The following is a 144,179-nucleotide window of genomic DNA, read 5'->3' as shown; positions in this document are numbered from 1 at the left end:
CAAATCATTATCCATGCTCCTACGCCTTAGTACAACTAAAAACTACACCAATAAGACAGTCACATGCTGCATGAACCTGCAGGCATGAATAAATATACACAGGTTGAACGCCCAAACTGCTGCATTCTTTCATTGTTTCTGTAGTTGTTGTTATCTATGCATTTGTTGAGTATGCCCGCAAGAAATTTAATCTCTGGGTTGTACATGATGACATATATGTACTTTGAACTTTGAATATCATTAACACACATTCTTAATTCTTGCAGGATAAGGGGTACATAACCGGATACAGAATACTGGCTAACAAACAAGCTGACATCTGCCAGTATATCATCTCCTCTGTAAAATAAAATATACTAAGAATTGCAGGACAGGGAGTGGTTATGGTGATGGGAAGTGCAATGCTAGAGGAATAATTCCACGTCATATTTTCATGTCTTTTCTTTCTCAGTTCTACTTCACTTTGCATGACAAACTTTGCATTTTCCATCTCCTCATGTAACTGTCTAGCTCAGCTTATCAGTTCCTGACCTCAAAGTTCAAAGTAAATTTATTATTTAAAAAAGTATATGTTACCGTATACCATTCTGAGATTTATTTTCTTGCAAGTATTCACAGTATAACAAAGAAATACAATAAAATCAAAAAAAACTACACTCAAAGAAAAACAACAAATATGCAAAAGAAGATGAACTGTGAAAATAAAAACATATTTAAGTAAATAAATAATATCAAGAAGATGAAATGTAGAGTCCTTGAAATTGAGTCCATAGGTTGCAGCATCAGTTCAGAGTTGAGATGAGTGAAGTGTATCTATGCTGGTTCAGGAGTCTGAGGGTTGAAGGGTAATAACTGTTCCTGAATCTGGTGGTGTGGGACCTAAGGTTCCTGTACCTCCTTCCTGGTGACAGCAGTGAACAGAAAGCATGGCTTGGATGTCAGCTGTTGAAAACTGAAAGCACATCAACCAATTCAAGAAAAGCAGTCCCATCTCTGCCAGGATCCAATATATTCAATCAGGCCTCACAAACTAGGGCTCAGAGGCTGGCATACTGTGCTCCTTAGAGACAAAACTGTAAACAACTCTAAACTTGGTGAACCTGTAGACATAAAACTTTTTGAGTTAAGTCAGTCGGCCTTCCAATTGCTATAGAGAAAGATTGGTTACTAATTCTGCTGCACAGAACTCTGAATAACTTTCATCAGGAAGTGCTGGGGACATGGGCCCACATGTCAATGAGATCCCCAAAGAATAGAGATCCTTCTGTTGAACAATTGATTGGTCAACTCAAGCCCCACTGCTGCATTCACAATCCAGATGGAACCTTTGCAGATAGTGACCCTTCAAACTAAGACTGCATTTTGGCTCCAGGGGCTACAGTTTTCAACTTCACTGGGTGTCACATCAGATAGAGTCATGGGAATGACAAGGTGCTGTTCCAAGTGTCAACGGGTTGATCCCTATGGATAACTGAGTGCCTGCCTCCTCACTACCTGCTCTGTTAGTTCTCTCCTAATGCTCCACAACTAACTATTTCAGACTGGCCTACCCATCCAGAAATGGTTGAGCTAAAGCCCAGAATTGCTCCACAAATCACATCATGCCCATTTAAAATGTCCTTAATGGAGATTCAATGGATTCGCAATTTGCAACTTTGATTAGCTTAGGTTTATTAGTCACATGTACATTGAAATATACAGTGAAAGGAGTTGTTTGTGCTAACAACCAATACAATCTGAAGATGTGCAAGGGTTACCACACTTCCAGCATGCCCACAATGTTCAATACACAGCCAACATACAACAAAAGAGACACAACAATAGCAAAACAAACTTTTATGTTCATCTCATTCCCCATTGGGAATTAACTGCCCTCAATCTCAGGACCCCATGGACTGTAGTCCTTGACTTCAGGGATCACAAGTCTTTGTCCTCATTCCGTGCTGATGCTGTCTTTGTCCTCATTCCGTGCTGACCAGCATCCAGACGTGCCAACATGGACGTCCAATCCCCAGACTCATTGGCCTCAAAGGTCACCAGCCTTTATTCCTCAGAGCCCACTGATCTCAGTTCTTGTCCATAGGGGTCCCTGGTCTTTGCCCTCAGTACCTACCAACCTAACGTCCCCTGCAGATCGCTGGAGTCTGACATCCAGTCCTGCCAATTGACTTGGTGCATCCAGACTGCATGGAACTCCAAACCTGGGACTTGCCAATCTCAGGGGTCACAGGCCCTTGTCCTAGGGGAACCTCGACCTTGGCCCTTGGCCACCAGGAGAACTGATCTCTGTCCTCAACACCTGCCGATCCAACCTCCATCCTTGGGGATTGCTGGCCTTCCACCACAAAGCAATCCAATCCGCTCCTGTCCCTGACTTTTCATTTACCGTCCTGACCACTCACTTTCCCTCAACCCTGTCCCTAAATTCTAACCTGGCCCCTAACTCCCTTTGCTTGAGCCCAAAAGTATCCCTACAAACTTATAAAACAACTAGGTCTGAGTCACAACCTCAACAGACATTACAGCTTGGCACCATCGTGACCGGCAACTTGTCACCACAGAGAAAGCAATTCTTGGAAGGATTTCTGAACACAAGTATAAAAGTGGGTCAAGAGATCAATACAAAGGAGGGATAAAACTGCAATTAAGCTTTTTATCAATTTGTCACTTATGTTGGTAGATGCCACTTGATTTTGCTGTTTACCTTTGTGTTTAAGTGAGGAAAAGATGGTAAGGATCACACTGAAGCAAGTTAACAAATAGCTGTATTAAGAATAAAGATTATAAGACCATAAGACAAAGGAGCAGAAGTCGGCCATTCGGCCCATCAAGTCTGCTGCGCCATTTTATCATGAGCTGATCCAATCTCCCATATAGTCCCACTCCCCTGCCTTCTCACCATAACCTTTGATGCCCTGGCTACTCAGATACCTATCAATCTCTGCCTTAAATACGCCCAATGACTTGGCCTCCTCTGCCGCCCGTGGCAACAAATACCATAGATTCACCACCCTCTGGCTAAAAAAATTTCTTCGCATTTCTGTTCTGAATGGGTGCCCTTCAATCCTTAAGTCATACCCTCTCTTACTAGACTCCCCTATCATGGAAAACAACTTTGCCACATCCACTCTGTCCATGACTTTCAACATTCAAAATGTTTCTATGAGGTCTCCCCTCATTCTTCTAAACTCCAAGGAATACAGTCCAAGAGTGGACAAACGTTTCTCATATGTTAACCCTCTCATTCCCGGAATCATTCTGGTGAATCCTTTCTGTACCCTCTCCAACGTCAGCACATCCTTTCTTAAATAAGGAGACCAAAACTGCCGACAGTACTCCAAGTGAGGTCTCACCAGCGCCTTATAGAGCCTCAACATCACATCCCTGCTCCTATACTCTATTCCTCTAGAAATGAATGCCAACACTGCATTCGCCTTCTTCACCACTGATTCAACCTGGAGGTTAACCTTAAGGGTATCCTGTACGAGGAATACCAAGTCCTGTTGCATCTCAGAACTTTGAATTCTCTCCCCATTTAAATAATAGTCTGCCCATTTATTTCTTCTGCCAAAGTGCATAACCATACACTTTCCAACATTGTATTTCATTTGCCACGTCTTTGCCCATTCTTCCAATCTATCCAAGTCTCTCTGCAGACTCTCTGTTTCCTCAGCACTACCGGCCCCTCCACCTATCTTCGTATCATCAGCAAACTTAGCCACAAAGCCATCTATTCCATAATCCAAATCGTTGATGTACAATGTAAAAAGAAGCAGTCCCAACACGGACCCCTGTGGAACACCACTGGTAACCGGCAGCCAACCAGAATAGGATCCCTTTATTCCCACTCTCTGTTTCCTGCCAATCAGCCAACGCTCTATCCACGTATGTAACTTTCCCGTAATTCCATGGGCTCTTATCTTGTTAAGTAGCCTCATGTGTGGCACCTTGTCAAAGGCCTTCTGAAAATCCAAATATACAACATCCACTGCATCTCCCCTGTCTAGCCTACTTGTAGCTTCCTCAAAAGATTGTAATAGGTTTATCAGGCAGGATTTTCCTTCAAGGAATCCATGCTGAGTTCTGCCTATCTTGTCATATGCCTCCAGGTACTCTGTAACCTCATTCTTGACAATCGACTCCAACAACTTCCCAAACACCGATGTCAAGCTAACAGGTCTATAATTTCCTTTCTGCTTCCTTGCCCCCTTCTTAAATAGCGGAGTGACATTTGCGATCCTCCAGTCCTCCGGAACCATGCCAGAATCTATCGACTTTTGAAAGATCATTGCTAATGCCTCCACCATCTCCACAGCTACTTCCTTCAGAACACACGGGTGCATTCCATCTGGTCCAGGAGATTTATCTACCTTTAGACTATTCAGCTTCCTGAGTACTTTCTCTGTTGTAATTGTGACTGTTATAATCATGAAACTGTTGGAATTTTGGGGATTAGAGACATTGTTTACATAAAAAGCTTTCAAAAGAGGACAAAAGGAACTGTAGATGCTAGAATATAAAACAAAAATATAAAGCTGGAAGAACTCAGCAGGACCTGATGCAAGATCACAACCCGAAATATTTTGCCTCCATGAATGCTGCTTGACCTGCTGAGTTCTTTCCATTATCAAAGATGTTGAGATAGTGAAGGAAGAACACTAACCAACCTACGGCACCATACTTTCCTACTAATCCTACAATCTTGGTTCTTTTGGCAGAGAGACTTCAGCTGATACTCCAATTATAACAAGGCGCTGTAAACGATGAGGTGTTCCTGATGTAACCTAGAAGGAGGTTGTAGTGTAAGAGGACCAAAGTGAACTGGCCAGTCTTAAGTCCATGTTTTGTTTTGAATCAAGTTGTTGGATCAGGGATATTGGCTCAAGAGTTAGCTTGCACGTTATATTATGAAGCTTGAAGTATATCACAGAGAATCTCCATCTATTAAGCAAGTCAGGCATATTCTATGCAAAAGAAGTGTTAAATAAGAGATACTAAAAGGTCCCAATGAGGAGTGTGGTAATTGGAAGTAACAGAACTGTTTCTAATACCATCACCATGGTAGCCAAGACTTTATCTGAACAAAGAGAGAGCACTAGACTGGAAATCTCTAAATATCAGATGATCATCCAAGGAAGGTAATGTAGAAACAACTGATAAGATATCTTCTCATCTTAGGCTGGTCAGGAAGTGAAAGCTGAAAATCTACATTATCAAAGGCACTATAGGCATGATGTGTAGAACCACTGCTGAAGAACCAGGAGATTGCTAGCACACATCAAACCAGATCCATACATTAGTTGATGCTTTTGATGTCTGAAAATAAAAAGAAAAGCAAAAACTCTACTATTCACTGTGAATTTCACTTCCATTTTAATTGTTCAACGAACAAGAGGGTACTAAATTAATCTGCTATGGATTGATATTATTACAGCAGACAAATATTTAATGTTTGAATTAGGTTCAAAACCTTTACCTTTCGCTTCTCATTATTAATATCTTCCTGTAGGATGCCTATTGCTTCCTGAAGAGTTAGTAATGCAAGACTCACACGTTCATGTAAAACTTCAATATTATTTTCTAGTTGGGTTTCTTGTTTATTCCTGTTATAAGAGAATTATAGGATTAAGTTAATTTTGGAATAGCAAGCAGCCCATTGAGCAAATAGTTTTCCTATCCATTGACTAAACCAGTCAGCAAATAACAGCATATATGTATGAAGAGAATTAATGCAATGCTGAAACAGTATTCATACTGAACATTAATGGAACAGGTAATGGAAAAAAAAGATGCTCCTCATCATTTCTACTCTAAAGGAACCAAGCAACCTTTGTTCAATCATATAATTATTACTAAAACAGTCCAAAACGTGCACAGAGAATATAAAAACTTGCAAATAAGCAAGAAAATAAAATTTTACATAATTAATTGCTGTGAGACATATATATGGCTGCAGAAATCATATATATGCAGTTGCTCTGTTGGCTAAATCTCATCCCAGTTTCCTAAAGTAATATTGTCCCATCAAATTCAGGGATGTGCTTCTTTATCAAAGATGATCTCTAGCAATTAAAAGTACAAGGCCTGCTATAAGATATGAATAGTCTAAGGGCCATAAGAGCTGCTTCAACATGCTAATTGTTTGCTTAATCATTTCTGTAGTGACCAATAAAAATTGTTGGCCACCTTATCAGCTGTACATGGTTTGCTGGCAGGAATCTTGAAACGCCTATGCAGGAGTCAGCTATTATTGTCCAACAACCATTTTCCCCCTGACTGGAATAATGGCAATTCAGACATCCCACCCTGCAAAAACTCATTTCAGGGAGGTAGCACCCCCGCCCCCCCGCAACCCCATATACCCCCCTACCGGTCGACCTCCAAGGGTGTATGTAATACTTTGCTTAGTGATTTTGTCTAATCTGTAAACCAAGTTGGGTATATGCAGAAAATGTGACATTAAAATATGTACTTATATTATCATGTTTATTCTATTACAACTTTAAGCAAGTCTACATGGAGTTTGGCCTCATCACGTACGACATCTATAGAGTAGCTCCTTAGCAGCTGGCCAGCTAGTTTAAATAATGTTAGCTACGCTAATGAACGAATGACACCTGTTAAACTCACCTCAACATGTCTTTTACATTTTAACCCACCATGGGCAATAGAAAAGTCACTGTTGCAAACAGTGCAGCGAGCAACACTGCCATTATTTTTGAGATCGACTGTAAAGCCAACCCACAGAGAAATCTGATAGGTCTACTTAGCACGAAGAGAGACCAATCAGGTTGCTCACTCTCGCCCTCCCTCTCCCTCTCAAAAAAATCGATTTGCGGGATATTGTATATAATTTCCAGGCATCAGGGAGCCGCTATCAATATGCGGGAGACTCCCGGAACTTCTGGGAGAGGTAGGATGTCTGGCAATATGAGTTCTAGCTCAGAAGGAGTGGATCATGACTGCTGACTGGAAACTGGCAAACTCATGTGGAATTTACCATCTGCTGTTGTAAAAAAAGCTAAATACTGTAGTAGAAAGCTTTCTAAATCAAAATAATTCCAGAATCCTCATGGGAAGCACATAAAACATTCAGTCAAGTCTTCAATGCAGGGAAGGTCATGGGAAATGTTCCCTGAATTAGTGAGTGCATCTTCCCCAGTCCAATAATTAGCTGCAAATGACGTGTCATTTGGTGTCATTTTCATTAACTTGAAAAGTTGAGCAAACTTTAAAGTCTATTTTTTCTCCCAAAATTACTGTGTTGCACAGATCCTAATTCGGGTGATGCTATGGGTATAACAGACAACAGCCATTTTAAAAGGCCTGACCATAGTGAAATTTGGTAAGAAAATTGTTTCTTGAGGAACAATTATGGTCTCCTTTTCAGTGTGTGCTCTACTACACTGAATGCTCAGACACTCGTTTTTCAATCAGAAAATCAGTAAAGTGTCAATCCAAATTGTATATTTCTTTACAGCCAGGTTTCTAAAATTGGAGGTGATTCTTATTCTAGACTTTTGTGTAATTGCATAGTTTTACAGAGTGATGTGTGGCATCTTTCCTTTGTGATCCATAGAACATCCATAGATCAGGTGAAGCCACACATGATTGAAACTGCCTAGTACCAGGGGTATTGCTGCATCACCAAATAAAATGAAAGTCATCATGAGACGTCGAAGCAAAATTAGGCCATTTGGCCCAATGAATTTGCTCCATCATTCAATTATGGGTGATTTATTTTTCCTCTCAACCCCATTCTCCTGTCTTCTTCCCATAACCTTTGACACCCTTACTAATTAAGAACCTATCAACCTCCACTTCAAATATACCCAAGGACTTGGCCTCCACAGCTTCATGTAGGAATGAATTCCACAGATTCACCACCACCTTCATAAAGAAGTCTTAACAACAACATTCATGATTTAATCTAAATCAAAAATCAAAAAGCATACAACATAAAGACCATTAGAGACTTATTTTGAAGAAAGCAAGAAAAGGAGGTGGGGACGGCCACATCTGCGCCAGGTGCACCGAGATGCAGCTCCTCAGGGACCGCATTAGGGAACTGGAGCTGCAGCTCGATGACCTTCGTCTGGTCAGGGAGAGTGAGGAGTTGATAGAGAGGAGTTACAGGCAGGTGGTCACACGGGAGGCAGACAAGTGGGTCACGGTTAGGAGGGGTAAGGGGAAGAGTCAGGTAATAGAGAGTACCCCAGTGGCTGTGCCCCTTGACAATAGGTACTCCTGTTTGAGTACTGTTGGGGGGACAGCTTATCTGGGGGAAGCGACAGTGGCTGTGCCTCCGGCACAGAGTCCGGCCCTGTAGCTCAGAAAGGTAGGGAAAGGAAGAGGAGGGCAGTTGTAATAGGGGATTCAATAGTAAGGGGGTCAGATAGGCAATTCTGTGGATGCAGTCCAGAGACCCAGGTGACAGTTTGCCTCCCTGGTGCCAGGGTCTGGGATATTTCTGATCGCATCCAAGATATTCTGAAGTGGGAGGGTGAGGGGCCAGAGGTTGTGGTACATATAGGTACCAATGACATAGGTAGGAAAAGGGAAGAGGTCCTGAAAGGAGAATATAGGGAGCTAGGAAGGGCGTTGAGAAAAAGGACCGCAAAGGTAGTAATCTCGGGATTACTGCCTGTGCCACACGATGGTGAGAGTAGGAATGCAATGAGGTGGAGGATAAATGCGTGGCTGAGGGATTGGATCGGGGGCAGGGATTCAAGTTTTTGGATCATTGGGACCTCTTTTGGCGCAGGTGTGACCTGTACAAAACGGACGGGTTACACTTGAATCCTAGGGGGACCAATATCCTGGCGGGGAGATTTGTGAGGGCTACTGAGGTGACTTTAAACTAGAATGGTTGGGGAGTGGGAATCAAATTAAAGAGACTAGGAGAGAGGAGGTTAGTTCACAACAGGGGGATGAGAACAAGTGTAGAGAGACAGAGGGGCGTAAAGTGAGGGTAGAAGCAAAAAGTAGTAAGGTGAAAAGTAAAAGTGGCAGGCCGGCAAATCCAGGGCAAAAATCAAAAAGGGCCACTTTTCAATATAATTGTATAAGGGCTAAGAGTGTTGTAAAAGCGAGCCTGAAGGCTTTGTGTGTCAATGCAAGGAGCATTCGTAACAAGGTGGATGAATTAAAAGTGCAGATTGTTATTAATGAATATGATATAGTTGGGATCACAGAGACATGGCTCCAGGGTGACCAAGGATGGGAGCTCAACATTCAGGGATATTCAATATTCAGGAGGGATAGACATGAAAGAAAAGGAGGTGGGGTAGCATTGCTGGTTAGAGAGGAGATTAACGCAATAGAAAGGAAGGACATTAGCCAGGAGGATGTGGAATCGATATGGGTAGAGCTGCATAACACTAAGGGGCAGAAAACGCTGATGGGAGTTGTGTACAGGCCACCTAACAGTTGGGGATGGTATTAAACAGGAAATTAGTAATGCGTGCAATAAAGGAACAGCAGTTATAATGGATGACTTCAATCTACATATAGATTGGGTGAACCAAATTGGTAAGGGTGCTGAGGAACAGGATTTCTTGGAATGTATGCGGGATGGTTTTTTGGACCAACATGTCGAGGAACCAACTAGAGAGCAGGCTATTCTAGACTGGGTATTGAGCAATGAGGAAGGGTTAATTAGCAATCTTGTCGTGAGAGGCACCTTGGGTAAGAGTGACCATAATATGGTGGAATTCTTCATTAAGATGGAGAGTGACATAGTTAATTCAGAAACAAAGGTTCTGAACTTAAAGAAGGGTAACTTTGAAGGTATGAGACGTGAATTAGCTAAGATAGACTGGCAAATGACACTTAAAGGGTTGAGGGTGGATATGCAATGGCAAGCATTTAAAGATCGCATGGATGAACTACAACAATTGTTCATCCCAGTTTGGCAAAAGAATAAATCAGGGACGGTAGTGCACCCGTGGCTGACAAGGGAAATTAGGGATAGTATCAATTCCAAAGAAGAAGCATACAAATTAGCCAGAAAAAGTGGCTCACCTGAGGACTGGGAGAAATTCAGAGTCCAGCAGAGGAGGACAAAGGGCTTAATTAGGAAAGGGAAAAAAGATTTTAAGAGAAAACTGGCAGGGAACATAAAAACTGACTGTAAAAGCTTTTATAGATATGTGAAAAGAAACAGATTGGTTAAGACAAATGTAGGTTCCCTACAGACAGAAGCAGGTGAAGTGATTCTGGGGAGCAAGGACATGGCAGACCAATTGAATAACTACTTTGGTTCTGTCTTCACTAAGGAGGACATAAATAATCTTCCGGAAATAGTAGGGGACAGAGGGTCCAGTGAGATGGAGGAACTGAGCGAAATACATGTTAGTAGGGAAGTAATGTTAGGTAAATTGAAGGGATTAAAGGCAGATAAATCCCCAGGGCCAGATGGTCTGTATCCCAGAGTGCGTAAGGAAGTAGCCCAAGAAATAGTGGATGCATTAGTGATAATTTTTCAGAACTCTTTAGATTCTGGACTAGTTCCTGAGGATTGGAGGGTGGCTAATGTAACCCCACTTTTTTCTCTCCTTTTTTAAGAGAGAGAAACTGGGGAATTATAGACCGGTTAGCCTAACATCAATGGTGGAGAAAATGCTAGAGTCAGTTATCAAAGACGTGATAACAGCACATTTGGAAAGTGGCGAAATCATCGGACAAAGTCAGCACGGATTTGTGAAAGGAAAATTACGTCTGACGAATCTCATAGAATTTTTTGAGGATGTAACTAGTAGAGTGGATAGGGGAGAACCAATGGATGTGGTATATTTGGATTTTCAGAAGGCTTTTGGCAAGGTCCCACACAGGAGATTAGTGTGTAAACTTAAAGCACACAGTATTAGGGGATAAGGAGTTGATGAGGATAGAGAATTGGTTGGCAAACAGGAAGCAAAGAGTGGGAATAAACGGGACCTTTTCAGAATGGCAGGCAGTGACTAGTGGGGTACCGCAAGGCTCAGTGCTGGGACCCCAGATGTTTACAATATATATTAATGACTTAGACGAGGGAATTAAATGCAGCATCTCCAAGTTTGTGGATAACACGAAGCTGGGCGGCAGTGTTAGCTGTGAGGAGGATGCTGAGAGGATGCAGGGTGACTTGAATAGGTTAGGTGAGTGGGCAAATTCATGGCAGATGCAATTTAATGTGGATAAATGTGAGGTTATCCACTTTGGTGGCAAAAACAGGAAAACAGATTGTTATTTGAATGGTGGCCGATTAGGAAAAGGAGAGGTGCAACAGGACCTGGGTGTCATTATTGCACGAGTCATTGAAAGTGGGCATGCAGGTACAGCAGACGGTGAAAAAGGCAAATGGTATGCTGGCATTCATAGCAAGAGGATTCAACTACAGGAGCAGGGAGGTGCTACTGCAGTCGTACAAGGCCTTGGTGAGACCACACCTGGAGAATTGTGTGCAGTTTTGGTCCCCTAATCTGAGGAAAGACATCCTTGCCATAGAGGGAGTACAAAGAAGGTTCACCATATTGATTCCTGGGATGGCAGGACTTTCATATGATGAAAGACTGGATCGACTAGGCTTATACTCATTGGAATTTAGAAGATTGAGGGGGGATCTTATTGAAACGTATAAAATCCTAAAGGGATTGGACAGGCTAGATGCAGGAAGATTGTTCCCGATGTTGGGGAAGTCCAGACGAGGGGTCACAGTTTAAGGATAAAGGGGAAGCCTTTTAGGACCGAGATTAGGAAAAACTTCTTCACACAGAGAGTGGTGAATCTGTGGAATTCTCTGCCACAGGAAACAGTTGAGGCCAGTTCATTGGCTATATTTAAGAGGGAGTTAGATATGGTCCTTGTGGCTAAAGGGATCAGGGGGTATGGAGGGAAGGCTGGTACAGGGTTCTGAGTTGGATGATCAGCCATGATCGTACTGAATGGCGGTGCAGGCTCGAATGGCCAAATAGCCTACTCCTGCACCTATTTTCTATGTTTCTATGACATTTAAAATGTCCATAAAGACCGTAGCAAGGGGTCAGGTTTTAACATCATAGCACCATGTATGAGAGTTTTTTTTATAATCTGGAAAGCTGAGAGAAGCTAGGATCACTCTTAAAACAAAGAAAATCTTAGGAGACTTTTACAAAAGTATGGTGGATTTTGATATAAAGAAGTTTGGGGAAAACTATTTCCAGAAGTAGAAGGGGGAGCAACCACTGAATACAAATTTAAAGTAAATTCCAAGAAGGCTGAGAAGAGATAGAAAGAAATGTTATTACTCAGTAATTTGCTGTGAGTTGGAATGCACCACCTGAAGGAGTGGTGGAAGTATTAAACAGGAGCTCTACATAAAAAGGAGAAGTTTGTATAACTATACGGAAAGAGAAGTAGTATGGAACTAACTGTCCCATATCAGGTACAGTAAGTATAACAGATTCTTCTCCGTTGCTTTTATAGTTATACATGTATTTTTAAATTCAAACTTATATAACTAAAGCAATTTTTTAAAAAATCGATTTAATCACAAATGGAGTCAGCAGCATGGGTTGTGGGGAAGATTGGGGTGGCAGTTAACCACAACTATCCCACCCAAACCACATCAAAAATTATGTTAATGGCAAAGTTATAAGAGCATATGTTCTAAGCAGTGGGCACCTACAGTAAACAGTGCATTCCAAACACCAGCAACAGAAACCAGCCCACCACTGACCTACATCTTATCCTCAAATTAGTCACTGTAATAATAAAAATCTATACTTCATTCATGGATAAGTGCGTATTATGCTGAGATTTTATAAAAATGGAATTTGCTTCCTAACCTTTCAAGTATTTCTGCTTTGAGGACTTTTTCTATCAAATTCATGTTATGAGCAAATGAGTCTGCGAACTTCTTAAGATTGCTATCCATCTTCATGTAGCTTTCTTGCAATCCTGACTGCAAAAAGAACCATTTTTAAAACTAGTTTTCCAATTGTTCAGAGTAAATTTACTATGCCACCTTTGATTTATTAGAGCCACAATAACTAGGATTAAAAGGTTGGTAAATATATAACCTAAATTTATATATTGCTGTTTTTAGAGAGAAAATGTTCTTAAATGTTTCATTGGTACTACCAATGTAAAAGTTGCTGTCCTTGATATCAAGGCAGCATTTTACAGGATGTGCCACCAACGGGATAGTTTAAAATTGCGTGTTCAATGGGAATTAAGCAGACAATTTATTAGCTGGAATCATAGCTAGCACAAAGGAAATGACTGAGGTTGTTAAAACTCATCATTTCTGCAATGTAACATCTTTGTAAGTCTTCCTCAGTGCAGGAACCAAGGAGAGCCATTTTCAATTGTTTCTGCAATTACCTTCCATGAATCATGAAGTCAGAAACAGTAATTCAAGATTCAAGATTGTTTAATGTTATTTCCAGTACACAAGTGTTAAGAAGAATTAAATAATTGTTACTCCAGCTCCAATGCAGCACAAAAAAAAACAAAATAAGATAAAGAACACAAAAATATAAATGCATAAGATAGCTTACTTATGAAGTTCAAAGCATATTATCAAAGTACATATGTGTCACCATATACAACCATAAGATTCATTTCCTTGCAGACATAATACATTCATAATAGAATAATAACCATAATAGAATCAATAAAAGACTGCACCAACTTGGGTGTTCAACCAGTGTGGAAAAGGCAACTAACTGTGCAAATACAAAAAGAAAGAAAGAATAAATTAATTAATTGATAAATAAGCAAGCAAGCAAGTAAGCAATAAATATTGACAACATGAGATGAAGAGTTCTTGAACATGAGTCCAGAGGTTGTGGAAGCATTTCAGTGATGGGGCAAGTGAAATTGAGTGTAGTTATCCCCTTTGGTTCAAGAGCCTGATGGTTGAGGGGTAATAACAGCTCCTGAAACAGGTGGTGTGAGTCCTAAGGCTCCTGCACCTTCTTTCTGATGGCAGCAGTGAGAAGAGAGCGTGACCTGGGTGTGGGGGTCCCTGATGATGGATGCTGCTTTCCTATAACAACACTTTTGTGTAGAAGTGCTCATTGTGGGGAGGGCTTTACCAGTGATGAACTGGGCCATATCCACTACTTTTTGTAAGATTTTCCATACCAGGCTGTAATGCAGCAAGTCAATATACTCTCCACCAGACATCTATAGAAGTTTGTCAAAGTTTTAGATGTCATACCGAATTTTGAAGAAAGCGCTGTGTGCTTTCATAATTGCACTTACATGGTGGGCCCATGACAGGTCCTCTGAAATGATAACCCTGAGGAATTTAAAGTGGTGCCATCAGCTACCTTGAATATAGTATTGGAGCTGTGCTTAGCCACACAGTCATAAGTGTACAGTCAGAGCAGGGGCTAATCACACAGCCTTGTGGTGCACCTGTGCTGATGGAGATTGTGGAGGAGATTAGATTAGATTATTGTCATTTAGTAATGCATGCATTAAGAAATGATACAATGTTCCTCCAGAATGATATCACAGAAACACAAGACAAACCAAGACTAAAAAAACTGACAAAAACCACATAATTATAACATATAGTTACAACAATGCAAAGCAATACCGTAATTTGATGAAGAACAGACCATGGGCACGGTAAAAAAAAGTCTCAAAGTCTTTTGAAAGTCCCATCATCTCACACAGACAGTAGAAGAAAGAGAAACTCTCTTCCTGCCATGAACCTCCAGCGCCGCAAACTTGCCGATGCAGCACCCTGGAAGCACCCGACCACAGCAGACACTTCAGTCCGTCCGAAAACTTCGAGCCTCCGACCAGCCCTCCGACACCAAGCACCAAGCACCATTTCTGCCGAGCACTTCGACCCCGGCCCCGGCAACAGGCCATAGGCAAAGTTGAGGATTTGGGGCCTTCGTCTCCAGAGATTCCCGATTGCACAGTAGCAACGGCAGCAAAGCAGGCATCTCAGAAGTTTCTCCAGATGTTCTTCCATACTTCCCACGTCTATCTCCATCAAATCAGGATCGCGCACGGTACCTACTTAACAAATACGATATCATTTTGGAGCGGCCGCGCACACTGCGTCGCGCCGCCATCTTCTCCTCCCCTCCGTTCCACCAGATGTTGTTGCTAATCCAAACTGACTGGGGTCGGCAAGTGAGGAAATCCAGGATACAATTGCATAAGGAGGTATTGAAGCCAAGGTCTTGAAACTTATTGATTAGTAGTTGATAAAGAGGATTCTTATGCATGCATCTTTGCTATCCAAATGTTGCAGGGTTGAGAGAAGAGCCAATGGGGTAGCATATGCTGTGGACCTGCTGTGCCAGTAGGCAAATTGGAGCTGATCCAAGTTGTTTCTCAGGCAGGAGTTAACATGTTTCATCACCAACCTCGCAAAACATTACATCCCTGTGATTGTAAGTGCTACTGGACAATAGCCATTTTTGGCAGGTTACCACATTCTTCTTAGACACCAGTATAATTGAAGCCTGCTTGGTGTAGTTGGGTACCTCAGACTGCCAAAGTAAGAGGCTAAGGATCTCAGTGATCACTCCAGCCAGTTAATCTGCACAGTCTTTAGTACCTGCCCAGGTACCCCATCAGGGCCGGATGCTTTTCGTGGGTTCACCCTCCTGAAGGTTGCTCATATGTCAGCCTCAAAGACAAAAATGACAGGATCATTTGGGGCTGTGGGAGTTCGTGATGATTCCTCCATGTTTTGATGGCTAAAATGAGCATGGAAGGCATTGAGCTCTTCTGGAAGTGAAGCCCTGTTGTCACCTATGTGGCTTGATTTTACTTTGTAAGAGGTGATAGTATTCAAGCCCTGCCACAACTGTCAAGCATCCTTCGTTGGTTTGTTTAGTCCAGAATTACCATTTCACCCATTAGATGACTTTCCAGAGATTGTAGTTGGACCTCTTATAATGTTCTTGGTCAACAGACTTGAATGCCTCTCACCTGACCCTCTGCAGAATGCGGATCTCATGGGTCATCCAGGGCTTCTGGTTCGGGAAAACCCTGAATGACTTTGTGGGGACACACTCACTTACACCTGTTTAAATAAAGTCCATGACATCTATTGTGTATTCATTCAGATCCACAGGTGAGTCCTTGAACACGGCCCAGTCCATTGACTCAAAGCAATCCTGCAGCTGCTCCTCTGCTTCCTGCTTTCTGTGTTGTTGTAATCTTTAAATCTTTGCTCTTTAACCTCTTCCTGTACGCAGGTAGGAGAAAGACAGCCAAGTGATTAGCTTCACTGAAATGTGATCTTGACATGGAACGGTAGGCATTCTTATCTTAGTAGTGGTCCAGTGTGTTGAGACTTCTTGGTGCCAAAGGTTATAGTCTGATGATAAATGTGCAGGGTTTTCTTCAGACAAGCCTAGTTGAAGTCCCTGACTATGATTTGAAGTGTGTCTGGATTATGGAGGAGAACTCCCTATGTAAATAGAATGGATAGCATTTGATCTTTAAGTATTCAACTTCAGGGGAGCACGAGTTCGACAAAACTGCCATATCAGAGCACCACCTCATGAAACAGATACCTCTACCTTTTGCCTTTTCTGAATCAGCAATCCTATGAATCAAGAAACCTACAGGTCAGATCACCATATCTGGCGTACTGGGAGTAAGCCATGTCTCAATCAAACATAGAACACAACAAATTCTCATTTCCCTCTGATACAGCAATTATTCCCATTCCACTGTGTTTTAGCCTGGCTTGTAGTCACCCCCTCCTATCTCCCATCTGGCCATGGCAATGAATCTTTGTCCACTTAAAGGTGCCGTACCTGCTTGATTGAGAGTTAAGTCCGCTGAACCCTTCAGAAGATGGTGAAATCTGTAGTTCATTAAGCCGATTTAAAAGTAAATTGCTTAAAGGGAAATTACATTCAAAAGAGGTATACTGGCGATGGTTCTGGCGTCATCTTGCATAGATTGACTGTATGTCCATAAAGTGCTGTTAGGCACAGGAGTATTTGCAACCAAAGTGGCTGACAGGAAATGATAAAGCAGTTGTGGTGGGGGGTTTGGATAAGTTGGTTAAGTGTTGATCAGAATCAGAACCAGGTTTATTATCATTGGTATGTGTTGTGAAATTTTTTTCTGCCTTACTGCTTGGGGAAAGTAACTGTGTTTGTGTCTAGTTGTCCTGCCGTGGATGCTACATAGCCTCCGCAGCAAAAGTTACCTACATTCAGGTAAAAACTGATAAGTGACAAGTAACATTTGAACCACTCAGCTACCAGGCAATGATCATCTCTAACAGGAGAGGGTACAATCACTGTGAGAGTCAAACATCCCACTACCAATATGCTGGTGTGTCTCCATTTGTCAGAGATGTAACTGGGCCAATAAATCTGAGGCTCCTAGAGCTGATCAGAGGCCGGGTACCTGCTACAAGTGGCTCAAATTCTGATCAAACAATCCCCTGTCACCACCAGTGTGATGCATATGAAGAATGCGGTAAAATACTCAGTCTTGTACTCACTGAATGAATACATCTCAAACAGCATTCAAAAGGATTACCACTACCCAGGACAAAATCAATCAACAATCCGCCTCCTTCAGTTTTTCACTCTTCAACCACCCAAGCATTGCGGCAACTGATAAAGAATTTTTGACATCTCCCAACTTTTCAGGTTCACAGTAAGTCTCACATTATCCACACTTATTATTCCTACAATGCTTTTTGATCAAATTCTGAGGATTCCTTCCTCCCCCCCCCCCGCCCTGCCCCACCCACGTCACAAGAACTGTAAGGACGAGTTCAAGAAGGCAGCTCATGAAAAACCGTTAGGGATGGATATTAAAGCTTACTCTTCAAGACAAAATACACTTTTTATGGTGGACCAAACGGTGAACTATTAAGTAGAACTATCAAAAACAATCATTTTTTTGGGACCGTCCTTGGCAGTAGAAGAGAAGCGGTGAGATTTAAAGAAACTGCGTACTATATGGCTGAATGTGTGGGGTAAAAGAAATCGGAAGGACAGAGGGGTTTTGGAGAGTGTAGGGATGGAATGGGCAACAAAAGAATAACAAACTCATAAGCAACAAGTGAGGGGAAACCTGCTTTAGGACAAGATATAAGCAATACCATAGAAATATAGAAAACTGAGGCAGCATTCATCCATTTAACCCTTCAGAATTCCTCTGCCTGATCACCTATTTTAATATATAATCCTGCTATCTCTTTGTGCCGATATCCCTGGATGCGATTTGTATCTAGAATCTTATGTACTATATCTCCTACCTAAATATAGTCCTCCACAGTCCTCTATGATTTGTTCTCTACAATCCTCTATGATAGTGAATTCCATGCATTCACCAAATTGAACAAAGAAAATTTTCCTCATCTCAGTTCTAAATCTCTTGCCTTGTAATCCTCTAACACACATTGTATGGTCCTGTGAAAATATTCTAAATTTCAATTTCTTCCTCTCTCATTTTTCAAAGCGCTAGTGAATACAGATTTATACAACAATCTTTTCCCATAAGGCAGTCTTGCCATTCCACAAATCAGCCAGGTGAACCTTCATTGGACTTTCTTTATAACAGGTATGTTCTTTGTTGGGTAAGAAGACCAAAAATGGCCAAATTTCTCCACCATGGCCTTATATAATTGCAATGGAACAAATATTTTCCCTACTTCAAACTTCTTGCGATGAACCAAAATACCATTCTTAATTGCTTAGATTCAGTGACTGATATACATGGACATCAAAGTCTCCTTGCATATTGACACTTTCTTGTATATTGACACTTCCTTAGTTGAGGAAATCAATTTTAAAAAGATAGACAGGCAAGGAGATCATTGAAACATGCTAAAAATGAAACTAAAATGAACTAAAGTGCTTCCAGTGAAAAATATTCTCCTCGAGCCTCCCTGGTACTTCTGGTAAGATGGCAGAGCACTCAGACTCCAGGTCCAATCAAAGGTGCATTCGTTCATCCTGTGAGTCTCTTTTCCCATCACAAGTCACTGCCAGATACTAAGAACATCAAGTACTGCAGGACTGTCCCATCAGCGGGTTGCTTGATGGCGATGGAGCTGGACTTGTTCAATACCGTTATTGTGTTGCCACCTAGATTTGTTGCATACCATTGTGCCAAGATGGTGCACGATCCAACAAATGGAGTGAATGATTGCCTTGGACATCTTTCTTGTTATCACAGGACCCTGTTGGACATTGGCAATGTAGTATACTGCAAATTCAGTTCATTGGCTCACTGGTGCAACCGACGGCGGGGGATCTGCATTGCCTCAGTTATGCTGAGGACCTGGCCTAGGCTGAGGAGTCGCCTCGGATGCAGCGGCCTGTTGGAAGTCGCCCGGGGAGGAGAGCTGGGGTAGTGTAGGAGTAAGCAGAGGTCTCTGCTAGGCATGTTGGAATCTGTACTTGGGTTGGTGGCTGCCTCTCCCATCAGTGCTTCCCTCTGGTGCCCGCTCAGTGCTGCCCTCCAGTGTTTGCTCAATGGTAGAACAAGCTGGATGAGGACAATCTACAGTCATGGATCAGGGTCTTGGGCTATATTATTTATTTCTTTGTGACTGTATGTTTTTCTGAAATTGTAACCAGATGAACTATTTGTTCTCTGTGCTATGTGCAGTGTGCTGTTGGTAATGTTTCACACCTTGGCCCCAGATGATCGCTGTTTCATTTGGGTATATTCATGTATGGTTGACTGATAATTAAACTTAAACTTGATCTACTTTTAATAATCAGCTTTAACTTGCCTCTTCTGGTTTAATATGCTTCTGCCAATGGATATAGCTTTCTTCATTCGTTTGACCATACTTATAATGGTCTTAATGTGCTTTTTATATGCTCTATTGGATCTGGAATAGCAATTGTTTTGTTCTCCTTTACACTTGTGTATTGGAAATGACATTAAACAAACTTGAATCTTGAATCTAAATACTTCTGTTAAATTACCTCTCAATATTCCCTGCCTGTGGAAAACCATCAGCTTCTCCAGACTAGCAACGTAACTAATGCTTTTACCCAGGGAACAAAATCGTCTGTGCACTGTGCTCATTCCACTGATCTCCCATTATGTTAATCATTATCTTCCTCACTGCTACAATGCCTCAAAAGATAGTGAACCAGATCCAATCAACACCTTCAGTTGGAATTGGATTGGTATTCGAGTGAAAAATTGCAGGACATATGGAAAGAGTTACAAATCAGAGAAGTGGATTGCTTGTGCCAAAAGCTGGCATGATCTCCATGCACAATACCGGACTTCTATGTGACTTTTATTCTGTGACTAGCTATGACTTTTTCCTTTTTGTATTTGCATAGTTTGTTGTCTTTTGCACATTGGTTGCTTGTCGGTCTTATTGTGCATGGTATTTAATTGATTCCTTTGTGTTTCTTGTATTTACTATGAATGCCCACAAGAAAATGAATTCAGGGTTCTATACGGTGACTGAGTAATGAATTCACTTTGAACTTTGAAGCTACTCTAGCGAAAATTCCTCATCAATTAAATCTTTTATTGAAGTAAGCATATCATCCTTGTCAGAATCATCACTATTACTTCAAGTGAAATAAGTGTGGTAACTATATCTACCTGCAAAAACATTTAAAATATTAAAGTGATGAATAACAAATTGTTTTTCTTTACTGACAGACATGACATCTTTAATATTGATCTGAATTATCCAACAATTCCTTGATTCAAGATACTTTATGTGTAGAAATCTTGATGAAACATTGAAGCAAAACCTTATATCCTCGTGGAGAAAAAGATCATCAATGGGACTTCTCCTATTCTCAAAGGTATACCTCGGCTCAACTACTGGAGAGGTGAACGGGTGATTAATTTATCCTGGCCTTTAGAAATGAAGAACCAGAGGAATAAATTACCATTTACACCTCGGACTTCAACTACTGCACAGAGTCTTGTCATCTTCAGAAGTTTTCTGATGACTCTGCCATAGTTGGATGCATCAGCAAGGGAGATGAGGCTGAGTACAGGGTAGGAAACTTTGTCACATGGTGTGAACAGAATTATCTGCAGCTTAATGTGAAAAAGACTAAGGAGCTGGTGGTAGACCTGAGGAGAGCTAAGGTACCGGTGACCCCTGTTTCCATCCCGGGGGTCAGTGTGGACATGGTGAAGGATTACAAATACCTGGGGATATGAATTGACAATAAACTGGACTGGTCAAAGAACACTGAGGCTGTCTACAAGAAGGGTCAGAGCCGTCTCTATTTCCTGAGGAGACTGAGGTCCTTTAACATCTGCCGGACGATGCTGAGGATGTTCTACGAGTCTGTGGTGGCCAGTGCTATCATGTTTGCTGTTGTGTGCTGGTGCAGCAGGCTGAGGGTAGCAGACACCAACAGAATCAACAAATTCATTCGTAAGGCTAGCGATGTTGTGGGGTTGGAACTGGACTCTCTGATGGTGGTGTCTGAAAAGAGGATGCTGTCCAAGTTGCATGCCATCTTGGACAATGTCTCCCATCCACTACATAATGTACTGGATGGGCACAGGAGTACATTCAGCCAGAGACTCATTCCACCGAGATGCAACACAGAACGTCATAGGAAGTCATTCCTGCCTGTGGCCATCAAACTCTACAACTCCTCCCTTGGAGGGTCAGACACCCTGAGCCGATAGGCTGGTCCTGCACTTATCTCCTGGCATAATTTACATATTACTATTTAACTATTTATGGTTTTATTACTATTTATTATTTATGGTGCAACTGTAACGAAAACCAATTTCCCCTGGGATCAATAAAGTATGACTATGACTATGATAAATAGTGGTAAAATCAATCAAGATATACTGTAAATCATTGCTTTAAAAATATGAACAATATAGAAGTTTGATTTAATCATTATTCATATTAGAACAATAATGCTCTCTTTTTATCTGTGGAAGTACAGTGAATTTCAGTTAATTGGGACACTTTGGAATCAATATATTTTGGCCCAATGAATTAGATGCCCTAATTAGTCAAAGTTTTGTGAAAATAGTTTAAAAGGTATTTAAAAAAAGGCAAACTACCATTTAACCAAGTAACAAATTATGTATTTAAATGAAACACGGAACAAGTTAGAACACTATGAATACTACTACAGCACTGCAAAACTGTGTATTGGTTTCTAATAGTTATTGATAGAGAAATTCATCCAGTGTACACTACTGTCTTTAGATTGACTGTAAATGAACAGCCTCACTGCAGACACCTAATGCAGATAATGGGCTGCATTCATACAAGGCTTTTGATGCTCGTATCCTCCAAATCTTTATTTTTAATGTAACATTTAAGTTGATTGTCAATACCTTCAAATTCTTTGCAGCTCCAAGTTGTTTAGTGAAATAACTATTTCATTTTTACTCCCAGCTGTTTCTGGGATCTTCATTGCTTGATACCACAGTGAGCAAAAGAGTTTTGAAATGCCTTACTGCTTATTTCTCACCAAATATCAGTGACAAAAATCACAGCTTTTTGAACACAAACGCACGCAGCAGACACTATATAAAAACTGTTCGCTCTAAGTGCAGAGTAGTAGTAGGCGCTAAACGTCGACTCCTTTGCTTGTATCTTTGGAAACAGCTCTAATTCCATCTTTAATATCATTATTTTTCCCTTTCAAGGTTCCTTTGAAGACCCTGACCTGAAGTTACACAATGACTTCCGTTCTTTGCAGGAATGGGACCTGTTCTCAGGGTTTCAGGATTGGCCGTTGTTCGGCACGTCAAGGGTTTAGCCTGAGAGTCCGGCTCATATTTGGAAGCCCAAGATCTTGGGGCTCTGGAGACAGGCGGAGTGACGGTCGGTGTCACAGCTGGAGACCCCTGTGTCGTCGGGGGAGTCGGAAATCTACTGCTGCTGTGGGCCCAAGGACCCGGGATCTTTGTAATCTTCAGGCACAGAGCTCGAAAAAAGTGAAGTAACTGACTTTTTAACATCATAAACCAGTGAGTTGTTTGTTACGTCTCCCTGCTCGCAGAGAAAATGGAGACACCTCCCTCTCCCTTATTAGGGAGAGAGAGAACCTGTAGTATGTTGAATGCCGGATGAAACGCAAAATCTTTGGGGTAACTGCAAGTCTGTGTCTTTGCAATTGCTTTGCTCACGCTTGAGTGTTTGTTGGTGGTGCCAATGCTTTTTCTCCCCCAGTGGGGGGAGGGGGGATTGTTGCTCACTGCCACTTACGTGCGGGAGGGGGGAGCTGGGGGGGGGGGACTTTGGGGTCCTCACGTTTGACTTTCGTTCCTTCTGTGGGGAATTTCTCTGTTTTCATGGATGTTTGTGAAGAAAAAGCATTTCAGGATGTACAAGCCCCATTTCCAGAAAAGTTGGGATATTTTCCAAAATGCAATAAAAACAAAAATCTGCGATATGTTAATTCATGTGAACCTTTATTTAACTGACAAAAGTACAAAGAAAAGATTTTCAATAGTTTTACTGACCAACTTAATTGTATTTTGTAAACATACACAAATTTAGAATTTTTTGGCTGCAACACACTCAATAAAAGTTGGGACAGAGACATGTTTACCATTGTGTTACATCACCTTTCCTTTTAATAACACTTTTTAATCGTTTTGGAACTGAGAATACTAATTGTAGTATATTTGCAATTGGAAATTTTGTCCATTCTTGCTTGATATAAGACTTCAGCTGCTCAACAATTCGTGGTCTCCGTTGTCTGATTCTCCTCTTCATGATGCGCCGTACATTTTCAATAGGAGATAGATCTGGACTGGCAGCAGGCCAGTCAAGCACATGCACTCTGTGTCTACAAAGCCACGCTGTTGTAGCCCATGCAGAATGTGGTCTGGCATTGTCCTGCTGAAATAAGCATGGACGTCCCAGGAAGAGACGTCGCCTTGATGGCAACATATGTCTCTCTAAGATCCTAATATACACCTCAGAGTCAATGGTACCTTCACATACATGCAACTCACCCATGCTGTGGGCACTGATGCATCCCCATACCATCACAGATGCTGGCTTTTCACCTTTCGCTGATAACAATCTGGATGGTCGTTTTCATTTTTGGCACAGAGAACTCGACGCCCGTTTTTTCCGAAAACTAGCTGAAATGTGGACTCATCTGACCACAGCACACGGTTCCACAGTCTTTCGGTCCATCTGAGGTGAGCTCGGGCCTAGAGAACTCGCCGGCGTTTCTGCATAGAGTTGATGTATGGCTTCCTGCCTGCATAATACAGTTTCAAGTTGCATTTCTGGATGCAGCGATGGACTGTGTTAAGTGACAATGGTTTTCCGAAGTACTCCCGAGCCCAAGTGGCTATACTTGTCACAGTAGCATGACCATTTCTTAGGCAGTGCCGTCTGAGGGCTCGAAGATCACGCGTATTCAACAGTGGTTTCCAACCTTGCCCTTTACGCACTGAGACGTCTCTGAATTCTCTGAATCTTTTCACAATATTATGTACTGTAGATGTTGAAAGACCTAAATTCTCTGCAATCTTGCGTTGAGAAACGTTCCTTTTGAACTGACTAACAATTCTCTCACAAATTTTGGCACAATGGGGTGAGCCACGACCCATCTTTGCTTGCAAAGACTGAGCCTTTGATGGACGCTACTTTCATACCCAGTCATGATACCTCACCTGCTACCAATTAGCCTGCTTAATGTGGAATCTTCCAAACCGGTGTTACTTGAATATTCTGTGCACTTTTCAATCTTATTTTAACTCTGTCCCAATTTTTGTTGAGTGTGTTGCAGCCATCGAATTCTAAATTTGTGTATATTTACAAAATACAATTAAGTTGGTCAGTAAAACTATTGAAAATCTTTTCTTTGTACTTTTGTCAGTTAAATAAAGGTTCACGTGAATTAACATATCACAGATTTTTGTTTTTATTGCATTTTGGAAAATATCCCAACTTTTCTGGAAATGGGGTTTGTATATTGTATTCGTTTCTCTGACATTAAATTGAGCCTTTGAACCTTTGATAATGGCCGCACAAAATTGCATATGACTCACACGAGTAAGAAACTGTTCAGCAACAGTCTCCTGTACTATTTAAGTAGCATAGTGTCCCAAATACATAAAGAGAATCCAGGTTATTTTCTCAATTACTGGTTCTTTAAGAATTTTCCCAAATAAGTGGCTGCCCTGAGTCACTGATGGCCCAGTTAACCATAATTCACTGTACTCCAAGTGAATCAGATAGTTAGTCGATGAAATAGAGGACGCACCTGCTGGTTTTTGATTATTTTAATGTCATCTGCATTCAATATTTGAAGACTGGTCCATTTTTTTTCCTTTTCCTCCCAGAAGACATTTTCAAAATTGCTTTTCATATTTTCCAATCTATAGAGGTTCTTTATAAGTAAAAGAAAGTCACACAATTTCCTTTATAATCGATGTTACGGAAATAAATGCAGAAGCTCTATAGAAGTTAATGATCATGGCCTTAAATGCAACTGGAGCTTAACATTATATAAAATTAAGCTTTCAGCAAAGAGGTTTAATCAACATATCATTGTTTCTTGGAGGAATTATCAGTTAACAAATCAAGATTTCAATTAGTAATATAAAGAAGAACATTTTCTTGACTTACTACAGTGTCTGTTCCTTTGTCATAGTTGAAAACAACTAGTGGCTTGCTAAACTATTTCAGAGGGCATGTAAGAACCTAAGATACTGATGTGGGATAGGAATAACAAGGAGGTCAGAGTACATTTCCTATGCTAAAAGAAATTAATGAAATAACTGAGTTTATGATGATATAGTAACATACAGTGGTTTTACTTTCCAAGGAGAGGTGCCCAGCAATCTCAGGGCAGTGGAAGGTTTGGGTTCAGAATCTGCTGTTCACACAATGCAGAAAGGAGTAGGGTATTTTTTAATCTTGGATATTAACTGAACTAACCAACTTTAACCAGGAAAGGAATTTTTAAAAAACCATTGCAGATGCTAGAAATCTGAAATAAAGCAGAAAATATCAGCAGGTGTGGCAGTACCTGTGAAAAGAGAAGCTATTCTGATGAAGGATTTCAGACCTGAAACACTCTTACTGTTTCTTTTCCTCAGATGCGGGCTGATCTGCTGAGTGACTTAAATGGGATGTGTGAAACAGTACATCAATGCTCCCGTTGAACCTTCTAGGAGTACCCAAATAAGAGGGCTCAGACAGTCTCCTTTTCCATCGAGAATGTGGAAATAGTGGTATGGCTTCTGTGCTGAGAAATAAACGAACCACTGTGCAGACTGAATTCAAAAAGGACTGGAGTCACATTGTGCTGTCTATGTGATTCATTCAAATTTGATGTGTAAACTGATGTTACAGAACAAGGATGGAGCAATGAAAAGGATCTAAATTTCAAACTCAGACTGCTAATTCTAGCCTCTTGTGCATTGCTCATTTCAGTCACCCTGTTGTTAGTCACCATACCTTGAGTTGTCATGGTCCTAAATTCTGGAATTCTCTGTCAGCCTTCCCTTCCTTTTAGAGTGTCTCAGCAACCATTTATTCAACAAAGCTTTCAATGATTTTCTCTAATACCTCCTTGTATCATTCGGTGATTATTTGTCATTGTTTGTCAATGTTCTTTAGGATAGTTTTATATGGTAGAAAAGTTAAAGTCTGTCCCGAGTCTTGTGGCCCATCAGGCCAGGCCGGTGCTTATCTCGGTTTTCTGTGGCGTGAAGCGACTGAGAGTACAAGACTCCCCCCCCCCCCCCGTATAGGACGCCAGTCTATCGCGAGGTTAACCCCCAGCATTTGCCGGTACCCATTTTCAGCTGGGTGGACTGGAGCAGTGTGTGGTTAAGTGCCTTGCTCAAAGACACAAAATGCTGCCCTGGCCGAGACTCAAACCCACGACCTTCAGATCGCGAGCCCAACGCCCTAACCACTTCGACACAACCACATTTATATGGTAGAGGGGTTAAGTAAATGAAAGTTGTTGCTGCTGAGGAACAACCACATTGCCAAGATCTGACTAGAGTCACCATCACATACTCTGCATTCTATCAACTAATGTGACTGCCAGCATCATTCATATTTAACAGATATGTTTTAAAGAAAATTGAGCTAAAGTTATAAATTTAAAGTATTTTCAGCTTTCAATAATTCCTATTAAATACTCACCTTTTCAAGATTCAAAATTCTATCTTCTATTTCTTTCCAAAGTGGACCTTCTTTCTGAAATAATTTGTTGCTGATATCTTCTAAGTATTGAGCTACTTTGTCCTAAAAGAAAGAGCTAAATTGTCAACAAAGATAAAAAGCTTCTAATGACAAAAGATAAGTCAGCTAACTAAGCCTGCTCCTACTGCATAGAGCACAAAAATGCACCTATCTCTAAAGTCTAACAACCAGTGTTCAGTTAATACTACCTTATGAGCTCAAATATTTTAAGTCTGGAACAAATTAAGCAATGATCCAAATTGTTTTGCAGTGGTATGCAAAAGTTTGGGCAACCTTGGTCAAAATTTTTGTTACTGTGAATAGTTAAGCGAGTAAAAGATGAACTGATTTCCAAAAGGCACAAAGTTAAAGATGACACATTTCTTTAATATTTTAAGCAAGAATTTTTTTTTTTATTTCCATCTTTTACAGTTTCAAAATAACAAAAAAAAAGGGCCTGAAGCAAAAGTTTGAGCACCCTGCATGGCAGTACTTTTGCTCCAGGCCCTTTTCCTTTTTTAGGGCTTTAGTTAATAATGTATATTAATATATTAACGTCAGCTTCTAGCCAGCTCACTGATTTATAAAGAATACTGTATGTCTGTTAAAGAACTAAAAATCGACATCAATTTCTGGATGAACACCTTTAACTACATATATGCATTCTGTAAGGATGTTTTAAGGATAGTTACTGCAAACTTGTTCACTTACATTACAACTGCAGTATTTTGTTCTATATTGTTTCTATCTTCCTGCTTCACCATATCTCTACTTCAGTCTGTTTCCTTCTCCTTAACATTGTCCCACACTGATCCTGTCTGAATTCATCCGTCAACAGAATCTTATGACTATATTTCCTCTAGAAATTACTATTCCAATAAAATCCTGATAAGCCTCCTTCAATCTACCCTCTGTAAACTTGTGTTATCCTAACTTTGTTGTCAATGTCCTAACATGCATCTTTCAACCACTGCTTCATGGCAAACGGAATACCTTATCTCAATCCACTGAATTGCTAATTGGTTTCTTTTTTTTCATCCTGTTGCAAGTAATGGAAAATAACTAGAAATCCCAGGAATAAATGAAATAATCCACTGATCTCATGAAGGATCTGCTTATTCTTTTCAACCTTACGTAATCTTAATTATTAAGTGACCTTATTAAAAACAAGAATCTAAAATGACTTCGTATGCAAAAACTTACCTTAAAATAGCAATGCTGTGTAACAACTGAGACTGACAAATACATCATAGTTATGTTTCAGGATTTAACATATACATGCAGTGAATCATTACTTATTGAGCTACACAAATATGATTGTTAAAAAGTGTAATGCAGATCTGGGAAACATGTAATGCCCAATCCTTCCCATTGTTTAAAAACTACATCAGTCATAGAAGGCTTAAAAAGATAATTTTTAAAAATGGGACTAGAAAGCAATAAACCTAAGTGTTTTCTACATTGTATCCAAATCCTCAAAGTATGTTTGACTACCACATTTTCAGTTATCTTACTTAAGGATAAAGGAAGTGAAGATCCCAAAAGAGAGATAATAGAAAATTTATTAACCGAGTTAGCTTCTAAAGAAACCCATCTGGGACAGTCCTCATGATTAATATAGCATAACCAAAATGTGAGATTCTGTATATTAGCTTTTTTTAAGTTATCTTTTCAAGCCTTCTAAGACGGATATAGTTTTTAAACAATGGGAAGGATTGGGCATTACATGTTTCCAGGATCTTTTTGTTGGAGGATATCTTTCTTCGTTCAAACAATTGTCAACTAAATATAGTTTACCAAAAACCCATTTTTTCGGTACTTACAAATTAGAGATTTTCTGTGATCTCAATTATATACATTTCCTAATAGTCCTGATAAGAAAATATTAGATGAAATTCTTAATATGAAATCATTTTATAATCGTTCAATATCCAATATTTATGATATGTTGTTGGGAATGAGAAATGATTCTTTAGACAAAATCAAAAATCTTTGGGAACAAGATTTACAGACTTCAATTTCTGAAGAAACTTGGAATGATTTTTTAAAATTGGTTAATATTTCATTGTTATGTGCTCGTCATTCCCTCCTACAATTTAAAGTGGTTCATAGGGCTTATATGACCAAGGATAAGTTATCTCGTTTTTATATGGATATATCTCCCTACTGTGATGGGTGTAACAATGGAGAAGCTTCATTTATTCATATGTTTTGGACATGCCCAAGTCTTGGAAAATATTGGAAGGAAGTATTCCAAACTTTTGCTGTACTCTTTAAAGTAAATTTTAAGCCTAATCCTTTGACTGCCCTACTTGGTATTGCTGGAAGGAAAGATATCACCTTGAAGACATCTGATCTGCACATTCTGGCTTTTATCTCTCTTATGGCTAGGAGGGCGCTTTTGTTTAAATGGAAGGATGCTGTTCCGCCTAACCATGCTCAGTGGTTACGAGATGTTATGGCATGCCTAAATTTAGAAAAGATTCGTTGTTCAATTTCTGAATCTAACCAAGATTTTCAAAATTCGTGAGGGCCGTTTTTAAATTATTTTCATAATCTTTGACTTCTCATTAAAGTACAGAAGTTGGTTAATAGCATATTTTATTATCTGATAAGGTTTTTTTTTTCCCCAAACAGCTTTGACTTTGGTTGTGGGTATAGATCTCTTTTTTAACAAAAAAAAATAGAATTTTTAAAAAAGTGTAATGCAATTGGTAATTATCCAATTTATAACAACGGTGCAACTAATGACGGAAAAATACCATTTACACTTGGTAACTGAGTTATTGTTGCAACTAATACCCCAAACTTACTGACATTACTCTTTGCTTTTTGCTTTAAAAAAATATATTGCTTATTTTTCTCTCTAGCTTTCTTGAGTTGAACTCTTACCATGGTAAAGAGGCAGGCAAATAATTTTCTCTCTACCACATCTCTAATAAAGTTTAGAGTCAGCTTCCAGGAGATGCTTGATGGCAATCAATGGATTATTTCCTGTTGTTTTTACTTCACTTATGCGACTCACCTGGACTCCATTTCTCAATCCGTCACAACACCATATTCCTCCGTGCTTAGAACAGAGTGGGATTTCAAAATTAAATCCCAATATCCAAAAAGAGATTGCACTACCATATAATTTAAAATACCTGCACTAACATACAGAATCATAAAATCTGTGTGACACATATAACCCATTAATTCATGCCAGATCACCACAGAGCAATTTATTTCCCTTTCTTCTACCCTTTTCCCTGAAGTCCTGCAAATTATTTCTTTCAAACATTTAAGTAATTCTTTTTCACCAGCCTTACATGCAATGAGTTCCAGATCATAGTTACTTCTGCATAATTGTTTTTACTTCTTTATTTATTGAGATATAGCACAGAATAGGCCCTTCCAGCTGACCAGCAAGCCCCCCGCCCCCTTCTTAACCCTAGTCTAATCACAGGACAATATACAATGATCAATTAACCTACCAACCGGTAGGACTTTGAACTATGGGAGAAAACAGGAGCAGCCAGAGGAAACCTATGCAGTCATGGGGAGAACGTACAAACTCCTTCCTTATATTCCCCCATATCTTTGTTTATTAGGTTGAATCTGTCCTTGAACTGACTGCCAATGAAAAAATAAATCTCCCTTAGCATCCTACTTAAACACAACCTAACCCTTAAAACACAAGAGATTCAGCAGGTGCTGAAAATGCAGAGCAGCTCATTGACTGAATTTCCTCTCAACCTTCTTTGTTCCAAATGGCAAAGTGTCAGTGAGAGTTACAATACAGAAACAGGCCCTTTGGCTCATCGAGCTCACACCCACTATCAAGCAGCCAAAGTACTCCAATCTAGTCAAAATCCTTCATCCCTGGAATTATTCTGGGACTGCTTGTGGATCCCCCTAAAGCAGGAGATCCCAACCCAGGGTCCACGGACCGCTCAATTAATGGTAGGGGTCCATAGCATAAAGAAGGTTGGGAACCCCTGCTCTAGAACCTGCATATCCTAGCTATGCCACAGTGACTAGCAAAGTGATGTGAAGATCACTTTGCTAGTCGTGAAGATCGTGAACACGGCGCAGCACATCACACAAACCAATCTTCCGTCCTTGGACTCACTTTATACCACACGCTGTCGGAGCAGTGCTGCCAGGATAATCAAGGACATGACCCACCCAGCCAACAGACTTTCCGTCCCTCTTCCCTCCAGGAGAAGGCTCAGGAGTTTGAAGAATCGTATGGCCAGATTTGGGAACAGCTTCTTTCCAACTGTGATAAGACTGCTGAACGGATCTTGACCCGGATCTGGGCCGTACCCTCCAAATATCCGGACCTGCCTCTCGGTTTTTTTTGCACTACCTTACTTCCCATTTTTCTATTTTCTATTTATGATTTATAATTTAAATTTTTAATATTTATTAATTTTTACTATTTTAATATTTAATATTTGTAATCCAGGGAGCAGGAAGCACAGAATCAAATATCACTGTGATGATTGTACATTCTAGTATGAATTGTCTGGCGACAATAAAGTATAAAGTATAAAGTATTTCCACAATTTTCAATAGTTCACCAGTAATCAGAATTCAAAAGTAAATTTATTATCAAAGAACATATATGTCACTGTATACCCTGAGATTTAGTTTCCAGTGGGCATTCACAGTAAATACAATAGAATCAATGAAAAACAGCACAGAACAAAGATGGACAAACAACCAATGTGAAAAAGCAACAAACGGTGCAAATACAAAAAGGAGGAATGAATTAATAAATAAATAAGTAAATAAATACATAATAAATATCAACAATATAAGATGAAGAGTCATTGAATGTGAGTCCATGGGTCATAGGAACAGTTCAGTGATTTGGCAAGTGAAGTTATCCCCTCTGGTTCAAGAGCCTGAAGGTTGAGTGGTAATAACTTTTCCTGAACCTGGTAGTGTGGGACTTTAGGCTCCTGTAACTCCTTCCCTATTTCAGAAGTGGGAAGAGAGCATGGCCTGTATGGTGGGGGTCTTTGATGATGGATGCTGCTTTCCTGTGACAGCTCCCCCTTGTATAAGTACTTAATGGTGGGGAGAGCTTTACCTGTGATGGACTGGGCTGGATCCACTACTTTTTGTTGGCTTTTCCATTCAAGAAAGTCATTCCAGGTTCTGATTTAAGATTTTTCTAGTTTCTTGTTAAAACATGCAAATATTTAAAATGAAGTATATTTTAAATAATTTTTGTATGTAGTATTACAACAAAGTTCACTATTTTTGAAGTTACCTGTTCACTTGTTGTTGGATAGTTGCTTTCCAATGCAGTAGGATACAATTTATGCAGATCTTGCTCCCTCTCTTGGTTTTTTTGGGCTATTGCAGTGGACAATTCAGTAAGCCTGTTAAATAAAGACACAGCTTTCTTTAAATTGTGTCCAAAATGCAGCCAACACTGATTCCATCTATTGTAGAGTCCAACTATTTTAGACTTCTCCCTTACAGTAGTAAAGAAAAAAAGATAACCTACTCAGAGTGTATTGTAAGTATTCTGAGAATTTCTGCTATGAAGAGCTGATTACCAAAGATGATAATTTATTTTAACCTTCAACAGGATGTCAGTTATGTTAACTATGGTCTTATAATGCTTCCTATCTTTACAAGGCAGGGTGAGAGGTCTGACATGTAGCTGAATCAAGGGAGGTTTTTGTAAAATGGTAAGACGAAAGTTGAAAGCACACAGGTTCTTTCTGCCACCCAGTTCTTGGCAATCTACCTCAATTCAGAGGTACAGAGATACCCGCATGATGTGTTGCCTCCCAGGTGCCAGGGTACGGGATGTCTCAGTTCGGGTCCTGAATATTCTAAAGGGGGAGGGTGAGCAGCCAGTTGTCTTGGTACATGTTGGTACCAATGACATAGATAGGACAAAGGAGGAAGTCCTGAAGAGAGATTTCCAGGAGTTAGGAAGGAAGCTGAGAAGCAGGACCTCCAGGGTAGTAATCTCGGGATTGCTATCTGTGCCACGTGCTAGCGAGGGCAAGAGTAGTCAGATCAGGCAGATGAATGCCTGGCTGAGAGACTGGTGTAGGGGGCAGGGCTTCAGATTCTTGGATAACTGGGATCTCTTCTGAGGGAAGTATGACCTGTTCAAAAAGGACAGGTTACACCTGAACCCGAAGGGGACCAATATCCTGGCGGGAAAGTTTAATAGAGCTGTTAGGGAGGGTTTAGACTAATTTGGCAGGGGGATGGGAACCAGAATGATAGAACAGAGGAAGGGGAAAACAGAAATAAATCTAAGATAGTGAGCAGTAAGGATGTCAGGAAAGACAGGCAGGTGATGGGGCAAATTTGTAGCCATTGGGATGAGTTGCAGTGCAATAAAGTTGCAGTGAAATCAAAGCAAAAAGTATCTAATACTGGTCTTAAGGTGTTATACTTAAATGCACGCAGCATAAGGAATAAGGTGGATGATCTTGTTGTACAGCTACAGATTGGCAGGTATGATATTGTGACCATCACTGAGACCTGGCTAAAGGATGCATGTCTCTGGGAGCTGAACGTCCAAGGATACACGGTGTATCGGAAGGATAGGAAGGTAGGCAGAGGGGGAGGCGTGGCTTTATTGGTAAGAAATGATATTAAATCATTAGAAAGAGGTGATATAGGATCGGAAGGTGCAGAATCTTTATGGGTTGAGCTAAGAAATAGCAGGGGTAAAAGGACCCTGATGGCAGTTATTTATAGGCCTCCAAACAGCTGCAGGGATGTAGACTACAAATTACAACTGGAAGTAGAAAAGGCTTGTCAGAAGGGCAGTGTTATGATAATTGTGGGGGATCTTAACATGCGAGTAGATTGGGAAAATCAGGTCAGCACTGGATCTCAAGAGAGAGAATTTGTAGAATGTCTGCGAGATGGCTTTTTAGAACAGCTTGCTGTTGAGCCCACTAAGGGATCGGCTGTACTGGATTGGGTATTGTGTAATGAACCAGAGGTGATTGGAGAGATTGAGGTGAAGGAACCCTTAGGAGGCAGTGATCATAACATGATTGAGTTCACTGTGAAATTAGAAAAAGAGAAGCCGAAATCTGATGTGTCGGTATTTCAGTGGAGTAAAGGAAATTACAGTGGCATGAGAGAGGAACTGGCCAAAGTTGACTGGAAAGAAACACTGGCAGGAAAGACAGCAGAGCAGCAGTGGCTGGAGTTTATGCGAGAAGTGAGGAAGGTGCAAGACAGGTATATTCTAAAAAAGAAGAAATTTTCGAGTGGAAAAAGGCTGCAACCGTGGTTGACAAGAGAAGTCAAAGCCAAAGTTAAAGCAAAAGAGAGGGCATACAAGGAAGCAAAAATTAGTGGGAAGAGAGAGGATTGGGAAGTTTTTAAAACCTTACAAAAGGAAACCAAGAAGGTCATTAAGAGGGAAAAGATGAACCATGAAAGAAAGCTAGCAAATAATATCAAAGAGGATACTAAAAGCTTTTTCAAGTATATAAAGAGTAAAAGACAGGTGAGAGTAGATATAGGACCGATAGAAGATGATGCTGGTGAAATTGTAATGGGAGATAAGGAGATGGCAGAGGAACTGAACGAGTATTTTGCATCAATCTTCACTGAGGAAGACATCAGCAGTATACCGGACATTCAAGGGTGGCAGGGAAGAGAAGTGTGCACAGTAACAATTACGACAGAGGAAGTACTCAGGAAGCTGAATAGGCTAAAGGTAGATAAATCTCCTGGACCAGATGGAATGCACCCTCGTGTTCTGAAGGAAATAGCTGTGGAGATTGCGGAGGCATTAGCGATGATCTTTCAAAAGTCGATAGATTCTGGCATGGTTCCAGAAGACTGGAAGATTGCAAAGGCCACTCCGCTATTTAAGAAGGGGGCAAGGAAGCAAAAAGGAAATTATAGACCTGTTAGCTTGACATCGGTGGTTGGGAAGTTGTTGGAGTCGATTGTCAAGGATGAGGTTACAGAGTACCTGGAGGCATATGACAAGATAGGCAGAACTCAGCATGGATTCCTTAAAGGAAAATCCTGCCTGACAAACCTATTACAATTTTTTGAGGAAATTACCAGTAGGCTAGACAAGGAAGATGCAGTGGATGTTGTATATTTGGATTTTCAGAAGGCCTTTGACAAGGTGCCACACGAGGCTACTTAACAAGATAAGAGCCCATGGAATTATGGGAAAGTTACATATGTGGATAGAGCGTTGGCTGATTGGCAGGAAACAGAGAGTGGGATCCTATTCTGGTTGGCTGCCGGTTACCAGAGGTGTTCCGCAGGGATCAGTGTTGGGGCCGCTTCTTTTTACATTGTACATCAACGATTTAGATTATGGAATAGATGGCTTTGTGGCTAAGTTTGCTGACGATACAAAGATAGGTGGAGGGGCCGGTAGTGCTGAGGAAACAGAGAGTCTGCAGAGAGACTTGGATAGATTGGAAGAATGGGCAGAGAAGTGGCAAATGAAGTACAATGTTGGAAAGTGTATGGTTATGCACTTTGGCAGAAAAAATAAACGGGCAGACTATTATTTAAATGGGGAAAGAATTCAAAGTTCTGAGATGCAACGGGACTTGGGAGTCCTCGTACAGGATACCCTTAAAGTTAACCTCCAGGTTGAGTCAGTAGTGAAGAAGGCAAATGCAATGTTGGCATTCATTTCTAGAGGAATAGAGTATAGGAGCAGGGATGTGATGTTGAGGCTCTATAAGGCGCTGGTGAGACCTCACTTGGAGTACTGTGGGCAGTTTTGGTCTCCTTATTTAAGAAAGGATGTGCTGACGTTGTAGAGGGTACAGAGAAGATTCACTAGAATGATTCCAGGAATGAGAGGGTTAACATATGAGGAGCGTTTGTCCGCTCTTGGACTGCATTCCTTGGAGTTTAGAAGAATGAGGGGAGACCTCATAGAAACATTTCAAATGTTAAAAAGCATGGACAGAGTGGATGTGGCAAAGTTGTTTCCCATGATGGGGGAGTCTAGTACGAGAGAGCATGACTTAAGGATTGAAGGGCGCCCTTCCAGAACAGAAATGCGAAGAAATTTTTTTAGTCAGAGGGTGGTGAATCTATGGAACTTGTTGCCACAGGCAGCAGTGGAGGCCAAGTCATTGGGTGTATTTAAGGCAGAGATTGATAGGTATCTGAGTAGCCAGGGCATCAAAGGTTATGGTGAGAAGGCAGGGGAATGGGACTAAATAGGAGAAAATGGATCAGCTCATGATAAATTGGTGGAGCAGACTCAATGGGCCGAATGACCTACTTCTGCTCCTTTGTCTTATGGTCTTATGGTCAATTCAGAAAGATGAGCAGAAATCTCAGAGAAGTATATGGAATTATGAGCATCATATATAGGGTAGATAGTCAGAGTCTTTTTCCTATATTGGAATTGCCAGGTACTGATGGGCATAGCTTTAAGGTGAGAAGGGAAAGGTTAAAGGAGATTTGCAAAACACATTTTTTCTTTACACAGAAAATGATGGGTACCTGAAACATGGTGCCATGGGAGGTAGTAGAAGCAGATAGGATAGCAATAGTCAAGAGATAGAGGAGCACAGATTATGTGCAGAAAGATGGGATTAGTTACATTGACATCATGGTCAGTGCTGACATGATGGATGGAAGGACATCTTTCTGTGCCGTACTGTTCTATGTCCCTAGTTATAAGCTATCAAAAGATGTAATTCATATAAAAATAGAACAAAATGCTAAGTTTTCATATTGCTACATAAACATCAATGTTAGCACCAGGAAAACATTTTGTGCATTGTTGCATGCTCAGCGGCAACTTGGTTTATGACAAATTTGGGATCGATTGGACAGCTGTGCAATGGATGGGAATGTCAAGTCAAGTGAAATCAAGCTTATTGTCATTTAACTATGTACATGTATACTGCCAAATGAGATGTTTCACTGAAGCAGAGTATAAAGCACAGTAGTACACATAACACAAGGTAAGGATAAAATCTACAGATGGATTACACATAATTAATAACTAAAGTGCATAAATTAAATATTCTAAGGTACAGAAAAGATTAATCAGTGACACTTCGAATGCAATGCGGCAAGGAGCTCAGAAGCCTAACAGCCTGAGGGAAGAGCTGTTCCCTATCCTAAACGTTTTGTTTTTATGCATTGGAGTCTCCTGCCTGATGGTAGAAAGGCAAAGAGGATGCTGGATGAATAATAACGCTTAGGGCGTGTGAAGGATGGTTTTATAAACAGAAAGCATGGAGTTTTTTATTTAAACCTATGCTGTTTGGAAGCAATGATAGAATCCACATCTTTGTGTTTATCATCCTCTTCAATGTGTTCTTTGTCCTACAATCTACTAAGCACCTACAGCTATTATCCGTCTATAATCTCTGCTGTGCCATACCACCTGGTGCATCCTGAAAATATTTCTAGATAGACCCAAGCACTTGAAGCATAACTTCAACAACTTTCTCAGCAAAACATGATGGCTCTTACACCTTACGATAGTCATGAACCGCAAATGAAGAGGGTACTTCATGTAACTCATTAGTTATATCTTTCTGGTTCACAAGTGCCTCCTGGGACATCCACCCTCAGTCAACCTCCTCACTGAAGTTATAAACCTCTTCCCTGTGCACCAGTAGATTCTACTTTAACATGCTATCATTGCTGTAGGTATTTATTGATATTCTCATGATCCCGTTACTGTACAAAGAAATCCATTGCACCTTAATCTTCTTGTTGTCTAATTTAAAGATTCCCATCTCTGCAAAAAATTTTAATATTCACAAAAGTTGCTGCTTAAACCTTTATGAGGAAACTATCAGAGCAGCTACAATTACCAAGCTTTCATTGAGAAATCTTAAGCTTGAAGTCATTCTTGAAGAGCACTTTAAACTCAACTGCTCTTTTTCCCACTGGTGAGATTTATAAGCCCTACACAATCTGTTCTCAGTTGCATCAATTTTAAAATACATTGAAATCAATCCCCTCATTTTCATGAAATTACAGGTTAATAACATATTATATGTTATTTACCGTTTCAAAGTGAAAGTTATTTGCCAACTGCCAACGGAACATCAACCATCTCGACTTCAACACTCCTCCCTCCTTCTGAACGCTCTGCTCTCCACTCCCTCCGCACCAATCCCAACCTCACCATCAAACCCGCAGATAGGTGGGATGCTATAGCAGTCTGGTGTACTGACCTCTACCTAGCTGAAGGCCAGCAACAATTCTCAAACACCTCCTCTTACTTAGCCTTCCAATAGGACCCCACTAAGGAGCACCAGGCCATGTCTCCCTCACCATCACCAACCTTATTAACTTTGGGGTTCTGCCATCCACTGCCACCAACCTCATAGTTCCTGCACCCCGCACTTCCCGTTTCTACCTCCAGCCCAAGATCCACAAACCTGCCTGTCCAGGTAAACCCATTGTTTCAGCTTGTTCCTGCCCCACTGAACTCATATCTGCATATCTCGACTCTGTCTTATCCTCCCTAGTTCAGTCCCTTCCCCCTACATCCATCACACTTCACACACTCTGGACTTCTTCAATGATTTCAAGTTCCCTGATCCCTATCATCTTATTTTTACTATGGATGTCCAGTCCCTATACACCTCCATTCCCCACCAGGAAGGCCTCAAAGCTCTCCATTTCTTTTTGGACATCAGACCCAACCAGTTCCCTTCCACCACCACTCTCCTCTGCCTAGCAGAGCTTGTCCTTACTCTTAATAATTTCTCCTTTGGCTCCCCCCACTTCCTTCAAACAAAAGTGTAGCCATGGGCACTCACATGGGTCCCAGCTATGCCTGCCTGTTTGCCAGCTACGTGGAACAGTCTATATTCCAAGCCTACACTATGGCCGTCCCGCACTTTTCCTACGCTACATCGACGACTGTATTGTGCTGCTTCCTGCACCCAAGCTGAACTTGTCAACTTCATCCATTTTGCCTCCAACTTCCACCCTGCCCTCAAATTTACCTGGTCCATTTCTGACATCTCCCTCCCCTTTCTCGATTACTCTGTCTCTATCCCTGGAGACAGCTTATCTACTGATGTCTATTATAAATCCACAGACTCTCACAGCTTCCTGGACTATACCACCACACTGATTGGCCTAATCTCAAATAATAATGAAAAGCAGCCTACAGAGAAGAATTCATCATCCTGACACAGTGGTGTCAAGAGAACAATCTCTCCCTCAGTGTTGCAAAAACAAAGGAGCTGGTTGTGGACTACAGGAGGAATGGAGACAGGCTAACCCTTATTGACATCAATGGATCTGGGGTTGAGAGGGCGAACAGCTTTAAGTTCCTCAGCATAAGCATCACCAAGGATTTCACATGGTCTGTACATGGTCTGTGTGGGCACATGGCCAAGTGGGTAAGGCATTGGACTAGCAACCTGAAGGTCATGAGTTCGAGCCCCAGCCAAGGACACGTGTTGTGTCCTTGAGCAAGGCACTTAATCACACATTGCTCTGCGACGACACTGTTGCCAAACTGTATGGGTCCTAATGCCCTTCCCTTGGACAACATCGGTGTTGTGAAGAGGGGAGACTTGCAGCATGGGCAACTGCTGGTCTTCCATACAACCTTGCCCAGGCCTGCACCCTGGGGACTGAAGACTTTCCAGGAGCAGATCCATGGTCTCACAAGACTAATGGACACCTTTACCTTTGTACATGGTCTGTACATGGTCTATACATGGTCACAACAGCGCCTCTTTCACCTCAGATGGTTGAAGTTTATTATGGGCCCCCAAATTCTAAGAACTTTCTATAGGAGCACAATTCAGAGCATCCTGACTGGCTGCATCACTGACTGGTATGGGAACTGTACTTCCCTCAAATGCAGGATACTGCAGAAAGTGGTGCGGACAACCCAGCACATCTGTAGTTGTGAACTTCCCATGGTTCAGAACATTTACAAAGACAGGTGTGTAAGAAGGGCCCGAAGGATCATTGGAGACCCGAGTCACCCCAGCCACAAACTGTTCCAGCTGCTACCATCCAGGAAACAGTACCACAGCATAAAAGCCAGGACCAGCAGGCTCCGGGACAGCTTCTTCCACCAGGCCATCAGACTGATTAATTCATGCTGATGCAACTGTATTTCTATGTTATATTGACTGTCCTGTTGTACATATTTATTATAAATTACAATAAAATTGCACATTGCACATTTAGACGGAGATGTAACAAAGATTTTTACTCCTCGTGTATATGAAGGATGTAAGTAATAAAGTCAATTCAATTCAATTCCCACCCTGTTACTTATAAAAACACCACTCCCTTCTCGCAATTCCATGTCTCTGCCGCATCTGGTCTCGGGATGAGACTTTTCATTCCAGAACGAAGGAGCTGTCCTCCTTCTTCAAAGAAAGGGGCTTTTGTTCCTCCACCATCAACGCTGCCCTCAATCGCATCTCTTCCATTTCATGCATGTCTGCCCTCCTGCCATCCTCCCACCACCCCACCAGGGATAGGGTACCTCTTGTCTTCACCTACTACCCCACCAGTACATAATTCTTGGCAACTTCCACCATCTCCAACAGGATCCCACCACCAAGCATAGCTTTCCCTCTCCCCCGCTGCTTTCTCCTTTCCGCAGGGATCACTCCCTACGCGACTCCCTTGTCCACTTGTCCCTTCCCACAGATCTCCCTCCTGGAACTTCTCCTTGCAAGTGGAACAAGTGCTACACCTGCCCCTACAGTTCCTCCCTCACTATCATTCAGGGCCCCAAACAGTCCTTCCAGGTGAGGCAACACATCCCCTGTGAGCCTGTTGGGGTCATAGACTGTGTCCATGCTCCCGGTGCGCCTCCTGTATATCGGTGAGACCCGACGTAGATTTGGCAGCTGCTTCGCTAAGCACCTAAGCTCCACCCGCCAGAAAAAGCGGTTTCTCCCAGTGGCCACCCATTTTAATTCCATTTCCCATTCACATTCTGATACACCTATCCATGGCCTCCTCTACTGTCATGATAAGGCCACACTCAGGTTGGAGGAACAACTCTTTATATTCCATCCGGGTTATCTCCAACCTGATGGCATGAAAATCAATTTCTCGAACTTCTGGTAATGCCCCTCCTCTTCACCATTTTCCATTCTCTTTTCCCTCTCTCGCCTTATCTCCTAGCCTGCCCATCACATCCCCCTGGTGCTCCTCCCCCATTTTCTTTCTTCCTTGGCCTTCTGTCCTCTGTATTAGACTCTGCCTTCTCCAGCACTGGACTGTATCTCTTTCACCAATCAACTTCCCAGCTCTTTATTCACCCTCCCCTCTCCGGTTTCACCCATCACCTTGTGCTTCTCCATCCTCTCACCCCACCTTTTAACTCCAGTCCTCATCTTTTTCTCCAGTCCTGCTGAAGGGTCCTGGCCCAAAATGTTGACTGTACCCTTTTCCATAGATACTGCCTGGCCTGCATTTTGTGTGTGCTGCTAACATATTATATGTCAACTTTAGAAATCCTGCTTCACTCTAGCAGAATATCTGTGCCTTTTTATCCCATACCCCTTTGTTGCTTACTTCCCTCACCTTTCATCTACATCTACTAAAATTCAAAATCACAATCAGTTCTCTTTCCTCCACAGCTCTCCGCAGTTGCAACTTGTTGCAGAGATTTTTTGACAAGTTCTATCCAGTGTGTTTTAGACTATTTAGGATTCTATCTCATTATTTGTTGAACCATTGCTTAATGCCCAGTGCAACCTATCTTTTCAACAACTTTATCCTAATAGTCTTAGTCTGCAGATCCACTTCTTGGATCTTATCCGGAATATTCCCAACTTTGTTTATCATCCTTTCAGCAAAAAGGACAACACTGTGTGCAACTTTTCCCTACTTCCCTCTGAATCCATCTCACCTTCAACATGTTTTCACTGTCTTGTCCAGTGTTCCCCATCTGTTCTTGAACAATTAACCTTCAATAAAAACCTCAACTTCATCTCTTTGACATTTAAGGTTGGCATATACTGTACCTCATCTCTGTAACTACTTTTTTGACCATGTCTCCTGATGGAAAGCTGATCCCTTCTCCATTGTCAGTTGTCTCATTTCTTTACATCAAGCAACTAAAAGTATGTCATGGACTATCAAAGGACTACACTAGATAATATTTTCTCTCTGTCTGTTTAAGATCAGGAGCAACACACACAAAATGCTGGAGGAACTCAGCAAGTCAGGCAGCATCTGACTTTGTATGTGGCAGGTATAAATACTCCTTTGATTTATCCATTAATATCTTGTGCTTTATCATAATCCACCTTCTGATACACAAATTATCGGCCTCTCAATTTTTAATATGCAGTATTAACTGCACATTAAAAATATATCGATTCTCTGATATATTAATCACTGCAACCTACCTCATTTTTCTCAGTTTTTCAAAGCAATTCCCATGAGTCTCAAATATTGTGGATGTTTTAAACTTTTCAGCTTAAAAACTTAAAAAAAATTCTCAGGAGACTGTAGTTTTATTCAAAAATCAGACCATTATTCATTCAACACAGCTTGAACATAACATGACAGACATTGGAAATAATTCAGCTGTGGCAATTTGTGTCTCAGGATTACAGACCAGCATTTTGAGGAACTTTCTGAAAAGCATATAAGCTCCAATTTTCTAAGGCAGATTTAAATGACAAAGAATTACCTTACATTAATCCTTTGCTCTAGAATCTTTTCTTCGGATGCAAGAAAAGTTTGCCTATTCTGAAGGTAAGACAATGTATCTTCAAGTTGTTGCAACCTATAAATTTAAATACAGTACATTTTAATGACTTGCTATTTAAATTGGATAAATCAAGTCAAAATAACATATGAGAAAATTCATATACTTTTGGAAAACTAAATGAAATGGCACCTTGATGAGAACTTTACCAAGCTTGTTCAAATCAAATTGGCTTCAATCTCTTGGATTATAATAAAATAGCTTTCAAATGTATTCAATAATTGGGATTAAACTATTTTAAAAATACAGTGGATGCTGGTTAATTGGGGTTGTCACTTATTTAGGACAACACTTAAAGATCAAGAAGTAATTGAGAAAATACAAACAAGAGAAAATCTGCAGATGCTGGAAATCCAAGAAACACACACAAAGTACTAGAGGAACTCAGCAGGCCAGGCAATATCTATGGAAAGAAGTACAGTCGACATTTCAGGCTGAGACCCCACAGCCAGAAACATTGAAAGCGCTTTTTTCCCATAGATGTTGCCTGGCCTGCTGAGTTCCTCCTGCATTTTGTGTATATTTAATCAAGAAAATAGCCAGAATTCTCCTCATTTATTTGACACACCATGCCACTTAATTGGATCAGGAGATTGTTGCCAACTGCTTCTAACAAGCATCATTTGTGTGCACTTATTTGGCTGTTACACTCTACACTGCGCTTCGAGTGAACAGCATTTAAATGGTGTCAGTCGCATGTATTTATGTTCAAATTGTAGTGATTTTTGTCACTAATATAGTTTTTGGCAAGAAATAAGCAGTAGGACAATGCAGAAATGTTTTGTTCACTGCGGTTTCAAACATTCAGGCTTGGGGATGCCAGAAAAGGCCAGGAGCGAAAATCATACAATTTCACTGCTTCAACAATTTAGGACCTACGAAGAATTTGAAGATATTGACAATCGCATTGATTATTACAATGAAAATGAAGATTTGGAGAATGCAATCCATTATCTGCACAGGATCAAATCCTCTGTCGATAACTATTTGGAACTAATACACAATTTTACAGTACTGTAGTTGCATAGGTAGTGTTCTAATTTGTTCTGTATTTCAGTTAAATACATAATTTCTTCCTCAATTAAATGGTAGTTTGTCTTATTTATACCTTTTTAACTATTCCCATGAAACTTCAGCTAATTGGGGCAGCTGCTTAATTGAGCCAAAATGAACTGCTCCCAATGTGTTCTAATTAACCAGAATCTACTGTATTAAAAAGCACATTGATGAAAAGCCCATGAAGAAATAATTAAGGGGTTGTAATAAAATAAATGAATTAAAGCTAATTTTTTATAAAACTGATAAATATCTATTCCCTTTATGTTTTCAGGACAGGAATTCCCATAGAGATAATTATAGACTAATCCTGTGTCAGTCTGAGTGGCATAGGATCAGAGAATTTGAATCCCTTGAGTAAAGCTGTGGAAACTTCAGCACCACAAGACACCACTGTTAGTCTTCACATGTAGTTCAGTGACACAGCTATTAGCAGACGTGTTGGCATCTATTACCAAACCAACAGCAATCAAAGTATGTGCTACTTTTATTGTAAATAAAATTACATCATTGGCTGTAAAACTTAATGAATGTATTTTACTTACAAGCTCTTCAAAATATTTTCATTTAACAGCAGCATTTTTCCACTCTTGAGTAAACCTAACACATAACTAAACTAAGTACTATGTTCTTCTTAAATGTGGAAGAAAATACAAATAGCTCATATTTGTTTCCAAAAATATATACATTTACAGAAGAAAATGAAGATTAAAAGCAGACAGTCGGAGAGACGTCACCCTAAACATTAAACCGTGAACTTATATCTGCAAGCTTCAGAATGATTTTATTTTGGGCATTTTACTTCTCAACATTGCACTTTGTCTCTTGGAAGCAAGCTTTCCACCCAGAGCTTTTCCATGGGAAAATGAATTTGAACAATGAGCGAGAAGCTGTTCTTTTAGATATCTAGGTTTTTTTAATTTTAATCACGAGAAAATAAAGATGATTCCTGACTTCATTGCAAAACTAAGCAACAAATAATGGGGAAAGAGAACGGAAACATTTTGACATAGGAAACAAAGATTAGGTAACAACAATATATTTTGCTCTTTGTCATATTTTTGTTCACAAACACTGCCAAGGGAAATTAAGAGATAATCACACATATACCTGTGTTCAAATTTCATTGTTATTTGCTTAAGTGATTCTTCAGCATATAGCTTGGCTTCATTTTCTTTCTGCATGCTAAGCAACTGTAAAATATATAAATACATTCTTAGTTTTTATGCAGGCTAAGCCTATATAAAAATTACAAGGTAATTTTCACTGTTACAATAATTATGAAGCATTTCTAATTATGAGTAGTTACCTGGCAAATCAATGTTTGAAGCTCTTCAAAATACACAAGCAATTTATATTTACTTCCAAAATTAGACATATGATAGCACTATATTTATATAATGAATAAACCAATCAAAGTAAATGTATTTCAACAGAAAGTGAGTAATTCAATTAGTGCAATCCAGGCAAGCAACAAGATTGACTACAACTATGCAAAGACATCATGCCAGAAACATATGCATAGATTTCTCATCCACAATATTCATGGGGAAGTATTAATGACAACAATCGGGCCATGATACTAGTAGGTTCCCAGCTTCTGTTGAATTGTATCAGCTGAAAAGCAGATCAGAGTTATTCAAGTCTGGAGATCAAGAATGCTACAAGAGATGCTGGTATGATCCCTGGAAGCCATCACAGTGGTGAAGTGGAGGTTCCAGACTAGAATGGAATCATTGAGGGGAGCTTGACAGCTGTGGCAGGGTTTGAATGCCATAACCTCCTACAAAGTTAAATCTTGTGACATTGAGGACAGCAGAGCTTTGCTTCCAGATGAGCTCAATGCCTCCTATACTCGCTTTGACCACCTGAACAGGGAGGAACCATCGCACAGCCCCATGTCTCCCAATTATCCTTTGGTCTCAGTAGCTGAAGATGATGTGCAGGATACCTTCAAGAGAGTGAATCCGAGGAATGCATCCGGTCTGGATGGAGTACCTAGCCAAGTACTGAAGACCTGTGCTGACCAACTGGCTGGTGTGTTCATGGGTATCTTCAACCTCTCACTCTCGCACTGTGTGGTACCCACCTGCTTCAATCAGGCTTCAATCCTAATGGTGCCCAACAACAGCGTGATAACCTATCTAAATTATTATCGCCCAATGGCCCTTAATGTACAGTGATGAAGTGTTTTGAGAGGCTGGTGTTGAAGCACATCAGCTCCTGTCTTGAGTGGCAAATTTGATCTGCTCCAATTTGCCTTCTGAAGCAACAGGTCTACAGCAGATGCCATCACATTGGCTCTTCACACAACCCTGGAACATCTGGAGAGCTAAAGTGCATACATCAGGATGCTCCTTATGAATTACAGCTCAGCATTTAACACCATCATTCCTTCAAAACTAATCAGTAATCTCCAAAACCTGGGTCTCAATACCCCCTTGTGCAAATGGATCCTGGATTTCCTCACTTGCAGACCCCAGTCAGTCCAGATCGGCAAAAACATCTCTTCCACAATCTCCATCAGCACACAGACTGCAGAAATGTGTACTTGGCCCATGCTCTACTCGCTTTACATCTATGACTGTGTGGCTTAGTACAACTCGAACACCATATATAAGTTTGCTGATGCCACCATTGTTGTGGGCTGTATCAAAGATGGTGATGAATTGGTATACAGGAGGGAGACTGAAAATTTGGCTGCGTGTATAACAACAATCTCCCACTCAATGTCAATAAGACCAAGGAATTGATTGCAGACGTCAGGAGAGGAAAACCAGAGGTCCATGAGCCAGTAATCATTGGAGGAGCAGAGGCGGACAGGGTCAGTAACTTTAAATTCCTGGGTGTCACTGTCTCGGAAGACTTGTCCCGGACCCATCATATAAATATTATTGCGAAGAAAGCACAGCAGCGCCTCTACTTCCTCAGGAGTCTGCAGACATTCAACATATCAACAAAACCTTTGCAACTTCTATAGATGTGTGGTTACCGGCTGTTATACAACCTAGTAGGGGAACACCGATGCCCTTGAGTGGAAAATCCTACAAAAGGTAGTGGATGTGGTCCAGTACATCACGGGTAAAGCCCACCCAACCATTGAGCACACCTACATGAAAGCAGCATCCACTATCAAAGATCCTCACCATCCAGGCCATGCTCTTTTCTCGCTGCTGCCATCAGGTAAAAGGTAGAAGTGCCTCTACACTCACACCACCAGGTTCAAGAGCAGTTACCACCCCTCAACCATTTGCTCTTGAACAAAAGGAGTACCTACACTCATTTAAAGGCTCCATTATCTTGTCATTTCATGTTCGTTATTTATTGCTATTTACTTATATCTGCGTTTGCACAGTCCATTGATCTTGTTTACTGTTACTCTTCTACCGATTTGCTAGATATGCCCACAGAGAAAAGAATCTCAGCATTGTATATGGTGACATGTTTCTACTCTGATAAATTCTACTTTGAACTATCCCATTAAGAAATTCAACACTACAAGAGAGGTTGAGGATTAGTGAGCAGTTAATGATAATTAACATCACTGGAAGAATGCTTTTATCATTTTACATCTTGTATAAATAGACAATTTTGTTCATTGTGCAAATAATTTAACTATTAACAAAGCATATCTGCAGCACTAATAGCAGTACTTTGTAGTTACATAATGCATGAAGATAAAATCATCCCAAGAAACTTTACAAAGATTTACAGAAAAAATATAAGCAAAGAAAAAGAATTTGTAATTCTTTGCAAATAACTTACCTTTCCTCCATCTTATTCATAAATTCAGTCATTAAATCTCTCTCTCTCTCTTTGCAATCCCAATGTAACATCATTGATTTAAAATATTAACTTTTCTCTTCATGAATTGCTGTCTGAAGTCATGGGTATTTTTGGTGTATTTTTAATAAATAAAAACATAAATTTCTAAAGATATTCAGCCAATATCAAGTTAGGAAAAGGGGCAGTACAACAAGATCTAGGTGTCCTTGTTCATCAGTCACTGAAAGTAAGCATGCAGGTACAGCAGGCAGTGAAGAAAGCTAATGGCATGTTGGCCCTCATAACAAGGGGAGTTGAGTATAGGAGCAAAGAGGTCCTTCTGCAGTTGTACAGGGCCCTGGTGAGACCACACCTGGAGTACTGTGTGCAGTTTTGGTCTCCAAATTTGAGGAAGGACATTCTAGCTATTGAGGGAGTGCAGCGTAGGTTCACGAGGTTAATTCCCAGGATGGTGGGACTGTCATATGTTGAAAGATTGGAGTGACTGGGGTTGTATACACTGGAATTTAGAAGGATGAGAGGGGATCTGATTGAAACATATAAGATTATTAAGGGATTGGACACGCTAGAGGCAGGAAACATGTTCCCGATGTTGGGAGAGTCCAGAACCAGAGGCCACAGTTTAAGAATAAGGGGTAGGCAATTTAGAGCGGAGTTGAGTAAAAACTTTTTCACACAGAGGGTTGTGGTTCTGTAGAATGCTCTGCCTCAGAAGGCAGTGGAGGCCAATTCTCTGGATCCTTTCAAAAAAAGAGTTAGATAGAGCTCTTAAAGACAACGGAGTGAAGGGATATGGGGAAAGGCAGGAAAAGGGTATTGATTGTGGATGATCAGCCATGATCACAGTGAATGGTGGTGCTGGCTCGAAGGGCTGAATGGCCTACTCCTGCACCTATTGTCTATCAAGAGTCAGGTGACTTTTGGTTTTTAAATTGTTTATAAATTTTTCCTCATTTGTCAATTATTTCAATAGTTCATAAATGGGATTACTGGTTTAATTTACTAATTAACAACATATTACCAATATGATTTGATTATGGATCAACAAAATGAATGCAGGAATTGGGATTAACACAAATGCAATAGGCTAAAATGCTTCCTATATCGCAAATGTCCTATAAATCTATGAATTAAAGGATCATGTAGTATAAGTATAAAGTTGCAGATTTTAACTGGCAAAAGATGTTTTACATAAACTTAAGCCATATAATCTACATAATATGAATCAAGAAATCTTGAGTTTTTGAAAAGATATTTAAGATAAATTTTACTCATCAATGAAAATTTTGTAATTTTAAGATTTAAATCTTTTGACATATTCCTAAAAAATTAAATTTCAACAGTACTAACTGTGCTGTTGGGATTCTCAATCATTCTCTTGGAAAAATGTTTCATTTCTTCTTTGAGTAGTTTAATTTCAGAGTCTTGCAGTTCCATTTTATTCTTTTCCTGTCCTAGGTCATTCAGCAAAGTAGAAACCATTTTCTCTGTCTGGACTTTTTGATCTTGAATGTCCTGCACCACAGTTTGTAATCTTGCTAACCTAAAGAAATACACAGCTCATTTCAACAGGGGAAAATTGAAATAGGCACCTGGGATTTAAAGTCACAAAAGATTCTAAAAGGAAAATCTTTACAGAAATGTAAGTATTTTATTGAACTTTGCTTGAATCAAAGCCAGGCAATATCATTAAAATATTCCTTGATAATTAGCTAAAATTATATAACCCATTGTTTCCTAAACATATCTGTTGAGCTCTCTCCAATCAGACAAAGGAGTGGGGAACAGTGAAAATGTATGGCAACAGTAATAAAGTGAAATCTGAGGGTTATAATAAAGGCCTCATGGGATTGTGATATTACAGCTATTATGATAAACAGGTGAGAGATGGACAGGACCGGCAACTCAGTGTTCTGAGATATCAATGTTTCTGATATGATGAGATGGAAGTAAGAGAGGAGGAGAGCTACACCATTTGATTAGGTAGAACATCATGGCAGCACTTAGACAGATATCTTAGGGAAACGTCCAGTGATATCATATAGGTAGAACCTATGGAAAAATAAATTTTAGGACATGTAGAACATGCACATCACCGACTACCTCAGGACCTACAAAATGGAGTGGAAGTAAGTCATCCTCAATACCGAGGGACTGCCAAAGAAGAATTTGTAAACTCTGCAATGTCAAATTTTAATACCCCATCAGAAAGTGCATTTCTAAAATTAGAGACATTTCCTTCATTTTAGCAACTATATTATCATGTCACTATAATTAAGGGCTGGATGCATGCTACAAAATCAGGTTATGGGTAAAGTCCCATTTTATAGACTTGAACAGCAATTTAAATTTCAACTTTAGTTCAGTATAGAGTGATTGTTGCATTATTATATTTAAGCTTGCACTTAACATTTAAGAATTGCTCTCTCAAAGTTACTTTCTTCACATCATTCTCACCTGCTCTCAAAATCATTTCTTTGTCTTTTCATTTCATCTTCCAAACCAGTGACAATTAGGTCTAACTGTTTTGTTTGATTTAGTAATGTAGCAATTGACAGTTTTTCAGAGTAAAGCTTCCCTTCCGCTTCCTTTAAGCGTGACACAATCTTTGAAATCATGCCATTGCTTGCTTCAATATTGTCCATAATAGCTGACCATGAGCTATTCTGTTCTTGGAAGTTCATAGCTTCAATTCCTGTACGTCCGAGTTCATTTTGAAGTTTTATAATCTCCTTTTGCAAGGAGTAATTTGCTACTTCTACTGATTTCACTCTGGATTCCAACAGTTTTGTACTTTTTCCGTTATTGGGCAGAGACTCAGCCTCAAGGGGAGGCAGCTCATTCCTGTTACTGTTGTGGGCATTGTGCCCTTGTTTAACTCCGTAACCCTGTTTCTCTCTGTTTGGATTTGACATGCAGATATTAGGGAGGACAACCTGAGGAATATCTTCATCAGACAATCTAAAAAGATATTTAAAAGTCACCTTAAAAAAGCAGTTGCTTATAATCTCTAAAATATTTTGAAAGGAGACACAAAGTTGTACTTACTGCTTACAAGACATGAATAAATGGTTTTTGTGAATGTTTTTATATAAACTTGTGAATGCATTCCAATGAAAGTGTAAATTAAATGTGTTCTATTCCAGCTTAAATAAAATAAAAACTCACAATTCTAGCTGCAGTTGTATTATGCAGCATGTATATTTTATTATGGAAATCTATGTTTCACAGTAAAGTTTCTTCTAAACTCATTATTTATTATAAAACATTATATTATGAGGGAAAATTAGGCAGCAGAGTGATGCAGCTGCTAATGCTGCTACCCAACAATTCCAGAGAACTGGGTTCAATCCTGACCACAGTTGCTGCCTGTGTGAAATGTACATTTTCCTGTGAAAACACAGTTTTCACTAACTACTCAGGTCTCCCCCCCCACGTCCCAATGCTGTTTTCATAAATTAGCTGACCAATATAAATTTTCCCTTAATGTTGTTAAGTGGCAAAATATGAGAAGAATTTACAATGGTAAGGGAAATGAGGGAAAGGGTTTTGGATCTGGTGCAATTTTCCTGAGTTATAAGATAGTAAATATTATCAGACTATAATCAAGTTTACTGAAGCCTTATGATCTTCATAACATTACAGTAAATGAAACCAATGATCAATGTGTGCGAAAAATGCTGAACATGAAAATACAACTTCTAATGCAAATAATTAAGTTCCGTTACTATTAAGATGCAAGGATTACTTAATTGGTTATATTATCTCCAGAAAATTCTTTCTCGTCTTGTAGTCTCCCTCATTTATATTTCAACTACTAAAATACAAAGTTTGCATGAAGTTTCATCGTTTCCAATTTCTTTCCAATCCCATGCACTATTCATCAGCTAAGAGGTTTAACCAACTTAATTAAGCTCCTCATCCACCCTGACCGGAAGAAATGCAATTGAACCACTGCTTCACCTGTAAGGACTTCTTGGAGCCCTGAAAGAAGAACAAGTGTAAGGACAAGTGTTCCATCTCGTGCACTTTCTGGGGAAAGTGGCATGAGAAGTGGTTGGCCAAGATGGAAAAGCAGAAAATCATAAAGGCATCAGCTCCTTTGTAAAGCTGAAGAGGTAGAAGAGAGCTCGGTACTGCGCAAAGCAAGGATAGATGCCGGTTACTGCAGCAAGTGGTGCATTTGTTATCATTTGCCAGAGGGAAGTCGCTCATTGCCCTGGTAACCGGCTAATGGTGGGCTTCAATCTGTATTAAAGTGGCAACCCTTCAGCTCCCTTGTTACACGAGCGGCACGGCCAGTTTACCTGCTGCCGCACCTTTCAGCTCTCCCCTCCGTCTGCCTGACGTCACAATAGATCCCGAGAGGCTTGCGGATTTGCGAGCGCACGCCCCCGGACGGTCAGTCCAAGCACCTGCAAGTGACGGCAGCGATCACCCCGCTTCAGAGTGGAGTGCTTGCAAATAAAATTACTGCTCACTCGATGATTTTGTTTTCAAAATTAAACCTCATTTCCTTTTAAAGAACCCTTTTTAGGTTTTGTTTCCACTATACTCCCCTAAACCTTCAAGAAAGTTATTTTTCTTCGATTAGGTCTTTATCCCTTGGAATTTAGAAGATTGAGAGATTTGAGAGAAATATACAAAATTGAGGGGTATAGATAGGGTAACTGCAAGCAAGCTTTTTTTCCCCACTGAGGTTGGGTGGGACTACATCCAGAGGACATGGGTTAAGGATGAAAGGTAAAAAGTTTAAAGGAAAAGAGGGGAAACTTCTTCACTCAGAGGTTCGTTAGAACGTCCAATAAGCTGACAGCACAAGTGATTCATGCAAGCACAATTTCAACATTTAAGTGAAGATTGGATAGGTACATGAGGGGCTATGGTCCCCGTGCAAGTCAAAGGGTGTAGGCAGTTTAGGTGGTTCAGTATGAACGAGATGGACCGAAGGGCTTGTTTCTGTGCTATACTTTTCTACGGCTCTGAGGTTAGAATTTCATTTCATTAACAGTTTTCCTGTTATTTGTTCATTTGTGCACTTGCAAGACTGCCATTTGTTAGCATGGCATTACTCTTGAAATAAATAACTGCTGAAGGCATAAACAACTTTGAATCCATCATGTTGCTGTGGGCCTGGAGTCACACGAATCCTGATTGAAGAATTAGAAAAGAACACCAAGTTATTGGCTTTACCACTAATCTATTGACACGCGCGCGCGCACACGCACACACACAGTGGATTCTGGTTAACTGGGCCATCAGCAATTAGGACAGCTGCTTACCTGGGACAACTCTTAAAAGAATGAAAAGTTATTGAGAAAGTAGCTGGAAGTCCCTTTATTTATCTGGGATGCTATGCTACTTAATTGGAGCAGGTGACTGTTGCCAGTTTCTAACTAACATCAGTTGTCTGTGATTTAAAAAAGCAGTGATTTTTGTCACTGATAGTTGGCAAGAACTGTTTTGTTCACTGCAGTTTCAAGCATTCAGGCTTGAACATGCCACAAACGGCTGGGAGTGAAAATGAAATGATTTCACTACTTGAACAGTTTGAAGAAAATGAATTTGAAGGTATTGACAATCATCTTGAATGTTACAAATGAAAATAAAGGTTTGGAGGATGAAATCATCAAAACCATTACATGAAGGCAGTCCATTATCTACACTAGGTGCCTACGCTAATTTGTTCATTTACAGTCAATCAAAAGAACACGGCCACATAAACTTGAATTCCTCCGTTGATTATTATTAAATAATATACAATTTTCTAGTACTGTAGTAGTCTTCCTAGTGTTCTGATTTGTTCTATATTTCATTTAAATATACAACTTGTTACTCAGTAAAATGACAGTCTTTTTTAAAAATACTTCTTTAATTATTTCCATGAAATTTCAGCTAATTGGGGCAGGATGGAATACTCAGTTGTGATTCTTGATCGAACTCCAATCGTGGATTGTAAAATTTTAAACTGTAAGGATTTAGTCAACTGTCCCAACTCAGACTTAAAAACAAGGAATGAATAAAGACTACATGAACACAAAAGAATAGATTAAGAACTTAAACATTTATTTGCACATGAAACAAAATTCACATACACCCTGAAATTCATGAGCACAAAGATATATTAAAACTTGACAGAAAATATTTAAATAGAACCTAATGACTAAAGCATGTTAATGTTTCACTCATACGACCATCAAAATAATAATGGTTTAGATGTTTATATAGCAGAATAAAATTAAAATGTAAGTAAAATACAAATCACTATAAAAGGAAGTGTACAGATTAGTTATAAAAGATCTAAGTTTGCAAAACATTTTGGTGGTTAGTGGAACACTAACTATTTTTTTGCTTGTGTCCATTGTGTTGCTATCATTTATTACTTTATCAATTTTGTGACATATCAAGTTAATCTTATTTGATCTTGTGTTAAGTGAGGTGCACACATCAACTGTTCGCAACAGCAACGATTGCTGCAGATCAACATGATCACAGATAAACCAAAATTTTACCACTCAGTTTACCACTGCACAATTACATCTTCTACTACAGAATTCAGTCAAAATACTTTTAAAAATTCACTCTAGAAAACTCATTTGTCATTACCTTGCACTTTTAACAGCTTTTAAGAGTTTTATAAAATATAAAGTTGTATAATAGAAGTGAAGATGTAATGATTAAAATTGTAAATATAAATAACACCCAATAAACACAAATACTGAAAAATTTACATTGTGCTCAGGGTTAAGAGTGGCTTTACATTTGTGTAAACACAACGCACTTTCCAGTGGCCATCCATACTTGTGACAAATAATCTCTGAATTTAGATCATGATCTGCTCCCATCTGATCAGCAAGGCTGTAGAAGGTTCTTGGTAGGCTATTGTCTTTAGTAGCTGCAGTGCAATTCCAGCTTGGTGCAAGTATGTATTTTTTTTAGGTTCTATTGTTCATTTTTAGATTGTCTTACATATCATGTTTAGGAAAAACAGGTACTCTTACTTGGGGTGATACACTAGAATTTACAGCATAGAGTTATGCAAGAATAAGATAACTGCATACATAGAACTCTCATTTAGCTGTCCTTTAGCAAGGTGCGCTTGCAAGATAATTCCATTCTGTTGGCCATACTTCACAGGTACCTTGATGGAAATATGTAGCTGCAAAGCAAGTGGAAACCAACTTCGCACCTAAGCACGGAGAGCAAGCTGTTATCTACGCAGTTGTTTTGTCACCATCTCTTATTTGACTGAGTAGCAGCAAAAATTTATGAAATTCAGACAAAGTCCCAAGACAAAAGTTCCGATTCCACTAGTCATACAGGAGATCCATTATACATGTATTGTGCATACTTAATTCCCAAGTCCTAAAGTTCACAATGATCCAGAAAGAACAGCAGAAAACTGTGCAAGGCAAACATTTGTTCTAGTTAAAAATATACAACTGTACAATTTTATGTTACAACAAATTACAGTGCAAATGATCAATTCTGGCACACTATGGTAGGCCTCCAGAAGATATCCTGGTGTGTGAGGCTCCATTCACATGAAGTGCAAAAGAATAGTGGCTGCATAAAAATGTTTTAACTAGAATTTTTCAAAAGTTAAAATTCCAGTAGGTCAGAGTCTCTGAAGAAATGCATGCCATGAAATCACGTTTGTGCCATTTCAAGTTCCTCCAGTTGTCCTTTATGCAAACGATATCTAGCAAGATCTTTTCTGGTAACAATTCCAATTACCTGTATGCAAAAATATTTTTCAAATCAATTTTGGCATACTATCAGTTAATGAATAAAAACTTCTGATAAAGCTTGGTTTGAATTATAGACAGCCTTTTCTGGAAGATATATTAGAAAATTCTGTTACAACACCATTTCCTCAATATTAAATTGTCTTTTTCTTTGGCTAGTAAAATTGACATTGGGTCTTAGATGTTGTCTAAATGCTGGTCTCTTACATGAACATTTTTTAAAAATATCTTCCTACATCTTATTTCCTAATTGATGGGCAAACAGAATGTAGAATGGCAACAATATTTTCCTCAAATCTTAATTGCTTAAGAAATGTGAATGTTGGAAAAAATATTTGAATAGAATTTCAATGAATTATTAAGTTCATTATTTCACAGATGAACATACTAAACGTAAACAAGGAATGTATTAAGACATCTAAATCTGTGAGTTATGTTATTCTGTGCTGTGTGGTAAACTGTGATTTCAAATTAAAATAAAAGATCAATTCAACTCTGGAGATCTTCAATGGCAACTTCCAAACGCGACTGGGAGGATTTGTGTGAGACAAGACCCCTGCACCATGGAAAGATGTACTATGTCATACATAAGGGAAGGGGTCTATGATGGTCAGAATGAGCCTTGCCCACAAAAGTAGTAAATATAACTGACAGGTGACTCAAGAGACTGCACATGCTAGAATCTGGTGCAACAGAAGAGATGCGAGGAACTCAGTGGGTCAGGCAGCATCCACAGAGAGTAATATAGTCAAATTTTTAGTTCAAGATCCTTCATCTGGAGAAGGAGAGATAGTCACTGTAAAAAACGGAGGAAGGAAGGAGTAAGCCAAGAACTAGCAGGTGATAGGTGGACACCAATGAGGGGATGATAGGCAGATCAGAGCAGGAATGATGGAAAATTATATTACATGATAAAAGAGGATGGTGGGGCATGGAACATAGGGAGGGAGGTAACTAAGGGAACCAGTGGGAAAAGTGCGTGGATAATGGACAAATGGAGGGGGAGAAGGTGAGGGAGGGAAACACAAAGTAATGGGGCCATTTGGATCAGGAAGAGAGAGAAATAGAAAATAAAAGGAAAAATAAGGGTAAAGGGATAGATAAGAATGTTTACTGGAAGCCTGAGCATTCAACGTTCAGACCAGCACTTTGGAAACTGCCCAAGCAGAATATAGGCATTGCTTTTCCATTTTATGTTTGGCTGTAACCTGGCAGTGGAGGAGGCCACGGAGAGACAAACATAACTGACAGCCAGTTGCATTTTAAGCCTAGATATTGTCTGAATCAAATATTTAAGCGAATGTTTGACCCAGAGAGATTCAAGAAGTTTTTGAAAACTCCCTCCTCAAGAATACATCACATGCATATAAAATTGCTTGAGTACTTTCAAAAACTGCATAATAAAACAATTAGAGATTTTTAAATGTATATGGCAAATTAATAACCACATTTTTAAATTGCATTGAAGTATATTTAAGGTAGCATAAAGTGGTGCCTCTATCATTTTCTCCCTTCCATTCAAATCAGTGGAAAAAGACCCATCACATCTTCTTTGATTGCACACAAAATTTTAGGACACTTGCCAAAGTTCTTTATCTCACTTTACAGGTTTTTAGGGTAGTAACACTGCATACTACCTACTACCAATTCACTCACAACACCAAAGTTCTACATTCACACAGAATGGAAGAAATCCCTTTGCTGTGAATGAAAATGATAATGATCAACCCCACAAAATTCAGGTCAATAATCTGCTGTTATACTCTCATTATTGCCTCCTCAATCTGATTAATGTTTGTGTTCATGTCACTGCATTTAAAAAACTTTCCTCCCTTGAAAGCTCTTTCTGCATCTAATCGTTAAGATGTTTTAAAAATCTTCCTCTGCTCACATAAAAATAAAAGCAGGATTTAGCTATATATCTTTTCAAGCACGTCCTACACTCAGTATCCTGGCTGAGTTGATCACAGCCTCAACTCCATTTACTGCCTATATCCCATTACCATAATTAATATAAAATTCTACAATCCCTAGCTTGAATACATTCAATAATTCAACTTCCACTGCTCTCTGGGGTACTGATTTTGAAAGATTCACATCATCTGTGTTAAGTGAATTATTCCTTTTTGTAAACATTTGTTCATCACAATCTTGTATGTTTTAATAAGTTCACTTCCCATTCTTCTGAATTCCAACAATCAAGGACCCATTTTGCTCAATCATTCTTTGTAGGGTAATCCCTTCACTTCAGTATCTCCCTCTTAAAATAAGGAAACCAAAACTATATGCAGTATTCGAAGTGTAGATTCAACAACACTATACATTTCTGACGATACTTCCCTACTTTCGAATTCAATTCCCTTTGCAATTAAGACCAATATTCCATTCACCCACCTAATTAATTACTGGACCCGCACACCAGCTTTAAGCAGGTGGTAGAGAAGGGACGTGCTCAGACCGATGTTTGAGATGTGTCTGTTTTAATGCAAGGAGTATCATGAATAAAGCGGATGAGCTTAGAGCGTAGATCAGCACTTGGAACTATGATGTTGTGGCCATTACAGAGACTTGGATGGCTCAGGGGCAGGAATGGCTACTTCAAGTGCCAGGCTTTAGATGTTTCAGAAAGGACAGGGAGGGAGGCAAAAGAGGTGGGGGCGTTGACACTGTTGATCAGAAATAGTGTCATGGCTGCAGAAAAGGAGGAAGTCATGGTGGGATTGTCTACGGAGTCTCTGTGGGTGGAAGTTAGGAATAGGAAGGGATCAATAACTCTACTAGGTGTTTTTTATAGACCACCCAATAGTAACAGGGACATCGAAGAGCAGATAGGGAGACAGATTCTGGAAAGGAGTAATAATAAAAGCGTCGTCGTGGTGGGAGATTTTAATTTCCCAAATATTGATTGGCATCTCCCTAGAGTGAAGTGTTTAGATGGGGTAGAGTTTGTAAGGTGTGTTCAGGAAGGTTTCTTGACACAATATGTAGATAAGCCTACAAGAGGAGAGGCTGTACTTGATCTGGTATTGGGAAATGAACCTGGTCAGGTGTCAGGTCTCTCAGAAGGAGAGCATTTTGGAGATAGTGATCACAATTCTATCTCCTTTACCGTAGCATTGGAGAGGGATAGGAACAGACAAGTTAGGGAAACATTTAATTGGAGTAAGGGGAAATATGAGGCTATCAGGCAGGAACTTGGAAGCATAAATTGGAAACAGATGTTCTCAGGGAAATGTACAGAAGAAATGTGGCAAATGTTCAGGGGATATTTGTGTGGCGTTCTGAGTAGGTACGTTCCAATGAGACATGGAAAGGATGGTAGGGTACAAGATCAGTGGTGTACAAAAGCTGCTGTAAATCTAGTGAAGAAGAAAAGAAGAGCTTACGAAAGATTCAAAAAACTAGGTAGTGATAGGAATCTAAAAGATTATAAGGCTAGCAGGAAGGAGCTTAAGGAAATTAGGAGAGCCAGAAGGGGCCATGAGAAGGCCTTGGCAGACAAGATTAAGGCAAACCCCAAGGCATTCTACAAGTATGTGAAGTGCAAAAGGATAAGACATGAGAGAATAGGACAAATCAAGTGTGACAGTGGAAAAGTGTGTATGGAACCGGAGGGGACAACAGAGATACTTAATGAGTACTTTGCTTCAGTATTCACTATGGAAAAGGATCTTGGAGATTGTAGGGATGACTTGCAGTGGACTGAAAAGCTTGAGCGTGCAGATATTAAGGAAGAGGATGTGCTGGAGCTTTTGGAAAGCATCAAGTTGAATAAGTAACTGGGACCGGATGGGATGTACCCCAGGCTACAGTGGGAAGCGAGGGACGAGATTTCTGAGCCTCTGGCAATGACCTCTGCATCATCAATGAGGATGGGAGAGGTTCCAGAGGACTGGACGATTGCAGATGTTGTTCCCTTTGTTACATACCTCATGGGTATCTTGTGACTGTCTTATGACCTTAATGTAATTGAGTGTCTAGTGAGCATGATGTCACATGTATTAGTATCGCAATGGAATAAAGGGAGTTATAGAGGCACGAGAGAGGAGCTCGCCCAGGTGGATTGAAGGAGAATACTGGTGGGGATGATGGCAGAGCAGAGATGGTAGAAGTATCTGGGAATAGTTCACAAGGCACAGGACAGATACATCCCACAGGGGAAGAAGTTCTCAAAAGGCAGGAGTAAACAACCGTGGCTGACAAGGGATGTTAAGGACTGCATAAAAACCAAGAAAAGGGAATATAAGGTAGCAAAAGTAATTGGGAAGCTTTAAAAATCCAACAAAAGGCAACTAAAAAAGCTATAAGAAGGAAAAAGATCATATTATTGGCTAACACGAGGAATTCTGCAGATGCTGGAAATTCAAGCAACACACATCAAAGTTGCTGGTGAACACAGCAGGCCAGGCAGCATCTCTAGGAAGAGGTACAGTCGACGTTTTAGGCCGAGACCCCTCGTCAGGACTAATTGAAAGAAGAACTAGTAAGAGATTTGAAAGTGGGAGCGGGAGGGGGAGATGCGAAATGATAGGAGAAGACAGGAGGAGGAGGGATGGAGCCAAGAGCTGGACAGTTGATTGGCAAAAGGGATAAGACAGGATCATGGGACAGGAGGCCCAGGGAGAAAGAAAAGGGGGAGGGGGGGAAAACCCAGAGGATGGGAAAGGGGTATAGTGAGAGGGACAGAGGGAGAAAAAGGAGAGAGAGAGAGAGAGAGAGAGAGAAAGAATGTGTGTATATAAATAAATAATGGATGGGGTACGAGGGGGAGGTGGGGCATTAGCGGAAGTTTGAGAAGTCAATGTTCATGCCATCAGGTTGGAAGCTAACCAGACGGAATATAAGGTGTTGTTCCTCCAACCTGAGTGTGGCTTCATCTTTACAGTAGAGGAGGCATTATTGGCTAGTTTGTCCTTATATTTAAAGCATGATAGCAACAATTTTTTTTAAGATGAGTAAAAGGGAGGTGACAGTTGATATTGGACCACCGGAAAATCATGCTGGTGAGGTAGTAATTGGGGACAAAGAAATGGCAAATGAACTTTGCATCTGTCTTCATAGTAGAAGACACTAGTAGTGTGCTAGAGGTCCATGTGTCAGGGAGCAAGAGTGAGAGCCATTGCTATTACAAAGGAAAAAGTGCTAGGCAAACTCAAAGGTCTTGAGGTGGATAAATCACCTGGACCAGATGGACTACATCCCGAGTCCGCAGAGAGATTGCTGAAGAGATAACAGATACATCAGTCATGATCTTTGAAAAATCACTTATTCTGGCATGGTCCCGGAGGACTGGAGGATAGCAAATATCACTCCACTCTTTAAGAAGGGAGGAAGGCAAAAGAAAGGAAATTATAGGCCAGTTAACCAAACCTCAGTGGCTGGGAAAGTGTTGGAGTCTATTACTAAGGATGAGGTTTGGAGTATTTGGAAATTAATGATAAAATAAGTCAAAGTCAGCATAGTTTCTGGAAAGGGAAATCTTGCCTGACAAATCTGTTAGAGTTCTTTGAGGAAGTAACAGGCAGGGTGGACAAAGGAGAGGCAGTGGATGTCACTAATTTGGCTTGTCAAAAGGCACTTGATAAGGTGCCACACGTGAGGCTACTTAACAAGATAAAATCCTATGGTGATACATGGATGAGGAATGCCTGACAGGCAGGAAACAGCAAGTGGGAATAAAGAGGGTTATTTCTGGTTGGCTGCTAGAACTGGTGGTGTTCCTCGGAGGTATTGGGACTACTACTTTTCACATTGTTTGTCAATGATTTAGATAATGGAATTGATGGCTTTGTGGCAAAGTTTGCAGATGATACGAAGATAGGTGGAGAGGTAGGTAGTGCTGAGGAAGTAATGCGATTGCAGCAAGACTTAGACAAATTGGAAGAATGGGCAAAGAATTGGCAGATGGAATACAGTGTTGGGAAATGTATGATAATGCATTTTGGTAAAAGGAACAATAGTGCGGACTATTACCTAAATGGTCTTATATCAGAGATAATATCAGAGGTGCAGAGGGAGTTAGGAATCCTCATGCAAGACACCCAGAAGGTTAATTTACAGGTTGAGTCTGTGGTAAAGGCAGCAAATGCACTGTTGGCGTTTATTTCGAGGGGAATAGAATATAAAAGCAAGAAGATAATGCTGAGCCTTTATAAGACACTAGTCAGGCCGCACTTGGAATATTGCCAACAGTTTTGGACCCCATATCTCAGAAAGGATGTGTTGTCCAGGGGAGGTTCACAAGGATGATTCTGGGAATGAAGGGGTTAACATATATAAGGAGGGTTTGTCACCTTTGCGCCTGTACTCACTGGAATTTAGAAGAATTCAGGGGGATCTCATTGAAACCTACCAAATGACTAGATAGGGTGGATGTGGAGAGGATGTTTCCTATGGTGGGGTTATCCAGAACTAGAGGGCACAGCCTCAAAATTGAGGGGCAACCCTTTAGAACAGAGGTGAGGAATAATTTTTTTTTAGCCAGAGAGTAATAAATCTGTGGAATACTCTGCCACAGACTGTGGCAGAGGCCAAGTCCTTGCGTATATTTAAGGCAGAAGTTGATCGTTTCCTGATCAGTCAGGGCATCAAAGGTGTACAGGGTTGAGTGGGATTCAGGATCAGCCATGATGGAATGGCGGAGCAGACTGAATGGCCTAATTCTGCTCCTATGTCTCATGGTCTTAACTCAGTTCTCTTTCTTTGAACTAACTCAATACAATTTTAAAAGTACACTTTTCCCAGTACTTTCAGCGAAAGCTTGTCAAAATATTACTATACACGGCACTCCATTTAACATTTTTTCTAGTATAATTTAAACCACTCACCCCATTGGATCCATCACATATAACCAAGTGTCTCAAACCAAGAGTACGAAACAATCTGAAGACTCTAGGTAGAGATGCCTCCTTTAAAAAAAAAACAAATATTGGATTTAAACTTGTAAACCAATTGTTTTACTGTTGAATATTGAGTTTCTTTGTTGACTTCCTAACCCAATGTGAACAAGATGAATTTGAAATCATTCATAAACGGATACAATGGACACACATCTGCATGTTGGGGATAATCTGTCATTGTCCTGTGTTCATTAGACTCTCTTCCCAAGCAAGACCTGAGGCACAGCCTTCTGCTGAAAGATGAGCCACCAGCACATCAGAGAAGCTGCCTTAACAAGTACAACACAGATAGCCGTGAGCATTTCCTAATGGCAGTTATCACACTGTGGTCTATAATGTCTCATTTTCTTGTAAAGAGAGTGTTATGTTTTCAGCCTTCCAGTCTGCTGGGATTCCAGAATCGAAGGTGTTTCAGAAGGCCACTAACCAAGTATCCACTATTTTAGCAAACACTGCTTTTATGACCTTAAGATTTAGGTCATTAAGTTCAAGGATATCTTTAGTCCTATTAGTTTACTTTTCCCAGATGACAATTGCTGTAATTTCTTTAGCCACCAAATCTCCATTATTTCTGCTCTGCAATATTCTGATTCTATCAGGATGTTATCTTTATTTTGCTGAGTACATACAAATCAAAAGCAGGGTTTCTGCCATTTTCATATTTCTCCATTATGAATTTTCCAGGGAACAACAAATGGTTTAGTTTCTGGAGACAGAAAGAGTCTGCAGATGCTGCCATCAGGAGCAAGAAACAAACTGCCAGATTCAGCTCAAGCAGCATTTGTGGAGGCAAAGGGATGGTTAATGTTTCAGGTAGAGACCCTGCACCTTCATTGTAGTGTAGAGAGATGACAGCCAAATACAGAAATGAGAGAGAGTGCTGAGACAGAGGCTGGTAGGTGACAGATGAAATTAGATGAGGGGACATGATGAGCAGATGTAGCCAGGTAGGGTGAAGGGAGGGATGATGGACAGATCAAACCAACTGGAGGAGGAGGAAGGAAAAAGAAACCCAGGTGGATAGGTATGTAGGTGAAGGGTAAATGGGGAGGGCAATGATTCTTAGTTCAGAAGCGGGAGAGAAGGGATAGGTGAACAAGAAAAAACCTGGGTGGATTGGTGGGTATGGTTCAAGCATGCAGAGAGTGTGGAAAATTCAGTGCTTGCTTTAACCACTTGGTTCCATCAGCCCATCTCTCAGCCCTCACCCCTCTTCCCAATTTATCTGTTTCTACCCATCTCAAACTACCTTGTCTCATCTCTCACACTCACTTTTACATAAAGGCTCTCTTCATTCTACAGTTAAGATTCTGTCTGACCTGTTGAGTTAATTTTTAGTTTAGTCTCTGCCTTTTTATATACACTTAGGAGCATTTGCATTCTGTTTTTATGATTTTTTTTCCTGTTTTATTGAAATGCAAGTTCAAAATAATGTGGGTATGATGACCAAATAAAAGCATTATAAATCTGTTGTGAAAGATGTAGAGAAAGAGGACTACGATAGCAATTGCATAAGAAGTTAAAGCGTTGGACAATGGTTAGAGAGAATTATGTTAAGTGTAGATTAAATACAGTTGAATTAATACAGGAGAACATAGAAAAGCACCCAACAATAAAGGCAAGCAAGACTCTTTCACTAGCTTAATAAAAAGTCAAAGCATTTTAAGAAAGATTCATCAGCAATATAGAAGTCCATAAAAAGTACAATTACTCTCATTCTGTGATGCACTGGCATTTAAAATTCTTACAGCTAAAGGGAATAGCCAGCGTGGTGTAGTGGCATCAGCACCAGACTTCAAGGAGAGTGGTCCCAGGTTTCAAACTATCCGTCTCTTTGCATCCTTTCCATCTGTGCTGAGTTGAGCAATGAACTAGCAACTTGGCTTCATAAAAAAACCCAATGCGCCACAAGGTGCAAAGAGGAATCATAATAAAAATGGGAATACAGTGCACAAAAAAAAACAACCAATCTTTTCAAGTGTAAGGAGTGAGCCATGAATAAATATCATTTTTATAAACCAAATATTGATAAGTCAGCATACCTACTTTAACAAAATTGCAATATTTAATGATCATATAAGAAATAGGAACCCCAATAAAACCCATGCTTATGTTTTAAGTAAAAATATAAAGCTGTGTAAAATCAATTTATCTTTTCTGTAAATGTAACCATTACATGCAGCGACTTAAAATAACTTATTAAACCGAGACAAAACTTCACATAGCACATTGTTAAAAAAAAGTTATTAAAAAACTGATCTGAAAGATCAATTGGACAATACAAATGTAAGATAGCAGTTTAAGATTCATTACCCCAGGCACACTATATGGGGTTGGGTTCATGAATTCTGTTAAGTCCATTGTACAATGTCGCTCATCCTCTGATACGTGAATAGACTGGATAGGAGGGAACCTTGGGTATGCATCTCTGAAATCCTTAAGTTGAAGCTTTCTTTGTGTCAAGTTTGAGTTTGCTCTTTCCACAAACACCTGAAAAATGCGAAAATAAAACTGAAGTAAAAGTTTTAGCCATAATTGTTATCTCCAGAACTAGAGGCATTATCTTTATTAAAAGAGAGAATAGATAGATCAAATTAAAATCAAATTAGATCAAGTTTCATCTTTCATAAACAATATCTTAAGAATAGTGTGAATTTATTTCTTGAGAAATTTAGATTAAAAAATACTCAGTTTATGCCAAAATGTCACTGAACACTATTTTCTTCCTTTCCACTACCTCCCAGTTCCACCTGCTAATATTTTACTTAATTCAGGCATGGCACCATGTAATATACCAGAAAAAGCTTCTTGAGGTTACACTTACTTTGAATGGATATGTTTACACCCCCAACTTCTGGAACAGCAGACCCAAAGCCACAAGTTAGGATGTGTGGTTTCAGAAGCATACACAAATCAATGCAAGCTCCATATCTGTCCTTTTCAAAAACTACGGACTGGTGTTCCTGCCCTTTTTTATGCTACATCAGCCAAATTTAGCTGGTAGCTCACCCATTTGTGTCAGGTGGTTTTAAACAAGAAGTAGGCAAGGCTTCATTTAAGGGTATTGTGTTGTTTTGGTCACCCTGGTGTTGCAAAGATGTGATTCAGCTGGAAAAAATGCAGAGAAGATTTATGAGGATGTTATCAGCACTCAAGGAACTGGGTTGTTTGGGAGTAGTTGGGCAGGACAGGACTTTATTCCTTGGAGCATAAGAGATCTTGAAGAGGTGCATAATATCAAGAGGGACATAGATAAGGTGAATGCACTGTCTTTTTCACAGGTTTGGGGAATCAAGAACTTGAGGGCATACGTTTAAGGTAAGAGGAAAAGATTTAATAGGAACCTGAGGGGCAATTTTTTTGCCACACGAAGGGAGGTATGTATACAGAATGAGCTGCCAGAGGAAGTGGCTAAAGCAGGTATAACAGTATTTAAAAGACACAGGGAAACGGCATCTTGGTCAGCATGCAAGAGAAGGTCTGAAGAACTTGTTCCCATGCTATATGACTGAATGCGAATAATGAATTGTTGAAGTTGCCGAGACACTAAATCATGGCTGTTCAGATACCTATTAAGCGATTTGTTGGACATTTTGCTAATACTTGGACAAGAGATTTTTCTCAGCACTACCTTTAAGAAAAAATGCCATTTAATCTCATAAAGTGGTGAGTGCATTTTTCTCTATTCATTAATGCTAATTCTTAAATTCAAATTAATCCATCCCAAGAACTTTTGTCTATCTAACATGTCAACATGATCCTCTAAGGGAGCAAGCCTTTCACGGTCAAACAACAAATACTTGAAAAGAAAAACTATTTTTTAAATATACATTTTCATGCGATTGTGAAATACTGTACAAAAAAAATCAAATGACCTATGAACTAGGAACAGCAACTCAACCGTTGAGCAAATCAAGTTGCTGCATTCTAACATGAAATACCCCTAATTGCATAATTTTCTTGGTTTCAAAATGACTGTTACGTGCCCAATTTATTTCACTCTAACATTTGAAATGAAGACAATAAATTGTACATTAGAGCTTAATCTGAAATTGACTAGAGTCTGGCTATATTTTACCAAAACTGCTGACATCCTTATGAATAGTAAACACAACTCTGTATTCATTGTCTCTTCCCCCATTCTGTAAAACAATCACATATTTGAAATACCACCTTGTAACAACTGACATATTAATCCATGTTTAATTCAGGTACACTTACAACAATACTTAATACTTAAAGGTGAATTACAGTCATAAAAACTCTAAAGGATGCATATAGTCCATACTCTTTTAAGGCAAAAACAAATCAATGTATTTCTAACATTTTGTTTTCATTTTTGATTGGTCATATTTCCAATTTTACTCTTTTTGAAATAATACCTTATGTTTCAGGAGGACAATCAATTGCGATCGTAATATTAATCCGCATAATCTTCCAACATTATCATATTCAGGCTGAAAAGAGAAAATATTTCATAATTAATGAACATAAACAGCATTTCAAGATACTTTTTTATTTTTACAATTTAGGGTAGTGTTTAAAAGAAGCAGTAAGAATATACTGTAGTTTATCAAACACAATGCTGGGTCATGAAAATGTATTCCATTTCAACAAAATGAAAGTGGGCCCAGGAAAATTATTAAACAACCAGCCTCATGGACAAAGCAATCAAGCTATAGGGTCACTACAGAATGAAGTAAATTGACGAGAATCAAAATACTGTTGCAGTGGAAAAAAAACAGTTCGCTTAGGTATGTCACGTTTTCCATATGAAATATCTCAATTTCTCTGGATTTAATAAACAGGCATTTCATGAATTGTTAAAAACTTGAAATACAGCATATCCAAGATGATTCAATTGCATGTAACATTACAAATGGTCCTGCAAAATACTGAATGCCACCATGCGATAGGTTGCTGCATCTAGCTAAGAGGCCAATAGAAAACAATTTATTTTCATCATTGGGAGGACAAAAATGCAAAATAATTATTCTGGTTACTCCAGTCATAACCCTTGATTCCCTTGCATCACAAAGATCATCTAGATGTGAATTTATCATCAAAATAATGTGTAGTATCTGAAGGAAAAGTATGTCATGGAAGGGATCGAAAGAGGGAAAACCAAAGCTGGCAATCTTGTGCATTTACAAGGGCTTAAAATAATTTGAAAAGAGGTAATTATATTTTTAATTACAGAGATGTGTTGATAACTACATACTAATTAAACTGAATGAACGATCTTAATAATAAATTTAGAAAAGCCCTTACTTGCTTAAGAATTGGAAATCCATTTCGATGTGAGAGATGACCGTATTTTGCACATATTAAGAAACCATAACTTTTATCCATTTAATTTTAAATAGCTACATCATAATTACATTTTATTACATTCTAGCCACATTCAAAGTCATCACAATGTATCTTCTGCATTTCCTGTATAATTTATACAAAGCAAAATCTATATATTTTAATATTTACATACCTTTTGATTCTCATCAACCACTGGAAAGCCATTATGATTAGTTGTTGTGTCACTGAGAATGTCCACGATGCGTCCAACCTTCTCAAGTCGTTTGAAACAAGTTACTGGGGAACTCATCACTTCACTAAAATTGAATAATGCACTTGGTATTAAAATGTATTTTATTATTATGCAATATTATTGTGCAATATAATTCACCTCATATACAAAATTGGAACTACAAGTTTCCATTCTTATCCTTGAAATCAACACCAGTATGATTCTAGAATGCAATTATCTGGGGTATAAAGTAAATAAAAATTTTAAAAAATCAATCTAAAACCAGAATGAAAAAAAAAATTCAGAGTTTTCTCTATTCTCAAGTATCTGGAGTAAAACTAGCTCTTATGCATTAAATATAAAATCTGCATTTAACCCTATATATGTACTTCACATCAAAAATAAAATAATATCATTAAGTATTATGGAGAATTAATGAGCCAATGCAACAACCCCAAAAAGGAGCCTCACGTTGGGCAAGAGATTCAGGACAACTTCATCGCCTTCTTACTCAAAGTGGGTGTGCAACATTAACTTGGAATTGGCATCCAAATATTAAAAATAAATTCAATAGCATCTCGTGGGATGATGCAAGCTTTTTTTAAAAAAAAACAGCAGAACAAGGTTCAGTGTAACTATCTCTAATCTGCAAGTGAAACATTCTTTGAAGAGGCAATTAAGTTTAGTTGAGAGCTATCCAGCTGATTTAATTTGGTTATACACAGGGAAAGTATTTGATAAAAGTTCTGAAGGCAAAAGAGGATCTTCCAAATTAATTCACAGTGAATTTACTACCTCTCTTGTACATCGCTGCTGTAGCGTAGTAATGGTTAGTAAAAGCTAAACGTAGCTTAAATTTACCAAGTCAAAATTAATACAAGTCATTCTTTCACTTATAGAGTACCCCAAGTGCTGAACAGATACCAGAATACTTTAGTGGCTTAATCAATATTTTAACATAGTTAAGTGCAATAGCCAATTTTGTTGTTTTCTGAAACCTGCTATGTGCTGTAAATGTTCATGCTGTTCATTTATATGATGTGGGAGACACACAAATATTGGTCAGCACAACATGACATAATTGCTACCTTAAGTAGTAGCCTGACAAAACAGGTATGACATCAAATTATTACGTATAAAAGACATAATTACAACTAGTGCTACAATGCATTAATTCTGCGTTGTTAGGTTTAATATGTAATGCGATAAGAAAACTAAATACTATCAGATACCTCCCCAAAATATAAGAAAACATTTTCAGTAAGTAATTTATTCATATGGTTCAAATGCATCACTACTATAAACTAGACATACAACTCCTGTGTTCTTCTTGCACCCACCATCCTCAAATACAGAAAGCCAATTCTGAATACATTTGCATCAATTATCTTATGAAAATCAACTTGCGAGACATAATGAGCACATATACACACAAAATAAGAGATTGAATATAACATTAGTGTTACAAATATTTGAAAGGTACTTTCAATATTTATATTCCATGCTCACATGCCTTGAAGTAGAATACTTTTGGAACAAACCTACATTTACATCAATTAGCTGACTGCATGGCAACAGCATAGTACTAGATTCCTAAAAGGATAAAATTGTAACTGAATTTAATAACTTATTTTTGTTGCATCCTCAGCAAAAGCACATATTATTATCTACTCCTTATGAACAGGACGTTAATGACAATGAGAAACCAAGGAATTATTTTAACAAAGATTGACAGAACTCACCCCTTGCTTTTAAATTTATGCAAATAAAATACTTGAAAAAAGTTATCTCAATTGATAACATAGGAGTAATTCCAGCTAGAAGAGACAAAATGGACAATCTTACCGTGCAGTTAAAGTATGAGACTTCTCAGGAGGCTCCCAACCAAGGAAAGGGACACTCTGCAACTTAATGTGAATATCATACAGTCCCTAAAACCAAAAACAATTTAGTTGTTAAAGTGTAGGTAATTTATAGAACCAAATTATAGTTTATATCAATATAGCTCTCCTTAATTTATTAAGGAACTGTAACACATTGCTAAGTCAACTGTTAATTTCTTTTTGCCAAGTCTTCTGAGACCAATACAAAAGAGAAGTACTGCAAATGTTGCAAATCAGAAGTAAATTCAAAATATTGGAAACATTCAGATCAGGCTAATACCTGGGATGAGAGGGCTGTTCTTTCAAAAGGGGCTAAACAGTTTTGCTTTCTCCTTAAAAGAATGAGGAGTAATCTTATTCAAGCATATGATTGTAAGGGGCCTGGAGATAGTTGAAATGTTGCCAATACCACAAACAAGGGAACATAGCTACAAAGTAAGTGTTTTGGCCTTTTAAAACTGAGGTATGGAAATTTACTTTCTTAGATGATAATAAACCTCTGGAATACTCTGTCATGTGGGTGGTAGGGACCAGACTGTTAGATATATTAAAGGCGGAAATAGGTAAATAAATTAAACATTGAAGAATTAAGAAATATGGTGAACTACACAGAAGAGTTCAGGCCAGTATAGATTAGCAAAGTGTGTCAGACATGAGATGCCAAGTGTCTACTCCTCCTCTCTTTTTTTTTGTATTATTGCATCTGTCGACAAAGAAATAAAGCTGAAATTTCAAAATGATCACCTCTTATCAGAATGTCCCTGATTAAAGATCACTGATTTGAAAAAAATACACTTTTTTCTCTCCAAATATACTACCCAAGCTGCTGAGTATTTCAGTTAATAAAAAAATTTCTAATTAATGTAATAAGGTTTAATTTTTACATTCCCTGCCATTTGATATGATCAGGGCAGATCAATGCTGGCCTCAACACATAATCCTTAAGTACAAAAAGCTTGGCAATAAGTAATCAATCTTACAGATACAAACTAAAATAGAAAAGTCAGATATCGAAATAAAACGTAACAACATTAACAACTAAATTCAAAGTCAATGGAATCCATAAATGAACATTGCTAGAATTAAAAATGACAAGGAACTGAGTGCTCAACAACCACAGTGAGAATCCCCTCAAGTGAATGAGACTGATGTTCTCGCTAAGATTATATATTCCACCTCCAAATGTGATCTTTATTTACTTTTTGTTAGTATGGGATAAATATCTAACTCATACTAATCTTAAAGTAGAATTCAACACTTAAGAGCTTGCATTAATAACTGTACCACTCAGCACAAAAGTGATGTGAGTAGAGCTCCTGCCTCACAGTTCAGCAACACAGGTTCAGAACAGAGCTCTGACACTGTGCATAGGGAAGTTGCACATTCTGTCCGTGATTGCATGGATATCTCTCTAAGAGATCCGATTCGCTCCTACTTCTTCAAAACATGCAAGTTGGTAGGTTAATTGATCATTGTAAATTACCCCTGGTGTGAATTACTCCTTTACACAGGTGAATCTGTGGAATTCTCTGCCACAGGAAACAGTTGAGGCCAGTTCATTGGCTATACTTAAGAGGGAGTTAGATATGGCCCTTGTGGCTAAAGTGATCAGGGGTATGGAAAGAAGGCAGGTACAGGGTTCTGTGTTGGATGATCAGCCATGATCATACTGAATGGCGGTGCAGGCTCAAAGGGCCGAATGGCCTACTCCTGCACCTATTTTCTATGTTTCTATGTGCAGGTAAATATAGGATCTGTGGCGAGTTGGTAACAATGTGGGAAGAATGGAAAGAGAGGGAGTGGATTAGTGTAAATTGATGTCCAATCATCAGAAGGCTTGTTTCCTTGCTTTATGACTGGGATTAAACTATAGAACAGCACTATTTTCAGAAGTGTACATTTACAATTTAAAAATAAACCATCTACTAATTTTTAAAGCTTTACATCCCAATCCTTAAATGCTGAATGCATTCCTTTCAAACAGGATAGAAATAGACATTTTATTTATGGCCACATGCACTTTGTTTACTCACAAGGATGAAAGCCAAAACCAGTTCTAATTTAGTCAGATTTTAAATTGTCCCATGCGTGTCACTCAATCATATTTACTTAAATTGGTAGACTTTTTCCAGGCAGCTAATCATCGGTGCTTATAAAATCCATCATGCTCATTAAATCCATTTTGTTCAATGCATTCACCTTTATTTCAGATATTAAGTCTTTTGTACATTTTTACTGATTCTCTGTGAGCAGTACTGGGAACTACGGAATGCCCACTACATTAATAGAATGGAATTTCAAGACTCCTCCTCAGCCTACATACATATATTCACGTTCTGATTATGGAATACAAAATAGATGACTAGAGGAAAAAAATTGGCAGCTCATATTTGTGAATTCATGAGAGAAAATAATATGACAAGGAATAATAAAAGGCCAGTGAATCCACTTGTATCCCATATAGTAATCCCATCTGTATGACCTATTTTGAGGATTAAACGTTGTTTTCAGTGTAAAAGTAACATTTTTCAAAAAATGAGGAAAAGAGGCCTACATTAATCACTACTTTGAATCATGCAATCCTGCTATGCACTGAATTATGTTCAGGAATACCTATGAAAAGACTGGCATAAGTCTTTACTCTCAATTATTTTTCAAGAACACATCTATAAACAACAGGGAAAAAAACATCCATTTCTCCTCCAAGAATAACTCACCAGATTGATGCCTCAGTTAAGGCAACTACTCATCTGACTGCTTATTATAACATAAAAGGAAGGCAGGATCAGGATCTGAAACAGGTTTACTATCACTGGCAAATGTCATGAAATATATTGCTTTGCTGCAGCAGCACACAGCAATACATAATATAAAAACACTATAAATTACAATAATATGTTAAAAATATTAATTACTTTGCAAGAAGCAAAAAAAAAGTAGTGAGAGACTGTAAGCAACACATCCAAAATGCTGGAGGAACTCAGCAGGCCAGGCAGCATCTATGGAAAAGACTTTCAGGCCGAGACCCTTCAGCAGGGCTCAGAGTGAGCTGGTGTACATGGATCCAATGTCCATTCAAAAATCTGATGCCACTGGGAAAGAAGCTGTTCCTAAAATGTTTGAATGCGTGCCCTCAGTCTCTTGTCCCTCCTTGATGGTAGCAATAAGAAATGGGGATCCTTAATGACAGATATCACCTTTTGAAGAATGTCCTCGATGTCGATAAGGATAATGCCCATGATGGAGCTGGCTGACTTTGCAACTTTCTGTAACTTCTTTTTCGATTCTGTGCAGTGGCCCCTCCATACCAGACAACATCTGTCTTTCCTAATGAAATAAAGCCGCGGTTGTGCCTTACTTATAACTGCATCAATATGTTGGGCCCAGTATAGGCCTTCAGAGATGTTGACACACAGAATCTTGAAGAAACTGCTCACCCTTTCCACTGCTGATCCCTCAGTGAGAACAAGGGTGTGTTCTGTCAACTGCCCCTTCCTGAAGTCCACGATCAATTCCTTAATATTACTGACCCTAGTGTGGTTGTTGTTTCAACACCATTCAACCAGCTAACTATTTCACTCCTGAATGCCTTCTCGACACCATCTGAAATTTTGCCAACAATAGTTGTGTCATCAGAAAATTTAAAGATAGCTTTTGAGCTGTTCCTAGCCACATAGTCGTGGGTGTCGAGAGTGTAGAGCAGTGGGCTAAGCATGCATCCTTGATGCGTCAGTGTTGATTGTCAGTGAGGTGGAGACGTTATTTCTGATCTGCACTGACTATGATCTGCCAAATAGAAAGTCAGGGATCTGGTTACATAGGCCCAGTTTTTGAAGCTTGTTTATGGTAGTATTGAACACTGAGCTGTAATCAATAAACAGCAGCCTGACGTAGGTAATGCTGTTGTCCAGGTGATTCAAGACAGAGTGGAGGGCCAGGAAGGCTAATGCCCATTGTGGCGATAGCAAATTGCAGCAGGTCCAGGCCCAGGCAGGAGCTTATTGTGGCCATGACCAAACTCTCAAAGCACTTCATCACAGTAGATGTGAGTGCAAATGGGCAATAGTTGTTGAAGCAACTCACCCTGCTCTTCTTGAGCACTCATACGATTGTTGCCCTTTTGAAGCAGGTGGGAACCTCTGACTGCAGGTGAGAGATTGAAGATGTCCTCGAACACTGCAGCCTGTTGGTTGGCACAGGGTTTCAGGGTCCCACCAGGTACACCATCAGGGATTGACACCTTGCAAGGGTTCACCATCATAACCAATGTTCTGGCATCTGCCTCCAAGACAAGAGATTACAGGGTCACCAGATACTGCAGGGATTTGCACAGACGTAGCTTTATTCTCCCTCTCAAAGTGTACATAAAAGGTGCTCAGCTCATCTGCAGGTGAAGAATCAAAGCCATTCACGATGTTAATTTTAGCCTTGTAAGAAGTAATGACCTGCAAACCCTGACTGAGCTGAAGTGCATTCAATTCCATCTCTAACTTCAACCAGAATTGCTTTTTGTTCTTAAAATAGTATTCCATAGGTCATACCTGGATTTCTTGTATAGTTCTAGATCACCAGTCTTGAATGCGACACACAGGTCAAGCCCTCAGCAGAATATGAATCTCCTGGTTTATCCACAGTTTTGGATTAGGCATGTCCAGTATGTTCTCGAAGGCACACATACAGGTCTTGATGAAGTTGGTGACAACTATGGCATATTCATTCAGATCCAAAGAGGAATTCCTGAATATCCTCCAGTCCACCAACTCAAAGTCGTCCTGTAAGGCCTCTGCCTACTTTGATCATATCTTCTTGGTCCTCACCAGCTGGAGCTGTGATCTTAAGTTTCTGGTCATACACTGGGAGTAGAGGTACAGCCAGGTTATCAGACTTTCCAAAGTGCAGGCATGAGATGGCTGGTAGTATAACAAAGGTCAAATGTGTTGGCTCTCTGGTTCCACAGATGTTATGTTGGTGGTAGTTGTTCAGATATTTCAAGCTAGCCTGGTCGAAATCCCCCTCAATGATATGGAAGGCATCAGAGTGTGCTGTTTCACAACTGTTGATCACAGTGCTCAGCTCCCTAGTGCCTGCCTGACGTTGGCCCGAGACGGAATGTGGACCACAACCAGGATGACAGCAGAAAGCTCCCTCAGCAGATAAAATGGATGACACTTGGCCACGAGATTCCAAGTCAGGTGAACAGGACTGAGCCAGACTATCACGTCTGTGCATTATGGTGAATTAATCATGAAGAATATGCTCCCTCCCATGGGCATCAAGCCCATTGGGAGGGTTGTTGGCTCCCAATAGAACAATCCCAAAAATCTTATTTCCCCTCTACACATTTCTAGTTCTTTCTTACATGCTCATCAACACCCTTTGGATTCCACCCTTACCCTGCATTAAGGGGTAATTTACGATCACAGGCAGAAAAACACATCATCACACAATGAACATGCAAACTTTTTTTTTTTAAAAAGTGTCCAAAGTCAGGATCAATCCACATCCTTAAAGTTACAAAGAAGGCTTTAACACCAACTAGTGTGTCACCACACCACATTGGTCCTATCTGAATCACACCAACCTCAAGAGTTCTATCTCATCTGACTGGGCAGTCACATTGAAAACAGGAACACAGTGTTGCTTTACTGCAAAATGCTATGGATATTATTTTTAGTGCTGTTTAAACCACAGCACAAAAGAACCTATAGATCTGGTCTACTTGACCTGAACCTAACAGGATCTAACTATGGTCTGTGTTGCACTGAGTATCAAACAAAATTAAGGCCATGGGATATGAGTTGCATCAGTATAAGTTGGCTCATTAAAAAAAGAACCAGCCAGAGAAGTGCAGGTAGGACAGCAAGCAGTTCCTGTTTCTCAATATTTAACTGTACAGCAAAAATATCTAACTCAAACTAAATTCCATGTGTCAGATATCAGTCAGGTTATGTATTAAACAAATCTATGTGATTGAGCCAGGTTTTAATTTTACATCCAGGCAAAGGTTAAGTTTAATTTTCTCAGCACTCAATGGAAACAACACAGTGCATGAAAAATAACTTACCTAAACAAAGCTTTATTTTCTTTACAAACTGAGGTGTTAATTGAGAAAATATTCTATGTTTATACAATCCACACTCAAACATTTGAAGTATTACAAAAATAGGCACCTCAATACAGAAATCCCCAAATATTTTGGCAGTCATCAGCACCAACATGATGGGAAGTCCATATGTCACATTTCCAGTAGCTTCCACAATGATGACCGTTAAGCTCAGTGTCATTCGCACAATGCCCCCTGTCAAAGGAAAGCGATAGAATTCAAGCTCAGCTGCATTTTATATGCAGTTTTTCCACACATTCAAAGCAATTGTATTTGGCTCCTATCTGATTCAGTTACATTGTTAATCTGGGTCCTTCTTTTACTCAAAGGTGATTAAAATGACAAGTTTTTCTTTCATCTGCTAGAGACTTTTAAGCTTAGCAACTATACATTATTTTCAGCTCCAACAGGCAATCTCCCAATCAGAGGCAATTAACAAGTTTCTTTAAAATAGAAACTCATCTTTTTCTCAAGATTAAAGAGCTTAAACATTCAATTACTATTCACACTTTCATAATTATTTATTAAATTGCTCAGCTGTTAATAGTCATATTGACCATGCAGTTATTGACATTAAAAAATGTAAATTATTTGATTATTAATATTAAGAACAATTTTGACACATAATTGCTATTTCAATTCAAACAGAAACTATGTGACTATGACAATACTGAAAAATATTTTATATTTTATTTTTAATCATTAAACATTCAGTTTGAGCAAACACTATTGACCCCACACTAATACCAAATGCTGGCATTCAATGACATTGCCATTGCTAAAATCTTGATGATCAACATCCTGAGTGTGGGATGGTGCCAGCAATGATCAGGAACTCAATCCAAAAAACTGAACCAGCCAGATAAATGCATGTAATTGACTTTATCAAAGCCTTTCCAAACTATCTAAGGTGCACATTAGAAGGACGATGCGCTTCACTTAGTGCAGCTCTAACAACTCAAGAGTTCAAGTCATCCAGAGAATCCCTATCTACTTGATCATCACCACATTCAGGAGGCCCAAATACTTGTTAGGATCCTTTGCAACTGCATCTTTGACTTCTTCATCAGGACAGCAGTCAGTGCAGATCGATAATAACATCTCCTCCTTGTTGACAATCAACACAGAATCACCTCAAGGATGTGTGTGCAGCCTACTGCTCTACTTTCTAAACATTCACGTCCGTGTGGCTAGGCACAGGTCAAATGCCATCTTCAATTTGCCAATAACACCACTGGTGACAAAGAGGTATGCGCGAGTGAGAATTGATTCACTGGTTTCACAACAGCCTTGTATTCAGCATCAGCAAGACTAAGTGGATTTCAGAAAGGCGAGGTCAGAACACACATCAGTCCTCACTAAGGGGTCAGTAATGGAAAGGGTGAGCAGCATCAAGTTCCTAGGGTCTGGATCTCAAAGGGTCTGGACCCAACATAGTGATGTAATTACAAAAAAAGGCAGGCCAGCAGCTTTACTTCATTAGGAATGTGAGGAGATTTGGTAATTTTTTTAGCAAACTTCTAGACATACTGTGGAGAGTATTCTGACAGGACGCATCACAGCCTTGTATGGAGGCACACTGCACAGGATCAAAAGGAGTTGCAGAGGGTTGTATCAGAATCAGATTTAATATCACTGGCATATGTCACAAAATCTGTTGTCTTGCAGCAGTAGTACACTGCAATACATAATAAGAAATAAATTGCTTTATTTATTTAAAAGCAGTGCAGTAGGACAAAAATACTGGGGTATTGTTCAAAGGCTCATTGTCTATTCAGAAATCTGATGGCAGAGGGGGAAAAAGCTGTCCATGAAATATTGAGTACGTGTTTTCAAGCTCCTGCATCTCCTTTTTGATGGTAGCAATGAGAAGAGGGCAAGTCCTGAGTGATGACGGTCACCTTTTTGAGGCATCGCCTTTTGAAGGTACCCTGGATGCTGGGGAGGCTAGTGCCCATCAGCTGGCAGAGTTTACAACTTTCTGCAGCTTTTTTTCAATCCTGTGCGGTGGCCCTTCCATACTAGACCATGAGGCAGCCAGTTAGAATACTCTCAAAGGTAGAAATGTGTGAGTCTCTTTGGTGACATACCAATTCTTCTCAAACTCATGAAATATACTGTAGCTTCAAGTTCCTGTAATTGCATCAATACATTGGACCCATGATAGATCCTCAGAGATGCTGACACCCAGGAACTTGAAACTGCTCACCCTTTCCACTTCTGATCCCTCGATGAGGACTGGTGGGTGTTCCTTTAACTTCCTCTTCCTTAAGTTCACAATCAATTCTTTGGACTTATTGAGGTTGAGTGCAAGGTTGTTGTTTCAGCACCACTCAACCAATAATCTATCTCACTCCTTGTGTGAAATTCAAAATTATAGATGACATTTGAGCTCTGCCTAGCCAGACAGTTATGGGTGGACAGAGAACAGGGCAGCGGACTAACCAAACATTCTTGAGGTGCGCCAGTGCTGATAGTCAACGAGAAGGAGATGTGATTTCTGATCTGCACAGACTATGGTCTCCCGGTAATAAAGTCAAGAATCCAGTTGCAGATTCAGTTTGGTTACTGAGGGTATGATTATTTTGAACGCAGAGCTGTAGTCAATAAATGGCAACCCGATGTAGGTATTACTATTGTCCATGTGATCGAAGGCTAAGTGAACAGCGAGTGAGATTGTATAAATAGTTTTCAAATAGCGACAGTTGCATGTGCTTGATTTTGTCACTGATAGTTAGCAAAAAGACAATTCAGAACTGTTTTGCGTACAGCAGTTTCCAGCATTCAGGCTTACTGATACCAGAAATGGCCGGGAGTGAAACTGAAATGATTTCACTACTTTAAAAACTACAAAGAATTTGAAGGGATCAACAATCATCTTGAACGTTACAATAAAAATGAAGATTTGGAGAATGCAATCATTGAAATCACTGTACAAACACAGTCTGTCATCTGTATTAGGTGTCTGTGCTGATTTTGTTCATTTACAGTCAAAAGAATGCCACACAGATGTATTCCTCTGTTGAGTATTAGGAACTAAAATACAATTTTTATAGTACTGCACTAGTATTGGGAGTGTTCTAATTTGTACTGTTTTTCATTTAAATACATAATTTATTACTGAGCTTATCTTATTTTTCTTTACCTTTTTTATTATTCCCCTGAAACTTCAGCTAATTGGGGCAGCCGCTTAATTGGATCAAAATGTACCTGCCCTAATATGTCCCAATTAACAGGAATCCACTGTATTTGATGATTTGCATTGGAGGAGCAAACAAAAAGTCGCCACTTAATGGTGCCATCTTACTGGGTTGTAGGCTTAGCCACTTCCATCATGGGCACAAGCCTCCCCTGCCATTGAGGACATCTTTAATAGGATATCCTCAAGGCTGCGGCATCCATCATTAAGGACCTTTATGATCCTGGATATGCTCTCTTCTTATTACTACCATCAGGGAGGTGGTACAGGAGTTTGAAGATGCACTCTAAACATTTTAGGAACAGCTTCTTCCCCTCAGCCATTAGATTTCTGAACAGTCTGTGAGCCCATGAACACTTCCCACTATTCATCTTTTGCACGATTTATTTAATTTTTCATTTTGACTTAAAAAAATTTTTTTTTACATTTTGCACTTTACTGCTGCCACGAAACAACAGATGTCATGATGCACATCTGTAAGAATAAACTTGATTCTGATTATGAGGATTTCAAAGTCATTTTGCTGATACTATAGCATAGAAGTCATTCAGAACAGTTTTGTCATGAGCCAAAAGTAGACTTCAGGCCAACTCAAATTCCCAGATCTTGATCTACAGCATTGCAGGTCACTGTTCTTTCACAAACACATCCATGAACTTCTATTTTTAAAATACGAGTCGGGCTTCTGCTTTCACCTCTCTCTGGCTCAGAGAACTTACTGAATGAATTATTTTCTCAACTCCCCTTTAATATTAAAGAGAATGAAATAATAATCGTAAAGGTGTAACTTAATGAAAAGATTAAATATTGAAATGCCAGGTTAAAATAAAAGCTTTAAGAATTATGAAAGAATGAATTCAGACCACAAAATAATATCAAAATAGAAGCCAATGTGTGAAGGGTAAAGATGTAGTCAAGGCTTCTGTTAAAATAGAGATGTGAACCACAAACTTGTATGACACCAACAGCCCTGCTATTCACAAGAGGTAGCCAGTACAAAAGCCATCCTTTCCTGTCGTAATCATATTAAATCATAAATTAATGGCCAAGGTCAACACTCCATAACAAAAAAGAATGAAAATATGATAGTAAGGTGAATATGAAATAGCAAAATAAGGGCTACGATAAATAATTGTGCACATTGTAAGCATCAAGCTGACTTCTAACTGGGTGCTCGCCTTTTGGGGTGAGATAGTGTTCTGTTGTTTAAAGGCTTCCAGCATCTTAAGGTGGCACAAATCATGGCACTATCTTCTGAGTGAAAGAATAATCTTAGTTAGGATGTAAAATGTGCTACCAGAATGAATAATTGATGCTAATGACATAAATACATTTCAGGAAAGATGGATAAACACACAAGGAAGAGAAAAATCATATGGATATCGTGATTGGGGGGGGGGGGTCAGAAATTGAGAACTGTAAATAGTTCTATTGACTGCAAATGGGATGAAGAACTGTTTTCAGAGCTTCGAATACTGTAGATTATGCAAAGCATCAAACAGATTTAAAAAATATGGCAACATGGGATTAGTGAGAAATCTTCCAATTCAACTAACTGCCAATACTCCGCCCCAGCTCAGGAAATATACTCACCAAGTTGAGCTGCTGCTCCCATTAGAGCATACTTTCCTGGGTCAGCCCAAGTCTGCAGATTGGAATGAAGAAAAAGTTAGCACCTAAGTAATGGGACAGCATTACAACATGAAAGATCAGGTTCAAACTGTGATGCTCATGCTGTGATGCAGCAGCAATATCTGCTGCATCATAGCACAGATTAACAAGAAAACAAAATCAAATAGTTTTCATAATTCCTTCGTCAAATTTCAATGAAAGTTTCAGTTTTCTCTAGCACTGAAAGGCTAGCTATATTCCTACAAATAATGGGTTTTTACACAATACATCCTTTATTAAATTGCTCACTTCTACAGTAGGATGTTATATACATTTACCTAATCTTTCTTGAAGATGTACAGTCAAAATTATGACAACTAAAATAGTTTTCTTTCTGAAGAAGCAAAAAATTTTCCAAAACTCAATTTCCCCAGACCTCAAAACTGACTAGGAAACATTCTGCTTAGGTGGAATCTCTGGAGAAGGGAACCATCATACAAAATTTGCCAAGTAAAACCCTGAAATATATTTAATAAAGTATTAATCAATTGCTATGAGAGCTCGGGAGTGAAATGGAAGGCATTTATATGGTTATGAAATTCGCACTTTAGAAAATAACCAAAAGTTCACAGAATGTTCATAGATTTCAAGATTATGAACCAAGATCAAACCTACTGGGTCAGCTGAAAAGTAGGAAAGAAATATTCCAAACAATCTTCCCCATGCAGCACCAATCAATAAAGATGGAATGAATACTCCACTAGATACAGCCAAGCCATATGTCCAACATGCCAAGAAAAAGTAACTCAATGTGAACAAGCCCAGAGTCACAGGATTGTATGAACCTGCAAAAACACATCATACAGATCAAGTAAATACTGGACTTGAATATACAGTATTGTCTTAGACTTTAACATATATTGCACTATAAAAATTTTATATATTATATATTGCACTATAAAAATTTTTTTATGACGTAAGTGAGTGATGATAAACCTGATTCAGATATGGGTCTCTATTGTGGACTGAGAGTGTGAAAGGGGCAAGGAGAGAGGAATCATGGTTGGAAACCGGGAAGGGAGAGGGGAAGGATCAGGAAGTACAAGAGACATTCTGCAATGATCAATAAACTAAGTGACCTTGCCTGGTATCTCAGGACAGGGTGTGACTGCACCTGTGCCACCCTCCACTGTTGGCACTCCTCTTCTGCCACCTATTTCACTACCCTCCTGCTGCGCTCCACTTTCACCATTCTCAACACCCTTTGCTTCAGCTAGATTTACAAACTCACTCTCCACTCCACATTGAAAATACAAACTGCAAAAGCCTTAGGCAGCCTAGCTAGATGTATGCGCCTAAGACATTTGCACAGTACTATAACAGGTTTAAATTTATAACATTCAACTAATCAAACTAATTCTACTTTTAAGTTCCCTCAGAGAATTCAGAAGATAGAGCAGTGAATGCGATGTATACAGATTTCAGCAAGACGTTTGATAAGGTTCCCCGTAGTAGGGTCATTCAGAAAGTGAGGCGGCATGGATCCAGGGAAACCTGGCTGTGTGGATATAGTATTGGCTTGCCCACAGAAGGCAGAGGGTGGTTGTAGATGGAGCATATTCTTCCTGGAAGTCAATGACCAGTGGTGTTCTCCAGCGATCTGCACTGGGATCCTGCTCTTTGTGTTTTTATAAATGACTTTGTTGAGGAAGGGAAAGGGTAAATCTGCAGATGACACAAAGGTTGGTGGAGTTGTGGATAGCGCAGAGAGTGTAGAAGATAGTCGTAGAACACTGACAGGTTGCAGTGATGGGTTGAGAAGTGGCAGATGGAGCTCAACCCAGAAAAATGTAAAGTGATTCACTTTGGAAGATCAAACATGAAGGCAGAATACAGGTTAATAGCAGGACTGTAGTAATGTGGAGAACAGAGGGATCTTGGGGTCCACGTCCATGGATCCCTTAAACTTGCCATGCAAGTTGATAGGGTGGTTAAAGAAGGCATATGGAGTGCTGGCCTTCATTAATCTGGTTTCAAGAGTTGCTAGGTAATGTTGTAGCTCTATAAAACTCAGGTGGAAATAAATAGTATATATTAAAAAAACTATAAACCACCATTTAAAGGGAATTCAATAAAATGGTAATAGTAGTTCAATAGATTTTAAAGCATTAACACATAATGAACACTGACCTGGAGAATCATGAAACAAACTACGAACACTCTTTTCAGGAGTGTTAAAGAATGTTGTGGCTATTGCATTGTATTCTCCGTCTGGACAAAACAGCTGAAATTACATAAATAATGTCATTATGATAAATGTGTTACAATTAAACAAGAGAGTGTTAATCTTTTTGGATGAAAATAATGAAACTACACAGGTTTGACATTCACATTCCAGTTTGTCAAATTCCTAAAGCAATCATACATAACACCCAATATTTGATTTCTTTTTTTTCCAATACCTGTTTTTCCCTCTTTCTAATCATCTGAAAAATGTAGCATTAGCAAAGTGAAAACCTGCTACTAAAATTCCAAATTAATCAGCTAATAAGCAATGATATAAGAGCAGAGTATAATAAACATTTTTTTTTAATTCATTTTTCCTTACAAGTCTCCCCCCCCCCCCCCCCCAACCTTCTTGAGACAACGAATCCCCACTGGGTACATTCAAGGTAGGCAGTTGATGTCTAATTTTACTATTGGAGCAATATATTATGTTGTATTCCAGGGAGAGGAGGTGCATTATTCAACAATGAGGGAACATATTTAATCCACACTTCAACTATTTAGACTGGACAGCAATCAGATGCAGCGAGATTGAATTAACTCCTTGTTAATGCAAGGTATTCCACAGCCTTTTCAAAAATAAAAAATCAGCTAACTCAGTATACAAATAGAATACAAGCTTATCACAATATAAACCACTGAACCATTAGGTCAGACAATCTGCTGCCTTTAGATATCAAAGAAGGAAAAGAAAAGCATTCTGTTAAATCTAACTGTTCACAATTTTAGTTCAATAATGGCCACAATTTAATTTTGCAATGAGCAGACTGCTTGTAGAAAAACAGAAACGAATATGCAATATAAATTGCTGAATCGTGCACAGTTTCTGTTATTTACCTGCAATAGTTAAATAGCTGAGATCATGTTTAACATTGTATTTACCACTATAGTTCTGATTAAATAATTACATATGGATGATTTCTTTTTGATTTTAGTCATTTTTTTCTCCTTTCCACACATTGAGTACCTGGACATAGCATCATTGATGCAGATCACCCTTCAGTACCTTACCCATATGACTAACTTTCATATGCAAGCTACAAATAAAACTCCCAGTTGGTTAGTTGATTCCTCAGTTTTCTTAATACTACCAGCTTGGATCACTGAGGAGGTCCTGTACGATTTTCTGCACCCAAACAGCAATTATTTAAACTAACATAAACATGCAAATTAATCTGCAATGTTTCCATACCCACTCTTTCCTCCCAAAAGAGCTGTTAAATAAAAATTGATTTCCGAAAACCAATGCCATAAATTTTCTGAAGAAATGACAAAAACTTACTTGAAGGGGATATTTAATAGGATCTTCTCCAAGAGGTTGGCAGTCACTGGAATACATAGCATAAATCATAACGAAAGACACTGTAGCTGTCACTGCTCCAACTAGCATTGCCTCAATTACTTGTAGGCAAGGACGATGAATATACCTTTTTGGACACAATAAAAGCAAGTTAATGTTCTCTTCCATAAACCTGTACAGTTCATTAATTTGGTAACTTAATCAAAACTTAATTCGCAAATCTCTATCAGATTTACTACTGTGCTTACTTATGCAAAAGGGGAAATGGGAGAGAACTGCTGGAAATGGTAGAAAACAGGGGCTGGATTAGCATGATTTAGCCTTCATGTTCCACGTGTATAAAAAGTGAAATGATAATCTAAATATTTCCAATACTTGCAGATTATAAAGAAAGAACTAAAGCAGTTGGTAAGTCAGCTGCATTCCTTTAAGAGCAAGTACAAGATCTGTGATAATGAATACATTGTTTTGTTCCATACACAGCGGACATGGAAACCTAATCAGACAGCAGCACTGAAAATGCACAGCTGCAGCTCATCGTGTCCTTAATTAACTCTGAAGATTTTTGCAGCAGCCAGTATTTTATTTAGATTTTTTTTTCTAAGGTCAAGCTAGTTATTTTAGTAATCGGGGATTACTGTACATAGTGCATTTAAACATTTTTCTTTAAACTTGGTACAGCAAAGAAAGGAATGCACATAATTTTGGAAAAAAAGTGTAGAGAAAATAAATAGTAATAAGAAAGTCCAAATAAAACGTTGAGCTTCATCTCCATACAAAACAAAATGTGTTAAGTTTATATCAGAGAAGTGGATGAGGTAGTAACAGCACAAACTTAAACTCAAATCCTAATCAAAAGTGACACTGAAGTCCATAATTGATGCCTAGGAAATAGAACTTATAGATGTGAAAGAGAAACTAATTTGTCTCGAGAGGGTGAAAAGGATACAGAAATCATCCCAAAACTGTTGTAATATCATTTGATAATCCAGGAAGAATTCTTTTCATCTTCTACCCCTGGGAGATGAAAATCTGAAATCCTTTCCCTACAAGGCTGCAAGTGAATCAATTAAAAATTTCAGATCAAAAGAATTTTGTTGCGCAAGAGTATCAAAAGGGTGTGGATCAAATACACAATAATCCAGCTGTCTCAAGCTAACAAATTGGTAAAGCAAGCTCAAAGCTGAACTTGCTTACTGCTAGTTTGTTGTTGACAATTAAATCTTAAAAATATATTTCACAGATGTGCTTTTCAGCAAATACTCTGCACTCGTTCATAGAACTTTGCTCTGAATATACAAAACTTAATTTCCCCAATTCAGAATTGTGGATCACAAAATTACAAACCAATTTGGTTCCAAGTTAAATTTGTCATCAAAGCCACTACAAATAAAACAAATCTAGGTAATAATTATAATTCTTTTTATGAAGAATTATTTTTATAAAGTGTTTTTAAACAAATCTCTACAGATACCACTGCTTGCATTTCTCTCTCAACGTGTCCACTTTAATTAAACAAAAATTATTCTTAAGAATTAAAAGTTATTTTTAGAACTTTAGGACACAAAATGCTGAAGAAACTCAGGCAGCATCAATGGAGGGCAATAAACAGTTAACATTTCGGCCTGAGACCCTTCATCTGTACTGGAAAGGAAGAGGGCAGAAGCCAGAATAAAGGTGGCATGGAAGGGGGAAGTTTTGAAGAACTTACCTGATTCTAAACATGGTAAGACAGTAATTTAGTCTATTGAATACTGCACCCAGTATGCCACCTGAAATAGGGACAATGTAATAATTTAATAGGTTTTATAAATGATCAGAAAAGTTTGTTCAATTCTACCTGCCACAGCAATTATAAACAAAAACTAGTTAATTATTTTTGATTTCCTTACGAATTGGAAGTTACAAGAAGTATCTAACAAGAACAATTTCTCCCGGAATTCAACCTGTGCAAAATACACCATCCGCAGCTGTTGTTTAATCCAAAAAAAATGAACATGCAAAGAGAATCTATAGTTAAAAACAGTGAAGTTTGTAGAATGGAAATGGCAGTGCAGTATTTACTGCAAGACATGAAGGTTAAAAAATGTATACAGAGCTAGGTGCAACTCTTGGACAGAACTGCACAGCCTGAAAGATGGAATGATGAAGTGCACACTTGGAGAATGGTTCCAGACAGATCAATGTGGAACATGATTATAGAAAGCAATAAGATCTGTTACACAGGCACAAGCATGTACTCACTTGGCACCGAGAAGAAAGTAATTCTAAAGAAATCATGGAAGCCATCGGTGCAAATTAAATAGGGGTATCTAGTGAGCCCTTCAGTTACCCTAGGAAGAATTTTTGATACTGATTTTGAAATAAATATTGCATTCATTTAAACATGGAAACATTCATTCAGTTTCCAGCTCCACAGGTACCGCAGTAAGTACTGAGTGGTTTAAGATTTATCTGTTTCAGATTTTTTGCCACTTGTATTGGTCTATGTGGCAAACTCATTTGGGAATTCAAAAATGAATACCAAAGTAACCATATCTCTATATGATAGCCTAATATAAGCACTGGACTCTAGGAATCAGCAAAATTATAACATTGTGGAAGAATAGCAAATGTCTTCATGCAACTCTGAAGACCCTGTCATGAAAATACACTTAACGATGACAAGTTAACAAAAGGTCCATATGATGTTAAGGTTAACAACCAAAGAATGAAAGAGCTACGATATCAATTACAATGGCAACAGTATAGAGGAAGCAAGCAAAGTACAAGCTGACAAATACTCAAATGTCTTCTGTTTTATGAACAAATATTCATAGTTAAGCTGACTTTATGGATAACTTCTCAATTCAATATTGGTGGTGTGGAAAGCAAAGCTGACCACCAAAGCTTAGCCTTAGATATTTTATTTTTATTTTGCATGAGATTTTATTACAATTTCCTGTAAGAGAAATACTTTGCACTCCAATAGCCAGATGTTGATAGTGAGGGAAAAGCTATACCCAGCCTTTACAAGTACTCTACTGACATCAGAAGTGAATTGAAAAGGTGCATCCACAAATACAAAATAACTATATAGTTCAGTTACAGAGGTAAAAAATCTTAAGGAAAACTGTTGTGATACATTAAAAAACAGATAACTAAAAGTAATGGTATTACAATAGTTTAATAGAAGTAATTCAGGTAACATCAAATCAGAAATATGAAACCCAAAAGTAAATTCATTCTTGAAGCAAGTTCCTCCCTGAAGTCATACAGGATAAAGTTTATATGTGGATATTTAATTAGTTTTTAAACACTGTTAAAACTAATTATTATTAATCCTTGATGACTGAGCATGGGCTATGATGCCATAATCAAAAAGTATATTATTTGGTGGGTTGCCTATATTTTATCTAGATAAAAAAAAAATACATACCAATTGCACCCACACATATAAACACAGGGATTTCATACCAGTTATATTGTACAGCCTGTTAAGAAAGTAAAATAAATTGAAATTGAGCAATTAATACCATAGCTTTCTAGTTTAGTAAATGAAATTATCAAGTTATTTTACAATATTCAGTAATAACTAACATATTCAATAAACCAAAAAATTGTTTTAACTAAGATAAGTAAACAGTTAAATGATTAAAGGTTGATAATATAAATTAAATGAACTAAGAAATGTTGACACTATAAATTGAGAATGACAAATCAAAGCAAAGCAGATTTGATAAAATGAAAAGAAAACTTGCAACAGAAATTGAGCCTAAATGTGCACAAAGCCTATTTTTCCTTTACTCTGTTTTGTATTAAATTACGTATTCTACTAAGAATCATTAAAATTCTAGTCTAAATTTCATAAATTTAAATTGTCATTGGACATGTTTGTTCATCACTCTGCATCACAGCTTGGAAAGCCAACAGTTCATAGCAAGTATCCTTCAAAGTTTAATTCTTAATCACACTAATAAGAAAATAGAATTTATTCTTTCCAAGTCAAGCAGAGAACTACTTTGTAAATTTGTACTTTATTAACACAGTATTAGCCAAAATAATAAAGTATTAAAGCTAACTGCAGTTGGGTACCAGATAATCATTATAAATATAAGCTTTAAAATCTACTCTAAGATCTGTTAATAATATCAATTAGTATCTACTATATTCCCAGAAAGGATTATGTCTTCCCATTACTCCTTCCATTGGAAGCAATAGCTTCTTTGTAATAAAACCTACCAAAATTATTTAAAATCTTAAGTGCTTCAAGTAAACAAATTATGTATTTTAAACAGTCAAACAATTACCATTTTTCCAGAACATTAACTAATCTCACTTCAAAAAAAAAGACATGAATCATTAAGCTACCCACAATTTTTATACTCCACAGTTAGCATACTCTATGGAAGTGATTTGGATGTGTTAGTAATTTTGGAAGGTCATTTATAACATGCAGAACAGAAGTAATATTTGGTGTGTCAAAACATTGCCTGTAAAAATGTATAACGAACATGACCATTCCATCATGAATATTAAAAACATACTGAGGATTTCAAGTTCCTATTGGTCTTTGAATGACAAGTTTCTTTCCAATTTCTCTCCTAAATTAGTAATAATTTATTATCTACTATAATTCCCAAAAAAGAAAATATCCTCCCAATACTCTTTTCATTGGAAGCAATAGTTTCTTTATAATAAAATCTATCAAAATTATTTAAAATCTTAAATGCTTCATATCATATATCACAATCAGAAAGATCCTCCATAATCCTAGGACACCTATACTGTACGTACTACAAGCTCAGACACCTCAGATGATGCAAAAAAAAAAATACCAGAAACTACTCCATAAGGTGGTCTAACTAACATTCAATACAAATGCAATCCAGCTGCTGAGCAAATTGAAGTGTTCTGTTTCTTGGACAAATTAGGTTCAAACAACTGCTGTGCGTAAACTCCCAAAATATCTTCACTGTCCTTTCATTTCCAGTTTCCTACTAGTTCAAGAACGAAATACTATTTATCGGTACTAATATAGAAAGCACCCCATGCTATCACACCCACAAGGAGGGAAACCCCAGCAAAAATTAGAATAACTCTTGCACACAAAAACAAAAGTTGCAATGTAAATAAATCAAGAGAAATCACAGAAGTGATTAAAATATAGCCCTAAAAATTGTTACATTTTTATTTTAATATTATATTGTTGCAAAACTATTGTAATTCTCCTGCCAAGACTATGAGAACAATACAGGAACAATTCGATTTCCTGACCTACTTCTCAACCATAAATAAGCAACGCTTACTAAGAATAAAAATTCTGACATTGATTGAACTTGAATGAGCAAGGCCACAGTCAGGGACTGGGAAGCAATACTGATCTGACCACAAGCCTGAGAAATTCTTCCAATGTTGGAAATCCAGAGTAACACACATACTATAAAAGCTGGAGGAACTCAGCAGATCAGGCAGCATCTATGAAAAGGAATAAACAGTTGACATTTTGGGCCAAGACCCTTCATAAGCACTCGGTCTGAAATGTCAACTGTTTATTTCTTTACATTTATACTTCATGACTTGTTGAGTTCCTCCAGCATTTTGTGTGCATTAAGTCTGGATAATACTTATCCATCCCCCTCCCACTCCTACAACAGGGGCAAGGGCATCTTTCTGCGTTATAATTCTATAATTCTGCGATCAATCATGAAGATAGTCCGTCCCAAACAGAAATAACACTTGCTATGTTTGTGTATTTTTACATGAAACTGCACTTTATTCAATATATTCATAATGAAATAACCAAATGTTTCAGTTATAAAATTGTTTGACTTTTTCTTACCTCACTTTGAAATTGTCCAAAGTTTATCAAACCTGGACTTGACAGATCACCTGGATTGCCATGGTAGATACTCAGGACAAAGTTCAAAGTAAATGTTGAAATCATTGAAGCAAAGAACTGGAATAAAGATGGTAGATTCTAAGGATCAAATTCACCTTAAAGAAATAAATTACAGTCCGGTAGAAATGTACTGTCAGCATAAGGAAGCGCTTATTTTCAGAGACTGTTCGAAATGCTGGAAGCAAACACACTGCAAACTGGAAATCAGTCATGATAGTTACACCAATCTTTCCTTTAAGACACACTGTATAAAATCTGGAGCAATAGAATTGTTTCAAAACTGCCACGCAACCTAGATTTCAGGTAGTTGCATTTTAAGATTCAATTTGCAGTCCAGTTCCTGCTATTCTTGAACTTGGAAGTAAATCGCCAGCATCCATTCTCCTGGATCTGATAATGTAATCTGGGAAAACCTGTGATAGTGACAAGGAAGGCAAAAACTCAAGAGAAAGAACAGTGGCTACACAAGCAGAGGGGAAGCTCTAGACAATAATGTCATTGCTCTGCTAACTTGGGTACAAGCAGGAGCTAGAGAACAGCTTCACATTGGTATATCATGAGAAATCAATATTGGAGAAGGTTGAAGCAGCAAACATGCTAAGAGTTTTAGAAGATGAACCAGTGTTCCAGACACTATGAACATCGTTTCCGGCCAGGATGACTGCTATCAGTGCTGAGAGGAAAGAAATTGAATTACTGAGCAGCGTGGTGCAGTTTGAGGAAGAATGAAAAGATTTAGGTAGAACTATGAACGGACAAGAGAATGGGTTCTTGCACAGTATCTCAGGAGGTGGTGAAGACGATCATACATGCCACAATTGCTATGGTAACCTTTAGGTATTCTATTTTGGAAGCCTCTGTCTACTTACAATACGCCAGGTCAGCATTTGGTTCCAGAAAGAAGCCCCTTCTTCCAAGCTGAAAAGAACACCACCTACAAAATTAATTATACATTATGAGGAGGCTGAATTGTAAAACAATCATTCAATTTGACAATGGTAGGTAAAAGAATATAATTTTTAAAAAAATAACAAGACTTTAATCCATATTACAATGTATCCTTAACCACAAATCATGGGGTAAAAAACATTAATTTCCCAAATCATAACTCAAATAGAAAAATAATGACGGGCTAAAATTTGGCTGTTCTTTTCAGCTAGGAAATACTCAGTTTAGAATGGGGATCCGTCAACTTTTCACATTTTCTATCTTTTCAAAGTGCAAAAAAATCAAGATTAGTACAAAAATTAATTGTATAACGATTACCATAGCAGTGAAGCTAAACATGACAATTAATTGTGAACAATGGTCTCCATTATTGATATAAAGGCAGCACAGTAGTGCCTATATTTCATTGGGAGTTTGAGGAGATTTGGTTTGTCACTAAGGACTCTAGCAAATTTCTGCAGATGTACTGTGGAAAGCATTCAAACTAGCTGCATTACCATCTGGTATGGAGGGGTCATTGCACAGGATCAGAAAAGATTGCAGAAAGTTGCAAACTCAGCCCACTCCATCATGGACACTAGCCTTCCCAGCACTGAGGACATCTTCATAAGTTGATGCTTCAAAAAGGCTACATCCATCATTAAGGATGCCCATCACCCAGGACGTGCCCTCTTCTCATTGCTACCATCAAGGAGGAGGTACAGGTGCCTAAGACACACACTCAATATTTTAGGAACAATTTCTAATTTCTGAATGGACACTGAATCCATGTACACGACGATTCTTTTTCTATTTGCTCTCTCTTTATACTACTTACTTAGTTTAATTTTTTAATGTTTTATTGTAATTTTATAGCTTTTTTATTATCAACTGCACTGCTGCTGCACAATAACATATTTCATGACATACGCCAGTGATATTAATCCTGATTCAAGTCCTTGATCCTTTTTTGAGGTGTTATCTTTTGAAGATGTCCTCGATGCTGGGGAGGCTAGTGCCCATGATGAAATTAGCTCAATTTGCAACTTTTTCCAATTCTGTGCAGTGTTAATGACAAGATCTTTAACAGTATTGAGAAACAGAGGAATTTTGGGCTCCCAGAAGTGACTACACAGTTTGATAGGGGAAATAAGAAGGCAAATTGCATACTTTCCTTTATTAATCGAGGCAGTGAGTTCAAGGGCCAGGAAGTTATGCTGCAGCTTTATAAAACTCCAGTTAGTCTGGAGCATTGCATGCAGAGAATAATGTGTTGGATGCTGAGGCTTGTGGGTGGCAGACAAGGACAAGTGGTACTCCATTCCTCTTATGTACAGGACTGGGAGACTGGGCTAAGGGCAGGCATGCAGGAAATGGAAGAGATAAAGGTGATGGTAGCATCTGTAGTGGTGGGAGGAAAACCCTATTTTCTGAAAAAAAAGGGCAAATTTCAGATATCATGCAATAGAAAGTCTCATCCTGAGAATAAATACAGAAGAGGTGGAGGAACTGAGCAAAGAGAATAGCATTTTTACAAGTGACAGGGTAGGAGGCATAGCCAATATAACTGTGGGAGTACGTGGGTTTGTAAAAGATGCCTGTAGATAATCTGTCTCTGAAGATGGATGTAGAGACTTCAAGAAAGGTGAGAGAGGTGTCAAAGATGGATGAAGTAAATTTAAGAGCAGGGCAGAAGTTGGAAGCAAAGTTAACAAAATTGATGAGGCTAGCAGGGCTTCCACAAATGTTCTTTTGAGGTACATCATGGATTCTACTAACTATTAAGCAGATCCTACTTTGATCTTTCATGACCCTCAGGCAGAATTTAAGATTTCCTCTTGAAGGTTCAAAAGTAAAGCCTCATCTACATGAAAATATTGTGTTTAGGAACTACTGGAATATTCTGTAAACTAACCTATAAGTTCTATGTGGTCTTTAGATACTCAATGTAAGTGCATTACTGCTTACCTACTGGGGCACCAAAAGCAGCAGAAACTCCTGCTGCAGCTCCAGCAGATACAAAATCTCTTTTTTCAGTATCTCTACGAAAATACTCAAATATCTGAAACAGAGAAGCAAAAGACACTTAACTTTCTCTATTTTCTACATGATTTCAGCTTGTCCACTGGACAATAACAATACAGAAATCGATCTTGCCCCCAGTTGCAGGAGTATCCTTTCATTTAAAGTTCTTTGAATGTCTTTATGTCAATGACAGTTGAGAAATATTTCAGAATATTAACTTCTTCAAAAGAATTATATCCATAAATTTTCAAATAACATGCAAAGTTCAAAGTAAATTTATTATCAAAGTACATTCTGCATATGTCACCATATACATTCCTAAAATTCGGTTATTTGCAGGCATACACAAGAAGCACAATAGAGTAAATCCAAGAAACACAATAGAAACAATGAAAGACTGCACCCAACAGGACTGACAAACTACCAATTACAAAAGATAACACACTGAGCATATACAGAAATAATGATAATAATAGTAATAAATAAGTAATAAATGTCGACAAAATGAGGTGAAGAGTGAGAAAGTGAGTACATAGGTTGTGGGAACAGATCAGGGATGAGGCGAGTGCAGCTGAGTGAAGTTGTTGCAAGTGGTTCAAGAGCCTGATGGTTGAGGAGTAATAACTGTTCCTGAGCCTGCTAGTGCGAGATCCTAGACTCCTGTACTTTCTTCCTGATGGCAGCAGCGAGAAGAGAGCATGACCTGGGGGTAGAGAACCTTGATGATGGATGTTGCTTTCCTGCGACATCTCTCCACGTAGACATGCTCAATGGTGGGAAGGGCTTTACCCATGATGGACTGTGCTGTAATTTTGTAGGATTTTCCATTCAAGGGCATTAATGTATTCATACCAGACGTGATGCAACCAGTCAATATAGTCTCCACCACACACCTTTAGAAGTCTGTCAGTCAAAAGTTTTAGGTGTCATCCTGAATCTTCGCAAACTTCTAAGGAAGTAGAGGCGCTGCTGTACTTTCTTCACAATTGTTTTAAGGTGCTGGGTCCAGGACAGACCCTCTGAAGTGATAACAAAGTTGCTGACCTTCTCCACCTCTGATCCCCTGATGAGGACTGGCTCATGAACCTCCAATTACCTACTCCTAAAGTCAATAAACAGCTCCTTGAACTTGCTGATATTGAGTAAGAGGTTGTTGTTGTGGATTTTCAATCCCCCTCTATATGCTGATTCATCACCACCTTTGATTCAGCCAATGATGGAGGTGTCATCAGCAAAGAAAATAATGAACCCTTATAGAGCAAGTAGAACACAGAGCTAAGCACACAGCCTTGTGGTGCACCTCTGCCGATGAACAATATGGAGATGTTGTTGCCAATCCAAACTGACTGAGGTCCACAAGTGGCACAATCAAGGATCCAATTGCACAAGGAGGTATTGAGGACAAGGTTTTGAAGCTTACTGATAAGTTGCTGGAGATGATACTATGGAAAGCCAAGCTGGAATCAATAAAGAGCATCCTGATGTTTTCATCTTTCTGTCCAGATGTTCCAGGGTTGAGTAACAAGCCAATGAAATGGCATCTGCTATGAACCTAACCAGGGAAGAGCCTCAATGATTTTGTGGAGACACAATCATTGACAATTGTTTTAATAAATTCCATGACAAACATGGTGTGTTCATGTAAATCCTCTTATGTGTCTTTAAACAAGGCCCAGTCCACCAACTTGAAGCAATCATGTAGCTGTTTCTCTGCCTCCTGTAACAAACTCTTTGTTGTCTTCATCGCAGGAGTCTTGTTCTTTAGCCTCGGTCTGTATGCAGGTAGGAGGAGGACAGCCAAGTGATCATAGTTCCTGAAATGCAGTCTGGGCATGGAATAGTAAACATTCCTTATTGCAGTATAGCAATGGTCTAGTGTGTTGGGACTTCTGGGGCTACAGGTTATATGCACAACCGAGCACCACAGGGAGTTGAAACACATACACCCATCTTTTGCTTTCTCCTAATCAGCACAGAGATAAACAAAGGTTGGAGATTTTACTGATATTACATGATATTTTAACCCTGTAGTTCTTGGGAGTTTCTGCATGATATTCATCCAAAGAAGGAGCAAAATCAGGATGGAATGAAATTGCATACTAGTTCACAAAATATTAATACTTTTACCTTAAAATTTCCACTAAATTTTATACACAAAGTAAGTAATCTCCACGTACAATATTTACCCTGCAATTAGTCAGTTTGTATCCGTCAGCAGCATTTTACCTCATTTTTATACATTTCAAAATTGGTTCATTTTTGTCTTCAAATGCCCTTATTGAACTATTAAGCAGCTTCTTATGCACCGAAATCACCTGCTCTCAGTTTGTCAGAAATATTCCTTTCATTCTATCCATTTCCCTCAAACTCAAATCTCTTTTGCAACTTAACACTTGTTTAAAAACAATGGATCTAGTGCCTTCTCAGCATACAAGACAAATTAACTCTTCTCAGGCTTCCAGAGGGTACAGGTATCAACTATAACTGACGTTTGAATGAAAAACTCTGCCATCTTGTTTAGGAATGATCCCTGAAGAAAATGGAAGACTTTACTATCAAAGCGTCAGTTGCAATCAATACCTGTACCCAGGTGGAAGTCTGAGAAAAGTTTATTCGTTAACTCTTGTTGTCTTACCTTCAATGTATTGATTAAAGGTTAACTCAATTTCCCTTCCACAGTTGCAGCCCATCCTGTTAAGTGTTTTTAACATTTTATGGTTTTGCTTTTAACTGATGCTAATACTATTTCTTTCTACATTTCTTGACAAAGTTAACACTTATGCATTGGTTGACCTGTGAAAGTAAGTAGCAAAACTGACCTTGAAGTCTTTCTTTAATGTTGAGGATCTCCCTTGTGAAATACCAGCTGCAATAACAGCACCCGAATGAATCATTGGACCTTCCTACAATTAGAAAAGGCAACATGTAAATTGTGAGTTTCAACAGAGCACATCGAAGCAGCAGGGCCCGGGTCTGACAGCGAGGAACAACTCAATGTTTGGCGGATTTAAGTGGATTGGCCTGATTGAAAAGATCAGAGTGTCAAGGCCAGAGGAGAGAAATGGGCCAGTTTTCAGTTCACTGGTCAGCGAGTTTTACTCTTTGCTGCGCTGAACTGAGGCTGTGGCCTGCAACTAACTGGCTCCTGGACCAGCTGCACTGTTGAAAGTCTTAGGGGCTGTGAGCTCACTTTCCTTAACTTTAGTTCTCAATGTTATTTGCTTACTTTTTATTGTTTGTATGATTTTTTTTGCACACTGGGTGTTAACTGTCTTTTTTAATGGGTACTATTGGGTTTCTTTGTTTTGTGGCTGCCTTTAAGGAGACCAGTCTGAAGGTTGTATATAGTATACATACAGTGGCACACAAAAGTTTGGGCACCCCGGTCAAAACTTCTGTTACTGTGAATAGATAACAAGTAAAAGATGACCTGATTTCCAAAAGGCATAAAGTTAAAGATGGCACATTTCTTTAATATTTTAAGCAAGATTACTTTTTTATTTCCATCTTTTACAGTTTCAAAATAACAAAAAAGGAAAAAGGCCCGAAGCACCCTGCATGGTCAGTACTTAGTAACACCCCCTTTGGCAAGTATCTCAGCTTGTAAATGCTTTCTGTAGCCAGCTAAGAGTCTTTCAATTCTTGTCTGGGGGATTTTCGCCTATTCTACCTTGCAAAAGGCTTCTAGCTCTGTGAGATTCTTGGGCCGTCTTGCATGCACCGCTCTTTTGAGGTCAATCCACAGAATTTCGATGATATTTAAGTCGGGGGACTGTGAGGGCCATTGCAAAACCTTCAGCTTGCGCCTCTTGGGGTAGTCCATTGTGGATTTTGAGGTGTGTTTAGGATCATTATCCTGTTGTAGAAGCCATCCTCTTTTCATCTTCAGCTTTTTTACAGACGGTATGATATTTGCTTCCAGAATTTGCTGGTACTTAATTGAATTCATTCTTCCCTCTACCAGTGAAATGTTCCCCATGCCACTGGCACGATCCACCCCCATGCTTAAGAGTTGGCGAGGGGTTCTGTTCATGAAATTCTGCACCCTTTTTTCTCCAAATATACCTTTGCTCATTGCGGGCAAAAAGTTCTAGCTTAACTTCATCAGTCCACAGGACTTGTTTCCAAAATGCATCAGGCTTGTTTAGATGTTCCTTTGCAAACTTCTGATGCTGAATTTTGTGGTGAGGATGCAGGAAAGGTTTTCTTCTGATGACTCTTCCATGAAGGTCATATTTTTTTGGAATAATAATAATAAAAGACCAAGAATTGGAAAATGTCATTTACAAAAATTAAAAAAGGATGGAGGTCTTACTTTGCCTAATTTAAGAATGTATTATTGGGCGGTTAATATATGTTATGTGTGTTCTTGGTCATATTGGACCGATAAAAAGGAATGACCATCTTGGGTTGACTTGGAATTGAAAACTGTGAAACAATTTCATTTAGCTTCGTTATTAGCTCCTTTACCTGTACAATTAGCAAAAATTTCTATTTTAAATATAAATCCTATGATTAATCAATCATTACGAATTTGGTATCAGTTTTGTAAGTTTTTTAATCTTAAAAAAATTAACCTTTTTAGTTTAATTTATCGAAACTATTTATTTAAACCTTCACTTAATGATCCTACCTTTTCTCTTTGGAGGAATAAAGGAATCTTTTCCTTTATGGACTTGTTTCTTGTCCTTTGAGAAATTAGTAACTAAATACTCTCTCTCATATTCACATTTTTTGCAGTATCTTCAGGTCAGACATTTTTTACAAGGATATTTAAGTAATTTTCCATATATACAAGATTCTGACCTGTTAGACATTATTTTAAAAATGAACCCTTTAGTGAAAGGCTTTATTGGGAAAATTTATAATTTACTATTATCCTTTACTTAAGATCAAGCAAGATTGGGAAAGAGAGCTTAATATGACCTTGATAACAGAGGATTGGTTGTGAACTTTGAAGCTGGTTAACACTTCTTCAATTTGTGCCAGTCATTCTCTAATTCAATTTAACATTGTACATCGTTATTATTTGACAAAGGAGAGATTGTCCAACATATTTTCTAATGTAAATAGTCAGTGTGATAGATGCAAAACTGAGATAGCTACATTGACACATATGTTTTGCTCGTGTTCTCTATTGAAACAATTTTGGAAATCTACTTTTTCTATAATCTCTAAAGCTTTAAGAATCAATTTACAACCTAATAAATTGACAGTTTTGTTTGGTATAATTCCTCAACATATTCACGGTATTTCTACATCTGACCAATATGTAATTGCATTTGTCACATTATTGGCTAGAAGGGCTATTTTATTACAATGGAAAGATGCCTCTGCTCCCACTTTGATACAATGGTTTGCTCAGGTGATGTTATGTCTTAGTTTGGAAAAAATTAGAAGTCGAACTTTTGATCCTAAATTTGACTTTGAGAAAAGGTGGGGTTCTTTTGCCCGTTATCATCATTTGACTTGAGTTAATTAAGGTGGTCCTTTTATGATGCTTGGTTATATGAATTTGGTTGGCGGTTTGATGTCTTTTTTTATGGAAGCTTGTATGGCGCATAGCTCCAGGTTTGTGCTCCAAATGGGGTTTTCCCCCTTTTAAGTTATTAGGGGTTTTCTCTGTTTTAGTTAGTAGGGGTTCTTTTTTTTCTTTCTTTCCTTTTTTCCATAAAAATGCTTTAATACTTTGTTTTTTGATTATTATTGATACACTGTTCAGCCTGGTTGATAGTTTAACTTTTACTCTACATATGGCTATGTTATCTTGATTATTTTGATGTATTTTTCTCTGTTGTTGATTTTCAATAATAATAAAAAGATTTAAAAAGAAAGAAAGGTCATATTTGTGCAGGTGTTGTTGCGCAGTAGAACAGCGCACCACCACTCCAGTTTGCTAAATCTTCCTGAAGGTCTTTTGCAGTCAAACGGGGGTTTTGATTTGCCTTTCTAGCAGTCCTACAAGCCGTTCCCTCGGAAAGTTTTCATGGTCTTCCAGACCCCAACTTGACCACCACCACTCCTGTTAACTGTCATTTCTTAATTACATTACAAACTGAGGAAACGGCTATCTGAAAACACCTCATCTTCTCATAGCCTTCTCCTGCTTTGTGGGCATCAATTATTTTAATTTTCAGAGTTCTAGGCAGCTGCTTAGAGGAGCCCATGGCTGCTGATTGTTGGGACAAGGTTTGAGGAGTCAGGGTATTTATAAAGCTTTGAAATTTGCATAACCTGGCCTTTCCTAACGATGACTGTGAACAAGCCATAGCCCTAACAAGCTAATTAAGGTCTGAGACCTTGGTAAAAGTTATGAGAGCTGAAATCTCTTGGGGTGCCCAAACTTTTGCATGGTGCTCTTTTCCTTTTTTTCACCTAAAATTGTACAAATCAAAAATAATACACTAATCTTGCTTAAAATGTTGAAAAGAATGTTTCATCTTTAACTTTATGACTTTTGGAGATCAGTTCATCTTCTACTCACTTAACTATTCACAGTAACAGAAATTTTGACTGGGGTGCCCAAACTTTTGCATGCCACTGTACATTGATAATAAATGTACTGTGAACTTTTAACTTTTTTGTGGTCTTTGCCACTTTTCCAACTTAAACCCTTTTCACTGAATAGTTGATTAAATAGGACTTGTAATTTGATTTGGGTTAGATCAGACTGTAACTTAGTGCTTTCTTCATGCCATGTGCCTGTGTTAGCTGGCATTTATTAAATAGACACTGCCAGGAAATTGATTATGGATTTTATCCAAGATGGGAAAGTAATTTTAAGATGTCTTTTTCAAGTTAGAGATGGCAAAGCAATGGATATGAAACACAGGTCATACAAATAAAAGTCTCCTGTACTTTTCAACATGATCTGTAATATCAACGAAGGAGGGAATGGGGAATGCAGCCTGGGACAGAACATGCTTTTATGGCCATCTGTTTCTAGTTTGTCTTGGTGATAAGCTCAGCTGGCGGCAGCAACCTATGGAGATGAACAAGACTTGCACTGCATTTCAAAAGATGTCATGAACATCAGGTGCAATATTCTGCAAGCATCTCTGGGTCAAGTTAGATATGGAAAATATTATCAGAACTCAGTCTTGAGGTAAGCAAAGAATGGACATGATTAGGTGAGGTTTGAATTTTATACCCGAGCAAACCTCTAATCCGCAGATCTGGAGAAATTGCAGTAAAAACATAACTCGTTTACAGCATTTTAGTTAGGGAAGTAGTCTGTTCTCCTTATGTCATCTAGCCTGCATCTGACCCACCAAACCCCACAAGTGTCTATGAACTCAAATGTTCTCAAACTGCTATTTACCAAGGACTGTTTGCATTGGTGACTCACCACCATTACTGCTTCCTCAACAAGAGAATGGGAATGAGCATTTAATGCTGACTTTGCCAGTATACATATCCCAAGGAAGAATTAAAAGATCCGAGTGTAGGGGAAGTGAAAACTTTATTTCTCTGTTCTTGATAGTTTCATTCTGTCAGAAAGCACTAAATTAGGTTGATATTTGAGCAATCTTGTTTTTTCAGGAATTTAACAAAGCTAAGAAATACTGGAAGGGTGGGTCCAGGAGTACTTGCAGCCAGAAAATAATTTTGCTGTCAAGTTAAATTTTGAACTGAAATTTTCCAATTACAGGCTCACAAATATCTTCAAACATTCAACTTATAACACTTGAAAAGTTATAAAATTGAATGTTTACTCCGTATCTAAAAACAAGTCAAAAAACATATGCTTCATTTATTAATTGCAAACTATACCAACATTTTAACACCTTAGCTTTCATCCAGTTACAGTACAATTGTAACATTTATAATTAAGCTACAGATGTAGTAAAATTACACTACCAAAAAGTCTTCAATATTTACAGTCATAAGCAAAGTCTATAAAAATTATAAATAGAAGTGAACGAAAGACATACACAGTCTAACCAAACTTTCCTCAAACTTCCAGTCTCACCCAGTCCAAGCAGAGATAAGGAGTGCAGAGTTCTAATTCTAATGTGGCAGGGTTAAATGAGAATGCTAGTAGTAAAGTTGGTTAATTGTCAACCAAGCCTCTTTTGATACCTAAAAATGACCATTCCTCGTGTTTCCCCACTGTAAAAATAGTTGTCTTCATTAACAAAAAGTTTCTCCTTTCTTTATTAGCCCTTATCTAAGTCTCCACATGTTAGTATCCCAACTACATTAAATGGTTAGATAAAAATCACATTTCTCACCATGTGCAACTAATTCAAAGTGGTCAGTGTCAATACAGGGAACTGCAGTGTCAATATGGTTACATTTGAATTGGAAACCTAAATACAAATCTATAATCAACTACACCATTGCATATTCTAAGATCCAAACCACCTTCACAAATAGACATTGACTAATTTTAAATCCATTTGTGGGCCTAGTCCTATATAAACAGAAAGAAAATTAACCTATTTAACTTCAAAATTAATTCTCATGACTTATATTCTAACTATATAAACGACCAAGAAGCCCAGAGACTTCAGAGTGTCAGGTGATTAGCAAGTAAGTGTTCCTAAAGGGTTACCCATACTGAATGTAATTTTAACAAGATGATACATAGTTCTTGGTTGATCAATTTTACCCAACCAATATTTATATTAATGCCAAAGCAATATATATCACATAAATTTTAAAATTAATGAACAATAAATTACCAATTTGTCCAGAGTCACTTAAAAGGATAGTCAGTCAGTTACTAATGCCTGAATACCATGGGGTTTTGACTCCACATATCTGATCATTCCATCAGCTGCAGCTATACTCATGACTAAAGCAATGTAGATTTTGCAAAAACAAATCATTGCACCTTTGGAGACAAAAGAGTTTGCAAATGTTGAATCTGGAGCAACAAAGTAAGTGCTTGAGAAACTCAACAGCTCTGGCAGCATCTGTGGAGGGAGGGCAATTGAAATTTTGCGTTGAGACCCTTCTTCAATCCACATAAAGAATCTCATCGCGAAATGTCAGCTATCCATTTCCCTCAATAAATGCTATCTAATCTGTTGATTTCTACCAGCATCTTATTTGTAATTGCACCTTTGCCTATGCGAAAGACCTTGAAAGGTAGCAGCTTCCATTGGTGTGAGTTGAGTGCTTGCAACTTTAGTGATGGTCATCACTTACTTATAGGCTGCAGTTGGCCTGGAGTGAGCTAAGAATGTACATTCTATAAACACATATCCTGCTCCCAATTTCCCCAAATGCAAAATAATGTATAAATTAGGCTATTTATAACTTCCTAGTTTCATTTCAGATCTTCCAATAAAAATGGGATTAATAAAGGATTAGTGTAAGTGGCAGGGCTCAAAGGGCTAAAGGACCAGGCCCTATACTGTACCATCTATATGATTCAAAAGGACAAAGAATATACCAATTGCAACTTCAACATCCAATGTATTTGTGAATGCATAGGAAAAAAATGGATGGTAGAAATAATTTTCCAGATCAACCACAATGTTCTTGCTCAGTTCCGCAAATTCGTTCCCCTCATTCTTAAACTTTTTAAAATCTATTGCATAACTGACACAAAAAGCAGTTCCTTAATTTAATCCAGTTTATGAAACCAGTGAAAATAAGAACTTAACAGAAATAGTGAAGAATCTGCACACATTATGACAGAAAATTGCTGGGGCTTCAACTAAGTATTTTGTATTTTCACTAGCAACAGGCAAGGTCCTGGACGACTAGACAGTAGCCAATGTTGTTCCATAGAACCATAGGACATTACAGCACAGAAACAGGCCTTTTGGCCCTTCTTGGCTGTGCCAAACCATTTTTCTGCCTAGTCCCACTGACCTGCACCTGAACCATATCCCTCCATACACCTCTCGTCCATGTACCTGTCCAAGTTTTTCTTAAATGTTAAAAGTGAACCCACATTTACCACTTCATCTGGCAGCTCATTCCACACTCCCACCACTCTGTGTGAAGAAGCCCCCCCTCAATGTTCCCTTTAAACTTTCCCCCTTCCCTCTTAACCCATGTCCTCTGGTTTTTTTTTCTCCCCTAGCCTCAGTGGAAAAAACCTGCTTGCATTCACTCTATCTATACCCATCATAATTTTATATACCTCTATCAAATCTCCCTTCATTCTTCTACGCTCCAGGGAATAAAGTCCTAACCTATTCAACCTTTCTCTGTAACTCAGTTTCTCAAGTCCCGGCAACATCCCTGTAAACCTTCTCTGCACTCTTTCAACCTTATTAATATCCTTCCTGTAATTTGGTGTCCAAAACTGGACACAATACTCCAAATTCGGCCTCACCAATACCTTATACAACCTCACCATAACATTCTAACTCTTATACTCAGTACTTTGATTTATAAAGGCCAATGTACCAAAAGCTCTCTTTACGACCCTATCTACCTGTGACAGCACTTTTAGGGAATTTTGTATCTGTATTCCCAGATCCCTCTGTTCCACTGCACTCCTCAGTGTCCTACCGTTTACCTTGTATGTTCTACCTTGGTTTGTCCTTTCAGAGTGCAATACCTCACACTTGTCTGCATTAAACTCCATCTGCCATTTTTCAGCCCATTTTTCCAGATGGTCCAAATCCCTCTGCAAGCTTTGAAAACTTTCCTCACTGTCCACTACACCTCCAATCTTTGTATCATCAGCAAATCTGCTGATCCAATTTCCTTTGTTCAAAAAGGGAAATATGGATAATAGAGCAAATTTTAGAACTGTGAGCCTCACATCAGTGGTAGAAAAGATATTGGGGAGGATTTGCATGCATTTTGAAAAACATGGTCTGATTAGGGACAGTCAGCATGGCTTTGTACAGGGCTGGTCAGACCCTACAAACTTGACTGAGATTTTTTTAAGAAGGTGATGAAGCTAATTGATGAGGGTAAGGCAGTGGCTGTTCCATACATGGATTTTAGTAAGGCATTTAACAAGGTCCCTCACAGTAAATTACTCTAGAAGATTAAAATGCATGGGAAAAATGGTGATTTGGTAATGTGGAAGGTGTTATTCTGCCTGTGGGTCCTTGAGCACAGGTATTCTGCAAGGATTGCTGCAGGGACCTCTGTTGATTTTGATGTATATAAGTGACTTGGATGAGAAATGCAGATGTTTGGGTTCATAAATTTGCAGATGAAGGAACACTGGACAATGTAGAGTGCTGTGAAGGCATAGCAGAATATACATCAGTTACAGATGTGGGCAAAGGAGCAGCAGATCAACCTTAATTAGGGCAAGTGTGAGATGTTGTACTTTGGAACATCAAATGTAAGTGCACAGCATACTGTTAATGCAAGACCCTTAACAGCACTGATGTGCAGAAGGATCTTGCGATCCAAGACCAGAGCTCACTCAATGTGCCCACACAACCAAACAGGATGGTACAGACATACGGAATGCTTGCCTTCATTGGTTGGGGTGATTGTGTACAAGAGTTGAAAGGTTATATATAAGAAAACTTTGGTTAGGTGGCACTTGAAATATTGTATGCAATTCTGGTTGCACCATTACAGAAAGAATGTGGAGGCTTTAGAAAGACTGCTGTCTGGATTGGAGGATATGAGCCATAAAGTTGGAAAAAACATGCGTTACTTATTCTGGAAAACCAGAGGCTGAAGGGAGACCTAATATAAGATTATAAAATTATGAGAGGCATAGTAGACGATGGGAATATTTTTTTTGCCCCCCAAGGTAGAAATGTCAAGTGCTAGAGGACATGCATTTTTAAAATGAGAAGAACATTAAAAAGAGATGTGTGGGCCAAGTTGTTTTTTTTTGTATATAAACACAGAAAGTTAAGTGTCTAGAATGGGATGTTAGAAGGGAGTGATGGAAGCAGATACGATAGTAGCATTTAAGAGGCTTTAGAGGCATGAATATTGATAAGGATCACATAGAAAGAATTAGTTTAGTTCTGCATCATATTCAGCAGAGACATTGTGGGTTGTAGGGCTTATTCCTATGCTAAGCTGTTCAATATTTTATCACGTAGTCGAAAAATACAGTCTGCTTCTCCACTACATCAATAAAAATCCTAGGACTGAACACTTATCAGGCTGGCATGGACTAGATGGACTGAAAGGCCTGTTTCTTTGCTGTAGTGCTCTTTGAGTCTATTACAAGACACTAAATGCATTCAATACTGCATCAATACAAATACTAAAGAAAATTATAACTTGCTTTCTAACTTTAACAAAACTGTCTGCATCAATGCCAAACACTACACACTTTAATATCTAGCTAAATTATTTTGCAGCTCTAACAATGTACCCTTGGTTATCGTTTATTGGATAATGTAAAGTAAAAATTCAATACTCAATTTGCATCATCAGTTCATATGTCTGTACTTTTGTCTGAATGACTAAATTTATTGGACTTCTCCAAAAAAAAAGGTAAATTTCAGATCCATTATTTTAAAAGTCAGTTGATCTGATACAGTGCTTATAGGTTTAGTATACATAAATTATCAGCTGCTCACACATGCAGTTATCTGTGTTGCACATTACCTTGCCAACTGCCAGTCCACCAACAACAGAGAAGATAACACCTAGCACTTTGACAATCAGTGTCTGCAATATAAGCACAGGCATAATTCTGTAGACAATATATAAATAAATAAAATGCTTACAAACGTGATTGGGCGAGGAGCTGAGCTTTATACAACATAGCCCAGTATACAGAAACTTCAGAAAGACGATGATTGTATACTCATCTTATTCTTCAACTAATAAATTCCTCACAGCTTTATAGTAATCGAAGATAAAGTATTCAGAACTAAGTATTATCGGATCACTGCCTATTCTATAAATTGCATAATGTCAAAATCAGAATTAGACATTTCTTAGCTAATAAAAGTTCACTATCATTTCTTTGCTTCCGTACTCCTTGCTTTTACATACAAATTGAAGATCCCAAATGCTTCTTTAAATATTTGGCCCAGTCATTCCTGTATCAAACCTTTGAAATTCAAGCAGTCCTGCTTGCATGCTCTTTCCCCAAAGACCTACAATGGATTCTTTTTCATGCTTTGAAGGTTATCATTGAAAATGCTTTCATCATCATTTTATACAGCTTTTCTCCTCAGAACCCAAATAATACTTTGTCAATTATTTTACCTAAAAGTGGAATCAGTATACCCACATGTACTCTATTTAAAACCCTTCATAATATTGAATACTGTGGTTATTAAATCTCTAGTCTTTGGGTTAATGGAACAATCCTGGCTCACTTGAAATTCAAAAGCAAAATGATGCAAATATAAATGTGAAATGAAAATGAAAAAATGCCAGAATACTTGGTACAGATGAAAGATAGTCAACCTGAAATGTTAATTATGTTTCTCTTCTCACAAATGCCTCCTGACCTGCAGAGGATCTTTAGCATTTTCTCTTTTTATTCCCTGCCTATGTACTTACTTGTTCAAAATATCAAGACTCTAAGTGCTTGTATAAATAGCTTTATTAACTGTACATTTTCTTGAAAGGGTCACTTGGAAGCCAGCTTTTAGGGATACCTGCACTGTAAACTACTTTGCTAGGCAAGTGATTTGTGATTATCTTTGATATCTGTTCATTGTGCTATGAATGGTCAATGAATTCTATTAAACTGTGTGCATATCTTATTCAGTTTATTTAGTTTGAAAACTGGGGCTAAAACTATCATGGAACTGGGGTGGCACAGTGTTACAGTAATCAGTGCTGCTGCCTCACAGCTCCAGCACCACAGGTTTAACACGTCTAGCATTTGCACGTTCTCATTCTGATACTGTGGGTTTTCCGAGTGCATACAGTTCCTTTCCACTTACAAAGACATGCTGCTTTGCAATGTAAATGTTTAGTATAAATTGCGTAGATGGTTAATAACAGAATAAAGGGAAGATTTATTAGGGATGAGAGAATCTTAAAAAGCATTAGCGCTTCATGGTAGGCATCAACATTGTGTGCCTAAGGGCCTGATTCCCTGCAATATCATTTTATGACTTCATATATGTTCTGCCTACCTTAAGTCGAACCACATGAGACACCTTTACTCCATTAAGGTAACATTTGATCTGTGGAATTCCACTCCCAGCTGCTGCAGGCTAAAGTCAAACATAAAAACAGATATCATACAAAGATGAATTAACTCCACCATTTAAGATGACTTAAGATGACTTTGTTCAAACATATTTTGGCAGAGAATATATTTAGTTATCTTAAGTAGATCCTTCAATAATTGAGATGTGGGAGCTACCTGTGATATTAACTAAGCAGGGTAGTATTACAGGAAGATATGAAATACTTAAATAGTACCTCTGGTTAAAACAAATACTGGGATTTACTGTATGTGCAATAAAGACAAAAGAACTAAAATGCTGATTCTTTCCTACAAGATACTGATTAGGCATAGTCGGAATACTGCATGCCACTCAGGGAAATGTGCTGCCTCAAAGAATATCAGGACCACAGAAAGCATACAAAATAGATTCACAAAACTAGAGGTAAAACATTTAGGAGTGCGATGAAGAAAGATCTCCCCGCCTCCCCCCCGCCCCCATTCAGAGGGTGGTTAATCTGCAGAATTCTCGACCAAAGAACGTTGTGAAGGGCAAGTTAATAAATACGCTTACAGATTTATAGACAAAAAGTGACAAAAGGTAAAGAGAGAGAATGAGAAAGAGGATCAGCCAATGGCAGACACAAGTTCAAATTGCAAATGATTTACTCCGATTTTTCTGCTTCTATGTACATGAGGAATGAGAGTTTAAGTGAAAAGGCTTAAACCAAATCTAGCTATTGTTACAGCAGAACAGGTTACATAAGGAGAGTTTTACAATACTATAGAACTTTTAAGGTAGCAAGCAACAGAGATGTTTTCATTGGAATAAATGCGTTATTGAACATGGAGTGCTTTGGTGCAAGAGACAAATGAAACACAAGCATAATTTTAAAAAAACAGAACAACTATTTGATTGGGGTATAAGACAATATAGATGGTGCAAGTTGTTGAATTAGTGCCGAAGCAGAAAGGAAACTTGCTTATCATTTATGTTGTTTTGCTTTCCAAAGGTATTGTCTGAACTGCTGAGTACTCCAGTACGTATTTTCATTTGAGATTTCGAACATCCCTCGTATATTACTAGCGATTGCGCCTTTGCTCTGTATATTATGTCGCTCACAGTGAGAGCTCATATTCTACACAACAGTGACCACATAACCATTTTTAGTTCAAATGTGGTACTCAAGGAGGGCTATGCTACCAGATATACATCTCTGAACAAGTGCTGAAGACACTTTTTAAGATTTAAAATTACTTGAATACAGTGGATTCCAGTTCATTGAGCCTTCAGTTATTTGGGACAACTCTTAAAAACAAAAACTAATCGCGAACACAGCCAGGATTCTCATCATTTATTAAGAGCACTATGCCGCTTAATTGTGACAGGAGACTGTTGCTGAACAGTTTCTAACTAGTGTCAGTAACATACACTTGTGTGGCCATTAGACACTACACCATGCTTAAAGAAAACACTTTTTAAAATACCGTCAGTTGCATCTGTTTGTGTTCAAAGAGCAGTGAGTTTTGTCACCGATGGAGGCGACAAATAAGCAGAAGACAATTCAGAACTGTTTTGCTCACTGCAGTTTCAAGCATTCAGCCTTGAAGATGCCAGGAATATGAGTGAAAATGAAACACTCTCACTACTTCAACAACTAGGAATTATAAAGAATTTGAAGGTATCGACAATCATCCAAAATGTTACAATGAAAATGAAGATTCAGAGGATACCATTGTCGCACACATTGTATAAAGGCAATCCATTATCCGCACCAGGTATTACTTCTAGTCTATCAAAAGAACACAGCAACGTACACTGGATAAATTCCTTGATCAATAACCATTAGGAACATTACTTCTACCCTAGCCTCACTCCACTGGCTACCAATACAGTTTAGAATTGATTTTAAGGTTCTCCTGTTTGTTTTGAAAGCCCTAAATGGGCTGGCCTCCTTCTATATCGCAGATCTTCTAACCCCTTATTCTACTTCCAGGTCCCTCAGGTCGGCTGACTTGGGGCTCCTAGCTGTCCCACAATCTAAATTTAAGTTTGGGGTGACCACACCTTTGCTGTTGTAGCCCCTAGACTGTGGAACAGCATTCCCTTCCCTATCAGATCTGCCCCCTCCATTGACTCTTTTAAGTCCAGGCTCAAAACTTACCTTTATTCACTAGCGTTTGAATCTTCCTGATGTGGCTGATTTTTGGCTTGTGCTTAGGTTCATGTGTTGTTTATTTTATGCCTATAAGTTGTGTGCCTTGTTGTTTATATCTGTGTTTCTTGTATTTGTGATTTTAGCTACTTGTTATGGTTTGTACAGCACTTTGGTCAACATGGGTTGATTTAAATGTACTTTATAAATAAATTTGACTTTTCTAATACCCAGTTTAATAACACTTTAGTAATACTGGTAATTTGTTCTGTATTTCATTTAAATATATAATTTGTTGATTTCAGAAGGAGTAGTGGACCGCACAACCCAATTTACATCATTGGTGCGCAAGTGGAACAGGTCAAAAGCTTTAAGTTCCTCCAGGTCAATACCACAAACGACCTGATTTGGTCCAAACAAGCAGAGTCCACTGCCAAGAAGGCCCACCAGCACCTTTACTTCCGAGAAAACTAAAGAAATTTGGCCTGTCCCCCAAAACCCTCACTAATCTTTATAGATGCACCGTAGAAAGCATTCTTCTTGGGTGCATCACAACCTGGTATGGAAGTTGTCCTGTCCAAGACCGGAAGAAGCTGCAGAAGATCGTGAACACGGCGCAGCACATCACACAAACCCATCTTCCATCCTTGGACTCACTTTACACTGCACGCTGTCGGAGCAGTGCTGCCAAGATAATCAAGGACACGACCCACCCAGCTAACACACTTTTCATCCCTCTTCCCTCCGGGAGAAGGCTCAGGAACTTGAAGACTCATATGGCCAGATTTGGGAACAGCTTCTTTCCAACTGTGATAAGACTGCTGAACGGATCCTGACCAGGATCTGGGCCATACCCTCCAAATATCCGGACCTGCCTCTCGGATTTTTTGCACTACCTTACTTTCCATTTTTCTATTTTCTATTTATGATTTATAATTTAAATTTTTAATATTTACTATCGATTTGTAATCCAGGGAGCAGAAAGCGCAGAATCAAATATCGCTGTGATAATTGTACGCTCTAGTATCAATTGTTTGGTGACAATAAAGTATAAAGTTATTCAGTTAAATAGTAGTTTGTCTGCTTTATACTTTTTTCTAAACTATTCCCTAATTGTGACCAAAATGTACTTTCCTGATGCGTCCCAATTAAGTTAAATCCACAGTACTGTATACTCAAGAAAATAGAAGAATGGAATAAAAAAATAGGAGGAAAAAATGAAGGGAAATAAAGAATATTAGTGTTAAAAGAACATGGAATGCAAGACAAAAATTTTCCATTGGACTATACTAATCAGACTGAAAACGCTTCTTAAAAGTCAACATCAGAATGCTTAGTTTCATTCAAATTGTCAAAAGCCTCAAAAGGACACTTTAAATGTACTACACTATTATCAAAAATCCATATAAAAAGCAAAATCATAAAAACATCACAAAGTTAAATCTAAAATATGATTTCAGCCATATTAATTTAGAAATTCATAATTTAGTGATTTATCTTTATCAGTCTAAAAGTATTTGGAAAAAACAAAGTTTCAAAACCTCTATGAAAGCCACCAGGAAAGAGCCAATCATCACAAAGCTTGCATTCAAGGATGCCCAAAGCACAAGTGAAATGGATAATCCACCCTTTTCTGTAGATTTATCAATATCTACATATTCTTTAAGGAAAATCAACATAAATTACATGGAAAATATGAACAGAATTAAAAAATCTCAAAGCAGTTGAAATCCATAACAGTAATTCATGATAAGTCACACTGTAAAGGATACTTTCTTTAATCACATGGTATTTTATATCCGCAAGTTTTTCTACAACTATATCGATAAAACAAGCAATAAGGCCAGTAAAGATTCCAATGAAGCAACAGACCAACCATCTTTTGATTTCCAGTACATGAAAGCCCTAAGGAAGGGAAAAGAAAGGTAATTATAAGTAGATTATCAATACTACATTTAGAAGCATACTATCACATGGCATCTCTATGAACTAGTGGTGAAATTGGACAATGTGCAAACTTTATCACATGTTTATTGTAAACCACAAAATCCTACATTCAAAGGAGGGGCAGTGTATAATCAGCTAATCTGTACAACTAAATTACAAAGTCAAAAGCAGAATGTAAATGTAACTGTTCCACACTTCCCCTGTTTTAAAACTTTCCAGAATTTAGTGCGGCTGCTAATTAAAAAGAAAAGACCGTGTACACTGAAAGTAATACCCGAGTAGAGATGATATCGATTTGATATATGTATTGATTTGGTATCAATGACCCTGGTAGAAATCTCGTGATAACATACAGTATAATACTGGTTGTGTGCCCCTTATCTGAAATCCAAAATCCAAAAACCTCTGAAGTTAGATTTTATTTGAGCACTGACATAATGTCACAAATGGAAAATTACACATGGTGCTTGGAAGGTTCCTAGGTGATATACAGATCTCTGCACTCTACAGACAGTTCTGAGAAGTGACCCCACATATGTAATGACTTGAAGTTAAATGAAAAATAGAAAAACACTGCATATTCGAAAAATGAAGATCTCATTCGTGTATTGGAGTAGACTGGTCAGCAATGGAATAAACATGTGGCTTCATGGTATGCTGATCATGAAGCAAGCAAAGATCTATCATGACAAACTGAAAATTGAAGATAATTGTTTCATGCACAAAATTATCAAAAAATATTACATAAAAGTAGCCCCCTTCCATCACAGTTACTATGGAACCGGCAGCTGTTTGAAATTGATGGTCTATATGAAGCCAATTGCAGCGCTGGAACCCAGTAATAGTCACAGTCAGGGGCCGTCATTCCACTCCAACAGTCTGGAGGACCCAGCTCCATCACGTCAAACTGTGCTCTGACTACAGACTGTTCACTCTGTGAGCTTCTCACCAGCTGTACATAAGCTGTATATAGAACATAAATGGATTTTGTGTTTAGACTTGGATTGCATCCCTAAGGTACTTCATTATATAGATACAAATACTCCAAAATCCAAAATCTGAAACACTTCCAGCCCCAAGCATTTTGGATAAGGGATGCTCACCCTGTACATCTATGAACAGTACTGAAGAGTACCTTCTATTTTAATCAGATAGGTCTTTTACAGATCAATTAGGTAAAGTAATCAAAACATATATTTTGAGTTGTTTACTATGAATCTCATTCATACTTCATTAATATATGCATCATTTATATGCAAATTATTGAATCTGTAGGATTTCATTTTCCAGGCATTATAATGCAGTCTACCTGTCAAAGTAACTGCAAGCTGTATGTTGGTTCATTTATTAAATCTGTAAACTAGATGACATAAAGAACACACCAAAATGCTTTAAGAGGGTTTGATTAAAAAGTTGGTTATGCAGCTCCATCAATATTTGGATGGCCATTATATTGCATTATACTTAGATGGACTTCATATACTTATGAACAGGCCATGCCTTAGACTCAAGGAGAATGAACCTTCTGTCATGGTCTTTTAGCCACATTCAGATCTTAAGTCTTTAAGATTTTTCCTCATGAATAGTTATTCCCAAACCTCTCTGACTTGACAGCATTAAGCACTGCTTTAACTAACCATTTGAGGGGTTTTCTCACATTGATTCCTCATATGGTGAGGTACACTATGTTTTGAAAGCTAAACTGGCTGATAAATTACTTAAACTGCTAAAGTATATTTTAAAAATGAGAGAGAACTACAGTATCTGGTAAATATTATAAAACAATTAAATCAAAATGCTCCTTAAGAGCCACCATCTCATTAACAGCTTCATTTTCACTTCCTTCCAATAACAACAATGTACCCCTAATCCAACATGCCACATGTAGAAACTGGCCATCACTGAAAGATCAGCAAATCACTAAAGGAGGAATTAAAAGGAAAATGTTAACAATAAAGGAGAATGAGACTAACACAGACATGATAAGAAAAATCACAAACACAATAAAAACAGAAGAAATGTAAAGCTTAAAAGTAGTCAGCATTGACAGCAGAATGTGCATTTTTGAAACAAATGATCAGCTTTCACAGAAGTACTTACTATTTTGCTTATCCTTCTTTCTTCCTCCATAAACAACTGATTTTCACTATTGTCATAATCAAGACTCTAAACAAAAAAGAAAACCAGTGTAAGATAAACCAAAACCATGCAGCTCACTAACATGGATTTATCAAGACAAAATTTAGCAGCTTTTTTATTATTAAGTATCAACACAAGCATTTAATAATTAAGAGGAATCCAATCTGATGCAAGATCTTCAGGCTATATACATTGAAAGGTGTATGATTATGGAGGAAACAAATTTTTAATGTTATGATACTAAAGTGAATAAAATGTGGCCACATAGAAACGTCATCCAAAAGTCAAATGGAAAAGAGTAACCCTGAACACGTTCTAAAAGCAATTACACATTTTCATCTCATTTGTAAATACACCTATCAGTCACTAGAGTGTATCTCCCCCTTTTTAATCCTTACATTATTTTCACATGTATCGCAGTGGAATTGCAAGTGATGAAATTGGAAAATTGTCGGATCATCCCCACACCTACGAAAAAGTATATTCTTCCGAGCGCTATAATATTGGATTTCAAGTTAATTATAGCAGAGTCCCGACTTTGATCTGCCTTGCAAGTGCCTGTACAGCTCCATAACTGAGTAATTCGCCCCTGCAAATATATTCTATGGGACTGAAAACAATTTCATAAACTTTGCTTTTAATAATGCAGACAAAAAAAAAAGCATGAAACTACTGCCTTTTTAAGAACTGGAAACCTAGTTCACATGTGTTGTAAATGCAGTATTAAACTACCATCTATGGAAGTGTATGATTCAAAAACTTAGGAATTGAGAAGTGAAAAAAACTTCCTCTTTCTGCTAACAGCACTCACATTACTGAACTGCACAGTGAGGTATCATTTCAAATTCCAATGAGTGAAGTACATTTATGCAATACAATTCCACACAGTGCTAAACATATGGGTTAAATACAAGTACAGTCGGCCCTCCTTATCTGCAAGGGACTGGTTTCGGGACCCCTCGCGGATACCAAAAAACGCGGATGCTCAAGTCCCTTATTCAACCTGTCTCAATGCGGTGGACCTTGGGACTCAGTGAAACCCCAGACTTTATTTAACTTGTCTCAGTGCGGTGGACATTAGGACCCGGCGGCGGAGCTCTGAATCTGCAATATTTCTGTTCACGAAAATAATCACGATCACAATTGAAAATAAAGTGGAAATAATAAAGCAATCGGAAAGAGGTGAAACGCCATCGGTCATTGGAAAAGGATTAGGCTACAGTCGGTCAACGATTGGAACAATTTTAAAGGATAAGGTGAGAAAGGCTCTGTCCTGACTAAAGCTACAATTAATACTAAGCAATGCAGTGGTTTAATTATTGGGTTTCGGAGTTTTGTGTTTTTGATCCTCCACATCAACCCGGCACGGATGGAGAGCACGCTCGGGAGTGGTCTGTCACTGGATTGAACTTGGGAATTTTCGTTCCCGAGCCCGGCACTGAAACATACATTCCTTAAGTGTTTTACATGCATAGAAAGGTAAAATATATACTATATACTAAGACAAACGTTTGACTAAGTGATGCTGCTAAATAGTACCCGATGTACCTGTTCCAACTTACTCAGTAAGAGAATTTCTGGTTTTTTTTCGATCCCAATCCACGATAATCTACACACATCCTCCCGTATACTTTAAATCATCTCTAGATTACTTATAATACCTAATACAATTTAAATGCTATGTAAAATAGTTGTTATACTGCATTGTTTAGGGAATAATGACAAGAAAAAAGTCTGTACATGCTTGAGCAACAAGTGCTGGAAGAGCACTTCCAGGTTTTCTCAATTCGCCATTGGTTGAATTCGCACATGCGAAACTCGCAGATAAGGAGGGCCGACTGTATCTCATGGCAAGTACAATATCCCACAATATAAGAAAAGATACATATGGTCCCCAGATAAGGGACGTATCAGACATTAACCTGATAAGAACAGATACTACTCTTGATCTTAGCCAAAAGTCCATAAAACAAACGCTAAAGAAATGCCAAAGCTGTTGCTCAATACACCAATAGGCGCAAGGAGGAACTATAAGAGAAAAAAATAGCTTAATAGATTTTAAAGGACATATGCTGAGCATTTCACTGGTAAAAATAATACACAAGGACTATTTTCCAGGAAAGAACATAACACAATTCAATGACATGTTCATGCATATTTCTCAAATTCCAATTCCCTACACTCAAAAGGTTGCTATATGATGCCAATCTCATAAATTCTTTAAAAATCAGACGTTTAACTTTGTGGATTTTTTGCCAAGGAGCAGTAATTTATACATAAAGTCTTCTCTTCCTAATTTTATACAATTTTGGTATAGGTCTTCGGTATTACATGATTTACCACCTACAAAAATTATAGATCTATTCAAATCAGACTTGGAGATATCCTGCATTGTATCAAGTTCTTCAGGAAAGGAGATACCTTAAAGTTGCACTTCAAAGAGATTGTCTCAGGACGCTGTGTATTTTGTTACCGTCACCTTGGGTTTATTCCACAGTAAATGGAGGTAGCCATAGTAAAAAGTAACCCTTTCATTCTTACCTCTGAAGTAACTGGAGTATCAATGCAATCTGAAAGAATGCATATAAGAAGACAAACAGTGCTAATTACCTCATATTGAAGTGAAAGCAGCTTTTCATTATGTGGAATTTCCTTGGAAACACAAGCAGCTGAAACTCCATCCTATGGAAGAAAATCACATGTAGCAAATAGAAATATTCACTTTACACAGGACAGATTTTTTTTTTAATACCATCCAAAGTAAAAAGGGATAGACAGCAATGACCTAGATTATTCATTTCCCCAACAAGTACCATGGTGAATGGTAGGGCATTGAAGAGTGCAGTAGAAGAGGGATCGAGGAATAATGGTGCATATTTCCCTGAAGGTGGAATCTCATGTGGACAGGGTGGTGAAGGAAGCTTTTGGTATGCTGGCCTTTATAAATCGGAGCATTGAGTATAGGGGTTGGGATGTAATGTTGAAATTGTACAAGGCATTGGTAAGGCCAAATTTGGAGTATTGTGTACAATTCTGGTCACCGAATTATAGGAAAGATGTTAACAAAATTGAGAGAGTACAGAGAAGATTTACTAGACTGTTACCTGGGTTTCATCTCCTAAGTTACAGAGAAAGGTTGAACAAGTTGGGTCTTTATTCTTTGGAGAGTAGAAGGTTGAGGGAGGACTTGATAGAGGTATTTAAAATTATGAGAGGGATAGATAGAATTGACATGGACAGGCTTTTTCCATTGAGTGGGGGAGATTCAAACAAGAGGACATGAGTTGAGAGTTAAAGGGCAAAAGTTTAGGGGTAACATGAGGAGGAACTTCTTTACTCAGAGAGTGGTAGCTGTGTGGAATGAGCTTCCAGCAGAAGTGGTTGAGGCAGGTTTGATGTTGTCATTTAAAGTTAAATTGGATAGCTATATGGACAGGAAAGGAATGGAGGATTATGGGCTAAGTGCAGGTCGGTGGGACTAGTTGAGAGTAAGAGTTTGGCACGGACTAGAAGGGCCGAAATAGCCTGTTTCCATGCTGTAACTGTTATATGGTTATATACCTTCATTTATTGAGGAAAAAGGACCATGGAAAACTAATCAGAAAATACATTCTACTTGTCAAATTAAAAAGAACTAACAAAATTCCTACAATTTCATTTATCAAACACCATTACAGACTCACTGCAATATTTCTTCAGCATGTGTATTAATGTTGCTGAAATTTTAAAGTAATTACCTGGTCCTGGATTGGATCGTCATCTAAATTCACTGTGGTCAGCCTTTCAATGCGAAAAAAGTTGGTCTGGAAAAATTAGAGAAGCTATATAATTTTAGAAAATGAACATTATGTATTTTTTTTTAGAGAGAGAGAGAGAGATAATAACAACAGACAACTAAATTACAAAAAAGGCATATCAGAAATTTGAGCAAAATATTGTAATTCTCTTTTCTTATGGATTACTCCACTTTAGGAGGTACAGAGACGATGTGTAATTTTTTTTTAAATCACTAGGAATACTCATTAAATCAGACAGATCCATGGAGGTCATCAACGTGAAATGTTACTGAGTTCCTCTCTCAACGGCCTTCTGACCAGTTGAATTTTCTCATTTCTTTTCAGATTTCTAGCAACAATAGATTTTTGAGTTCAGTTGGATTGTGTAATTCACAGCTGAAAGTTGGACAGTAACTGGTAGGGAGGCATCGGTTAGATTTTGTTGTTGGCAGCAAGAAAATAGTGCTTAGACTAACTACAATTTTGGCTACTCCAGATTTTTTTTTAAAAAAGGGATCTGAGACCTGGGCAGAAGAAAGACAACAATAAGCAAGCATAACACACTTTCAATCACACTGAAGAATCATTAATTAGATTAGGAATACAACACAATGGGCAAATTCAGAAAACTGTTGGTTCTCTCTTCACAGGGAGTGGAAATCCTAAAGACTCTTCAAAAGAGTGGGTTTGATATTTTCATCCGGATACATCCTGATGAAGGTCTTGGCCCATGACATTACCTTTTAATTTACTTTCATAGATGCTGCCTGACCTGCTGAGTTCCTCCAGTATCTTGTGTGTGTTGCTCTGGATTTCCAGCACCTGCAGAATCTCTTATGTTTATGATATTTTCAAGGTTTTAGAGAATAACACTCCAATTTTTCATCATGGAACAAGGAACACAAGCAGATAAAAGGAGTTACAGCCATGGATTAGAATGAAGAAATACATTCATCGGGCTGAGCATCCTGCTCCTGTTCTTGTCTTTCTTTTATATCTCTCTCCTAAAGCTCACTAATTTGGTTTTAACATTTAGATAACACCAAGAGAGAAATAGTGAGTTCAATGTGATTCAAAGTTCATGACACTGGTGTTACAAATATTTTTATTCCCTCTCAGGCAGATGCCGGGGCTGGAAGGGAGTCTGAGGCTAAGAAAGTTTCTGCTGGGCCATGAAGAAATTCTCCAATCTTCCCAATATTCAGCTATAATAAATATCCACCCTTCAATTATTTGATGTCAATTTAGGGAGAGTGAAGGAGTCAACTCATGAGGTGAATTAAGTTAAGCTATCTTTAGCATACTCGTGAGTAATTATATAATGGCTTCAAATGATGTTGAGCAGTAGCTTGAAAAAAAATTAACTATTCAAGTGTTGTAAAGGGTTATTCCTGAATAAGAACTGAACCAGTTGGGTACATTACCACCTGCCTGAATGATAGTGAAAAGCCATAGTGAATGAACTGAAATGAAAAGATCTCCAGCTCCATTGTTCCCTTATAAGAATGCATGCCATTTAAGAACCATGGGACTAGAGGTCTTTGGAACATATGGTATGATAATGCACATAATTCTTATTCTCAGTCATAATTCTTAAGACATATCACAAGCAAAACAAGCAATCATAGTAATTTATAGATAAGTCCTTAAAATTTCAGAGAACTTATTGAATGGAAAGAATGTCAAATCAGAAAGCCTTTACATATGAAGGAGACAATGTTGCAATCCAGTAACACATCATTCTGATCGGTGTTGAGATAGTTGGTTGTAAGTATGGATCAAAGTTCCTGGAAATTTTTCAGGGGTCAAGCAAACAAACAATATGAAATGTAGTTTGACAAAAAATGCACCAGCAAACTTGCCCAAGGACCACTTTCCATGCTGTGAATTGCCCCAAGTTATTATGAGACATCTCATAAATTACATAGCTATCTCAGCATTGATCTCTGCGGTGCAAAGGTCCTGTAAGCACTTTGACACAGAAATGATCTCCGACATTGTCAGTGCAGTGGAGATCTCTTTATACTGCTACCTCCCCTTTCCACTCTCAATCCTCATGCAGGATATCGACCAAAGATACCACTAATTCCTTTTCTCCCAAAAATGCTGCTTGCCCACTGAGTTCCTCGATAAGTGTTTGTTACGTGATCAATGTAGTACCAGGAAGGAATAATCATGGGCATGAAACAAAAAATCATTGTTGGGTTGAATTGTTCTCTGATCTTGATTTACTTGCAAACTTTTAGTCATCATACATGGAGGCATCACCAGTGCCCTGTTGATTGTGGTGTGCTAAGCCTTTGTACACTTATCAATTAGCTGAGCCTTTGTACACTTATCAATTAGCTGAGCCTTTGTACACTTATCAATTAGCTGAATGTATATAAAGGTCAAGCATTTGGAGGATACAGCACAATGATGTCTGCGCACTGGTGATGTCTCCTCATATGGTAACAAAACGTTTGCAAGTAAGTTGCCAAGATCAGAGAACAACTCAACCCAACCATCAAGCACCCAAGCTACACATTTTCCAAAACAATGTCGTCCTTCAAGGCTGAATCACACCTGCATGTACTTAGTCTAATTGTCTCCATTAGAAACAGGTTGTTAAAAATAGCAACACACAAAAAATGCTGGAGGAACTCAGCAGATCAGGCAGCAATTATGGAAAAAGAGTACAGTAGACTTTTTGGGCCGAGACCCTTCATCAGGACTCCAAATTTTTGCACTGTCAGGACTCTAAATTTTTGCACTGTTTAAATATTTAAAAAGGGTGCAAGTACATTTAGTAGTTATGATGATCATCACTTCTGCATCGATTTGCTACATGACTTGCTGTGTATTTACCAGCATTTTCCATTTTAGTTTTAATACGTCTGACAAGTGATGTCTGATGCAGTTTAGTTTGAGGTTTTTGAACATTCCAAGTCATCCCCTGACATTTGTTAAGTTTCCCACATTCATACAGCAAAGAATGAAGAATGACAAACAGACAGTAGGTGGAACTCAGTTAGTGAGAAGCTGAAGATGCTGTATTTAAATGCACATAACATTTGGAATAAGGTGGATGAACTTGTGGCACAATTAGAAATTGGTTGGTATGACATAGTGGGCATCACTGAGTCGTGGCTGAAAGAAGGTCATAGTTGGGAGTTTAACATCAAAGGATATACTTTGTACCAAAAGGACAGGCAGGAAGGCATAGGTGGTGGTGTAGCGCTGTTGGTAAGAGATGGAATTACATCTTTGGAAAGAGATGACATAGGGTATGTTGAATATTTTGTGGGTGGAGTTAAGAAACTGCAAGGGTAAAAAAAAATTATGGGAATCATATATAGGCCTCCAAATAAAAGCCAAGATGTGGGGTTGAGATTGCAAAGGGAGCTGGAAAGGGGAAGGAATAAGGATAATGTCACAATTGTAATGGGGGACTTCAATATGCAAGGCGATTGGGAAAATCAGGTTGATGTCAGATCACAAGAGAGGGCATTTGGATGCAGGTGGATGCTTCCCTGGTGTCATGGATTCTTGATTACCTGACTGGCAGACCACAGTATGTGTGCTTGCAACATTGTGTGTCCAACAGAGTGATCACTGGGGCTCCACAGGAGACTGTCTTGTCTCCCTTTCTCTTCACCATTTACACATCGGACTTCAATTATTGCACAGAGTCTTGTCATCTTCAGAAGTTTTCGGATGACTCTGCCATAGTTGGATGCATCAGCAAGGGAGATGAGGCTGAGTACAGGGCTACGGTAGGAAACTTCGTCACATGGTGTGAGCAGAATTATCTGCAGCTTAATGTGAAAAAGACTAAGGAGCTGGTGGTAGACCTGAGGAGAGCTAAGGTACCGGTGACCCCTGTTTCCATCCAGGGGGTCAGTGTGGACATAAGACCATAAGACACAGGAGCAGAATTAGGCCATCCAGCCCATCAAGTCTGTTCCACCATTCCAGCATGGCTGATCCCAGATCCCACTCAACTCCATACACCTGTCTTCTTGCCATACCCTTTGATGCCCTGACCGATTAGAAAACTATTAATTTCCACTTTAAGTATACCCATGAACTTGGCCTGCACTGTCTTTAATGTCTTGCTGGCCTTGGACAGAGACAGGCATTGCAGGATCCATATGTGGAGCATTGAGTTGTACATTTGCAGACAGTCACTGTGCTTAGCTTGGTTTGCCTGCTCTTGGATTCTCACAAAACTGCCAAACACTCCCCATAGGTTAACCCCTTCATTCCCAGAATCATCCTGTGAACCTCTTCTGGACTCTCTCCAATGACAACACATTCTTTCTCAGACATAGGGTCCAAAACCGTTGACAATACTCCAAGTGCGGTGGATGATTACAAATACCTGGGGATACGAATTGACAATAAACTGGACTGGTCAAAGAACACTGAAGCTGTCTACAAGAAGGGACAGAGCCATCTCTATTTCCTGAGGAGACTGAGGTCCTTTAACATCTGCCGGACGATGCTGAGGATGTTCTATGAGTCTGTGGTGGCCAGTGCTATCACGTTTGCTGCTGTGTGCTGGGGCAGCAGGCTGAGGGTAGCAGACACCAAAAGAATCAACAAACTCATTCATAAGGCCAGTGATGTTGTGGGGATTAAACTGGACTCTCTCACAGTGGTGTCTGAAAAGAGGATGCTGTCTATGTTGCATGCCATCTTGGTCAATGTCTCCCATCCACTACATAATGTACTGGGTGGGCACAGGAGTACATTCAACCAGAGACTCATTCCTCCGAGATGCAACACAGAGCGTCATAGGAAGTCATTCCTGCCTGTGGCCAACAAACTTTACAACTCCTCCCTTGGAGTGTCAGACACCCTGAGCCAATAGGCTGGTCCTGGACTTATTTCATAATTTACTGGCATAATTTACATATTACTATTTAACTATTTATGGTTCTATTACTATTTATTATTTATGGTGCAACTGTAATTAAAACCAATTTCTTAATAAAGTATGACTATGACTATTTGTTGAATGCCTACAAGATGGCTTTTTAAAGCAGCTTGTGCTTGAGCCAGTCTGTTGCTATATTTAAGGCAGAAGTTGATAGATTCCTGATTAGTCACGGCATCATAGGATATGGCAAGAAGGCAGGTGTATAGGGTTGAGTGGGATCCGAGATCAGCTATGATGGAATGGCGGAGCAGACTCAATGGGCTGATTGACCCAATTCTGCTCCTATGTCTTATGGTCTAATGGAAGCAAACGATGGTCGCCATTCGACACCTGATGAAGTTTGATTCTTGCTCTAGAAACAGTATCCGCACTCTTCCATGTCTCAAAAAATGAAGGATATCCTTCTTGATGATCCTCAGGTTTTTTCTAAGAAAGCCACCTGGAGTTTAGCCAATCATTAAATATATTAAATTATTTGAATCTAGATGGTCTTAAAAAAAGGCAGTGACAAAGATGAGACACTGTTGGACAATGAAAACAAATTCCTAAAGGAAGAGGTCAAAGGCCTGCAGAGCCTGTTCCACCATTCAATAGTATCAGATCCTATCTTTATTTAGAGGTACAGTGCTGAATAGGCCCTTCTGCCCTTCGAGCCGCACTGCCCAGCAAACCCCTGACCACCTCTAATTTAATCCTAACCTAATTACGGGACAATATACAATAACTAATTAACCTAACTGGTATGTGTTTCGACTGTGGGAGAAAACCAGAGCACCCGGAGAAAAGCACACATTCCACAAGATGAACATACAGAATCCTTACAAAGGACGCCAAGAATGAACTCCAAACTCCGACATCCCAACCTATAATAGCATCACGAGAAGGGCCTCAGCCTGAAATGGCCACTGTTTACTCTTTTCCACGGATGCTGCCTGGCCTGCTGAATTCCTCCAGCATTGTGTGTATTACTTTGATTTCCAGTATCTGCAGATTTTCTCTTGTTTGTGATAGTGCCGTGCTAACTGCTACGCCACCATGGCACATCTTGTACTTCAAATACACTGTCCTACCATGTCCCAAAAATACCCATTTCCCTAATTACTCTCACTAGTACTATGCTTACAAAACTGAACATCCACAGTTGTACGAGGTGAAGAATTCTAAGAATTTACAACCGTCAGCGACAAAAAAAGAATCAACACCATCCAAACAACAGGAATTCTGCAGATGCTGGAAATTCAAGCAACACACATCGAAGTTGCTGGTGAACGCAGCAGGCCAAGCAGCATCTGTAGGAAGAGGTGAAGTCGACGTTGCAGGCCGAGACCCTTCGTCAGGACAACACCATCAAATTCACTTTTACTAAACAAAAGCCATTAAATATGAAAAAAAAACAAAAATAAAGCTATAGATGCAAAAAAGAAAAACAGTACAGAGACTCAGCAGGTCTGGTAGCATCAATAAAGAAAGAGCCTGAATCGAAGTTTCAGATCAATTAAGAATGTGATTAACAAAATATTAAAGTTGACATCTTGGGATGAGAGAATACAGCTTGTGATCAATAAGTACAGTTGTAACAATCCCAAAATACAACCCTCTGCAGGAAAATGCCACAAGCTCCAGATTGTACACAATTACTTTTATCCACCTTATAAAAAAGACATTTCTGCTACAAGCTGCATTAAACAATCACTCTGTTGCCCCTAAATCTCAAGGTTAAAAAGCAGCATAATAATTGTCTAGACAACTAAACAGAAAATAAGAAAAAATTATACCAAAAGGAATACAATAATCTTTTTGTACTTAAGTCTTTACATGGACTGGACAATAAAATGGGTAAAACATAGTCTTGAAAAAGGAGTTCATGGCATCTAAACACATTTAAAGCTGCCCACAACTAGATGTTAAATGGAGATAAGTGTTTTTAAGATACAGTTGGGTCCAGACACAAATGAAACATTTCCCAATGTAATACAATAATCACAACACAAAGGCATTTTAGATAAAGTGATATGTAAATATGCTTTCGTTCAAAATAAATCTGTCATTGTGGGCAAGTTATTTCAGGAATTATTTCAAAAACTGACCCACAATATTGTGATAGCACAAAAAATGGCAGGATGGTTCTAGTTCTAATCAAAGCATAAATTATAATTTCACAAACAAATTTCAAACATGTTTACCATAACCTAATTAAATTTTAAAGGTTGCCATTACAAACATTGACAGAATCCAGACATCAAATAGATCAGCCTTGGATGCAGTAACATCATCATGCTTGTAATTTTAAATTTCAGATTACCAATTGCAAAAATACTCACAAAAATGAACTTACTTCCCGAATTAAAACTACCTCTAACTTGACTCTATTTAACTTCTTTTAATGTCTTGAAGTTACTCAGCATCTGACTTCTGTGGATCAGATGATACCGTTTCGCAACCATAACTCAACTCACTGAACCTCAACTCACTGCTTGCTTCCGAATAAAATCCTGTCAAAAGAGAACAGAGAGGAAAACAAACTTGCCCGAAAATGATCGGGAGAGAGAGGGAAAAAAGAGACAAAATAATCGTAAGATCTTTTGTTGTGGGCTGTTATTCCTAATCACAGACAGTCCTGTTCCAAATGCGTCTTTAACCGGCCGTAAACACCATCCTGTTTTGGATAACCAGCGCCTTGTGTTGAGTCCAAACAAACCCAAGCACAGCCGCCCAAAGCTCGACCAACGGCACTAACCTGAGGCTGGGAGGCGGTGGGCGAACCGTTCAGTAAAGGGGTCGTTTCTCCGGGGCGAGATTCATCATCCTTGTTAGACCAAGAAACTTTCTTTGCCACATTCGCCATCTTACCGTACCCGCGTTGTCAAGAGACGCGGGTCAAGTCACGTGGCTACTGCTCCAGGTCACATGATCCTGCTACGGCGAGTCTAAGGGTTCGAGGCGTTCCGACCAGCGCAATTTACCCAACACAGTGACATATTGAACGTTCATTATTCACCTGGGATACTGTACCATACTGACTGAAAATCGGGACAGTGGAGATGTTGATAATCTGAAATAAAAGCACCCCAGCTGTACAGTATCGTTTGCATGAGGAGATCTTTCTTGGGAGTGTGGGCTGTGAGGAAGGTACAGAGGGCTCAGGGATGTAGATTTGAAATATGAAGGTAAAATTACTGGAAACATTTAGTAATCCAGACAGCAGCTGAGAAGAGAGAATTGGCTAATGATGACGAAATGCCGGGGTCTCTAGAAGTCACATTTCTTGAAATACAAGTTCTTCCATTCAGGACAGTGATGAAAACAAATTGGAAGGGTCTCGGCCCGAAACGTTGACTGCATCTCTTCCTAGAGATGCTGTCTGGCCTGCTGCGTTCACCAGCAACTTTGATGTGTATTGCTCTTCACTTAAAGGGCGGTCAAGATTCGGAATTTTCTGCCCAAGAGAACAGTGGTGGCCAGTTGCTAAATGTATTTAAGACACATTCATATATTTATAGATATTACGCGAATCAAGAGATGTGGGTTGGTGCTGGCCATTGGAACCAAGGTGAATGATGATGGAGCAGGCACAATGAACTGGATGATCTTTATTCAACATTTACCGAGAGAGAAAATAGAGGGAATAATTAGACAGTCAAAATTATCTGAAATGTTAATTTTACTTCTGTTCTTTAGTTCTCATTTCATAAGTGCTCTCAGCTATTTTATTTTATAAAATAGTTAGGTATGTGAAATATTACTTTTTGTGTGTGTCCGTAGATGGGCCCTGATCTTTTGAATATTTCTATTATTTTCCGTTGGAAAGAAATATGGTTAACTTTTAAGTTCAATGTCCATTCCTTCAAAAAACGATTTGATGACAGGCTATGGATCTGAACTTTCTTAATTGCTTTACAGATACCACCTGACCTGCTGTGTGCTTTCAGAGATTTTCTCTTGCTTCAGAACAGCTCATTTATAATTTAAGAAACAGGGGCTCTGAGCTCAATAAAAAAACTTTATTTGAGAAAGTTAGTAAGCTGCATTACGGTCGCAGGAGTTCTGTTTTGAAAATTGGTGAAGGCATCTAACGAGCAGGAAGTATTGATGGGAGAAGTCTCGGTAGAATATTATGCTATTGTATTTTAAACAGTACTTTAAGCTATTTCACATCTATTTTCATTCTGGAGAATCTCCCTCTGTAATCTCCACTTTTAAAATTCAAATGTAAGTTTTATTCCACAGTTAAAACAATACTTATTAACTATTAATGCCCTAATTTGCGGATTTTGTATCTGAAAATATCAGGATGTCATACATTAAAAACAAGAGACATACTTAAATCATTAACCAAGAGTTTGTTTTGTACTGGTGCATTGGAAAGCATAATTATATTGTATTCCTTAAGATCCCGCAAAGAAGAATGAGATTAATAACCAGTTAATACTAGTTATATTGGCTAAGAAATAAATATTGTATAAGAAATCATGGGAATTAAATGTATTTGATTTCCCACCAGACCTTGCACATTCATTAATCCTGTTCATGCTGCCATTGGCTTCACCTACAACCTAAAACTCTACTCATTTCAAATATTAAGTCTCCTGTTTAAAACACCCCACAAGCTACATGAAAACTTCACCTAAAGACATTCACCTATATATTCCTTTAAGATCTTCTCCCTCAATTCCCTGAAATCTTGTCTGACTTTGAAATGCTGAGAGGTGCTTTTCATTTAAGAGTTGATTGTTTTGCTTCATAATTGTGAAAGTGCACAAGCAGCCTTCAGGAGTTTAAGTTGTTCTTTTCTACATAACAGAATTCTACCGTAGTCAGATAAAGTCTTGGGACATTCGGGTTCCTTGCTTAACTTCTTGTTTACAAATGGTACAATTCCATCTTTAAATTCAAATATATTTACAGAACAATTCAAAACTTCCCCAATTCGTTCTTACTCTCAGGAGGAGATCTGCTAAAACCTGCAAGTGTAAATGCTAGTGCACCTCTTTTGGTATATTACATATTGTAACCTATACTTTGCATCAGGATTTGGCTGACAATACCATTCTAGTTCACAATGGACTTTACTGAATTAAACATAAGTCTGCAATATTGATACACACTCTTAAAGAATATGATTTTTAACAGCTGGTACAGATATTAGTATCCCTGCATTAGTAAGAGGATTTATTGTTACTTAAGATTCCATCCATTGTTATGTCGCAGGAGTAATTCAGCATGTCAGCTTCCTTCTTCTCCATTTTGTCTCTGAGACTTCACTTTTGTAACTCTCACACTTCATTACTTTAGATGCTGGTGAATCCTCATGTCAATCACCCACCTTTCCATTACCCAGTTTCTATCCGGACGTAGCAAACCACATGACAGGGCAGTATCCTACCAAGACAGTACCCTTTATATGTCATATTGCAAAGAAATGAACTGACCTTGTTCTGAATTTAGTACAATTAAATAAACTATGAAACATGTATATTATTAATTAATATAAAGATTACATATCTGTACATGTTCTGGTTTATTTTAGTTAACATTATCATTCAATTCCATTATAATTTTTGTCAAAATACCTTTATTTATTTCTTAAATTTAGGAGCACATCACCTGACAAAATTAATATGTTTCTGATCAATTCTACAGTTGTTTTGGGTCTATAAAAAGGGTGTGTGAGGGGGTGGTCCAGTGACCATCTGTTCCTTCTGCTCTTTCAAAGCTCCAGGAGTCTGGGTTCCAACCTGATCTCAGGTGCTGTCAGTATAGAGCAACAAACAACATGCTGAAATAGCTCAGTGGGAGAAAAGGAATTGTTAGCGTTTTGGCTGGAAACCCAGGGTTGTTGCTCCAGATTCCAGCATCTGCAGTCTCTTGTGTGCCTAGTTGTCAGTGCAAAATGTGAATGTTCTCCCTGTGACTGCATGGTTTCCTCAGCCATCTCAAGTGTATGGTAATTGGCTACTGAAAATAACCCCTGGTGTATGTTTTTAGTAAAATCAACCAAAGGGCATTTGATGGGAATATGTGAGTGAGAATACTTTGAAGGAGTGTAGAGGAAGAAGAGTAAGGGAAATGAGACTGATGGGACTGCTCCCCTGGGAAATGGTTCCGATCTTCCTTCCATATTAATAGATAAAATTATCCCAGAGATAGTGCCTCCTATGATTCACTAACAGTGGAAAATTGATTTATGCAAATCCATCAACTGCTGCAGCATTTTTGACTGCCATTATAATCTCAATTCTTTATTTCAGGAAAATAGTAACAAGTGCTATGATGTTCAATATATTCATCAAACATAACCTCTCATGAATTTTGAATTAGTTTTCAGTTTATGCAAAGTAAATGCTCAACAGCATTTTTATTGATCTAATTATTGTTATAATACAGGGACCAAGTTCATGTACCATAATATATTTTCAAAAATTATACTTGGTAACTTCCACTGAAGCTTCCTGATATTCCCAGTTTATTTAACTCAAGACTATCCATGTACACAGAACTCTCAATCTTTTATGAGTGGATAGATCACAAACATATCCCCTGTCCAAGTCTACAATTTTCTGAGATAATTTTCCAATTAACAGAATGTGCTCCTTAAGCTAATAATTAATCTAGTAGCCCTCATCTGAACTGTTCAATAGCTTTGATAAGACCCAAAAATGGAAACATTCTTATCGATATAACCAGTTCAAAACAACTATAGGAAACAGATTCAACATATAATTTTATTTTAAATTGTTGTATCTGTGTATACTAGCATTATATTTTATTTTCAGTGGCCTAGTGATAATGATCATAACTGAATTGTGGACTATTACTCAGTTGCCTTAAATGGACAACCAAAAGTTGATCATTGAAATTGACTATAGTGCTTTGAGTATTAAGAAAATGCAATTCAGGTAGCAGCTGTTTTATATCAAATCAGTTTATGAGTAAAATATATTACAAAAATACAATGCATGAGTATAATTCATGTGCCATTTCATAAGGAGCCACCATACGAAACTTTATAATAATAAAGCACTGAAATACACAACAAAGTTTAATTATCAGTTTTCAAATTAGTATGACATGATTAAATTTATAAATTATGAGTATTGTACAAAAAATAGATTCTGCAAGACTATCCTGGGCATTAAAATTGCAGTATCCTCATAATTGGTCTTTTAAATATTTCTATATTATATTTTGTAAAGATCATTACAAATATGTTGAACTTATTTTAATGAATGTCACACGAGGGTTTTCTTTATTGTACTTGTTTATAGTCCTACTATAATCACAAAGTTAGACAAATAATACTGTTTGATATCTGAAGTTATTAATTTTAAGCTGTGAATCAGTTTGCTGGGGGATTAAATAACTCAATTAAATTTCCATATGGTAAACGTTGCCTATGACCACAAAGGATGTATATTGTTAATGAATCCCTATCCAATACATTGGTTTTAATAACAATCATCTAGGCATGTACAATTAAAATGCTGAATAGCACCACTGAGAGTGGAAATATCATTGAAAGTTAAAACTCTGCCTCCAGGTAATGCCTTTCCTGTAGTAATGCCCGAGATTTCCCCAGGAGACAAAGCACGGTTCCAAATTGTAAATCCAGCCAAATTTCCCACAAAGGACTCAGTATTATCAAATCCCCCTCCCATTTTATCCTGTTCCTGACCTATTATAAGTATTCCACCAGCTGGAATCTCATATCCTTTTTGAAATTTGGATCCAGCTGCTATCAGACGTCTGTCTATATAGTACCAGTATCTACCCTCAAAGGAAGACCATATAATGCAGACATGATGCCAGCGGCCATCTAAGAGTGGAATCACAGGAAGTTCCCTGAATGCTGGATCTCCAATTACGAAATGAATAGTGCTTTGTTTGCTTGTATTTCTGCCGTGCAGTACCAATTTGTTGTCATTATCTTCTGTGGCATAGGATAATATGGTTCCCAAGTAATTTGAATTGGTGCTGATCCAACAGCAGATAGTCATTTCAAAGAGCCCAGTTGAAAAGCCTCTGCTGAAAGTTGCATAATTTTCAATGGAAGAATTGGGAAAATGCATCATTGATTTCACATTACAGACTGTAATACAAGAAAACAATAAATAATAAATATGCATAGTATGAATAACAAAAGGGCAATCTGTTCAACATTTATGCAATTGGTACTTGATCCCTATTTTACAAACTAACTTTTGATACTTTGGCACCAAACATGCTTGAATGGTTAGAGTCTTACATACGATTCTAACATATGTTAAGTTGTAACTATTTACATCATGTAGAAATGCATTTTTGTGTATACATTGATTTTAAGGGGTAGTTTGTTGCATTCCATAAACAAATTTAAGAGTGTTTGATAGAAATTTCAACACTGTGTAAGATTTTGAGAAGCTGAATTGTGAAGGATTTTTTTTATCTGTTTGTGGATCTTTCAGAAATTGCATAGCCCTTGGATTATCAGGAAAAATCAGAGGAAAAGTTTTCATAGAAGGAATTGTTCTAATATGGATTATTTCACCTCAAGACTTATGAAACAGAGATTGTTGTACAATGTATTCCATTTGAACCCATTTGTAGGGCATTAACAATTTTAAGTTTTATTTTGGCTTTCCATTATTTGAACAGTTTGACTGAAATTCTTAGAAATTACAAATAAAGCTTTACAAATTATGGTGGATCTTATGGATAATATACAATTCTACTTCCAAGAGAGATTTTATAATATATATTCTCATTATGCTAAATAAGTTCGGAGGACAAACAATATTACAGTGATGATAACTGAACCAATTCCCCATGAGCAATTCATATTAGCACAGGATTGAATGTTTGTCTCATGTTGAGCTTAATATTATAATTACAGCACTGCACATAATATCAATCAGAATGTATTATTGGTTGAGATAGAGTTGTTAAATTGAAGCCCAAATTCTGGTTTACACCTGTCTTAACCTTGCACATCTGTACACATATTCAACGACAGAAGAGAGCATGTACAACTGCTACTTAGAGGAAGTATTTAAAAATCAACAGATAATTGTGTGTCAAGTGCTGAAGGTTGTTGCTCTCATTTCAAGTGTTGTTTTCAAGCACCTGATTATTTTGTCCCAATCATATTGCACAATTGGAGTGCAGCATTACTTGGAAAATTAACTGAGGGCATGCAGAGTAGGACAAGCTACTGGAAATAGGAATCCTCAGTAATGGGGCAAATTCAACCAATATGTTCAGAGAACAGTTTTCCAAAATGAAATTCATGGAGAAACAAACTCTGAGGCTTATGCACCTCAGCAGGAATATCTCCAATATAATATTCCCCCGGGATCAATAAAGTATGACTATGACTACTATATTCAAGTGCAAGTTTGACCTCAGAAGAAAGCATGGATTGCTTAATCAATGCCAAGACTTTGAATCTTCTCTCAAATGTCTTCCCTTCTAGACCTGGCTAATATCTCATAGTTAATCTTTACTACTGCAGAACCTTGCTAAAATTCTGTTTCAAGAGCAAAAGGTGAAGTTAAAGGCACCTTTGCAATATTTGGATTTCTCCATGGTGCTGAGTGTCATTGACTGTATCAGTTCTGATTTATTAACACACATGTCAACTTGTATGTACCACAAACAGAATGGTTTATAGCCCTTCACTGTTCTTCTGGTGTATGCCCATATAAAGCGCCTGAGGGAATGCGTATAGCTGTATAGTTGGTGTGCAAAGCAAGGCCAAGTGTGCTTGCACACGTCAGAATCAGAATCAGGTTTAATATCACTGGCATGTGTCATGAAATTAGTTATATATATGGTTATATTACATGAATAGTGCAAAAAGAGAAAAAAATAGTGAGGTGGTGGTCATGGGTTCAATTTCCATTCAGAAATCTGATGGCAGAGAGGAAGAAGCTGTTCCTGAATCATTGAGTATGTGTCTTTAGGCTCCTGTACTTCCTCTCTGATGGTAGCAATGAGAAGGGGGCATGTCCTGGGTGATTGGTGGGGGGGGGGTCCTTAATAATGAAGACTGCCTTTTTGAGGCATCGCTCCTTGAAAATGTCCTGGATGCTGTGAAGGCAAGAGCCCATGATGGGGCTGACTGAGTTCACAACTTTCTACAGCTTATTTTGATCCTGTGCAGTGCCTCCCCCCATGCCGGTCAGAGATGCAGCCATCTAGAAAGCTCTCCACAGTACATCTGTAGAAATTTGTGAGTGTCTTCTGTGACATACCAGATCTCCTCAAACTCCTAATGAAATATAGCCACTGTCATGCCTTCTTTGCAACGGCATCAATATGTTGTGCCCAAGACAGATCCTCAGAGATGCTGACACACAGGAACTTGAAATTGCTTACCCTTTCCACTACTGATCCCTCAATGAAGACTGGTGTGTGTGCCCTCACCTTAACATTTCTGAAGTCCACAACTAATTCTTTGGACTTACTGACATTGAGTTCAAAGATAATGCTGCAACACCACTCAACCAACTGATCTACCTTGCTCTTGTATACCTTATCATCACCATCTGAATTTCTGCCAACAATAGTTGTGTCATTAGCAAATTTATAGATGGCATTTGAGCTGTGCCTAGCCACACAATCATGAGGGTAGTGAGAGTAGAACAGTGGGTTAAGCACATATCCTTGAGGTGCATCAGTGTTGATTATCAGCGAGGTGGAAATGTCATTTCTGATCCACACAGACTGCAGGTTTTCCATTGAAGAAGTTGAGGATCCAGTTGCAGAGTGAAGTACAGAGGCCCAGGTTTTGGAATTTTTTGATCAGAACTGTAGGAATGTTTGTGTTAAATGCTGAGCTGTAGTCAATGAACAGCAGCCTGACTTAAATATTAGCAATGTCCAGGTGGTCCAAGGCCACATGAAGAGCCAATGAAATCACATGAACTATAGACCTGTTGTGGCGATAGGAAAATTGCAGTGGGTCCAGGTCACAAGTCACTGAGAATCAACTCGCAGGTCCAGTAAGGATTAGAAAGGCAAATGGTATACAGCCCTTCATGATGAGAGGATTTGAATGCAGTGCAAAGAAAGCTTACTGTAATTGTATTTCACCTTCATGAGGCCACACTTGGAGAATTGTGTGTGTGTTTTTTATCTACTTTCATGAGAAAGGATGTACTTGCTAGGGAAGGACTGCAGTGATTTGAGAGGTTGGTGATGAAACATATCAGCTCCTGATTGAGAGATGTCTTGGATCTGCTCCAATTTGCCTACTGGAGAAACAGGTCCACAGCAGATGCCATCTCATTGGCTCATCACTCAATTCCTGAACACCTGGTTCAAGAGATGAAAAAGTTTGTTGCACGCAGAGAGGTGAGTGGAAGAGCACTGTATTCTCTGGAGTTTAGAAGAACAAAAACTCTCACTGAAGTTCCAAAATTCTAACAAGGCTTCACAAGCTGGATGTAGTGAAGGTCCTTCCTCTGGCAGCAATGTCTACAACCAAGGCTCAGAGACTAAGAATAAAGGAAGTGTCAGTACCTCCAGTTGAACTCTATCTTTTTGTGTGTTTCCCCCTGGCTGTCAGTCTGTGGTTTTGTATTTCCATGTGGTCCTGTCCCCTCTCCTGCTCTACTCCGGCCCCTGTATTACTGAATACTCCGTCTCTCATCTGCTTCTCATTATTACCTGTATTGCTGCCACCTGTGTCTCCTTGTGCTTCACCTATCATCTGCCCCTCTGTTTATTGCTCAGTGTATTTCAGTCCTGTGTTTTCACCTCTTTGTTGCCAGGTTGTGCCAGTGAATTTTCCTGAGCCTTTCCAGCATTTATATCTGTACTCTGTCTGTCTGAATATTGACTCTGCCTGATTCCCAATTCTGGTTTTTCGATTTTTTTTTGGATGTTTTGATCTCTGCTTGAACTTTGACACCTCGGGATTTGTTACTCAATTAATATCACTGTGTGCACAGTACTGCGTCTGCAATTGGATCCCTGCCCTAGCATCCTGACAGGAAGGCTGTTTAGGATTGAGTTGAGAAGAAATTTCTCCGTGTTGAAGTAGGTGATCTTCAGAATTCTCTACCCAAGAAGGCTGTGGAGGCTCAGTCAATGAGTTCATTCATAAAAGATAAAAAGAGATTTGAGAATAGTATAGGAAAATAACAGAGGCAGATTAGCCATGACCTTGATGGAAGGTGGAATAGACTCAACGGACCAGATTATTTCTTCTTCTTGAAAATCAGATCCAGGAAAAGGCGGCTTCTGAGCAACAAATACCTTCCATTGATGAAACGCCTCTTGACTCAATTCATGCAGATCTATGCAGCACCGTAAATCTTACCTTCTTAAAATGAGATGCCATGTAAAAGAGTTACCTCGATATCAATTTCCCTAAAGCTGACAAAATCTTATTGATCACTAGCAAATGTAATTTCGTTCTATCCTTTTCTGTGGAGTAATTTCCCAGTGCAAACAACTTTTCCTCATAACTCAGCCCTCAAATTTCCAGAATTACTCTTTATAACTATATTTGTTTTTACCCCTTGAAATAATTCTGCATTTTCCCTGTATACAGAAAACAAACTCTACAATGTACAGCCTACTTACGTGTGACGTCAAAGTGATCAACACTAATTCCGAATGACAAGTCACATACTTGAGTATCCATTCATCATTTCGTTTCCTCACCTGAGGATGCTGAACATACAATTTGAATCGCCTGTACACGAAGATCCACACATTTCTTTCCTGGGTATAAACGCTGGACTGGTGAAAGTGTTTATGCATTTTACTAAATAAGTTTTTGATTTTTCACTACGAACCACGTAAACCTCATCTTCTCATTATCCACCGATCAAAAATAGTTTTATTTATTTACTTATTTAGAGTACAGCGCGGAAGAGGTCCTTCCGCGCCATCACAGGACACTTTACAATGACCAATTAACCTACCAACATGTATGTATTTGGACTGTGGGAGGAAACCGTGTTTAATTACATTTGTATTCCGTTGCATTTACAGAATGTTACACTTCATGTAAGTAACTTAGCAGCAACTGTACTCAGTTATTTCTGACCTTTCATCATTCTGCCTGCTTGGATTCTTGAACACACTATTATTCTGAGGTTGTGTGGTGTAGGCGGGGGTGTCCGCGCCGTATACTGTATTAATTATAGTGAAAGAGCTAAATCGTTCCAGTGCTGTATAAATAGAATACAGAATGTAATATCCACAAAGAAAGTATCTCCTCAACAGCTGCCTTGATTAAATCAAATTGTTTTTATAAAACATACAGTAATGTTATTGATGTGTTATTTTCGATTTTTAAAAAATCCTGATTTAAGTATTAGCTATCTATCACATCTCGATGCAAAAGTCAAATCTCATTCGCTTTAACGGGATAAGAGTTGCAGGCGAATGATTAACTTGGTTTTGTTTTTTTACTTTGCTTTGGAACTGGAGGGAGGTTGGGTTAAATTATTGCAGCGGACAATCGTTCAATTACCTGTTAAGGGAAATTCCGTGATGATTTACATAAAGGGGAATCTGAAATTATTATAATTTGGGAAGAATGATGCTTGGTTGTTTCGTGTTAAATCTTTAAATAGCCGTATAAACATAGAATCTGCGCTGGATTGCTACGAGAACTTTGACATACTTGACCCTTCTTTTCTGGGCATTCGCTGCTTGCCCCTGGGCGACTGGTTAAAGGACTTGGTATGGTGGACTCGCGGCTCTGACAAGTCGACAGAACTGGGTTTGGCCAAGAGCGCGTCATTCTGCAAAGCACTCTTCATCTGTTCCTGAAACCTTGCTATCTTAATATGTTGCCCCTTAACAACTTCTTGAATGCTCTCTATTTCCTTTTGCAGTTTCTTCTTGCCCGCAGCCAAAGAGTTGATTTCATTCCTCTGATGTTTTACTTCGGCTGTCAGGTTAGACGTGATCTCGCTCTGTACTTTCTTGTCTTTTAAGATTTGCTTGCTTCGCTCATTGAGGACTTTCTCTAAGGTTGACATTTTCAGGTCAATCTTCCTGGTTTCCTTTTGTAGTTTTTTGATCCATGATTTCAAGCTCCTGATGTCGTTTTCTGTAACCGTTTGGAAGCCCTGCACCATTGCCGAGATATTATTGTATTGCTCTGTCAGCAATTGAAGGCGAACGTCCAGGTTAGAAGACGCATTGAAGTTCTCAGAAATTATTTGCAAACGTGTCAAGCTAATTTCTTGAAATCGGCGGAACTGTGGGAATAATGTGGGGGAGAATACGTATTACAACAAGAAATAGCAGCAGATGAAGTTTATGGGATATATTCGCTTGGACTACCCTGGCAGAGACCCCAGAAGCTCCCAGTTTAACACTGTAAATTCGTTTCAGGACATTCGATCATAGAAAATTGTTCCAATTCGCGTTTAAATTCTAAATATCTACCGGGGAAAATCGGAATGACCGCGCTTCTCACCCTGCTGTGTACAGGGACCCGACCGACCAATTGCTCTGGCCCCACTTAGAGGAACAAACTCTCCAAAACAAAGTTACTCATCTCCGAAGTCTGTTGGGACCTACCTGCTCTTCCAGACGCCGAAACCGTTCGAAAAACGGTTTCCTCTGTTTTACACCCTCAGTGTATTGTGTGCATGTCATACGTAGGTTACAACAGATCCACATCAGGAAAATCCAAATAAGCTTTTTGCTGAAACCCATGTTTAACATTAGGATTCCTCTGTCACCCCCGTCAGTGCAGACCGATAACAAACCCGGGAAATGGCTCGCTATGGCAAGCAATATTGCTTTATATAAGGCATGTCTATCTTTGAAATGAATTACGTTTTCATTCCAGCAGCGCCCCTCACTCCGGCTTCGGTTACAGGGTAAGCGGAAATTAAGAAAGGCACTTAGGAGGAGGAGGTGTCCAGACTTGACTCACTGTGCTGTCTAAGTGCATTGACATAGTTTCCAAGTGTTATTGTAACTTGGCAATGTTAACGAAATGTGTTGTTCTTCAAGGAATGCACTGCGGGCCACTCAAGGTAACTTTATGTGCTCTACTTGAGCAGTTTTCCAGCTGTACCAAAGGGAGCCTGCACATTGTAAAGATAAAACAAAATAAAGGGAATACACAGCTAAGTCAACATCTATAAAGGATCACAAAGAAGAAAACAGTGTAGGATAAACAGACTAGAGCCATATCCTCTTCTTCAGCAGTTCTGGATATACAGGATGAATTGTTTCCATTCTGGTTTGAGCTGTCTGATGACACTTGTCATGATGTGCACTGCAATGTTGGAACCCAAGTGTGCAGGAAAGGCAGATTCCAATGTAGAGACGGCAACCAGAGTTCATTCATACGGATCCCAACGGAATATTGGTTGCTCAGCCGAGTGACAAAGTAAGACGTGGCATTCTCAAAACAAGGACCCTGCGATTAGCCCCTGTTGGGTGTCAGCTTAAGTAATAGAAGTAATATGGAATCCCTGAGCCTACCAAAATAAATTTAACAAGTTAAACAGAAAGCACCAGGAGAACGCATTGCAAAGAGCAAGTTGCTCAAGAAAAAAAAACAAGGAATTCTAAACAATTATAACCCTCATTGGGCAACAATTAACCAACTCAGGTACTCCAAAAACCTTGGAGCCCAATGGTCTCTAGCTTTCTGCACAAGCCCAAGGAGCTCATTACAAGACAACTGTGTGAACAGGAAATTGTTCCATAGATGACTCAGCAGGTGGCAGGTGAGTGGGTGCACTCTTTGCACCATGCAGAGCTTCTGTGTGCTTCAGGTGTCTGGAGTTCTCAATTCCATTCCAGATGTGCTTTCTCCATTTCAGACAATATGTGCTAGAGGTCGAAAGATTAATAGAACAGCTAGCAAAGAAATGAATTGGAGCATTTTCAAATGTATACTTGTTTCTGATAGAGAGGGAGGCCATTTGCCCCAGTGAATCTAAGCCAGGTTGCAGAGCAATGCTATTCCTTTATTTCCCTGTAACTTATTGTCTCATGTACTGTGTTCCTCAACATATCTACATGAGATAATTTACCAACAGGGCTATGGGGGGGAGGGGGGTTGAATTTGAACATCTGAGGAAATCCCATGTGATCCAAGGATGAAATGAAAACTTCATCCTGGAGTGGTCGGTTACAGCCAAATTGAGGTGGTGGGGTCCAGGCCCCGGAGCATAACTAGATGACTGAACCCAGTGTTTGGACATCGCTTTAGGCACTGGGCCAGCTTGAAAAGGTTCGCTGGAGCTGACAGTAGCATCACATTCTGCACCACTGGCCAGTCCTCAGATTAAAGTTGAGGAAGCATTTTCATGGTGGGCACAAAAATAACGACTCACGGTAACAAACCCGCAATCAAGCGCAGGATGGAATGTTTCTCATCTTGGTTAAAATTGGGTTTTGTTGTGTGTCGTGGACAAAAGCCAATTGTGGAGGGAAATATTTCCAATGAAATACTTAACTAGACATTGAACTGAATTGAAAATACATTTGTGAAAGGAATTGTACAAATACCATTGGTAAATATCCAGACTTCCTCTCAGTCCCTCTGTTATTGTCATTACACTGCTTCACATGATGGCCAAGAAAAATTGTTACTGGGCACACTAGTGTCCTAGCAGGAATAATAACAGAGCTTTGGCTAGGACTGGATAAACGGTGGAGTGGAGGTTTTGAAATCTAGTGATAATAATACAAACCTATCTGTGCTGCCTTAAGTCAGTTATTTTATTTGTCATTTAGCACCCTTTGCTGGTAGTTTCGTATAGCAGTCATTTAGGTCATGTGATCTGTGTTTCTGGTTGATTGCATCATCAGTAGGCATCGAGACAGTTCTCCATGTAGAGTTGAGGGAGAGCCTGTGCCTTTTCATTCGACATCATCCTGACGTTCAGGTCTTTGAAAGCATCGTCCGTATGTAAAAGTAATCTTTGGGTTTATTATTTATTGATGTACATGCATATTTCCACAAATCAGAGATATTTGAATGGTTTGTGTGCAGATGAAATACAGATGGAATATTCATGCGGGCCACATGTTCTGGCTAACCTGTAGTGAGAAAATGTGCATAAGATACATTGTATGTAGCAACATCTTGCTTACCAGTAGTCTACCTTTATGATATAGAACTTATTTGTATACAGTATCTTGTGTATTATTTTGTATCATTTGTGGTATACTTAATGCTTGCTTTGTACTTAACCATAATGGGAATTTGGACACCTTTTGATTGTACATTTTTCTTTCTGTCAGTTTTACCCTACCATCAGTTGCCACATTAAAGAAAGTCAACTTGGAACGTTTTTGTCAGTGTGGTAATTGGGGATGGAGTTCATCTGCCTGTCAATTCATGCAAGGTGTGTGAAGAGGACAGGACAGTGAAACGACGCTTTCTGGAATACGAAGGCAATTCTCTTTTCAAAATGTCGGACAGAAAATCTTCAGGATCTCGGTCACTACAGACAAGGTCTCATGCCTCAAGTTCGTCTTCATTCAAATGATCATATGTCTCCTCCATCAGTGCAGCCTCAGCCTTAGCGTGAACTGACGCCCAAGCCGCTAAAGCAGAGGCTGCATTTGCAGAAAAGGAACACCAAATCGAAATGGAACAAGCACACTTAGAGTTATCACTTGTTGTTGCCCTTCAACGGGAGAAAAGAGCTGCAGCTGCGGTAGCTGAAGCATTAGAGGCAGCCATGGAAGAGCAAAATGAGGACCTCAGCTCCAAAATTGATCTTCAAACCCACGATCCAGCGGAGCGCACAAAAGAACATGTGGAAGAGCAGGCAAAGCATGCTACCTATCAGTCAATACCTACATTGGAAGGAGACTCTACTAACAGTGTTAGTCAACCAGCCACTGTTGTACAGCGTCCACCCAAAGCTACTGTGCAGTGTCACTTTCAGGATGATAAGCCCAGTCTCACGACCGTCATCCTCAGGAGCGTATTTCATTGGTTGGAAGTCAATCAAGGCACACTGACGCTCACACGTCACACCCTTCGGGTAGAAAGCCCCAGATAGTGCGGAGTTCAAGGGGAGCCATGGATCGCATGAGTTACGCAGAGGTATCCAATGACAGAGATCATCCTCAAGCACACCCGTATGCAGGAGCCCAACAGACTAATCCTGCTGATAGTGAGAGCATGTCGGACTTTGTCAGGTTTTTTGCAAGACATGAACTTGTGTCCTCAGGGCTTCTGCAGTTTAGTGACCATCCTGAGAGTTACAGGGCTTAGAAAGCATCATTCCTGAATGCCATACGAGGTCTAAACCTTACAGATAGTGAAGAGATGGACCTCTTGGTGAAGTGGCTAGCTACCGAGTCAGCTGAACATGTGAGAAGGATAAGAGCTATGCATGTCCATCACCCACAGAGAGGGCTCAGATTGGCTTGGAGCAGACTTGACGAGTGTTATGGGTCACCAGAGGTAATTGAGAATGCGCTGTTCAGGTGAGTGGAAAGCTTCCCTAAGATCTCTAACAAGGAGCACAGGAAGTTAAGAGAGCTAGGTGACTTGTTAATGGAGCTTGAAGCTGCTAAATCTGATGGGGACCTGCCGGGACTCACCTACTTCGACACAGCCCGTGGTATCAACCCCATTGTGCAGAAGCTGCCATATAATTTGCAGGAGAGATGGCTCTCGCACAGTTTTAAGTTCAAGGAAGAGCATAATGTTCCCTTTTCACCGTTTGCCTATTTTGTGGAGTTCGTTTGTCAGCAAGCCAAGGTGTGAAATGATCCTAGCTTCTCTCTCATTCCAGGCAGTACTGACCCTCCAGCGATGGGAAAGTCAGCTCCTAAGTACAGCAGTCAGAGGCCTCCAATCTCAGTCCACAAGACTGAAGTGTCTCCTTGAACCTTCTCTTCAGCTGACACGACATGCAAGAGTAAAGTGGATCCTGCTACGCAAGGTCCCTTACACAATAATCTGCACACCCTCCAAAAATGCTGTGGATTTAGGGAGAAGTCCATCAAGAATAGGACAGCCTTTTTAAAGCAGCATGGCATCTGCTACAAATGCTGTGCATCATCAGCACATCGAGCCAAAAATTGTGACAGCAGCATAAAGTGTGCTGAATGTGGAAGCGGGAGTCACAGCTCAGCCTTGCACCCTAGACTAGCTCCTTGGTCCTCAAAGGTCCAAACCCCTGCATGTGCGTATGGCGGGGAGGAAGGGAACAATACTGAAGAAGCTACTGTTTCCTCAAGCTGTACACAGGTCTGTGGGGGGGGGGGACCTCACTGGAAAATCGTGCTCAAAGATTTGACTCGTGAAAGTCTACCCAGCTGGCCAGCAGGAAAAGGCAATCCGGTTATATGCAATACTGGACGATCAGAGTAATCACTCATTGGTAAGGTCTGAGTTCTTTGACCTTTTTAACATCAAAGGCCACAATTCTCTTTACTTCAAGACATGTGCTGGTGTGGTTGAGACAGCAGGCAGAAGAGCGCATGGCTTTCAGGTGGAATCCATGGATGGGCAGGTTACTCTCGCTCTACCAACACTGATTGAGTGTAACACAATTCCGAATAATCGCTCTGAAATCCCCACACCGGAAGCAGCACTGCATTATGCTCATCTGAAACCTCTGGTGCAAAAGATCCCAGAGCTCGACCCTCAGGCTCCCATCATGATCCTTCTTGGAAAAGACATCATAAGGATCCATAAAGTACGGAAACAGATAAGTCGGCCACATGACTCCCCCTGCGCTCAAAATCTGGACTTGGGATGGGTAATTGTTGGCAACGTCTGTCTAGGAAATGTCCACAAGTCTGCCACTGTGAGCACCTACTATACCAACACTCTGGAAAATGGCCACCATTCCGTCTTTGAACTAGTGGACCCAGAACAAGATAAAGAAATTCACACGCAAGTAACAGTGCTCACCTCTACCACCCAAGACAGCCGACTTGGATCTCAGCACTTTGAGTACTTTTCTACCTGGAGGGCTCTTACTCATGCCATATCTCATCTCAGACATATTGCATGCCTTTTCAAGAAGACCTCAGAAGATTCTACAGGGAGCTGCAAGGGATGGCATCATTGTGAGACACCATACACAGTGGAGGATCTCCGTCAGAGCAAAAACGTCATCATTCGATCTGTCCAGCAGGAAACTTATGCTGAAGAAATGGAATACATCAGTACCCAGAGAGATATCCCAAAGGACAGTCCTCTGAGGATGCTAGATCCATTTATTGGTGAGGACAGCCTATTAAGAGTCGGTGGACATATATTGTACAGGAATCACAGTTGGGACATGAAGAGAAGAGGTCCCTAATCATTCTCAAATGGCATCGTGTTACATTACTCCTTGTGCAACATTACCATGTGAAGTTACAACATCAAGGATGCCATTTTACTGAGGGTGCTGTCCGCGCAGCTGGTTACTGGATTGTGGGTGCTAAAGGTGTGTAAGCAGTTTCATCTTCAAGTGCATCACCTGCCGTAAGCTTCGGGGGACATGTGAAGTCCAGCAACTTTGCAGATGACACAAAGCTGGGTGACAGTGTGAAATGTGAGGAGGATGTTATGAGAATACAGGGTGACTTGGACAGGTTGGGTGAGTGGGCAGATGCAGTTTAATGTGGATAAATGTGAGGTTATCTACTTTGGTGGCAAGGACAGGAAGGCAGATTATTATCTAAATGGAGTCAAGTTAGGAAAAGGGGAAGTACAACGAGATCTGGGTGTCCTTGTTCATCAGTCACTGAAAGTAAGCATACAGGTACAGCAGGCAGTGAAGAAAGCTAATGGCATGTTGGCCTTCATAACAAGGGGAGTTGAGTATAGGAGCAAAGAGGTCCTTCTGCAGTTGTACAAGGCCCTGGTGAGACCACACCTGGAGTATTGTGTGCAGTATTGATCTCCAAATTTGAGGAAGGACATTCTTGCTATGGAGGGAGTGCAACGTAGATTCACTAGGTTAATTCCAGGGATGGCGGGAATGTCATATGTTGAAAGATTGGAGCAACTGGGCTCGTACACACTGGAATTTAGAAGGATGGGAGGGGATCTGATTGAAACATATAAGATTATTAAGGGATTGGACACGCTGGAGGCAGGAAACATGTTCCCGATGTTGGGGGAGTCCAGAACCAGAGGCCACAGTTTAAGAATAAGGGAAAGACCATTTAGAACGGAGTTGAGGAAAAACTTTTTCACACAGGGGTTGTGGGTCTGTGGAATGCTCTGCCCAAGAAGACAGTGGAGGCCAATTCTCTGAATTCTTTCAAGAAAGAGTTAGACAGAGCTCTTAAAGATAGTGGAATCAAAGGTTATGGGGATAAGGCAGGAACAGGGTACTGGTTGTGGATGATCAGCCATGATCACAGTGAATGACGGTGCTGGCTCGAAGGGCCAAATGGCTTACTCCACCTATTGTCTATTGACTTACCTTCTGATGGACTCAGCATGGAACCGCCCTTCATGCATGTTGGTGTTGATGTATTTGGACCCTGGACTATCTCTGCACCGTACGAGGGGTGGCCATGCCGAAAGTAAAAGATGGGCAGTTTTATTTACCTGTTTAAGCATCAGAGCCATCTACCTCGAGGTCATGCAGTTCATGGACAGCTCAAGTTTTATAAATGCCCTGAGAGGGTTCCTGGCGATTCATGGGTCATTCAAGCAAATCCGTTCTGACCGGGGAACGAAATTCATCAGAGCATGCAAAGATCTAGGAATCTCCTCCAATGTTGACGAAGATGTGGTGAAGAGGTACCTCTCAGGAAAGGGCTGTACCTGGATATTCAATCCGCCTCATTCCTCCCATATGGGAGGTGTATTGGAGAGAATGATCAGCATCACCCGCAAAATCCTGGACTTTATGCTTCTCCAGTCAGGACCTTCTAGTCTCACTCATGAGGTGCCCACCACCTTTATGGTCGAGGTGATGGCCATTGTGAACAATAGACCTCTAGTGCCATGTCTACAGATGCAGAAGATCCATTCATTCTCACTCCTGCCACGCCGCTCACACAGAACAGCAACCCTTATCCCATTCCTTCAGGTGAGTTCAACAGCAAGGACCTGTACAAGAGACAGTGGCGGCAGGTGCAAAGCCTTGCCAGTACCTTCTGGGACAGATGGCGCAAACAATACTTGTCTACCTTGTAGTTACGAAGGAAATGGACGTCCAGTAGGCCAAACATCACACCAGGATCTGTGGTGCTC

The 144,179-nt window shown here is 39.0% G+C and overlaps 2 protein-coding genes and 1 pseudogene across 3 annotated transcripts; all 3 read right to left on the bottom strand.

Annotated features, from left to right (window-relative positions):
• Nucleotides 1–53,748: 53,748 nt before the first annotated feature.
• clcn7 (chloride channel 7) lies at nucleotides 53,749–124,918 on the bottom strand. 2 transcript variants are annotated; one of them, XM_072268758.1, is made up of 25 exons: nucleotides 124,773–124,918; nucleotides 117,073–117,138; nucleotides 115,946–116,017; nucleotides 113,297–113,362; nucleotides 111,022–111,154; nucleotides 110,791–110,900; nucleotides 107,059–107,139; nucleotides 105,566–105,628; nucleotides 95,878–95,961; nucleotides 93,002–93,095; nucleotides 90,976–91,040; nucleotides 90,047–90,163; nucleotides 87,644–87,698; nucleotides 85,937–85,997; nucleotides 84,208–84,352; nucleotides 82,830–82,923; nucleotides 81,315–81,484; nucleotides 80,622–80,673; nucleotides 75,897–76,024; nucleotides 69,689–69,774; nucleotides 67,805–67,928; nucleotides 66,702–66,776; nucleotides 64,633–64,809; nucleotides 62,248–62,328; nucleotides 53,749–55,409 (listed from the first exon to the last, which is right to left on the bottom strand). In XM_072268758.1, exons 1-25 carry the CDS (start codon nucleotides 124,878–124,880, stop codon nucleotides 55,323–55,325), a joined length of 2,394 nt encoding a protein of 797 aa, XP_072124859.1. In that variant the 5' UTR covers nucleotides 124,881–124,918; the 3' UTR covers nucleotides 53,749–55,322. The 2 variants fall into 2 exon arrangements, with proteins under 2 accessions (XP_072124859.1, XP_072124860.1); XM_072268759.1 differs by lacking the exons at nucleotides 113,297–113,362; nucleotides 115,946–116,017; nucleotides 117,073–117,138; nucleotides 124,773–124,918 and adding an exon at nucleotides 111,941–112,131.
• Nucleotides 115,145–115,309, bottom strand: LOC140203525 (U2 spliceosomal RNA; annotated as a pseudogene).
• A 4,018-nt stretch (nucleotides 124,919–128,936) lies between the features above and the next one.
• On the bottom strand, nucleotides 128,937–136,794 carry ptx4 (pentraxin 4, long). The gene is made up of 3 exons (XM_072269518.1): nucleotides 136,562–136,794; nucleotides 135,654–136,236; nucleotides 128,937–130,121 (listed from the first exon to the last, which is right to left on the bottom strand). Exons 1-3 carry the CDS (start codon nucleotides 136,706–136,708, stop codon nucleotides 129,481–129,483), a joined length of 1,371 nt encoding a protein of 456 aa, XP_072125619.1. The 5' UTR covers nucleotides 136,709–136,794; the 3' UTR covers nucleotides 128,937–129,480.
• Between the last annotated feature and the right edge of the window lie 7,385 nt (nucleotides 136,795–144,179).

This window comes from Mobula birostris, chromosome 9, assembly GCF_030028105.1.
Source record: "Mobula birostris isolate sMobBir1 chromosome 9, sMobBir1.hap1, whole genome shotgun sequence".
Taxonomy (NCBI): domain Eukaryota; kingdom Metazoa; phylum Chordata; class Chondrichthyes; order Myliobatiformes; family Myliobatidae; genus Mobula; species Mobula birostris.
This window is presented reverse-complemented; position numbering and strand designations above follow the sequence as displayed.

Excerpts from the sequence above, each read along its gene's own strand:
- clcn7 (XM_072268758.1), bottom strand. The coding sequence starts at position 124,880 with ATGGCGAATGTGGCAAAGAAAGTTTCTTGGTCTAACAAGGATGATGAA. Across the intron at positions 105,629-107,058 it reads CTCATGTGGTTCGACTTAAG|ACACTGATTGTCAAAGTGCT; the intron begins GTAGGCAGAACA and ends CTTATATTGCAG. Across the intron at positions 66,777-67,804 it reads TGGTTGATGAGAATCAAAAG|CCTGAATATGATAATGTTGG; the intron begins GTATGTAAATAT and ends TTCTCTTTTCAG.
- ptx4 (XM_072269518.1), bottom strand. The coding sequence starts at position 136,708 with ATGTTAAACATGGGTTTCAGCAAAAAGCTTATTTGGATTTTCCTGATG. Across the intron at positions 136,237-136,561 it reads TTCGGCGTCTGGAAGAGCAG|TTCCGCCGATTTCAAGAAAT; the intron begins GTAGGTCCCAAC and ends TTATTCCCACAG. Across the intron at positions 130,122-135,653 it reads GCCCAGAAAAGAAGGGTCAA|TCTGTAATGTGAAATCAATG; the intron begins GTATGTCAAAGT and ends CTTGTATTACAG.